The sequence below is a fragment of the Adiantum capillus-veneris genome, chromosome 19 (assembly GCF_014529385.1).
Source record: "Adiantum capillus-veneris isolate H3 chromosome 19, ASM1452938v2, whole genome shotgun sequence".
NCBI classification, from domain to species: domain Eukaryota; kingdom Viridiplantae; phylum Streptophyta; class Polypodiopsida; order Polypodiales; family Pteridaceae; genus Adiantum; species Adiantum capillus-veneris.
The window spans coordinates 107,916,136-108,060,314 of record NC_140949.1 but is presented as its reverse complement, the minus strand read 5'-3'; the positions used below and the strand labels follow the sequence as shown (position 1 = coordinate 108,060,314).

The window sequence follows — 144,179 nt, the reverse complement described above, 5'->3', positions numbered from 1 at the left end:
ATACATGCATCATGGACAGAAGGATCATAAGTGCACTCTATACTAAATGCCCACTTTGCATCTAAATCAATATCACAATCTCCTTTCATAGAAGACGATAGTTGCACTTGTAGTGGAACGAGCCTCTTTCTTCTTGGCCTCTTTTGCCCTCAATTTAAACACTGCTTAATCAAGTGATCATTAGCCTTGTAATGGCAACACACTTTTTTCTTGTCCTTTTCACCAAAATTCTCAAATGAAGTGTTGTTTGCAGAAGCATTATGAACAAGTTATTTTTCACTCGTTGAAGAACCATGAGAAGTGGCTACATTGTTGTTACCACCTTTTCTTTGAGCAACAAGAAAAGCTTATTCAAATGCATGTTGTTTATCCATGTCTCTTGAAAGTGACTCTTGCAATAACAATGTGCATAATGCATCAAACTGGACAACATTAAGATTTCCTTGGGTCATACGTCTCCAAGTACTAGCAAAAGTCTGGTAAGAATCTGGCAATGCATCAAGAACAGTCTGCACAAGTGAACTGTCAGAAATGACATTAATATCCTTGATACTGATAAGGAAAGTGCCCATGTCATCTTCCTCGTGCATAATCTTTGACTCCAACTCTTTGCACATCAATGAAATTTTAGCCTCATTGCAACTTGCATAAAGACCAGCCAAAATATCCCAAGCTTGTTTAGCTGATTTAGCTGAGCGAATGTGAGGATTAATAGGTCCCATCATATATAATGCAATTAATGCATGGGCCTACGCATCTCTAACATCCCAACAAGACTGCTCAGCCATAGGCAAAACGGCTCTAGCAACAATAGTCATGCCACCAAAACCTACAACATCTTTAATAGAACCTACAACCATAGAAGGCAAACATTCATCAATGCCATGCACAACATTTCAAATGCCCTTTGACACAGGAACATGTTGCATCATGTAATCTCACATTGGGTAGCTGTCTCATCCAATTTATCCTCATTAGCAAACATCTTGAACACACATGTTGTTTGTCGGCCATGGCTAGTGACTGCACCTGATGTGAAAACTGTTCGAAAACAGAAAAAACGAAGTGCCCAGGAGGATGCAACTTGCTCTGATACCAATTGTTGGAAATAGGCCTTTGCAGGGAAACACACATAGCTTGGAGAAGATGATGAAGCTCAAGGCACACAACATAGAGTATATTGCTTAGTGCACAATGGAAAGATAAGTTAGCCCTAGAGTGATGGACATATGTACAATGCACAAGGGGAAAAACCTCCTAGTGAGGGAAAAAATGCCCCGGTGGTCCAAAATGTGTTTACACACATCACTACCACATGTATATGGTAACAAAGTGAAATGAACGAAATAAGAGAATAGCATGTCCACTACCTGCACGTGCCTCAGCCTCGTCTGCCTGCCCTGTTCCTCCTCTGTAGATCGAAGGAAGGCAAGCACGGGTGTGTGAGAAAGAGAGACAGAGAGGAAAACGTTGTGTGCATGAGATGGAAGATGGTTAGCAGCACGAGAGAGGAAGGGCATGGGCCTCACATGGCCTCGACTAGGAGAGAGAGAGAGAGAGAGAGAGAGAGAGAGAGGTTAGCATTCTCCCACATGGCCCTACCCCCCACCCTTCCTTGCAACCTGGAGCGCATCTCGTGCTACTCCTTTTCCTTCACCAAATGTGTGAGCACTGAGCATCCTCGTGAGATTTTGCCTCTCCACTATTATTTCAAAATTGGCCATACATACTCCATTACTCTCTTGTGGACATACCGAGACACTAAAAATAACCAATAATTGAAAGATACCCCCCCCCCCCCCCCCCAATCCTTCTCTTCCCTCTCCGTTTTGCGAGCACATCCAAAAGAAATGCACCACAATAGGCTCGGACATATCACGACAGACAAGGAGGGACATCTCTAGGAACGATAGCCTTGTGACTTGCACTATTGCATTCCCAAACCCCTCACCATGGCTTGCGCTTGTTTTTCCTCTTCTCTCTTGCTCGTTCAACTTCTACATCTATGTGTCAAGTGCCTTGTCTATGCCTTAATGCTCAACTCTAAATCAGTCTCCTCATGAATTCTCTCACCCATGTCTTCAAGGTGAAGGAATAGGTGTTTTCATCTAGAGAAAGGCCTTCCCTTCACATCTGGTGAAAACAACGCCCTACGTATGTCTCCATGTAGAGAGAGAGAGAGAGAGAGATTTTATTAACGTCCTCGGAGGTCAAATATGACCTATGGGACCAAAGTTACATGTGATGTAGTATGTGTATGGCTGATGAGTGACACTTGATGCTCCAAAATTATGGTGATGAGAGTCACAATGGAGAACCCACACTGTGGATGGGAGAGGAAAGTGTGTAGGTCTAAGTCATTGCTGAAAATGTGAGAGAAGCAAGTTCGGATGTGACTAAAGTTGAGCACTCTAGTAGTTGTGGTACTCAGACTCTTGAACTTGCAGTGAGCATAATGTGCACAGTCAATTTGACTCTTTTCCATTGCCCCAATGCCTTGTCTGGGAATGGGAGCTAAGACGAATGGCCGCGATAGTGCGTATTGCCGACAAGGGGATTGGCTCAAGCATGTAATTGTGAGTACGGTTTCCTCTTTCAGCAAAGAACATGGTTTGTAGTTGGGGGAAATATGGGTGGTGTAATGTATGAAGCATGACCCACCGGATTTCTCCGAAGTCGTAATACATTGGCGTTTGTAGAAAAGCCTCATTCACTTGGGAGTCAATTGAAGCATCCTGTAGCAAGTGTAATGCATCCCATCTCCCAAACCACTTCTTTATGTCTTGCATTCATCCCGTGCTCAAGATCTTGCTTTTATGCGTCTTTTGAACTTTTTTGCTTACTTTCCATGCAATTGTAGGAAGGCAATGTGAGGGGTTTTGACGCATCTTTATCATGTACTCCACAACCCTTTCCATGCCCATAACCTCGATTGGAAGAGCTCCCGACTCAAGAAGTAAGAGCATATATGGTGTTTGTGTCTTAACTTGGAGAAAGTTTTTAAGAAAACATTTTTGGACATTCTCAAACTCTTTCCAAGTAGATTTTGAGATGCTTGCATCCCACACTTCAACTCCATAAAGAAGAACTGGTGTCACCAATGCATCAAAAAGGTACTTCTTGAGAACCTAACACTTGATGTTTCCCGCATTACACATGTTCTCAAATGCATAATATTCTCTCTTTCCCGCTTCCAAATGACTCATAGCACATTCATGCCACTTGTGATTGGACGGAGCCTCAAGGACAAAGTACTTAAAGCTCTCAACAACTTCAAGTGTCTCATTGTTGTACACAATGCATGGCTTCTCCTTATGGTTGGTTTTCACAAGCATAACCTTTGTTTTGGATTCATTCACAATCAGCTCACTATGCAAGCAAAAGGTCTCAAGGACAACCATAAGCTTTTGTGCATCTTCTAAAGCGTGTGCTAGAAGCACTACATCATCCGCATACAATAAAAGCATGATTACCGCATTGCAAATAATAACCTCTTCAATGCCTTCTTCTTGCATAAAGTCAAGTACCATTTGTTCCAGTTGATCCATGCATAGACCAAAGAGAGTTGGTGACAACGGACATCCTTGTTTAACTCCAATAGTGCTTACAAAAATTTCTGAAATTTCTCTTACCATGCATAATTGACACATCACTTTCTCATAGATTTGAGAAACCACAAGCATAAACTCACTTGGCACTTGGAGTTCTTCTATCCTTCTCCACAAATTGTTACGTGGAATCATATCAAAGGCTTTCTTAAAGTCCACAAAACAACAATACAATCGCTTGCCTTTCAACCAACTTTCCTCCATGAGAACACGAAGAGTGACAAGATGATCAATGGTGCTATGGCATCAACGAAAACCCGCTTGTCGTTTTGCATGCTTGTCATTCTCTTCATCCCAATCACTGAATTTCATCTCCATTATGCACCCAAACAACTTTTCCATAAGAGACCCAATCATTATAGTCCGATAGTTGTTTACATTCTTTACATCCCCTCCTTTATGCAGAGGCTTAACCCAATTAGTACTCCAATCATAAGGCATACCATGTTGAAGTGCAAGGTTGAACATATTACACATCCACTCATGGGTAAAATCTCCCATCCATTTGATCATCTCAGGCTTGATATCTTGAAGATCTCCTGCTTTGCGAGTGGCGAGCTTTTCAAGCCCACCGCATACATCCTCAAGAGTTAAAAAAGAGGGCATACATGGGAGTGAACCATAAAATGGAATTTTTCATCATTTGGTTGCTCATATAATTGCCTACAATGTGTGTACATATCCACAAAACTCAAGTTTCTCCAAAATCTTCCACATGGATATTCCTTTTCTTGTATTTGAAAAAGTTTTTGCTTTACTTCCCATCTTCTTCTGTTCTTTTGAATCAATGCCTTGTAGTATGCAAATGGCTTTGATGTTGTCTTTGTCCATAGTTGCATCAAGCTTTATCAAGGACTTTTGAGCATCTTGACATTCGTTATCAAACCACCTTTTATGTGATCTATCTTTGTTGACACCATGGAGATGCTTTATGGAAAAGTATTCTTTGGCACAAGAACAAATAACTTTCTTGAAAGCTTCCCATTTAGTTTCCAATGGTGTGTCGTATTGAAGTTTTGTCATCCATAACTTTTGCTCAACCATTTCAATGTACATTGGTGCCCGTTTGAAATCCATACGTAGTGATAATTTCTCTTCCCTTTGGCTGAGATTATCATGCTTAGTTGCTTCTCCGCATGCAAGGTCAATATATAAGGTCTAATGGTTTGATTCCGGGTCCATTGGCCAAACATAAAACTCTTTATGCAATACATGATGGCTTTGGAGAGTAGCATATAGTCAATCACACTATTCCCATTATGTTTCTACATGTAAATCCATTGGTTCCACTCCACAAAGATACACCATTGGCAATGAGCATACCCGTACTATTACACATGTGTAAAAGTAACTTTCCATAGTGATCCGGCTTTCTCATCTATTGAAGTACTATCATACAAGTGAATTTCCTCCAACTGAAGTCGCGGAGCGGAGCGTGGGTCGACTCTCTCTCTCACACACACACACAGTGAGCTTACACAGTACAGTACGCAGAGATCTGTTAGAAGGGTTATCTCCCAAATCCTTAGTATTCACAAAGAATATGTTAGTATATACAAAGAGTCAGAGGTAAGTGAGTTAGGCGGGCGGCCGGCCATATCCGCATAAGAGGCCACTTGGGCTTTAATCCCAACAACCTCCCACTTAAAGTCCAATGTGGCACTTTAAGTAACTGTAAATCTATGAACATAAATGTACAAAGATTTACATGGCTGCCATCTATCCAATGCCCAATAACTCACGACAATGCACAAAGCCCTCTCCTGGAAGTCCCTTTGTGAGTAGATCAGCAGGATTGTCCTTGGTGTGGATCTTCAGCAGTTGTATCTGCTTGTCTTCAAGTACTTCCCTAATGAAGTGATACTTCACATCAATATGCTTAGTCTTCGAATGGAACACTGGATTCTTTGCCAATTGTATAGCACTTTGACTATCACAATATAACTTTGGCATATCTGCATTGATTCCCAAGTCTGCAACCAATCTACCAAGCCAAATAGCTTCTTTGCATGCCTCATTTGCTGCAACATACTCAGCTTCTGTAGTAGACTGCGTAACACAATCTTGTAATCGAGATCGCCATGATATGGCACCTCCAGCCAATGTAAACACATAGCCTGATGTAGATCTCCTCTTATCCAAGTCTCCTGCATAATCTGAGTCAGTGTATCCTCTGACACTCAAATCCTGACTACCATAGCATATGCGCATACTCTTTGTATGTTTTAAGTATCTCATGATACCTTTCACTGCCTCCCAATGTTTCTTGCCGGGATTTGACATATATCTGCTAACCACTCCCACTGCAAATGCAATATCCGGACGTGTAGCAATCATTGCATACATCAAACTACCCACTGCAGACGCATATGGAATCTTATCCATTTCAGCCTTTTCTTCCTCAGACACAGGACAATCTTGTTTGCTAAGTTTCACATATGGTGGCAATGGAACACTCAATGCCTTTCCCTTCTCCATATTGAAACGTTGCAAAACCTTGTCAATATACTCTGTTTGAGATAACCAAATCAACTTCTTTGATCTGTCTCTCTCAATGCGCATACCAAGTATATGACTTGCCTCACCCATGTCTTTCATGTCAAATGATTTTGCCATCTTTGACTTCAAAGCTGAAATTTCTTCCAAGTGTTTGCCAGCAATCAACATGTCATCCACATACAAAATAAGGATCAGCCAACTGCCATCCTTAGCCTTCTTTGTATATAGACAGTGATCGAACTCACTACGTTTGTAGCCTTGAGAAAGCATAAACTGGTGGAACTTATGGTACCATGCCCTCGGTGATTGTTTTAAGCCATAAAGACTCTTTAACAACTGGCATACCAAATGTTCCATGCCTTTCTCAACAAACCCTTCTGGCTGCTGCATGTAAATTTCCACATCTAAATCACCATGCAGGAACGCTGTCTTGACATCCATTTGGTGCAACACCAAATCCAATATAGCAACCAATGCAAGAAAGCATCTCAATGTAGTCATCTTGACCACTGGAGAGAAGACTTCATCAAAGTCAATGCCTTGTTCTTGCTTAAAGCCCTTGGCAACAAGCCTTGCTTTGTACTTTGGCTGACTATCATGAGCGGTGATCTTATACCTGTAAACCCATTTACAAGGTAGAGCCTTTTTGCCCTGTGGTAATTTAACCAACTTCCATGTCTGGTTTTTATGCAGAGCTGTCATCTCTGACTGCATGGCCAACTGCCATTTTTTCGAGTCAACCACTTGTAATGCTTCCTTGTAACAAGATGGTTCTCCGCAATCTGTGAGCATGACATAATTTAGAGATGGCACATAACGATCAGGTGGTTTGGAGACACGCTCAGAACGTCTCACCACAACTGATTCTGCCTCTCTAGCCACTATAGGCTGTTCTTGAGCCTGACCATGCTGTCTTGATGTGCTAGCACTAGGTCCATCTTCCCTGAAGACAACTCTTCTGATCTCCTCTGTCTTCTCTGGCTTAGCGTGAAACTTGGCTTCATTGAAATGCACATCATTGCTACGAATAAGCTTTCTGGACTCAGGATCCCAAAGCCGGTAACCCATCTCGCCCGATTCTCCGTAGCCAAGAAATATACACTTCTTGCTCTTTGGTTCTAACTTATTTCTGAACTCCTTAGGAATATGGCTATAAGCTTCACAACCAAAGACTCTGAGATGCTTATACGAAGGTGCCTTGCCTGTCCATAGCATCTCGGCCACTGCACTCTTATCCAGAACCCTACTAGGAGACCTGTTGATCAAATGGACTGCTGTAGCCACTGCTTCCGCCCAAAATCCATCAGGCAACTCAGCATTTGACAACATGCTTCTGACCTTCTCTTGTATGGTCCTATTCATACGTTCTGCAACCCCATTCTGTGAAGGATTATATGGTGCAGTAAGTTCCCGCTTAATCCCTTTTTCTTGACAAAAGTCTTGAAAAGCTTTGGAAACGTACTCTCCACCATTGTCAGTTCTCAAGCACTTCAGCTTCTGACCACTCTGATTCTCCACCAGCTGCAAGAATGTCTTAAAGACCTTGAGCACCTCATCCTTGTGCTTCAAGAAGTAAACCCATACTTTGCGAGAATAGTCATCTATGAATGTACAAAAGTACGCTGCTCCCCCTAGTGACAAACTAGGCATTGGTCCGCATAGGTCACTGTGTACAAGAGCTAACCGTTCGTCCCTACGATTCCTCTTTGATCTGTGCGGTTCCTGTGTTTGCTTACCATAAACACAATGCTCACAAAACTCGAAATCTTGAAATGAAAAGCCAGGCAAATAACCATAATGAGAAAGTATTTCCATTCCTCTTTTTGACATATGTCCCAACCTACGATGCCACAGTGACACACTTGGCTGCTCAATCACATTAATTACATGGTTTTTAACCTCTGAAACATGTAAAGTGTACAGAGTTCCTGACTTGCTGCCATGTGCTACAGTCATCGAACCTTTGGAGATCTTCCAAGCGCTGTTCCCAAAAACTGTCACATAACCCGCATCATCCAACTTCCCTGTACTAATCAAGCTCTTTCGGATTGCTGGAACATGTCTGACATTCTTGAGCCATAAAGAAGAGCCATTCTGAAACTTCAACTGCACATCTCCCACTCCAAGTATGTCACAAACCTGCTCATTGCCAAGTCTGACATAGTCTTTAGTAGCCACATATGATGTAAACCACTCTTTGTGCGGAGAAACATGTAAAGATGCCCCTGAGTCGATAATCCAATCACTCATAGCATGTCCATCCTCTGCAGTCAAGAAAACAGAATCAAGATTGCTTGTAAGGAAGATGTCACCAGCTGCTATACCAGAATCACTGTCTGAACCAGATCCTGTGACATTCACCTCTTCAATCTTCACTGAACTCTTCTTTTCATCTTGCTCATAACTCTTTGTTTTGCCTTTTTCTTGTTTCCACTTCGTACAGTCTCGCTTCATGTGACCCTTCTTGCCACAATGGTAGCATTCTATGTCATCCTTTGACTTCAAATCACGAGACTTACTTCGGTTTTGTGCCTTCTTACCCTTCTTCTCTTTAAACTGTTGTCTCCCTCGAACGACCAAAGCGCTATTGCCTTTGCCTTTGTCAATGTTCTTCCTGTTCACTTCCTCTGTGAGCAAGCTGCCTTCTACATTGGCACTTGTAAGACCTTCTGGCGCGACAGAATTACTTAACGCTGTACGAAAAGTATCCCAACTGTCTGGCAAAGTGATTAAGAGAAACATAGCCTTCACTGAATCTGGAAAGACTATCTCCTGTGCTGTTAACTGGCTGAAAATTGAGTGAAATTCATTCAGATGATTTGACATGGCTGTCCCTTCCTTCATCTTCAAATCCACCAATTTCTTGAGCCAGTAAATCTGAGAAGCAGCACTTTGTTTCTCGTACATATCACATAGCTTTTGCCATACGCCATACGCTGTAGTCTCTTCTGCTACGTTGAAGTAAACATTTTCTGCCAGTGTCAGCATGATTGTGGAACAAGCTAACTCGTCAAGCTCTTCCCACTCATCTTCAGCCATACCTTCTGGTCTCTCCCCTTTGAGCTTCAGTGGCTTCACTTGTTTTTTCTGCACCAAAACCTGCCAAATCTGCTTCTTCCAGAATGGAAAGTTTGTGCCATCCAGCTTCTTTATGTTGTAAAGAGTCTCACTTTGAGAAGAAGTCATATCTGCCAAACTGTTTACTCCTGAGAAAAATCCGGCAGAGTTTCCCCTGTAAACTGGCCTCTGTACACAGTAAACAAGCTATAATCAACAAGCTGAACACCTCTCCTCAGGAACTGTCAGTATTTTTGAAAATTTTTGACAGAGTCTCCCCTGTAAACTGAGCTCTGGGAACCAAAAGATAGCTCAAGAAACAATCATAAATAGCTGACCAGTGACAAATCCTGTAAGCATACACTGTCTCCTCTCTGGGCGATGACAGAACCTGTATCTGTCTCAAGACTGAACCCTGAACAATGCCTCAACGGCCTGACGCATAAGATGCAATCCAGTGTCTACACAAAGTCATACATCCTAAGGGATAAAAGTCGCCGAAGAGGATGCGTGTAGAGGGGAACTCCAGCAACCTAATCCACCTCACACTGGGTAACCCAGCCCCCAGTGCTTGGCTTCAAAAAACCTCACACACGACCCTCTCAGATGGCTCAGCAAACTGCCCAGAACTAGCATACATCCTATAATAGACCAATCACTGTCCTATGACCGCTGCGGCGGTCTGTCTGCTAGCGTGACTCACAACTAGCAGACCCACAATCACAGTACATCAATCTGCAATACATGCCAGTGGTGTCAAGCCGTCGTATGGCCACACCTCCCCTGGAACCTGGCAAGCACAAGAAGTAGCAATGCAGACTGCAATATATATATCTGATGATATATATGTGTACCTGGTCTATAGATGATGCTCTGAAGACGAATAAGTGATGTATGTCGATGTCGATATTGATGTCGACCACCTCCTGCTTGCCAATCTACACAAGACGGATTTCTTTGCGGCTGAAATCTATCTTCTGCTGTAGTGCTCAGAACGAAATTCTGAGGGCATAAACGGCTTCGAAAGGGGGGTAAAACTCCAGGTCACCTGCTGGAAACGCTCCCGGAACGCCGAGTGTGAATTTTCGAACTCCGGATCCAGAATCTGCCGGAAAAGTGCGCACGCGCGCTATTGCGCAAATCCGCACTGAACCAAGGCTCTGATACCAATTGAAGTCGCGGAGCGGAGCGTGGGTCGACTCTCTCTCTCACACACACACACAGTGAGCTTACACAGTACAGTACGCAGAGATCTGTTAGAAGGGTTATCTCCCAAATCCTTAGTATTCACAAAGAATATGTTAGTATATACAAAGAGTCAGAGGTAAGTGAGTTAGGCGGGCGGCCGGCCATATCCGCATAAGAGGCCACTTGGGCTTTAATCCCAACACCAACTCCCTTGAAATATATGGCATATCAAATTGTTGAGTATCATGTTGCAATTTTTTTGTGCGAGCATTCATATCTCCAAATACAATAACATCAATTTCACCTGTGAAGTAAGCAATGTCTGTTGGAATTAGGGTTGCAGAGAAACACACACAGCTTGGAGAAGACGAAGGAAGCTCAAGGCACACAATAGAGAGTGTGTTACTTAGTGTGCAATGGAAAGATAGATAGCCCTAGAGTGATGGGCGTATATACAATGCACGGGGGAAAAAAACCTCCTAAAGAGGGAAAAAATGCCCCGGCGGTCCTAGTGTGTTCACACACATCACTACCACATGTATATGGTAACAAATCCCCCCTGGAGTGATGCGGTGAACGAGAGCTGGCACATGAGTAAAGGGAAGTGCCATGCCCTGAGGACAGGATCAGTCCACAAAGGGGAGTAAGCCCAAAGCTTTGCGGAAAGCTTCACGCTTCTCACGAGACAATGCCTTTGTGAAAATATCTGCAAGGTTGTCCTGTGTTGGCACATAAGCCAAGCTGATCTCTCCTGCTGAGAGCCTCTCCCTGACATAGTGGTAATGCACCTCAATGTGCTTTGTGCGAGCATGAAAAACTGGGTTCCTCGCAACTGCCAATGCGCTTTGACTGTCAGTGTAGATAGTGTTGGCAGTGTCCTGTCCAACACCCAAGTCAGCCATAAGGCGTCTGAGCCATACACACTCAACCGTAGCTGTGAAGACTGCCCTGTACTCAGCCTCACAACTCGAAGTGGCCATAGTAGGTTGCTTCTTGCTCAACCATGATATACATGAACTGCCAAGCATGAAACAAAAACCACTTGTGGACACTCGCGTGTCAAAACAACCAGCCCAATCTGAGTCCAAAAAAGTGTGTAAGTCTGGCGGCAATGATCCCCCCTTGGGATAAAACAAGCCAAGATGTAAAGTGCCACTAAGGTAGCGGAAAATCCTCTTAACAGCCTGCCAATGCTTAGACCCTGGGCTATGCATAAATCTACTGATCTGCGAGACTGCAAACTGAATATCTGGCCTCGTGTTGCATACATAAATGAGGCAGCAAAGAGCAGTTTGGTAAAGAGTGACATCAGCAGGATCGCCAGCATCATGTAGACTCAACTTCAAACCTGTTTCCATGGGAGTGGCAATAGGTTTGCAATCCTCAAGTCCAAACTTACATAGCAATGTCTCTATGTAACTTTTCTGACACAAGGCAATACCACCATCACTCTGCTTAAACTGTATACCCAAGTAATGATGCAACAGCCCCAAATCTTTCATCTTGAAAGTAGCATTCAAATCAGCCTTAAATTCAGCAATATGTCTCTCATTTGGTCCAGTGATCAGCAAATCATCAACATAAAGAACCACAATGAGAAATACATCATCCTCACGCTTTACATACAATGTGCTTTCTGTTGGACTGTTACGAAAGCCTCGTTTAACCAAATGAGTGTCAGCTTTCTCATACCAAGCACGAGGAGATTGCTTCAACCCATACAAAGCCTTCTTACATTTGCACACTTTGTCCTCTTGTCCTTTTATGACAAAACCGCGAGGCTGCGTTACATAAACTTCCTCAAATATGTCACCATTCAAGAAAGCAGTAACAATGTCTGATTGATGTACATCCCAACCAAAATGAGCTGCCAATGCACATAGAAAACGCACAGTAGTCATACGACAAGTGGGAGCAAAATTCTCTTCATAATCTATACCTTTTTGTTGTGCATAACCCTTTGCAACAAGTCGAGCCTTATGGCGATCGATCTCACCATCCGGCTTGCGTTTCAACTTGTAAACCCACTTCGTACCAATGGCCTTTTTGCCAGGAGGCAAATCACATAAAGCCCATGTGTCATTCTCTATAAGTGCATCATATTCTGATTTCATGGCAGCAATCCAATTTTCTGAATTCTGTGCTTCATCAAAAGACAGAGGCTCCTCAACATCATGTAAACTAGACACAGCCAAAGCATAACAATCTGATGCATAAGATGCATGGCGAGAGCCTGAACGAGTACGACTAGATAAAGGTGCATCCAATTTACTGTCACGCAAAGTGTGCACCAGCCATTTTGGCATACCTCTAGCCTGCTCATTTTCAGCCCTTTCCTCATCAAGTACCTCATGTACATCTGCATCAGTAATAGGCTGTTCTAAAACATTTTCAGAAACCCCCATAGGCTGTACATTTGCCTCATTGGAACTTACATTCATATTTCCACCACTGAAAAGAGGCAACAAAGTGTCATAAATGTCCTGTGAGCTTACATTACTGTCTCTAGTACATGACAGCAAGGGCTGAACAGAGTCTTCCACAAACACTACATCCCGTGAAACCAGAATACGTTTTGTTTGCGGATGATACAACCTGTAACCTTTGCTTTCAGCACTATAACCAACAAAAATACATTTGACAGCCTTATCATCCAATTTTCTGCGCTGCACTTGTGGCACCAAAGCATATGCCAAACAGCCAAAAACACGCATGTGCTCAATAGAAGGCTTTCTATCATGCCATGCTTCATATGGAGCAATAGATTGCAAAGCTTTTGTAATACACCTGTTAAGTACATAAGTGGCACACATGATGGCCTCAAGCCAAAAAGAATGCGGCAAAGCTTGACTTTTGACCATACATCATGCCATTTCCATCAGTGACCTGTTTTTCCTCTCAGCAACACCATTTTGCTGAGGTGTATAAGGCACTGTACATTGGTGTTTTATCCCACGACTAGCCAGAAATGCATTAAATTCATGAGACATATACTCCCCCCCTCGATCGGAACGGAGGGTGCCCATAGTACATTTTGAGATATTTTCAGCCATAGCCAGAAATTGTTTGAAGCACATAAAAACTTCGGACTTCGCTTTAAGCGGAAATACCCATGCATGCCTGGAGTAATCATCAATGAAAGTCACAAAGTACAGGTAATTGCCCAAGGACGGAGTTTGCATGGGCCCACAAACATCACTATGCACAAGCTACAACCTGCATGTGGCCCGAACTGAACCATCCTTTGGAAACTTAGAACGCTGCATCTTACCTAAAATACAGCCTTCACAAATGTTTGACAGGTGCTTCAAGAGGCGGCAAAGAAGCAACCATATCAGATTTCTGCAAACGCAGCAAACTGGCCAAATTCAGATGACCAGAACGTGCATGCCAAAGTTTTGCATCTGAAATAGCCCTTGAATCTGCAACAGCATTTGCAAAATTTTGCCCACACTTGTCATACAAAGTGAGCTTATACAGCCCACGGCACAAAAGCCCAGATGCAACAATTTCATCACCAAAACTGAGATCATGAACTGTACATCTGTCATCCACAAATTTGACTACAAGTCCAAGTCTAGCAAGTGCGGATACAGACAAGAGATTCTTATTGATCCCAGGTACATAAAGTGCATCAACAAGTGTGAAGGAACTGCCATTAGCAGCAGTGAGCACAATCTTTCCAACTCCCTGAACTGGATAAGAGGCGTTGTTGGCACAAGTGACTGAATTCCCATGAGGGACAGACTCGAGAGAGGTAAACAATTCACGATGTGAGGTAATGTGCTTTGTAGCACCACTATCGAAATACCACACATGTGAATCTGCAGCAACTGACAAGCATGCATCATGGACAGCAGTATTGTAAGTGCACTCTGCGCTAAAAGCCCATTCTGCATCAACATCAGCATCACAATCTCCTTTCACAGAAGACTCAACAATGGCTGCATTTGTAGTGGAACCAGCATTTGCAATGGAACCACCCTCTTTCTTCTTAGCCTCTTTGGCCTTCAACTTAGGACACGACTTGATCAAGTGATCATTGGCTTTACAATAATGGCAACGCATCTTCTTTTTGCCCTTATCACCAGAATGGCCAGACGAAGTGCTGCCACCAGAAGCATTAGGAACATAATTTTTTCCACTCGCTGCAGAACCATAAGAAGTGGCTGCATTACTGTTACCACCCTTTCTTTGAGAAGCAATAAAAGCCTGTTCAACTGCACGCTACCTAGTCCTGTTTTTTCTAGAAAGTGACTCTTGCAACAGCAATGTGCATAATGCATCAAACTTGACAACTTCAGGATTTCCTTGGGTCATGAGTCTCCAAGTACTAGCAAAAGTCTAGTAGGAATCTGGTAAGGCATCAAGAACAGTCTGCACAAGGGAACTGTCTGAAATGACTTCACCTGCAGAAATGAGTTGCTCATTGATATCCTTGACACTAGCAAGGAAAGTGTCCATATCATCTTCCTCATGCATAACCTTCGACTCTAGCTCTTTACGCAGCAAAGCAATTTTAGCCTCATTGCGGCTTGCATAAAGACCTGCTAGAATATCCCAAGCCTGTTTTGCAGATTTTGCTGAACGGATGTGAGGAATAATGGTGCGCTTCACAGACAACGCAATCAATGCATGAGCCTGCGCATCCTTAACATCCCAACGAGCTTGTTCTGCCGTAGGCAAAACAACTCTAACAGCTGCAATCCTTGCAGCAAGACCTGCAACATCCTCAACATCACCTACATCTTCAGAACCAGGACGTACATCAATGGCCTGCACAATGTTCCAGACACCTTTTGACACAAGAACATGTTGCATCATATAAGCCCACATAGGGTAGCTGTCCCCATCCAACCTGTCCTCAGCAGCAAACATCTTGAACACATCTGTGTTGTTGTTGTCAGCCATGGTAAATGCTGCACCTGATGTGAAAACTGCCCGAAAATAGGAGAAATGGAGCGGGAACAACTTGTGCTATATAGCACAAACCGTAGAAGACTATAAGGCACCTGTTATGCAGAAAACGGCACTGACAGAAAATCTGCACAAAATGACGAAATAGCCTGTGCAATACTGCCCGTAGTGGAAACGGAGGCCGAAATGAGCCCAAATCAAAATTCTGAGCAAATCGAGCTCTTTGAGCTTGCCCAAAATATTTGTCAACCTGCGAACGCTCGCCAAAGCTCACTGAAATCGAAGAAAGTGAGCAGGCGTGTGCTGGAGCAGCTGGTGACTAAGCCCGGGAGGACGTGACCTGCTCTGATACCAATTGTTGGAATTAGGGTTGCAGAGAAACACACACAGCTTGGAGAAGACGAAGGAAGCTCAAGGCACACAATAGAGAGTGTGTTACTTAGTGTGCAATGGAAAGATAGATAGCCCTAGAGTGATGGGCGTATATACAATGCACGGGGGAAAAAAACCTCCTAAAGAGGGAAAAAATGCCCCGGCGGTCCTAGTGTGTTCACACACATCACTACCACATGTATATGGTAACAATGTCCTCTTCTAAATCAAAAAATAACTGATCACTATCCATGCAAGCATAAAAGGGGGAATCATGATGAGGAATGTAGCAACCGGCTACAAAAATGGGTGCTCTTTCTGGTGTCATAATTTTCAGCCACACATAACGTTTGTACTTGTCATCTTTCACAATTGATACAAAATCCTTTCTTAACCATACATGCTACCCCTCCTTGCCCTCTTTGTTTCTTGAGATTCTTTGACCACGTCAATGAATGTACATTGTAATCCTCCAAGCCGTTAATCCTTTGTGTATCATGCTCCCAAGTTTCAACAAGAAGTACCACATCAGCTTTGCTTGTTAGTTCATCAATGCCAACCCCCGCATTCCATGGGTATCCATTGCCATTCCAAAAGCATATTTTCAATTGTAACTCGATCTCATAGGTTGTACATTCCTATTTGCTCGAGGGACTTGCCTCCTCCTTAGGCACATTTTCTTCATGAGAGATCTCCTGGTTTTTCTTATTCTTTTCCTCATATGCCTTGCGACACATATTTTGTTGCTTAATAGTGCGATCTAGACATACAAAATATTTTGTATCCCTCAGATAGATCCAACTATTATCAAGGATAATCTTTTATTTGGTCTCATTCGGCATGGTGCATACAATTGGCCGTTCTCCATAGCAAGGAGCTCCTTGCTTACCCACTCTATGTGCTCCATAGACCACAACTCCGGACGTGCCAAAGTGAGTTTAAAGAAATCTTCGATAACAATGGCAAGAGAAGGAGACGTCTCTAACTTCTCTTTGAGAATTCCACAAATAACAATGTTCTTGGAACGTCGCTCCCGTTCCTTGAACTCCTCCACATCCACATTCTCAACATTCTTTGTTTGAGCCATAGCTTGCATGAGTGAGGAATTAGGAACCACATTGTTACCACATACATCAGCCCAATATTTTTTTGTGCATACATTTTTCATGTCGTATACATCCCGGCTCATGTTGTCAAATTTCTCCTCTTTCAATACATGGTCATCCTCTACTTTGCTCATGTGCTCCTTCGAAGCATTCAAGTCCACAAGAGAGCGTTTACATTCCTTGACTTCCTCTTCAAGTTGCATCAAACGTGTTGTTTGCATCTTAAGTGTCCTCTTAAGATTCTCATTCTCAACCACAAGTACCCTTAGCATGCCATTCTCCATTGCAAGAGCCCATAAGTATTCACCTTTTTTGTTTAGAATCTCTTGGAATGATACCAAGTATGCCATGATCATATTTTTCGATGTCGTTGGTTGAGTGGTTGTGTTGCTATCTCCACACTTAGGAGATTTTGAATCATTTTCCACAATGGTTGTGGACCTTGTTGAAGAAGAAGAACCCTTGCAAGTGCCATAAGACATTGTATGTAAAATAAGATATGAGAGTCAACTTTTTTGAACATGTTCACTCTAGAAATGCTGCTACAAAAATTCCTTCCACAAATTTGGAAATTTATGTCTTTACATCAATGCATAGAGGGTGTCGTGCTCTTTGATTGAGGCTACAGATCACCCAAATCGGATTTCGAATAAAGAATTTATGATCAAAGGAGTGAACTGTTGTCTACTAGGTCCAAAAACGGCTACACTAGAGAGAGAGAGAGAGAGAGAGAGAGTCACGACTCGCCATGCAACCACTCATCAAACTTGAAAAGAGGGAGAGAGTCACCTAAAACTGCGAGAATAGAAAGAGAGAGAGAGAGAGAGAGAGAGAGAGAGAGAGAGAGAGAATCTCAAGAGATTCTAATCAACATCATTTTCCAAAATTGTGGAGGAATGAAAAAACATTACTGACATACCTGGCAGGTTGTTTATCTTATTAGGCTGAATCTTCGTAGATTCCAATTCCGTTGTCTTCTCCTAGCAAGCGGGGCAAGAAGCAAAACCACACTAGCAGATTTGAACCCAAGTGATAATGGTGTGGCTCTTACCTCATGGCATAGTTTGTGTTGATGGCTCATTAGCATATCTCCTCAAAGCTTTCACCAGATGCTCTATGACCTCGCATCACAAATGAGATTTTGCATTAAAAGATTAATGGAGCTGAAAGTTAACACAATATAATAAAGATGGAGAGGTGAATTTTGTGCATTGCAATGCTTGTGCCCATAAAAAAAGGAAAAAACCATACATATGTATGGTGTGGAGTTGGCACCATTCTCCACATTTATAATAAAACCGTAGGGAATGTGCCCTTCCCCCCGCCGCCACTTTTATCCCTCCAATGTTGAAGGGGGACTTATGCTTCTCCTCCAGTGTTGGAGGGACTTTTTTATTTATAAAAATACTCAATTGTACAAGTAAGAACTCGTTACCGATGTTTTATGAAGACATGTGTAATTCCACATTGCCATGTCGTGGTGTATTATCCATGTATCCCTCTGTTGGCAAAACAAAATTCTTCAAACCTTGTCATGTTCATATACAAATGCACTACACATTCAAGTGAAAACATTTCAAAGAAGAAGCCCATGAAGAACTTCCCGTCCTTTCATGACCACGCCACATTTGGCGTACATATCAACCAAAGCACTAGCAAGCACATCTTTCTCCAATAGCCTCTGACGAACAATGCTATCGTGAATTTTCTCAACCATGTCAACATCTTGTGTAAGGTCACAAGCCTTCAATATGCAACCTGTCCTTCGACTTCGCGTGTTTAAGCCATGTTCATGCGGCGCGGAGCCTTGTCCTCACCCTGACTTGTCAGCCGATTTCCTAATGGCTGTTGACATTCGTACTTCCCTTTGTAGCAACCACAACCAACACATTGTAAGAGACCACTTTCTATGTAAGAAGCTGATCCGAAACATTTTGAGCTTTTGTGAGATTGTTAGATTCGGTATACATACCAACCAAAGCACCTCTGAGCACAACATGTTTCACCAAAATCCCCTGATTAGCAACCTCATCATGAATAAATTTTCCCAACTTGATGTCTTGCACTGCATAGGAGATTATATATGGAGAGACGTCATGTTTGATTCGCATATGATACAAATAGATAAGGCCCACAAGGTGCATACATAGGTGATTCCATTTGCAGAGGGGCCCTTTTTGTTTCGCATCTGGTGAAAACAGTCGAGAGCTTCCTTGCCACAACCATGTTGGGCATATCCTACAATCAACACACTCCAAGAGACAACATCCCGGGCAGGGAGCTCATCTAGAACTTTTGAGCATCCTGCGTAGAGCCACGTGCCTTCAAGATACATGCATAGGTGATTGCATCTTGAGAGAGGCCCTCGCTTTGCAGCTGCCGCAAAAGACTAGAGCTTTCTGGTCATGTCCATGTGGGGCAAATCCTAGAATCAAGAGAGAGGCTCTTGCTTTGCATTTTCTGAAAACAAACTAGAGGTTTCTTGCCTTGCCCTGTGGGAAAAATCTGCAATCATTGCATTCCAAGAGTCCACACTCTCGATAGGAATCTCCTCGAGAAGTTTTGGGGAGAGGCCCTCGCTTTGCATCTGCTGAAAACAACCTAGAGATTTTTGGTCCTGTCCAATGGACCAAATCCTACAATCAGGAGAGAGGCCATCACTTTGCATTTGCTGAAAACAGACTAGAGCTTTCTGGCCTTGCCCCTGTGGGGAAAATCTTGCAATTAGTGCATTCCAAGAGTCCACACTACGACATTGCCAAGCACAACATCTTTTTGAACAACACCTGATGGTCGACAATATCAACGTGAAATTTTCTGCCTTTCGGAGCCTCTCCAACACTTCCAAGTCGGAGGCCCAAAAGGCCAGGGCAACAACCCTAACCACCTCTTGCCGCAATTTCTGTCTTCTACAGGGTTTGTCCAGCTCTTCACTGTGATTGCCAAGATTGTCTTGATTTTCTGACCCAGCTCCTCCTTTCGACCATCACACAACAAAGACACCAATGTACTACCTGCATAGATGTTGATTGCCTTCCCTATAGCACCTGCCTCACGTCCTGCTACAATAGACTGCAACTTGCAGCATAGCTTTTGCAGCCTGCTAAATCCTTGGTCTATCTCCAATAGCCCACCTCCACCCTCCATCCATGAAAGGATACCTTCCTTCTGTACAACTGGTGACTGACCTGCGGGTGGTAGCCAACGCCTTCATTTGGAGGAGCATCGGCGGCCAAATGGGGTCTGAGAGCAGGTCTACCAACGTATCCACCACATTGATGCTCGTAGGAGGATCTTTGACAAGAAAGGGATATGGCCATCTCCGCAACGACAAACCATGGGGACAATTGTTGTTCCCCCATGCCATCGCCAACAATTTGATGATGTTGAGAGTCGTTGCTTCATCCTTTCTTGTGCCATACAACGTCCTTGCAAAGCCCAAAACAACGCCATTTGCGTCTCTAACGTCACCTCCCCTACCCACAATCCTGGCAATTTTGTTGCTACTATCTGCTTTCATATGTCACCCGCCCCATTCAAATACTCCCACACCATCGCCACGACGTGCTGGCTTGAACACAAATAGTGAAGCAAATCCCTCTTCAATTCCTTTATAACATGCAGCCTAATGTCTCACTTGATATTGCTTGCAAGCTTCGTAAAATCGTACACCAGAATGTCCAGCTCCGTTGCTTCGGGCAGCCTCATCTACACAAGATGAATGCGTAGGTCCTCGCTTCAACATCTGCTTCTTGTTGCTAATGCCCACCATCGCCAACACCTTCTCTCTATGCAGCCCACATGTGGGAGCATCCTCCACAACTCCGTGGTTGGATCTCTATTGCCAGCCATCCCTGCCCCATCTCTGCCCTATCGCTGCTTGGATGAAGATCATGCTATTGTAGCCTTTCTTGTTGCCCTCAAGCCTTGCATAGATTCAGTTCACACCATGCCCCAATCCAAGCTGTAGAAGGCGATGATGCAGCCCCCATGTTCTGCTACTCCTTGGAGACAAATGAAATGCTTCCATATGTCGCCAGTCCATTCAAATACTCCCACACCATCACCACGATGTGATGGCCTGAATACAAAATAGTGAAGCAAATCCCTGTTCCGCTCCTTTATAACACGCGGTCTAATGTCACACTTAATATCGCTTCGTGAAAGCGTACTCTAGGATGTCCAACTCTAGATTGTCTAGCTTCGCCGCTTCGGGCAGCCTCATCTCTGCAAGATGGATGCGCAGGTGATTGCATCTGGAGAGAGTCCCTCGCTTCAAAATCTATTAAAAACCAACTAGATCTTTCTGTGCTGCGCTGCAAATATGTACAATGTCTACCCTTTGGTGCCGCATCCTCTTTCCCCAGTTGTTGCTGATGCCCCACCATTGTCGACACCTTCCCTCTACGCAGCCCACGTGTGGGAGCATCTTCCACAGCTATGTGGCTGGATGTTGCCGCCATATGCACCTTTGTTTGCACATCTCTCTATGCACAACACACTTGTCGTCATGCATTTGGTGGCCCATGCTCATAAATTCCTCCCTCGTCCATCCTTGAGGAGACATACATGTTTGATGTATTTGCTTAGCAACCTTGGCAACACATCCCTACCACTTGAACTTCTGATGGGATGAATCTCATGAGGATGCATCCCTACCTTGATGTGGCCTCAAAGTAGTTGATGAAGCAATCTTCCCAGCCCCACTTGAGGCTGCAAGCCCAACATGCAACGCTCTAGACGCTGCAACCCATTTTCGTATGGAGGAAACCCTGCCCTGCTATGACGATGCAAATCCTATTCTACAATCAGATAAATTCCACACTTTGGACAAGAAGCTGCACAAACACTTTTGGTGCTCTCTGAAGCGCACCTCAATTAGCAAATAAGTCAACCAACGCATTGCCAAGCATGATATCTTGTTTCAACAGCCCCTGACTAACAATATCCATGTGAATTTTTATGCCCACATCAACATTTTGTGTAGAGCCACATGCCTTCAAGATGCACGTGGATATGATTGCATCAGGAGGGAGGCCCTCACTTTGCATCCGCTGATAATAGCTTAGAGTAATCTGGCCCTACTTCTGTTGCGTTTATCCCGCAATCAATGCACTCCAAGAGACGACATTCTAGTCAAGAAGCTCCTCACGCACTTTCTATGATTTCTGAAGTGCACCACATTTGGCATACATCTCGAATAAGTCATTGTCAAGCACGACATTATTTTGCAGCCCATGACTAACAGGCCATCACTTTGCAACCATTGAAAACAATGTAGAGCCTTCTGTCCCTACTCCTATTGTGCATATCCCACAATCAGTGCATTCCAAGAGATGCCACTTCGGACAACAAGCGTTGAAAACAGTGTAGAGACTTCTGCCCCTGCTCCTGTTGTGTGTATCCCTGCTTTTGTTGTGCATATCCCGCAATCAGTGCACTCCAAGAGACGCCATTCCGGAAAGCAAGCAAGGGCTGCTTCACCACCCCCTGCAAGCTCACCCACTTTCCTATATCGCTCGTCCTCTGCCTTTTTTGGTGTGACAAAAGCAGACAATGTTGTTTTTTTTTACATGAAGCCGTGCTAAATTTAGCCTCTACCTTCTACTGTTTCCTCTCCAATCAACCATGCCAAGTGGCATGCTTCTCCTTTCTCCATTTTGCAAATCGCTCTTAGATAATCAAGGTGAAGAAATTGTATTTCCCTTTCTCCTATGCCTCCCCCTTCCTTGCGTTTTGATGCACGTCCCCCTCCCCTTTTCTTTCTCTTATGCCCCCCTCCCTACGTGTCAGCCTCCTCTTCTCCCTCTTACCTTGGGTGGCCGGCTCACGGCTGCAGCGCCATCGTTGATTGTATGAGATGAGAGAGAGGGAATCTGCTTAGATTCTCCTCTACATTTCTTTTTCAAAATGAGTAAGACATACCACGCAAAATGAAATTCCCCAATTACCGAGATCCCCCCCCCCCCCACTTCGTTTATAAGTGACATGGGGTGTCACTCGAGGGATCTATGGTGGAGAACCCTCTCGGCAGGGCAGGGGGGCTTTAGGCCATTGGATCCACGCGACCAAAGGGGGCAAGATTTAACATGCGTAGGGCTCGTAACCCTGGCACGGATGCGTCATAGGCGGGCTGGATAGGGCATGGGCGTCTGTGAGAGGAGGTCGTGGGCTTGAGCAGAGAGCGCGACGAAGGGCACCTAAATTTTTTATCTCAGCCAACCCAAATCAACGGTCCATTGCACTTGGGCCGTTGGTCCCTCGAGTCCACCCCGTGTGCTTTATTGACGAGCCCCCCCCCCCCCCCCCCCCCCCCCCCCCCCCCCCCCCTCCAAAAAAAAAAAAAACCTACAGAATCTCCCTTTCCCTTCTGCCCACACCTTCCACTTTTTCCCTCGCTCTACGTCTCCTTGTCACGAGCTGGAGATGATCGCGCGATAGAGGGCCAGGAGCAGAGAGAGAGAGAGAGAGAGAGAGAGAGAGAGAGAGAGAGAGAGAGAGAGAGAGAGAGAGAGAGAGAGAGAGAGAGAGAGAGAGAGAGAGAGAGAGAGAGAGAGAGCTCTGCCTGCTCGCGCAAGAGAGAGAGGGGGGATGCACTCGTATGAGCCTGCCTCTTGGCCTCACATCCTGGTGAATGGACTGCTTGTAGCGAGAGAGAGAGAGAGAGAGAGAGAGAGAATCACTCCAGGTATCTTAGATTTTTTACCCTTTTCAGTGTAAGATACTTACACTGCAAACTGGAAGGAGAAGCTACGCACGTGGCTCATCGTGATTGGAGGTAGTAATCATCGTGATTGGAGGTAAACGTGCGTATGGTGTTGCTTTAAGCAATCAAAAGCAAACACGGTTTCTAAACGCGAAAGAGATAAACGTGCACATGGTGTTGATTTAAGCAATTGAAAGCAAACGCAAACTCTAAACGTGTAGGGATCAGGGTAAAAAACGCAGGTCGACGTTGTTTTAAAAAGCTGAAAAGCCTGCTAAAACTACAATGAAAAGGCTAATTGATGTTTAAAATCAAACGCGCAAGCTGAGGATACTGATTATCAAAGCATCCATCATCTTAGAGAGGAGCAAGCGAGAGAGCCATCACTAGCCTTAGCAATCGCAGGATTTGCAGCTCTTCGATTCAAGGCAGCCAGGTAGTCTTCCTGTTTGGATGTTACACGTGCCTTTGTGTGTGTGTGTGTGTGTGTGTGTGTGAGAGAGAGAGAGAGAGAGAGAGAGAGAGAGAGAGAGAGAGAGAGAGAGAGAGAGAGAAAGTGAAAATTGTTTGGAACTGTGCATATCTGTGTAAAACATAGAAATAGAGAGAGAGAGAGAGAGTACAAATTGTTTGGGTATGTATGTGTACTTCTGTGGTGTATGTGTGTGTGCGCACGTGCGCATGCGTGTGTGTGTGTGTCTGTGTGTGTGTGTGTGTGTGTGTGTGTGTGTGAGAGAGAGAGAGAGAGAGAGAGAGAGAGAGATCACCTTGTGGCGATCTGAAAGGGGAAATAGCATTCGAATATGCAAATTATTTGTACGTTCTTTAAAAAAATGAAATTGCTCTTTTGTCTATTTCAACAAGAAAGTTTTGGGGCGTGTTAATTTGGGGTAATTAAGTTTCTTGTGTTCAAAGGAAGCACCATACCCTTGTTCTATTTTTGAATATGCAAAAACAACCCAGCGCTTCATGAATTTTCTTCCCCATGTCAATGTCTTGTCTAAGACCACATGCCTTTATGGTGCAAGCATAGGCAATAGAATTTGGGGGGGAGGGGGGGGGGGGGGGGGGGGGGGGGGGGGGGGGGGGGGGGGGGGGGGGGGGGGAAGAGAGAGAGAGAGAGAGAGAGAGAGAGAGAGAGAGAAGATCTGTAGGGGGACTCGGCTCTGACTGATTGCTAGCTTATGAGTGATGAATACTTTACTACATAGCACTGGTCTGTACTATGTAGTGGAGCGATGGCGAGTGGTGTGATGTGAAATGGGTGCATGATGTATAGGCTCACGTTTTGTATAATCAAAACTCTCTCTGTCTTAAAACCACGCACATAGATTTTGTTCTCTGCGCAGTGAACATGGTGGTACCTCGTGTGAAGCTGGGAAAAGTGTGTTAAGGGCCACCTCACATGGTCGAGCCCACAAGTGACGCGGCTCAAGCCCCACAATATAAATAGAGACATAATATCCCACACATACCTAACAGGTATCACGTGTACGAGGCGAGCCCATGTCTCAAATGTAGCATAAGAGGCCGCACGTATGTAACACAACTTAAACGTACTAGATTCGATAACAAGATATAGTATAGCATGTACTAACACACCCAAGCCTCATAAGAACATTACAGGGCTACTCCATCCTATGTCAAGTAATAAGAACAGTCGAGTGAAAAATGTAGAAATTATTGAACATAACATTGAGATGAAATTTTGGATGCTATTTATTTTATAAAAAAACTAATGTAGCAGATATAACTAAACAAATTCCAAATGATGAAAATGTCTTTTTAGTTTTTTGTCAACAATAGTTTTTTTTTGGGTTCGATAAACAGGATATACTTTAATATCTACTCACACACCCAAGTCTCATAAAAACATGAGCAAATCAACTCCATCCCCCATCCAAGAAACAAGAACAATCGAGTGATAAATGTAGAAGTTACTGAACATGAGACTAAAATGGAAGTCCTAATGCTATCTACTTTATTTTATAGAAAAACTAATGCAACACACATAAATATACAAATTCCAAATGATGGAAAGGTATCCCTCCAACACTGGAGGAGAAGCATTGGTGTCCCTCCAACACTGGAGGTGAAAAAAGGTACCAGGGAATGGCACGTTCCCTATGGTTTATAAAACTTGGGTGAGGACGGTGCCACCTCCCTACCATACTTGCGTATGGTTTTTTTTTTAATGAGCACTGGCATGCAGGCACGTACTGCATTTCCTACATCATTGAAAAACCAAAGCACAATTAAGAAACTCTAATGAATAGGATGTTTCATATTGTAATTAATGCTTTCACATCCCAAACATGGTGATGGACAAACTCACTCAGAAAAGAAAGAGGCAAATAGCAAAACAACGAACAAGAAAAAAGAGGAAAGAGAGTCTGAGTGCAGCTGCATGTTCATGGTCTGGAATCGACACTCTATCACGACGTTGGCAAGATCAGTGCATCGCTGCATCCAAAAACATTACAATTTGTGCCGGTTGCGGAACTTCCACATTCTCAAAAACTCACCTCGGAAAGAAAATACTAGACAATACCCATGTTAGTCTAGCTAACATGACATTCCTAAACGCTACCAAGAAGGAGGAGTATCGATACATTGGTTATGTTTCTCCAGCTGCGACAAAGACGTCAAAACCAAAAGCGTAGTAGTCTTGCTACTAGACTATGTCCGATGTATCCTGGAATCCAACCAGCTTCACACTCAACTCCTCAGTATAATTGACGTTTCTTTAAACGTCATAAGCTCTATGAACGTTGTAGCATCCAGCCTACTTGAAAAAAGATCCTTGCTTGATGACCCTCTGATCTGTTGGACAAAAGAGGCAAATCTACAACAACTATCAAAGCAGCTCACGTCCTCGCGCTTATTAGACATTTTGGCCTACAACCTACTCCATAATCCACTTATCAAGATGTATAAGATTGTGGCCGAGCAACCCCACAAAAAAACCACTTTGTGTGTGATGACACCAGACGTTGTTACGTCAATCATAACAAGCCACTCAGAAACGGAGCCTTTTGCATTGATGGAGGAAGCAGGAGCGCAATGTGAGATGAGCATTCTTGAAAACACGTACACCACCTCAAGAAGAAGGGCCTATACCAAAATAGACTCTCCATGAGGGCTCATGCCTCATTGAGCGTACGACAATCTTCAGGTACAATGGAATGCCTGCTAGCCACTCAGAGGCAAAAGACGTGACAATAGAAAAAGCTGTGTTCCCTTTTTTATTCCCGTTCGGACGTGAAAACTATGAAGGGGACACCCGATTCAGTGACTACATTAGGATGAGGATCAACATGATGTTCTCCGTGTATACCTTGTACAAGCCATACCTACTCATCATGTACCAACTCAAAAGAACAATCATGATATCCAATTCTACAAACACAACGATGTTGCAGCGTGACATAGACGCATATAAGAGGAAGCACAAGAAGGCATCCAGCCAAGATGCAGTAAGAAACATTATAAGATACAAGCTTCCGTCAACAATACCTGGCACTCCATCATGGCATCGAAAAAACCTCAAAGATCTCATTGCAATGGTTGACTTGTGGGGCCTACCCGATCTGTTCCTGACATTTATGTTGGAATTAGGGTTGCAGAGAAACATACACAGCTTGGAGAAGACGAAGGAAGCTCAAGGCACACAATAGAGAGTGTGTTACTTAGTGTAATGGAAAGATAGATAGCCCTAGAGTGATGGGCGTATATACAATGCTCGGGGGAAAAAACCTCCTAAAGAGGGAAAAAATGCCCCGGCGGTCCTAGCATGTTCACACACATCACTACCACATGTATATGGTAACAAGTCCCCCCTGGAGTGATGCGGTGAACGAGAGCTGGCACATGAGTAAAGGGAAGTGCCATGCCCCGAGGACATGATCAGTCCACAAAGGGGAGTAAGCCCAAAGCTTTGCAAAAAGCTTCAAGCTTCTCATGAGACAATGCCTTTGTGAAAAGATCTGCAAGGTTGTCCTGTGTTGGCACATAAGCCAAGCTGATCTCTCTTGCTCAGAACCTCTCCCTGACATAGTGGTAATGCATCTCAATGTGCTTTGTGCGAGCATGAAAAACTGGGTTCCTCGCAACTGCCAATGCGCTCTGGCTATCAATGTAGATAGTGTTGGCAATGTCCTGTCCAACACCCAAATTAGCCATAAGTCGTCTGAGCCATACACACTCAACCGTAGCTGTGAAGACTGCCCTGTACTCAGCCTCACAACTCGAAATGGCCACAATAGGTTGCTTCTTGCTCAACCATGATATACATGAACTGCCAAGCATGAAACAAAAACCACTTGTGGACATTCGCGTGTTAAAACAACCTGCCCAAGTCCATGTGTCATTTTCTATAAGTGCATCATATTCTGATTGCATGGCAGCCATCCAATTTTTTGAATTATGTGCTTCATCAAAAGACAGAGGTTCCTCAAAATCATGTAAGCTAGACACAGCCAAAGCATAACAATCTGATGCATAAGATGCATGGTGAGAGCCTGAACGAGTACTACTAGACAAAGGTGCATCCAATTTACTGTCACGCAAAGTGTGCACCAGCCATTTTGGCATACCTCTAGCTTGCTCATTTTCAGCCCTTTCCTCATCAAGTACATCATGTACATCTGCATCAGTAATAGACTGATCTGTAACATTTTTAGAAACCCCCATAGGCTGTACATTTGCCTCATTGGAAATTACATTCGTATTTCCACCACTGAAAAGAGGCAACAAAGTGTCATAAATGTCCTGTGAGCTTACATTACTGTCTCTAGTACATGACAGCAAGGGCTGAACAGAATCTTCCACAAACACTACATCTCGTGAAACCAGAATACGCTTTGTTTGCGGATGATATAACCTGTAACCATTGCTTTCAACACTATAACCAACAAAAATACATTTGACAGCCTTATCATCCAATTTTCTGCGATGTGTTTGTGGCACCAAAGCATATGCCAAACAGCCAAAAATACGCATGTGCTCAATAGAAGGCTTTCTATCATGCCATGCTTCATATGGAGCAATAGACTGCAAAGCTTTTGTAATACACCTGTTAAGTACATAAGTGGCACACATGATGGCCTCAAGCCAAAAAGAATGCGGCAAAGCTTGACTTTTGACCATACATCATGCCATTTCCATCAGTGACCTGTTTTTCCTCTCAGCAACACCATTTTGCTGAGGTGTATAAGGCACTGTACATTGGTGTTTTATCCCACGACTAGCCAGAAATGCATTAAATTCATGAGATATATACTCCTCCCCTCGATCGGAACGGAGGGTGCCCATAGTACATTTTGAGATATTTTCAGCCATAGCCAGAAATTGTTTGAAGCACATAAAAACTTCGGACTTCGCTTTAAGCGGAAATACCCATGCATGCCTGGAGTAATCATCAATGAAAGTCACAAAGTACAGGTAATTGCCCAAGGACGGAGTTTGCATGGGCCCACAAACATCACTATGCACAAGCTACAACCTGCATGTGGCCCGAAGTGAACCATCCTTTGGAAACTTAGAACGCTGCATCTTACCTAAAATACAGCCTTCACAAATGTTTGACAGGTGCTTCAAGAGGCGGCAAAGAAGCAACCATATCAGATTTATGCAAACACAGCAAACTGGTAAAATTCAGACGACCAAAACGTGCATGCCAAAGTTTTGCATCTGAAATAGCCCTTGAATCTACAACAGCATTTGAAAAATTTTGTCCACACTTGTCATACAAAGTGAGCTTATACAGCCCACGGCACAAAAGGCCAGATGCAACAATTTCATCACCAAAACTGAGATCATGAACTGTACATCTGTCATCCATAAATTTGACTACAACTCCAAGTCTAGCAAGTGCGAATACAGACAAGAGATTCTTCTTGATCCCAGGTACATAGAGTGCATCAACAAGTGTGAAAGAACTGCCATTTGCAGCAGTAAGCACAATCTTTCCAACTCCCTGAACTGGATAAGAGGCATTGTTGGAACAAGTGACTGAATTCCCATGAGGGACAGACGAGAGAGAGGTAAACAATTCACGATGTGAGGTAATGTGCTTTGTAGCACCACTGTCGAAATACCACACATGTGAATCTGCAGCAACTGACAAGCATGCATCATGGACAACATTATTGTAAGTGCACTCTGCGCTAAAAGCCCATTCTGCATCAACATCAGCAACACAGTCTCCTTTCACAGAAGACTCAACAATGGCTGCATTTGTAGTGGAACCAGCATTTGCGGTGGAACCACCCTCTTTCTTCTTAGCCTCTTTGGCCTTCAACTTAGGACACGACTTGATCAAGTGATCGTTAGCTTTACAATAATGGCAACGCATCTTCTTTTTTCCCTTATCACCAGAATTTCCAGACGAATTGCTGCCAGTAGCAGAAGTATTAGGAACAGAAGTTTTGCCACTCGCAGCAGTAGAACCATAAGAAGCGGCCACATTGCTGTTACCACCCTTTCTTTGAGAAGCAATAAAAGCACGTTCAAATGCATGCTGCCTAGTCCTGCTGTTTTTTCTAGAAAGTGACTCTTGCAACAGCAATGTGCATAATGCATCAAACTTGACAACTTCAGGATTTCCTTGGGTCATGAGTCTCCAAGTACTAGCAAAAGTCTGGTAAGAATCTGGTAAGGCATCAAGAACAGTCTGCACAAGGGAACTGTCTGAAATGACTTCACCTGCAGAAATAAGCTGCTCATTGATATCCTCGACTAGCAAGGAAAATGTCCATATCATCTTCCTCATGCATAATCTTCAACTCCAGCTCTTTACACAGCAAAGCAATTTTAGCCTCATTGCGACTTGCATAAAGACCTGCTAGAATATCCCAAGCCTGTTTTGCAGATTTTGGTGAACGAATGTGAGGAACAATGGTGCGCTTCACAGACAACGCAATCAATGCATGAGCCTGCGCATCCTTTACATCCCTACGAGCTTGTTCTGTCGTAGGCAAAACAACTCTAATAGCAGCAATCCTTGCAGCAAGACCCGCAACATCCTCAACATCGCCTGCATCCTCAGAACCAGGACGTACATCAATGCCCTGCACAATATTCTAGATGCCCTTTGACACAAGAACGTGTTGCATCATATAAGCCCACATAGGGTAACTGTCCCCATCCAACCTGTCCTCAGCAGCAAACATCTTGAACACATCTGTGTTGTTGGCAGCCATGGTAAATGCTGCACCTGATGTGAAAACTACCCGAAAATAGGAGAAACAAAGCGGGAACAACACGTGCTATATAGCATAAACCGTAGAAGAGTATGAGGCACCTGTTATGCAGAAAACGGCACTGATAGAAATTCTGCACAAAATGACAAAATAGGCTGTGCAATACTGCCTGTAGTGGAAACGGGGGCCGAAATGAGCCCGAATCAAAAATCTGAGCAGACCAAGCTTTATGAGCCTCCCAGAATATTTGTCGACTTGCGAACGCTCGCCAAAGCTCACTAAAATCGGAGAAAGTGAGGAGGCGTGAGCTGGAGCAGCTGGCAACTAGGCCCAGGAGGACGTAACCTGCTCTGATACCAATTGTCGAAATTAGGGTTGCAGAGAAACGTACACAGCTTGGAGAAGACGAAGGAAGCTCAAGGCACACAATAGAGAGTGTGTTACTTAGTATGTAATGGAAAGATAGATAGCCCTAGAGTGATGGGCGTATATACAATGCTCGGGGGAAAAACCCTCCTAAAGAGGGAAAAAATGCCCCGACGGTCCTAGTGTGTTCACACACATCACTAACACATGTATATGGTAACAATTTATAGCGGACGAAGTCATAGATAGCATGTGGAACAAAATTACAGTAATAATCAAGAGTATTATGTCAGTTGCTGTAGATTCACATGTGTGGTATTTTGACACTGGTGCTACAAAGCACATTACCTCACATCGTGATTTGTTTACCTATATTGATTTCGTCCCTCATGGGAATACGGTGACTTGTGCCAGCAATGCCTCTTATCATGTTCAAGGAGTTGGAAAGATTGTGCTTACTACTGCAAATGGCAGTTCTTGCACACTTTTTGATGCACTTTATGTACCTAGGATCAAGAAGAATCTTTTGTCTGTATTTGCACTTGCTAGTCAAACAATGGAAGCTGCACATGGAAAGATTGTCCCGTCGAGTGTGCCGTGTTGTTCCACGAGCGTCTGCACATCTTCTTGAACAACCACATTTTTGGGGGAAGCAAAGTCCTGTGCGAAATAGAGCGTCATCTTTTAAGGTATGAGATACAAAACCGAGGATCGCTGCATGCACATTTGATTTTGTGGGTTTCCCAAGGCGACATTGAATCGGTAGCAGATGAAATAGCGGCGTACATACCTGACCCACAACAGCCTCCTTTGAATTTCTCAAACCATTTACATCATCTCATCACAAGAAAACAAATTCACAGATGCAAGTCCACCTGCAGGGTAATGGGCCAACAATCTGCATGCAAATACGACTTTCCATTCAGTCCTCAACTATCAACCAAGCCCGTTACTTTACAAAGTGCAAAATCCGACATTTAATAAGAGACGAGGAGGACCTCGAGATGTACATCAACGAGTACACACAACAAAACATGCTTTTGAACGAGAACACGGGCACATTGTGAACCTGATCCACCAGAAGCTCTTCATGAACCACAAGAATCCAATTCATTCAAGCCCTGTAGAGATGGATGATACCAAGGAAACTAGTAGGCATAACACGTTGCAGCTTCTAAAGGAGTTCACCGATGTCCATAACGTAGCACTTACTCCTCGAAGACACATCCACCAGAACATCCGGCCTCCACATTATCATAGGCGTCCGAGGATCCGGAAATTCATTCCTCATCAAATACATGACGACCAGGTTTGTACAACAGAACAAGACAGTCGTATTGACAACGTCAACTGGCGTAGCTGCATCTTGGCTAAGCAGTGTTGCAAAAACAGTGCACTATCAATTCAAGATAATGGCGGGCTCGAATAAACACTATCCAACAATCCAAGGGACAAGAGATTCACATCCATCAAAGAGGTTGACATTATCATAATGGACGAGATATCAATGCTCACAAGCACAACATTCAACATGGTTGTTCGCCAACTTGTCAATGTCACAAATGTATCAATTCATGATTCATTCTGCAGTAAATTGGTGCTTCTCTTTGGAGACTTCGCACAACTACCGTCTGTAAGCACCCTGGACCTTTCTGTCATGTATGTACAATTACACAATCGGCACACTTCAAGCATGGCATTGTCCACAAGATGACAATCTCAATTCGACACGCAATAGACCCAATATTCGTCAACTTTCTACATACAATTAGACAAAGGAAGCCAACCAAACAAGAGATAACAAGCACGCTTTCAAAGTGCATCATAAACGAACAAGAACTATTGGAAACTATGAATGAAGGCACCACAATCATTTACACACATCGCGACGACGTTCGAAGATACAACGACATCATATTGCAAAGGAGTTTTGCAAACGAAGAGATAGTTCGAATAGCATTAAAAACAAATGCGAACAATGAGCCACTCTTAAAAAGCTGGGTCAACGACACCTCTTTCCATGAAATACACATTGATGTTGGTGCAAAGTGTATGATCACCTCAAATCTCGACTTGGAAATCAACACTGCAAACGGCGCCACATGCAGGGTGGAGAATATATCCCATGATTGCAATGGTCTAGTAGTTGCGATCAATGTGCTCATAGACAACACAACTACCAAAATCACCATTCGGCGTACAAAACACTCCACAAGGGCATTCAACTTCAAATATTACCACAAATATACATTCCCTTTAATACTAGCATATGCAATAACGGGTTACAAATCGCAAGGTGCAACAATAGCTGAAAAGGCCGTACTCAAGAGCTAACAAGTTTTCGCGTCAGACCTTGCATATGCCATGTTCTCGCGAGTCACCGAAAGAAGACACATAAAGATCCTAGACACTAGACATGTTTGAGCCTATGAGAGATTTCTCGAGTATGTACAATGATGTAAAATTGTATAACTCCATTTCATATAAAGTTTGTCCTCACTTGCAAATCATATGATGTATTTCTTAATATCGGCTCTTGTGATACAGGTTTTTAAGAAAACAACTACAACATGGCGGCCAACAAGGTCTGTACATTCCAAAATCTATGTTCCTTGAATATAAACAATACGTTTGAATGAATCGTTAACTCTTCTCACAACATACTTATTCTTTGTCCACACTTGTAGCTGTTTGATCTATCCAAAAGTAACGCAACAAGCACTTCATCTGCAACAAACGACGACGGCTCATCAAACTATCCTACCTCTAGCCAAACGAAAATGGAAAATTTAGCGGGGGAGCATCCACACTCATACATAAAACCACGACCACACTACTTGCACGTCCGCAGCTACATCAACTCAATGAAACAGATATTGAACCAAAACAATGACAAACAGCTGAGGTTCGCAACCGGACTGCAGAAAGAAATACTCAACAAACTCGAGTTGCAATATGATGAAACAACGGGAAGACTTCTTGACGGAGAGGCTCTGCAATTGCTACATACGAAGACAAAGGGAATTTCATTGTTTACCATCAAGATGCTGCACTTTGGCTTCAACATAGAGCTCGAGGAAATCAACTACATAGTCTACTTGATAACCTGTACAAAAAATGGAAGAAGATATATAAGTGTGACAAAGAACTATGATGCGAGGAGAAAAGCACATGAGAGAAAACCACCAAAAAAATGAGGAAAGACGTAGCAACATACCGACCGTTCATTGATAATTTTAGGTTCGATGTTTTGCATACGACAAATAACAAAAGTATAGCTCTAGCATTAGAACAAAAGGAGATCATAGCTCAGCAAGCAACTTCAACAGAAGGATATAATAATTTGATAGGCCATCCTCCTAATTGTCCAAAGTACTATTTTTTGAAGTATCACAAAAAATATAGTAGACAATGTATATCCTCTTTTGACTTATTTCCTTACAGTGCAAGAATTCATTTTGGAAGTTTTGAGAATCTGTGTGTGCTTTGTTTTCACATTACTCTCTCTCAATCAATCCATTGCATTTACAGTCAATAACATGTTATTTTGAATGCCCGCTTGTAATTGTTTAAGTACATAATGTCTTTGCTCGCACACTACTCTCTCTCTCTCTCTCTCTCTCTCTCTCTGAAAAAAAACTCAATCACTGTCAATACCAAGTTATTCTCATTCTCAGCTTGTAGATGTTTATGTGCTTAGTGAGTATCGATTTCCATCACTGCACTCATCTCAAAAAGGCACACTAGTTTTTTTTTTGTTGTGGTGCATACGTAATCAACATTTTCACATTAGCACATACTCATCAGCATAGCATTCATCGTTTGGACAAATAAGCCTTTAATTATAGGAAAAATTATCAAAATACCCCTCTAATTTGTGAAAATTCCCAATATACCCCACATATTTTGTCAAAAATTCTCAAAATGCCCTTCAAATTTTCCAACATTCCCAAAATATCCCTGGTTGTGAGAGTAATTTTATCCAAAGATAAAAAAATAAAATATGTAGCTTTTCATAAGAAGAGTGATTGTCTATCGATACAAGATACTAAAACTAGAATTTGAGTTGGTTATGTAGGCTTTGGAGATGCCTTGCTTTATTATTTTTAGACATAATTATCTTTTTTTGGAGGTAATTTGTGACAAATTACATACTAAGCACTAAAAAACGTATATCCATTGTCAAAAAAGAATAAAGATTAGGCAATCGTGAACAATCCAACTAAAATAGATACAAGGGTATTTTGGGAATTTTTGAAAATTGAGGGGTATTTTGGAAATTTCCACAAATTAGAGGGGTATTTTGGTAATTTTCCCTTTATTATATGATATATTCGGTGGACGCGCCCGCGCAAGTTTTTCCTGAAGCATGCGTTCCTGTCTTTGCGCACCAAATGAGAAGCTTCTAGAAGGTCTCTGATGCCAGCGTGCTTTCTGCGGATCTCTACCATTCCAGATCTGCAGAAAGTGAAGGCTTGTGCACAACCTCGTTGAAAAGGAATTCCATTGCTGCAGCAGTCAAAAGGGTGCATTTGTCGTGAAGAGCCGTCCATTCGGCATGGCACCTAAGAGCTCCCCTGCTCCCGTTCTCAGCGCTCTGTATGTCTGGGGTTATAACAAAAGTGGACAGATTGCAGCCGTCAATGTACGCCGATGCCTGCGAGTGCCCAAGCGCTTGGCTTCTGATCTCTTTGATGATGTGGGCAATGCCCGTATAGTTGAAGTTGCGTGTGGTCTTCAGCACACTGCAGCCGTGGCTTCTGATGGCTCTCTTTTCACATGGGGTACACATTTATCCCTAATCATACCGGCATTGTAATTTAAGCAATAGTCTCGTGGGTTTCTGAAATTGAGTCTGGCATGGTTGGAACCTTCCTGTTGATTTTTATTCTGTTATCAATAACTTGAATGGCTGGCCACTAGCACTCTTACTAAACCCCCTTGAAGTCTCTTGTTATATTTATGATGTACATTCGGATTTGTAAATTGTGCACTGCAGTTGCCTTGGCAGCCCATTCCTTACTCCATATCTCCGCTGGTGGCTCTTTGGTGGAGTGGTCTTGGGTATGCATTTGCAGATCAAGCTTTTGGTCAAATGTCATCCTCTCTCTTCTGTAGCTTGCGAGGGCACTTCTAAATCTGATAACGAGAGGTCTTTTCTCCTAGCTTTTTAGTTTTAGCTTGCCCATGTGGCTAGTTGTATAGAGCGTTTTAGTTGTCGCCTTCACGCATGCCTTGAAATCAGTCTTGTACTTGGCCTTAGAATCGGCACGGTTTGGGCGTCTTGAGGGGTTTTTTCATGTAATAGAAGATAGAATCAGTTGTGTGTGTGTGTGTGAGTGAGATTTGATTTGATTTGATTTGGTATTAACGTCCGCGGGGGGCCCAGAAATGACCCATGGGACCTCAAAGTGATACATAGTCTCCCCTCACGGGGGTGTATGGTGTGGTGTGTGTTATTCTCTTTTTGTGTTCCTATGAGTGTCTTTTGATGCTCAAGTATGCGGGTGAGGTATGTTCCGAGAGCTGTAGGGGAGGGGTCTGTCTTGGATAATAGGTCCGCAAAGGTAGAACAACCGCTTAGAAGTGGTTGAAAGTTAGCCCGGATGTGAGCGTATTCTGGGCATTCCAATGTCACATGTGCTTCGTCTTCGGGAGCTGGCATTGTACATGATGTGCATATCCGTTTAGAAGCATCAATTTTCAGCCAGCCCTCTGTTTCTATTTTGAGCATATGTGACCTTGTGTGCATCAAACAAATGGCTCTTCATGCCATGTGGGGCATGGGGGTTCGTATGTGGGCCTGGGCTTCCATTGGGTTTGTGCTATAGCCTACCCAATATTTTGTGTTGACATGCTTGCAATAGTATTCAAATTTCGAGCGGTGTTGCGTTGTCTTCCACTTGGTGTGGAGGCTATTTAGTAATGCAATGTCAAAATTCAGCATGTGTTCTCCCTCCTTGCCCTCCTCAATAAGCATGTCCACATATGCCTCTACATTCCATTTAGCGAACCATTTCTTAATGTCCTGTATGAGGCTCGATGACAAGAAATTTGCTTTTTTTTTTTGTCTTTTGTGGCACACATCCCGTTTCCCATGCAATGCGGGGGATTCGAGTAGTAGGCATCGCTTTGACCTTCATGATATACGTGTACATTGTTTGCAATGCTTTCATTTCTAGTGGTCTCTTGCTTGTCTCCAAGAGTAGCACGGAGTATGGTGTCGTCTCTTTGACCCCCATGTGTCTACATAGAAACTTTTTCTGAATTTTTTCAATTTCAGCTGAAATGCTTGCTCCCCAGATTTCCACTCCGTCGAGGATGGCTTGCACCACGCATGTCTCAAAAATAGTGGCTTTTATCTCTCATCTTTTTATGCTCCCTTGTGTACACATGTTTTCAAATTGATAGTACTTGGCATGGCCGATGTTAATTCTATTATGTGCGCATTGTCCCCAAGCATAGTTGCACGGGATGTCAATCCCCAAGTACTTGAAATTGTCGACTTTCTCAATTTGTTTCCCTTGATACATGAGGGGGGCGTGGATATCCATCTTATGAGTCTTTACAATCATGAACTTTGTTTTGTCTACATTGATTGATAGACCCACATTTTCACAAAAAGCATGTAACGCATCGACCAATTTTTGTAGAGCTGTAATGTCATAGGCGAAAAGAGCCACATCGTCTGCATAGATGAGCATGAGAAGTGTAAGCATCCCGATGGTTGGTTCATCCCCTTCTAGTTGAGGGAGGAAGCTTTCTATTTGATCAATGCACAATCCAAAAAGAGTAGGGGAGAGAGGGCATCCTTGTTTGACCCCCATGTTGCTCGAGAAAGCTTTGGACAGCCCTTCGTGCGTTTTTAGTTGACATATGACTCTGTCATAGAGATGTGCTACCGCAGTCCCGAGATGCATCGGTACTTTTATGCATTCCATCCTTTTCCATATACCCATTCTCGGGACCATGTCAAAGGCTTTGGTGAAATCTACAAAGCAACAGTATAATGTTTTTCCCTTTAGCCGACTCTCTTCCATTAATACCCTGAGTGAAACAAGGTGATCAATGGTGCTATGTTTTGGTCGGAAACCTGCTTGTTCTTTTGTTCGTTTTCCATTTGTCTCCGCCCATGTGCTTATGCTTTGTTCTAAGATGCTTCCCAAAAGCTTTGCCATGCAAGATCCTACCATAATGGTACAGTAGTTGGTAGGTTGATTTACATCCCCTTTTTTGTAAAGTGCTTTGATCTAGTTCTTTTGCCAATCCTCGGGTAGCCCTTGAACAATGGCTTGATTTAGCATTCTATGTATCCACTCTCTGGCTCTCATACCTGACCATTTAAGCATTTCTGAGTTCAAGTGTAGTATGTCCGGAGCTTTCCCATTTGCAAGTTTCTGTAGGCCTTTTTTAACCATTTCGAAATCAAAGTGGTCTTGGGAATGGAGATCGGTTTGCATGTGTGGCATTTCTTCCGCATTATTATGCACATATAGTTGTTCCACATACATGTACATGTCATCTGGGCTTATGTCCCCCATAATATCATGTCTTCGTCCTTTTATTTTCAGCCATTCTTTTTTGGGATTTTTCTTGAAGTTGGCTATGGCTTGTGTCTCCGTGCGTAGCTCATAGTTTCTTCTTTTCCGCCTCTTGAGATTTGTGTAGTCTTTTGATAGAGTTTCCCATTCCGTGTTTGTCGTTGACAGTGCCCGCAATTGTTTTTTTACATACTTGCACTCTTCATCAAACCATGGGTTATGCGGTAGCCCTTTAACATGATTTCCTCACCGATGCATTTTTCCCACTGTTTGATTCACGGCGTCACATAGAGCTTGTTTGAAAATTGGCCATGTTTGTTCAATGTGTGATGGCATGGGTACATGAGCAAGTGCATTGTCTAGATGTTCTGCATACATTCTTTTCTTGTCCACTTGCATTTTGTATGTCCATGATCGGGCATGGGGCTGTTTTTGTGCTTTTTGAGTGGGAACTTGTAGCCATACATGGATTGGGGTGTGGTCCGAATTGGGTGACCTCTTCCCAATTGTAAAATTACTTACAATATGGGATGCCTCATATGCAATCAATACATAATCAACAACTCATGCCTTTGTTGGCCGTATAGCATGATGCCTTTGTTGGCCGTATAGCATGTGCATTCTCCCGATTTTTCAAACTTACTTGTTCCATTGACGGCGATTAGTTGTAAGGATGTCATCATACTGAGCAATGCAATACCTTGCGGGTTTGTAATGAGATCTTTCGAACATCTCTCCCATGTGGGATCTAGTATCTAGTATCTCATTATGTTCAAGCATTGGAGGTGTCATGAGATCCACCATTTACATTTGCGCATGTGCTATGCGAGCATTCATGTCCCCAATAAGCATAATCATCCCTTCTTGTGCATAGGCATGGATATCAGCATATAGATCCTCAAAAGGGTAATTCTTCTCTACATTGAAGGCACCATAGAATGGTGACTCTCTATGGGGGATGTAGCACCCGGCAATGAACATAGATTTAGGTTTTGTGTCAAACTTGATCCATATGTACCGGTTATGAGCATCTGTCTTGCCAATTGTGATCAGTTTTCTGAGTTCCTCTCGGTATATCACCGCGACTCCTTGTCCCCTCATTTTTGTACATGGCATCCGTAGGGAGTGTGTGACATATCCTTCAATGTGTGGTATTCTACATGCATCGTGTTCCCATGTTTCCAATAAAAAGAGAATGTCGGCTTGTGGTAGGACTTCCGTTAATCCTTCTCCTTTATGCCACGGGAAGCCTCTGCAATTCCAACTTGTCACGTGTAGTTCCGTGAACCCATGGGTCTCGCATTGTCATTTTGTTTCCTCTTTTTCTTCCCCTTTCGTGTCCGCTTGGGCTGTTTTTTTGTTCATGCGAGCTTCGTATGCTTCACGTCTGGTCTTTTGTTGGTTCACGTTCTATCTTCACTGATGTATAGTGAGCGGGCAAATCGGGCATCTGTTGACAAAGGAGCGGAGTAACTCCCCTCTTGTGCATCCCACTGCACCAGATCTTCGGCCAAGCTGAATTTCTGGGTTCCGTTTGGAGCAGACTATGCTAAACCAAAACATCGAGGTAAAGTTTCACAATCCGAGGAGTCTCTGCGAGGTCCTCCTCCATCGCATCAAATGTAGGAAAGTTGTTGAACTTAACCAAGAACCCGCCTTCGGACTTTACCTTTCTTTGTATCGTTATGTGCCAAAATCTGTTTAGGAACAAGGATCTCCTTGTTTTCTTCCACTTCGGGTTGCTCATCAGGCTCCCCATCATCAGGCACATCACCCTTAACAGGTTTCAAGAGACTCACATGCAATGCATTGTGAATCCTCCAAGTATCTGGCAGTTTCAATTGGAAGGAGACATCATTTATCTTTTCAGTAATCTGGAAAGGTCCGTAGTATCTCATACTAAGCTTTGGAAAAAGCCTCTCCTTTCCCTTTTTCTTTCGTAGGCGTGCCTTCTCAAAACGTAAGAGCACCCAATCATCCTCCTTCAAGTTCAAGTCGCGACGATGGCGATCCGCTGCCTTTTTCGGTCGTTCTTGAGACTCCTGCAAAGTCTCGCGAACCTTGGCAAAAGCCGTATCCAAATCTCGCGAATATTCATCCGCTTCCAATATCTAATCTTTCGTGCTCAGGAAGGATGGAACCTTCGCAGCACTTTCAACAATCTCACATGGCGTCTTCCCCGTCGAAGAGTGTATCGTGCTATTGTAGGCAAATTCCACCAAAGGTAAGTTCTTTTCCCATTGAGTCTTCTGATCCGAGATACAAGACTTCAATAAATCTAAAACCATTGAATTGGCAATCTCAGATTGCCTGTCAGTCTGCAAGTGGAACGATGACAAGAACTGCAACCGCGTGCCAATGTTCTCCCAAATTGCCTTCCAAAACAAACTCATAAATCTAGGGTCTCTGTCGGAGACAATCGTCTCAGACGTGCCATGTAATCGGAAAATCATCGTGATCATTCTGTGTAATCGGGAGATAAAAAATGAAATCCATTTCAATACTTTCCCAGGGGCGGGTGGGTATGGGTAAAGGATGTAACAATCCCTGTGCCTTATGCCGGTCAAACTTGACCTTCTTGCATACTGCGCACAACTCTTCCACGTCCTTTTTGAGTCACGGCCAAAAGAAGTATCTCTCTACCCCTTTCATGGTGGTAGCAATGCCGCGGTGACCCGTAAAAGGTGGACAGTGGCATTCAGTCATAACCTTTTCCCTCAACGGCTGTGTAACGCACAACACAGTCTTTTTCATCAAGTAGCCTTCTCGAAGGGAGTATCCAGTTACTGTCTCCCCATCCCGTATCCGTGTGAAAATATCTGCAAAATCTGTACCTGTGGCATATTGATCGACCATATCCTCGAAGCTCCTATGATATATCGCGGAAATAGCCAGAACCAAAACGGTTTCCGAGACAAAGCATCTGCCACCACATTCTTCTGTCCCTGCACATGGACAATCTGGAAGTGTGACAAGATGTTCGTTGCTTTTCCGAAAGCTGCTTGTGACAAGAAGTAGCGCAAACTCTGATGGTCTGTGAAGACAGTAAAATCCGCTCCGAGTAGGTAATGCCGCCACTGAGTAAGAGCATGGATAACCGCCAAAAGCTCTTTCTCATAAATTTGTGCTGTCATCTTCGGCCTAGAGAACAAACGGCTCGTAAGCTATGACATGGCCTCCTGCATGAAGACCGCACCTAGACTACGACCACAAGCATCACAATATACTTCAAATGACTTCTGCAAGTCCGGCAAAGTCAAAATAGGTCTCGCAGTCAATTTCTCTTTCAATGTCCGAAAGGCAGTCACCTTTGTGGGTCCCCACGAGAAAGGTACTCCTTTCTGAGTCAAGGTATGCAAAGGGGAAGCAACCTCTGCAAACTTTCGTATGAACCGCCTGTAGTACGAACACAGTCCCAAGAAGCTTCTAACTCTTGGCCGGATCCATTTGCACTTTTGCTGCTGTTGACACAATGTGTCCCAAAAAGTGTATCTCTGGTAGGAAAAATTCACTTTTCTTTGCATTAATCACTAACTTGTGATCTCGTAATGCGTGAAAGACCTGAAGCAGATGATCTCTGTGTTCTGCCTCATTCTTGGAGAAAACACTGATGTCGTCAAAGAAAGTGCCAACAAATAGCCTGTACTCTCGAAAAATCCTGTCCATCATCTGGTTAAATGTCGCAGGAGCATTGGTTAAGCCAAAAGGCATCACCAAAAACTCAAATAACCCAAAAGTCGTCCGAAAAGCTGTCTTGTAGACATCTCTTGGCGCTATCCTGATCTGATGATATCCACTCTTCAAGTCAATCCTGCTAAAGCACGAGGATCCCTGTAACTTGTCGAGTATATCATCGATCCTAGGAATTGGAAATCTGTTCTTGATGGTGATTTCGTTGAGAGTGCTATAATCGATGCACATTCTCCAAGATCCGTCTTTCTTCAAAACCAACAACATTGGAGAGCAATACGGTGAAGTACTAGGCTGGACAAGACCCTTTTCCAAGAGGTCTTTCACTGGGTTCATAATCTTTTCATTCTGTACTCGGCTCACACGGTAAGGTGGCCGATTCGGTGGCGTGCTTCCAGGTATCAGATCAATGGTTTGATCTTCAGGCCCTCTGAAAAGCAATCGGCATGAGTGTAGAGAAAAATCTTGGCGTTCTTTTGATCAGGTCAAAACATATTCAACCTTTATCCATCGTTCAGTTCTCTCCCAAAAGAATGAGTAAGAAACTGAAGTTCATCAAGTACAATCTCTAAGCCCTTCATTTATCAAAGTCGCTTTCTCGGTCCGGTAGTCAACCACGGCGTAGTTCTTGTGGTACCAAGGGATCTTGAGTAGAACGTCACTTGCGTGCCCTGAACACCCCTGTCATTGCAAACGAAGTTTGCCAATGCTCGGTGTAATGGCAACATCCCATCCGGGTGCCAGTCGAACTACCTCCGCCTGTGGCGTCAGTCTGTCGGGCGTAATTCCAAATCGAGCCGCCAATTCCAAGTGAAAAGAAGTTGTCCTTGGCTCCTTCAAAAGAGCTTCCCGATCCTTCACTTCGCCCCAAAAGCGGCAAAGTTTGTACTTTCATTCATTAGATTCGGTGCAAGTCCCACGCCATGTGGTACCAGTTCTGCTTTTCTATCTGCCTTTTCTGCCACATTCCTTAGTGGCTCTCGAACTCTCAGGCTTGTCGTCGTCTTTATCATTTTGTTCTTTTTGTGCCTTTTTAGGGCACTTCGCGGAGATATGTCCATGTTCCCTGCATCCAAAGCACTTCGCCTCTCTGATGAAGCGAGCTCTCTCCTCAGGAGTAAGCTTGGGTTGTGCATCCTTTTTCTCTGGGTTGCTCTTTTTCTTTCTACTTTCATTCCCAGAAGTCTGTTCGGCTGGTTGTGTCATGGCCTTATCTGTGGGGTAGATCAAACTGCTAGAGTGAATGGCAAAGCCCGGCTTCGCATGACTCATCAACTCCTAAATAGAAGCTGACTTCTATTCCAAGCAGTGATCTCGGATCTCTGTAGGTAGACCCAAGGTAAACTGCTCAATGTGTTCTCTGAACGAGATCTTCTTGAATGAAGAGGCGGGTAGAAAAGAGCTCCAGAATCTTTCACAGTAAGCATTGATTGTATCTTTTTTGGTCATCCAAAGATGGTTCCAAGCAGCTCGTATATCTCATTCATATTCTTGCGTCAACCAAGAAGAAATAAAAAGCTTAAATTTCAGCCATTTAACTGGCGCAGTCTTGTTTAAAATAGGCGTGGACCACCAAGTACGAGCATTCCTCTTAGAGTAAGAGGCAGCTCTCCGAATCTTGGAGTGCTCTGAATAGCGTCCTCCCGCGAAAGCAATGTCAAACTGCTGTATAAAAGACAAAGCCTTCGAAGCATCTGAGTATCCTGAAAAAGTATCAAACTTGATCGAGTGGCCATCTTCCTTAAACTCTCGGACTTTCTTGCTTTTATCTTCGAGAAGGTCATACTGGTTGGCTTTGTAAAAATTCTTCTTGTTCGCATAAAAGTTTCCGTTGTCAGAGTCTGAACTGTCCGTAGACGAGTCCTCTGTAGAAGTGTCACTCACTGGGCGAGACTTAGACTTCCTTGCCTTTTTCTTGCCCTTTCCGAAACGTTGTTTCTTGCTTCGCTTTTTGCTTTTCCTGTCTTCTTTGCTCGAGTCTGAAGAGCTAGAAGAACTGTCAGAAGAAGAAGAAGAAGAACTGGGTAGGTCTTCAAACTTGACGCGCTTCTTCAATTTCTTTGCCTTGTCAAATGTCGACCGACGACCCAAATATCCCGGGAAGTCATTGCCTTTCTTCTACTTTTTGCCGTGCTTTTTGCCTTTCTTTTGCACGTCGAAAAGTTGAGCAATCCGTGCATCAACCACGTTCTCCAGTTCCTTCTCCGTGTATTTCTTGGAGGCAGAAGGTTTCTTGAGAGCGGGTTTCGGGAGTGGTGTTGTGGTTCTTTGCCACTCCATCTGTACCTCTTCCAAAGAGGCTTGGTTCATATATTTTGCCATCTTCGGGTCCTTGGCAAAACTGAGCTTCATCTTCGTTGCATCGCCAATCAATTGATGACGCGTCATCTCTCTTTGCTCCGCTTGAGTAGGCCGAGGCGGGCCATACTCTCTGCCAGAATCTTCGTTGTGATCCCAGCCCGCATCTCTAGGTGCAGATAGAGTCGACTGATCCTTGTGTGAAGCCATAGGTGCCGCGGAAAAAAAATTGGGGATCGGATTTCGCGTAGAAGAGAAATCGGCCGTGATCTGATACCACTGTAACAGACTTGGACACTCCAAGTCAAGAATCAACCGCGACAGCACCAAATAACCACTTCAAAACAAGTCACAGATCACAATAGATGTACACTGGCCCCGCGGAGTTCCATGCCTAGAGATATTGGCCCCAAAGACTGGCGCCCCTTTCGGTATTTCTTTTTATATTAATCAAATCAAAGTACAAGAGAGTGGCTAGGGTTTCACTCTCAGACTCTGCGTCTAGATGCTCTGAGAAGTGAGGCCCTCACCACTAATTTAAAGGTTACAAGGGATGCCCAAAAGTAGAGCTATAAAAGCTTCAAATCAAAAGCAATTGCTCTCTCTCTCTCTCACAGAGTCAAAACTTGAAAGCAAAAGCATTCTCTCTCTCTTTCTCATTAGGTAGAGAAAAAGCAAAATTTGCGTCCATCATCTTTCTAAAAAAAAAAAAAATATTTTTTAAATTTTTATTTTTAATAAGCCTCCATGATTTCCGGAAATTAAGGTTTTTGGCAAAAATTAGGGTTTTGCAGGAATTTTAGGGTTTTTGGTAGAAATTAGGGTTTCTGCTGTCGGTAGCCACGTCATCACTTTGTGACACCATATACCACCACATCATGCATTCCGAAGTTAGCGGAGATCATTTCCGTGATGTCGGTGTTCAAGGTAATGACCTTCTCGTTGTTGGATTCGGGGATGCCCCGTATCACGATGTTCATTTTTCTTTTCTCTTGTTCGGTGTATTCTTTGTCATCCTCATTAGCATACATGTCTCTGTTCATTGAGGAAGTCTGAGGCATTGGTGTGTTTTTCAATGCATCTTTCCAAGAGCCCACATTTTCAGATACATTCATTTGCGCAATCTTTTCATCATGTGTGGCTAGTGTGTCTTGCATTGTAGCTATTTGCTTATCAAGAGCACCTTGGAGCTCATGCATCTTCTCCTCTTGGTGACGGACTCGTAGGTCTTGCATTTGGAGCTTGTGTTCCAATTCTTGGTTTTTTAGAGCTAGGTTTTTGATTTCATCGCTCTGCTTCATGATGGTGGTATGCATCGAGGAGATGAGTCCCCATATGTCTCGTAATGAGCATGGTGGCGTATTCCCTTCCATGATGTCCGGTTTCGGGGGGGTTGTTTGCTGTATTGGTTTGGGTCCCATGGTGCGTGTAGGTGAGGACCTGACAGAGAGACCGCTTCTGGAAATTCGCAGGTTCATAGTGTCATTCATGTGGCCATGGTGTGCTGGTAGCCAATGTAGAGAGAGAGAGAGAGAGAGAGAGAGAGAGAGAGAGAGAGAGAGAGAGAGAGAGAGAGAGAGAGAGAGAGAGAGAGAGAGAGAGAGAGAGAGAGAGAGAGAGTGTGTGGGCAGCCCCAACAGGTGGCGCGATAGCCCATAGCCCATGTGGGTTGTAGTTCGAGTAGGACCAGCGACCAGTGTCGCGACCAAGGGCTGGGTCTGCTCACATTCGGTCTGCTCACATTCGTGATAAGGGGCAAGTGGCCTGCTTACGCACGCGACCGGGGGTTGGACCCAATGCGATAGCTACAGCGGCAGCGCGCGCAGGTCACCAGCGTGTAGCAGAGAGAGAGAGAGAGAGAGAGAGAGAGAGAGAGAGAGAGAGAGAGAGAGAGAGAGAGAGAGAGAGAGAGGAGTACAAAGCAAAAAAGACGGATACAATGGAGAGAGTATAAGTGCAAGGAGTTGGGTAGCTCAGTAGATGTTCAGAGCCCTGGTGGAAGTTAAACAAATGACCAATTACCACGTGGGGTCTTCATGAATATGTGAAGACAAGCTTGGTTGGGCAAATAAAAGGTACCATGTCAAATAAAAAAAACATCCCATCGTTTTAAGAAATTGGAAAACCTAAATAAGGGCCATTAAGATCCTGCAGACAAAGAAGAATCTAGAATAGGAAGCGATCTGGCACTTCTGTGAGTCTGTTCGCAGACCGTGCATGTTTAGACACTTAGATTAGATGCATATCCTCTGGTTGTACACAACATGATCATCAGATTTTCGTCAGATCCATCAGGAGCATTTTTACAGTGCATAGACCTATTTTTCCTATTTTTGACATTTTTCACTTATTATTTTTAAGTGACTTTTGTTGGAAATCAGGTAGGGCAATTTTGCTAAGTTTGTATATATAGAAACCTAGTGCTAGCACTTTTTGATAGAAGAGGCAGTAGGAGCATCTTGCTCAACAGGCAACTTCTCAGCAAGACCGACCCCGCGACAACTCTAGCGTTTTCAGCATTTCAGAAGGCCTAGCGTTTTTGCATCAGATCAGCCAGCGTTTTTGCACTTGCAAGATTCACGGCGACAACAGACAGCAGATCAGCCCTAGCATTAGCAGATTCCCCCACAACAACAGATTAGTCCTAGCGCTAGCAGATTTTTACCGCAGAACCCCAAATCAGCCTAGCGTTTTTGGATCAGCCAGAGACCTAGCGTTTTTGCAGATCTTCGCGACAGAAGCAACAGTAGCACCAGCGTTTTCAGTTTTCAGCAGTAAGACTTCGCAGTAGAACCCCCAAACCTCGCAGATCTCACCTCCCTGCAGTAGACCCTCGCCGCACGGCCAGATCCAGTGCAGTTTGCAGGTCAGCTTGGAAAACGCAGATTTCAGCATCTGCGTTTTCGTCGCATCGTCACCGACATAGAGTCAGAATTCAACAGATAAAGATTTGCAGATTTCAGCCATTAGCAGTTTCAGATTTCATCCCGTCTCGTCGTCGTCCTCATCGTCGTCGACATCGTCGGCAAGTCCAAAGCATTGTAGAGATTTGTGCAATCATAAGTAGACCGCTCTCGCTATAGAGAGTGGGGCCTTCGGAGGAGGGTTTTACAACATCTCTGGTGTCGTATTCTCTTCTCTCTCTATCTCTCAGTCTCATGCACTTCCATACACAGTGTCCATTCACTTTGTTTGTGTCCATTGCACTCTCTCATTAAAGAACGGAAGGCTCTCCCTTCCACAAGTAAAAGGACCCTTGAGCACAGTGCGGAGCACTCATCTTGAGCAAAGTTCAACATTCATTCTGCTGCACATTACATTGGTATCAGAGCTTTGGCAGTGTTTTGTATCACTCAAGGAAAGAACCACAAGAACCACATAATTTTTTTTGCTTGTTGCGGTCGCACGTAACCTAGGTCCTTTTGGGCGTGTCGATTCCTATTCGTGTTTTTGAAGAGTGATAGGAAACCCAAGAAAGAAGGGCTTGTCCAGCCTCCCCTTGTGCCTCTTTTCACTCATTGAGAGCGGACCGTGTACTTAGCGGCCGGCCAATCGACGTGAGGTGGGAAAAAGCAACCTTGGTGTGAGCGCAAGGCCGCCAAGGGGTGTGCCCGCGGAAAAGAGAAGAACTAGGGTGAAGAGAAGATCCTTCTCTAACACAGATTGCAAGCGAAAGAAGAACCGCAAGAACCTCAAGAACCCCAAGACCCTCAAGAACCTCAAGACTCCCAAGAACCCAAGACCCACAAGAACCCAAGTTCCTCGTGAACTTAAGAACCCAAGACTTCAGTGGATGGTCATTACACGAAGTGGAATGGATACTTCGCATGGAGGTGGTGAGCATGGGAGCGAAGAAGATTTTTCCCTACCAGGAGGTTTTTCCTACCCTTCCCCATCTACGCCAAAGATTGCACCAGATCCTATGGCAGCTTTCGACAAGATGATGATGGATAGGAAGTTAGAACGCGAAGCAAGAAAAGCAGAAATTGAGCGTAAATACGAAGACAGAATGGCAGCCATAACACGTGAGCGCAAAGAAAGAGAAGCCAAATTTGATCGCGAGAACAAAGAAAGAAAAGTAGAAATGGATCACGAGAACAAAGCAAGAAAAGCAATGAATGACCGACACATGAAGGAGATGTTGCGACTCTTTTCTCAAGTACAAGCACAGATACAAGAGATTCGGGAAAAGGAGACTCTCTCCGTCTCTTCTTCTCCAACGCATGACACACAGGATTTGCATGATGATAAGCATGATGAATTGAATGATAATGATGAGCATGATGATTTTGATGACAATGACAAGCATGATGATTTGCATGATCAAGATGTGATTTCTCACAAGCATGATGATTTGCATGAAGATGGTGTGATTGTTCACCAGGATCATGGTTTAGTTGATGCTTTTTCTAGCGAAGCTAACCTCGTTGCAGATTCGATCAATCACTAAGAACCGATCTTGGCTTTCGAGTCAAGGTCCAAAGAACCCCCACAGGAAGATTCGATAGGTCTTGAAGAACCGATCTTTGCTCTCGAGCCTAGGTCCAAAGAACCCTCACAAGAAGTACTATGTGTTCGCATGATTAGTCAGCACGCATTGTTCGAGTGTTTCGTTCGTGATCGTTTCCTATATTTTAGTCAGCGTGTTTATGTGATCCCTTTTCCTAGGCATGACATATTGTACGTTGAGCACGTTTCACTCATGAATGAGCACGGATGTATGCGGATTGTTCATGAAAAGCTGAAAAGTATGCATTCAAGGAAGTCACATTCCATGTCTCTTCCTTGGAAGTTGGTATGACACATTCGTAGAAAGAGCACTAGAAAGTATGAGCACCAAGTATGGGCATTTCCGTTCTGAATTGCCATAGTTGATTGATTTATATCAGAAGCGAAAGATTTAATCTCATTGTTTGTGTGTGTGTAGCGAAGGTTTGACACTCCGTCTATTTGTTCATCTACATTGCATGCACAGTCTTTAAGGAAGCTGAGATTTTTTCCAGTCACTTTACATGGAATGGGTATGTTCATGTTTTTGTGTTGGAAGTGGTTTCATGAATTTTCAGCCATGGAGATTCTTGAAGAAGGAAGAAGCATAACTCTAGACGAAGTTGAAGCATTGAAGGAGCCATAGAAGACTTTGTGTCGCTTTCGGCGCGGCCCAAAGAAGCAAGCGTTGCAGACGTTTATGAAGTTCAAGTATCGCACGACCCACACCTCAGAGTGGGCCAGCGAAGAGTCCTTTCGAGGATTCTGGATGTTGTTGGCGATCTCCCTCGACGCCATACAGTTCGGTACCAGTACTTCACTTTGAAAAGGAGGGGATGTCACGTGACACATCCAATCCTATGTGTCCGTGGACAAGCTACAGCATGACTAGGGTTCAGTTTAGTCAAGTCAGTCTAGAATAGGAAGTGATCTGGCACTTTTGTGAGTCTGTTCGCGTAGACCGTGCATGTCCAGACACTTAGATTAGATGCATATCCTCTAGTTGCACACAACATGATCATCAGATTTCCATCAGAACCCATCAAGAGCAGTTTTACAGTGCATAGACCTATTTTCCCTATTTTTGACATTTTTCACTTATTATTTTTAAGTGACTTTTATGCTCAACAGGCAACTTCTCAGCAAGACCGATCCTGCGACAACTCTAGTGTTTTCAGCATTGCAGAAGGCCTAGCGTTTTTGCGTCAAATCAGCCAACGTTTTTGCACTTGCAGATTCACGGCGACAGTAGACAGCAGATCAGCCCTAGCATTAGCAGATTCAACAAAACCGACCCCACGACAACTCTAGTGTTTTCAACATTGCAGAAGGCCTAGCATTTTTGCATCAGATCAGCCAGCGTTTTAGCACTTGCAGATTCACGGCGACAGTAGACATCAGATCAGCCCTAGCATTAGCAGATTCCCCCACAACAACAGATCAGCCCTAGCGTTAGCAGATTTCCACCGCAGAACCCCAAATCAGCCTAGCGTTTTTGGATCAGCCAGAGACCTAGCATTTTTGCAGATCTTCGTGATAGAAGTAGCAGTAGCACCAGCGTTTTCAGTTTTCAGTAGTCAGACTCCGCAGTAGAACCTCCAAATCTTGCAGATTTCACCTCCCTGCAGCAGCAGATCCTTGCTGCACGGTCAGATCCAGTGCAGTTTGTAGTTTCAGCCCGGAAAACGCAGATTTCAGCATCTGCGTTTCCAACGCGTCGTCGTCGCATCGTCGTCATCGACATCGTCAACGACATAGAGTCAGAATTCATCAGATAAAGATTTGCAGATTTCAGGCATTAGCAGTTTCAGATTTCATCCCGTCTCGTCGTCGTCCTCATCGTCGTCGACATCGTTGGCAAGTCCAAAGGATTGTAGAGATTTGTGCAATCATAAGTAGACCGCTCTCGCCATAGAGAGTGGGGCCTTCGGAGGAGGGTTTTACAACATCTCAGTTGTCGTATTCTCTTCTCTCTCTATCTCTCAGTCTCATGCACTTCCATACACAGTGTCCATTCACTTTGTTTGTGTCCATTGCACTCTCTCATTAAAGAACAGAAGGCTCTCCCTTCCGCAAGTAAAAGGAACCCTTGAGCACAGTTCGGAGCACTCATCTTGAGCAAAGTTCAACATTCATTCCGTTTCACCTTACATCATAGTTGATAGTTGATCATGAATAACTTTAGTCTTCATAAGAAATGATTGCATGGAACTTCCTCGGGGAAAGTGGATGGCAAACAATTGTCGAAGAAGGGTGATTGCTCGCATCATAGAATCCCGATCAAACATACCTACAAGCTTGAACCACATTTCGTTGGCAGTCTTCAAGGTCTGAATAGCTGGAGAAAGGTCCTTTGTAAGAGATTCTGCAATGACCGACATTGCCAGCCGCATCCCAATCGACACACGATTTGAGATATTCGTCATGTTGAAGGCGGGTGTACCTGTTGTGGGAATCCCGTGTGGGATGAGGCTCCGAGCCGTCTTCAACATCCCATAAACCTTTCCCTGAGAACTAGAGTCGCATAATTAAATTCCAATGAGTGTAGTTATTCCCGTTCAATTTGTCACTGGCGCTTGAGCAAGGGGGGGCCATGGCGATGTTGCAAGATCTGGAACTCTGGGAACCTTCTTGCACTCCAAAGTGTGGCCGCACGAACCAAGCAGCAAGATCTCCAATTTCCTCAAGTAGGCCTATAAATGATTTCACAAACTTTATAATGAAAAACTATGAAACTTATGTGTTTCTTTGAAATCTTTGTTGAGGACGAAGCGTTTCATTCCGAAACCTGAGAAATCTTAAAATGTTAATAACCTTGGAACATTTCTGCTGACTACAGCCATAAAACAGCCCTCACTTCCTATAATTTGCCCCTTGGCGAAACTAGAACCAGCCACCATCTTGAAACCTGAGAAACCCTGAAATGTTAAAAGCCTTGGAACATTTCTGCTGACTACAGCCATAAAACAGCCCTTGCTCCCTATACTTTACCTCTTGGAGCATGGTCATTATGAAACACATTTTGATGAGTCCGGACATGTGAAACGTTTTGAGTCTTGAAACATTTCACTGATCAAGTGAAACACATGCCATTTCGCTAACAACAAGTTTCCATAGTTTGAGGTTTTAGGATCCTTCGTAATTTGTATATGCACGTTTCGGTCCCACATTTCATTGTGCTCTATCAATAGACTGAAACGTTTCGTGGTGAAACACCACTTTTTGAGGGTAAAACGTTTTAGCGCTGAAATGTTTCGTGGTGATGTTGTCTTGGAGATACTAGAGCCACCACATTGTCACGTGCACATCTAACCCTATGTGCATGTGAACAAGCTACTTCAAGTCTTCAGGTCTAGGGTTCAAGTCAGCTTAGGAAGTGTTCTGCACCTTTATGAGCTTGTGTGTAGGCCGTGCATGACTAGGCACTTATAGTAGTTGCATATCCTCTGGTTGCACACAACATGATCATCAACATGACAGTCGGTACCCATCATGAGCATTTTACAGTGCACATAACCCATTTTTCCTATTTTATCCATTTTTCACTTATTATTAATAAGTGACTGTTGGGAAACTCGGTAGGGCAAATTTGCTAAGCTCTATAAAAGAAACCTAGTGCTAGCACTTTCTAGCAGAAGAGGCAGCAGAAGTCCTACAACTTGCAGTGCACCTTCTCAGCAAGACCGGCAGAACTCCCTAGCGTTTTCAGCCATCAAGACCTCTGGCGTTTTTCACGAGCAGTTTCAACCCAGTGTTTTCTGCAGCAGATCAGGCCTAATGTTTTTGCTATAGTTCACACGGCGTTTTCCAATTTGCAGAGTGCCTAGCGTTTTGCAGTTTCTGGCGACAGTTTAACCCAAGCACATCATCGTTTCCAGTTTTCAGCACTTAGACTCTGCAAGATCAGCCCAAACCTTGCATATCTCACCTACCCATAGCAGATCCTCGCCGCACGGCCAGATCAGCGAGCGTTTTCAGTTTCAGCCCGCTGTTTGCAGATTTCAGCATCTGCGTTTTCAGCGCATCGTCGCCATCGCCGTCCTTGCCAACACAGTGTTAGAATTCAGCAGTTAGCAGATTTGCAGATTTTCAGCCCCTAGCGTTTTGAGATTTCAGCCCGTCTCGTCGTCGTCATCATTGTCGTCGACATCGTCGGCAAGTCCATTGCATCTAGACCATTGTACCAGATTTGTGCAATCAATAGCATAGTACTCTCTCGCCATAGAGAGGGGGGCCTTGGAGGACGGTTTGAGAACCGTATGGTGTCGTATTCTCTCTCTCTCTCTCTCTCTCTCTCTCTCAGTCTCAGCACCTTCATTCAGTGTCATTCACTTTGTTTGTGATCATTTGCACTCTCTCACTTAAGGAACAGAAGGCTCTCCCTTTTGTAAGTAAAAGGAACCCTTGAGCACAGTTCGGAGCACTCATCTTGAGCAAAGTTCAACGTTCACTTCCGCTGCACCTTACACACATATAGGAGGCAAACTTTGTTATTTTCCACGTTGATCCATGAGCTTCAGTTGTGTGCTTCTATCCTGGTACTTCGGTTCACCTTAGTGTTTAATTGGTGTCTTAGATTTCAAGGGTTCTCATTTTCAGATATATCTTGAAAAAGCTCGTGCTTCAAATTTTTTCTTATCTATAGCCTGTATAATTTATCATATATGAGCCTTGGCTATTTCAGTGAAGCAAGTGGATATTGGCTTCTTTTGAATATGGCTGAGAAATGAGCATTTAGTTTTTGGAGGAGCGTATTGTTCATATCAAGCTTTCTATAACTCCTTTTGACAACTCATTCGGTGCATAGCTTGGCTTGTTTTGAAACTTATTCCAGAATTGGTTCATAGTCTACCCTTTGTGTCATTGTTTCTCTCTCTTAGGGAATGTGTCAAATGTGGGCCTAACTATAGTAATAAGAAATGCCATTTTGGGCTGACTGAACAGTGAAACGCAACAGTGTTTGTTGATTATTTTGGAACGGCCAAAACAGCGTTTCGGAACTTTTTTTTAATAATGAAAGCTAAAAATCGTGCACCCCTTTTTAATATGATAATGCACTTTGTTTCATTGGGCATGCATCATTTTCCTGTCTTTGTTTCTATGCATGCGCTCTGTGTGCATATGCTCTCTCTTTCTAAGGTTCACAACATGTGCTCTGCATTAACTTCTTGTGGGCATTTCTGTGGCTTTTGGGCATTTTTTGTGGCCATGTGTTTGTCTCGTGTGGTGGGGATGGGGTCAAATTGTTTATACATTATATTTGTTTTTTAATTTAAAAAACTACCATTTCTTGACCATTTCAGACTCGGTTGAAACTCGGAAACACCGGGTTTTCCGTTTCCATTTCCATTTCTGTTGTTTCTGTTTCGGGTGGTGACTAGAGGCCTAATGTTATCTAGACATGCAGCTACTTTTGATGCTGAGACAGGACATGGTAGAGCGTGCCTGAGCTATAATCACAAATTTGGTGATCTCATGCTTCATGTTTCGACAAGCAGTGACTTTAAGGTTTGAATGACTCATTCAGTGAAGGAAGAGGCTTAAAATTGTGAAATTGTGCTTTATATTTACAGCTTTTGTTTTCTGGATGACTCATTCAGTGAAGGAAGAGGCTTAAAATCGTGAAATTGTGCGTCATATTTACAGCTTTTGTTGCTTGTCACTTCTTCTTCTTATGTGTTCCTGATATCAAGGATTTCTTCTTGTAAAGTTTTATTGATATTGTACCGAAAGGAGTTAAAAGCGTTCTTTTTTCTGTATCACAGGCTCAAACGAGTTTGGACAGCTTGGTGACGGAACTGAAGATGACCACACAGAGCCAAAACTAGTTGAGGCTTTAAAGAATGAGTTTGTGAAGTCTGTCGCCTGTGGTGCCAATTGTACTGCGGCAATATGTCAACCTTGTACAATATCTAAGGAGGACGATTCTCCTGCTAGCAAGCTCTGGGTCTGGGGTCAGAATCAGGTCTTTTCAAGTTATTTTAAAAGCTTATTTTATACGTTCTGCGCCTGAGATGAATACAGCATTGTAATCTTCTGATTTATTTTGATTGGTGATTTGTGGTGATGCAGGAATCAAACTATCCACAGATATTCCATGGAGTCTTCTCACACACTCTGGTATGCCTACACTCCCAAAGGAAGTATTCATAATGTCCAAAGAGTTTTTGCTGGAGAAAGGGTTTGAGGAATCAATGCGAATTGTTGTTTATGTGGCAGAACTAGTTTTGTGTATCTTTTTCAACTGCATTGTTTACTCATCAGCTATTGCTTGTATACCTTCTGTGATGTATCCTATATTGAGGCACGCGGCAAGACCACACATACTTCGGAGCAAGGGGTCATGGCTCAAGTGGGAAACCCCTCTGAGGAGTTTTAAAGGAGACAGGTTTTGAACTAATACTTCAAAACCCTGGTGATTTTACCCATTGAGAGAGGCGGCGGCCCAGGAGTGAGGAAGAGGGGCGAGGAGGTGCTCTGGAGGGGGGGGGGGGGGGGGGGGGGGGTGTTGAGAGTTGAAGCTCGCTGCTACTCTCCATGCTATACTGGTATCAGAGCCGCTCGTGTACTGCTGCCGCTGGCTGCTCTAGTTGCACTCCAAGCTCACCAAAGCTTGCTTCATCTTATAGCTATGAGATTTAGCGTTAGCCAATTGCGCTCTTACCCGTCAACTTTGCAAACAGTGCACTGCACCGCAGCAATATTGGCACCTTACCTGTCAGCTTTGTACAGCGCTCTAAAGCGCAGCAATATTGGCTGCCCTTCACCAACTCGTCTTTGAGACAACTAACAGAGCAGTTGGTGACCCAACGAAGGCACACTTGGCACTTATAAATAGCTTGCAACACCTTGTCCCCTCTCTCTCTCTCTCTCTCTCTCTCTCTCTCTCTCTCAAGGCCTCGTTGCCTCCCTATCCACCCCTCGCTCTATCAAACTTGGCCCCTTCTCTACTCAGCGTGGGGTCTCTCAAGCCATGCATAGGGTTGCCCCTGCAGGGAAGGTAGAGGAAAAGTGTGAGCTTGGCAAGGATTTTGGGAGTGATAACAAAGAACCAGATGCAGCGTTTGCATATCCTAAAGGATGGTATTTGGCAGAGGAGTTGCAACCAAGGGTGAAAGCTATCAGAGGCTAACCATATTACAAGGAGAGGGATGTTCGTGAAGATGAACTAGGAGACGGATGCCTACAACATCTTGAGGGTTGATCACCTGAAGTAATAAAAGGGAAATCCCCTACATTTGTGCATTGCATAACCTGCTTAAACATTCCTTTTTACGTCTTTTTCAAAGTTTCAAAGTGAGTTTTGCTTTTAAAAATTTATAAAAATGGACAAAGACCAAAATCAATACCAACTTGAGACCGATCCTAATCGAGATCAAGATATGTACGGGATTGAGGACATAGGAGTGGAATGTGCCATCCCGTGAGCAGCATGAACTGATAGTAGGTAGGGTATAAAACATTGAAATGCAATTACAAACTTTTCTTATTGCTCTAGATGGTCTCAAAGATCAAATGACTAAATTGACCAAGTACATGCAAAAGGGAAAGCAGCTGATGACACAATCTTTTGTGCCATCTGATCCAAATATGCCTTCCACGTCTAGGGAGTTGGAATCATGTAAGTGAGAGTGCTGTTTCTCACTCTCCTCAATATATTCGTGAAGAAATGGATAGAAACAAAGATGCCATCTATACTTTCCTACAAAAATGGCAAGACCTTCATAGGTCAAAAAATACCCCACTTAGTATCAACTACTTTAGGCTAGTCTTGTCACTGGTGCCAAAAGCCTATAAATGGTGGATTAGTCTGAAGGCATTAGGAAATGACTTTCACAAAACAAGAGGGTTTCTACTAGGATTAGTGTAAGAGCCCTGTTGAAACCGGCCCATGGGTGGGGCGGTAGGCGTTGGCTTTCACCCAAATTCTTTACTTCAGACACACACACAGAGCACTTTGCAAAGGAAACCTACGACGGGAATTAACATGTGAATACACACACGGCTCGGAAGCTAGAATGCCCCGAGCAGACGCCGACAACCTGCAGGCCCCAAAATTGGCGCCCCTTTCGGCATTTTTTTATACTTTGAGAGGGTAAATTACAAAGTAGAGTCCCGGGAATCCTTTACCTGTATCCAACTAGATATCAACTGTTTTGGCCAAATTTCGGCAGCATAACAGCCCCAAAACTTGCGCGAAACCAATTCCCCTGCTGGAACTCACTTTCACTAGCATAAACCCTCTGATTCCTGCCCAAAAACAGTAAATTCAACACGCTGTATTTTCTGGTTTTTGCCCTGTTTTCAGCCCCAAACAGTCCCCTAACTGTCCTCTGTCAGTGGGGCACTATTCCCAATGGTTCTGGCGTCCGTATGGCTGCAAAACAATCAATTTACAGCGCATACACAGCGCTGAAAACGCACCTGTATGGTGAGGTTATGACCCTCACCGGTGCCTGCTTTGGAGTAGCATTCAACTACCCTTGTTCCTGCTCAAGGAGGCTCTTGCCTCAGCACAAAAGCATGAAACCACTCAGCTGTACATCAGTCAAATGAAGAGCCCTCTTGTGGGGCATCACATAATTGCATGTAGGGGGGAGAGAGAGAGCAGTGTGTAGTGTGCAGGTCATCACTCCTAGCACCACACTGTACATAGAGAGGAAAGCATGCACTCCATAGCTCTTAACCTGTGACAGGTTCTCAATGAAGCATCCTCCCAGCATAAATCGAGCGTTCCCTCTGCTGCCCTTGACCTGTAATGCATCTGTGAACAAATAGATGCAAAAAGGGGAAGATTTCCATGGCTGCCAAAACGTGCGTATCACTGAAAACGCAGCAAAACAGCCCTGTAAACACGCAACTGATGCCTTCCAATGCTGAAAATGAGCTCCTTGGACCTAGGCAAAGTCATGGGAAGCTCAAAAATGGAGAGAAATGGCTGAAAATCAGTGTTAACAGCCTCCAAAACTGCTCCAAAAAGTCAGTTAGGAGTAATGTTCTCCCAAACATGGTCAATTGACCAAAAAGTGCCACTTGGCACTCATACATGCAATTTCCCCGCATTGGGCTTCCTGCTTAAAAATCTCTCAATTGGTGCATCAATTGACTTTGCATTTGAGTAATAAAATGTTCCCCTGGTCATACCGAAGGTAATGACGCGAACACATTTCACGACCCAAACTAGTAGTTCCCTAAATTTTAGGAGATGCTTCCGTTGGGCTCCCATTGGTCTTCTGACCATCTATCCCCATTGGGACCGCATCCAAAAGTGCAATGTGGCCTAACTGTCGGATACTTTCTGTTGGTGATCCCACCTTGACTTTATGCCTTTATTGAGTTCATTTCCTAGTATCCACCAACTTGCTAAGTGCGACGGGGGGACCTACATGATCTTGAACTGAGCCTAGATATCCTTTTACTTAACGAGTTCCAGTGCCGACCAACTTCCCGTCTGCGGGTGAAACTATTGTTCGCATTGGCCATACAATGTCCGACCATTTGCAACTTCAAAAAGAGGGTCTCAAAAATTAAACAAAAATCATTGGAAAGAAACAAACAACTAAGCTTAGCACTTGCCACGTCCTCGTGACATACCCCCCTCTTGAAATCGCAAACGTCCTAGATTGCATACCATAAATACATGCCATAGATGATCTTGTGTGATAAGCACCCTTTTATCATCGCATGTATCCGCAAGAAAGACTGTCAAAACACATGTACAAATGACTTAATGAGACCTTCATACTTTTGTCAAACTGTACACTGCTGTTGCACTGAGTCCATGAGTGCATTTGATGTGCTAGCTTTATCATTACCCCTCCTTTGCAGACATTGAATTGGGGTATACGTAGGCTGTAACCCAAAGGCCTCAAGGTAAAGCTGCAATACATTTGGTGACTCTGACAATTCATGCTCTTCCATCCACTTTGCATCCATAGGTGGATAGTTCTTGAACTTCACCACATAGCATCTTGCAACCTGTCCTTTAACTTTTACATGTGCAAGAGGCACTTGCCTCTGCAAACGAGCATAATTCCACGACACTTTGACGTACCACCCACGACCAAGTAAGCTCAAATTTCAAGATGATTTACGGATGCGTCAGAGACGCCTCAGAGAATCGGCAAGCAGCGTCACCTGGCAGACCCACATCACTGCCGTAGAAGGTCAAGTGGCCAATCTACCACCGTGAGACCTCTCCCTATCTCATCTTGGTTCATACTTGCAAACCCTAAAAACGCAGTAGAAAATCAACCCTAATTTGACCACTTTTTAGCAAGGCGTACATGCGGAATCTCCTGTCTGTCCTGTGAAGAGGAACCCTCTTCCATAATGCCCTTCCCTTTGTCGGCCATAGTGTAATCCCACGTTCCTGTACTCTGTGTCTTTACCCAAAACAACCGAGGCTCACTCTTTGAGGAAAAAGTGATTGATATCCCGGCAATGGAACCTTGAAACCGGCCCGTGGGTGGGGCGGTAGGTGTTGGCTTTCACCCAAATTCTTTACTTTAGACACACACACAGAGCACTTTGCAAAGGAAACCTGCGGGAATAACACGTGAATACACACACGGCTCGGAAGCTAGAATGCCCCGAGCAGACGCCGACAACCTGCAGGCCCCAAAATTGGCGCCCCTTTCGGTATTTTTTTTTTACTTTGAGAGGGTAAATTACAAAGTAGAGTCCTGGGAATCCTTTACCTGTATACAACTAGATACCAACTGTTTTTTTTCGGCCCCAAAACTTGCGCGAAACCAATTCCCCTGCTGGAACTCACTTTCACTAACATAAACCCTCTGATTCCTGCCCAATAACAGTAAATTCAACACGCTGTATTTTCTGGTTTTTGCCCTGTTTTCAGCCCCAAACAGTCCCCTAACTGTCCTCTGTCAGTGGGGCACTATTCCCAATGGTTCTGGCGTCCGTATGGCTGCAAAACAGTCAATTTACAGCGCATACACAGCGCTGAAAACGCACCTGTATGGTGAGGTTATGACCCTCACCGGTGCCTGCTTTGGAGTAGCATTCAGCTACCCTTGTTCTTGCTCAAGGAGGCTCTTGCCTCAGCACAAAAGCATGAAACCACTCAGCTGTACATCAGTCAAATGAAGAGCCCTCTTGTGGGGCATCACATAATTGCATGTAGGGGGGAGAGAGAGAGCAGTGTGTAGTGTGCAGGTCATCACTCCTAGCACCACACTGTACATAGAGAGGACAGCATGCACTCCATAGCTCTTAACCTGTGACAGGTTCTCAATGAAGCATCCTCCCAGCATAAATCGAGCGTCCCCTCTGCTGCCCTTGACCTGTAATGCATCTGTGAACAAATAGATGCAAAAAGGGGAAGATTTCCATGGCTGCCAAAACGTGCGTATCACTGAAAACGCAGCAAAACAGCCCTGTAAACACGCAACTGATGCCTTCCAATGCTGAAAATGAGCTCCTTGGACCTAGGCAAAGTCATGGGAAGCTCAAAAATGGAGAGAAATGGCGGAAAATCAGTGTTAACAGCCTCCAAAACTGCTCCAAAAAGTCAGTTAGGAGTAATGTTTTCCCAAACATGGTCAATTGACCAAAAAGTGCCACTTGGCACTCGTACATGCAATTTTCCCGCATTGGGCTTCCTGCTTAAAAATCTCTCAATTGGTGCATCAATTGACTTTGCAGTTGAGTAATAAAATGTTCCCCTGGTCATACCGAAGGTAATGACGCGAACACATTTCACGACCCAAACTAGTAGTTCCCTAAATTTCAGGAGATGCTTCCGTTGGGCTCCCATTGGTCTTCTGACCATCTATCCCCATTGGGACCGCATCCAAAAGTGCAATGTGGCCCAACTGTCGGATACTTTCTGTTGGTGATCCCACCTTGACTTTATGCCTTTATTGAGTTCATTTCCTAGTATCCACCAACTTGCTAAGTGCGACGGGGGGACCTACATGATCTTGAACTGGGCCTAGATATCCTTTTACTTAACGAGTTCCAGTGCCGACCAACTTCCCGTCTGCGGGTGAAACTATTGTTCGCATTGGCCATACAATGTCCGACCATTTGCAACTTCAAAAAGAGGGTCTCAAAAATTAAGCAAAAATCATTGGAAAGAAACCAACAACTAAGGTTAGCACTTGCCACGTGTTCGTGACACCTGTACAACTAAGAGTGTTTAATGCTTAATCACAACTCTTCAAAGAGACAAGAGGCAGAATGAGGGTTGAAGATGGGCAACCCCCCCTTGAAGGAAATAGATTTCTACTCAACCCAAGTATCCTAGGATTGAGCTTAGTTACAATCAACCCGAGAGTGAGTTTAAGTAGACTCACACTCGTAGATCATGCAAGATACCATGTGCACATGCATAAAAGTAAACATAAGTAGACTTCTCAAATATATGTACAAAGATAAAATTTAGCTGTTGCATATGCTAGAGAAGAGATCTAGTGTCTTGGTTGCTTGTAGGATAAATAGAAGAGCGCAAAACTGAAGGGAAAGAGCAGAATTTTCAGATTTATAGGTGTGCTGCTCTGAAAAACAGCAAGCTAGATAGAGAGAGAGACATGGCTTCTTGAGGATGAAGGAATAGTAAGCGTAGAGAGAGATGGTGATGGTAATGGTAATGAAGGGGGTTTCTTGGGCTGATGGTAGAGGAAAACTAGGAGATGGGAAAATGAGAGGAAAAGGGGCTTTATTTATAGAGAAGTTGCCTCAAGAGAAAAGGGAAAAGTTGAAGAGGATTGTGACAAGCGTTTAGTAAAAGTTAAAGTTGGAATGACAAGTGTCCACACACTTGTCTCTTCCTTTAAAAGCTTTTTGACAAGTATCCACACACTTGTCTCTTTCTTTGAAAGCTTTTTGACAAGTGTCACATCTTTTGGAAAGTTTGTGACAAGTGTCCCGCCACATGTCCTCCTTTTGGATCCTTCCTTCTAGAATCTCCCTTCTAGAATCTTCTAGAAGCTTCCATCTTGGAACTGCTAAAAACACACATTAATAGGGTATCAATTGAAAGCTCTTTGTGAGTACAATATGGATTTTGCTTCAAAACATGGATTTAACATATCTATGAGGAGATAAAGCATTCAATGCATTCAACCTACATATGCATAATGAGCAATCTTCATGATCATGCCATCTTGTTGATTGTAACTGTCTTTTCAGGCGGATCTAGCCTACACTCCAAGGCATCAACCCTTTCTATGTGCAAGTATGATCCCGATATGCATGAGTTACAAGTCACAGGCACCCTATTGGGTTATCTAGGTGGGAGTGTGCACTATCCATGTTTTAACCCACTGTGCGAGTCCACCTTAACGTGTGACTACTCATCGGAGATCATACTACGGTGCAGTGTTCTAGCTATCTTGTTTTTAAAAAGGAACACTCTTGTAAAATTCAAGATTAATAGAAAAAGGATACAAGTTCTTTTCTATTGAGGTGTGACAGCCCACCCGCTCTTATTCAGTTGTTCTCAGCTGAAAAGCTTCCTCATATTGTTTAAGAATCTCCGAGTAAGCCCGCATGAAATTTTTATCCACCCACTTGGTGTCAGCTGTGGGTAAATCTTTAAACTTCAATAGAAATTTCTGTGTCAGAAGGCCACTTCTTGTAGTTCGATCCTTACGAAAGAGGATTTGTTCGGGTTGAATGAGTTGCTCTGTGTCTTCAACTTTTGGGGGATCCTCTGTAATAGGCTGCTCTAGTATTGGTCCCATGTAAGGCGTTAATAGGATTACATGAAACGAATTATGTATCTTCCAATGACTTGGGAGTTCTAGCTTGTAGCATACTTCATTAATTTTCTTGATGATCTTGAAGGGTCCAAAGTATCTTTTCGATAGCTTCAGAAAAGACCTTGTTTTCCATGAACTTTGCTTTAACCTGTTCTTATCAAACTTTAGTAAGACATGTTGTCCTTCTTTGAAAACCAAATACCTTCGTCGCTTATCTGCTTGCTTCTTTTGTCGTTCTTGGGCAGCTTTGATAGTGGCTCGGACTTGAATTAAGTCAGAAACAAACTCATCAACGGAAAAAATCTTGTCTTTGGTATAGATAATAGGTGGAGGTATTAGTCTTCCTTGCATTATTTCGTTAGGAGCCTTCCCTGTAGAGGAGTGTCGGGTGTTGTTGTAGGCAAACTCCAATAGAGGTAAATACGTCTCCCATTGTGACTTCTGCTTACTAACATAAGCTTTTAACATATCAAATAAAGTGAGATTCATGAACTTCAGTAGCCCATCCGTTTGTGGATGAAATGATGAGGAGAACTTTAAGATTGTTCCCAAATTCTCAGATAAAGCACACCAGAAATTACTGGTAAACTTGGAGTTTCTATCAGAAATATTTTCTGAAGGCCATGCAACCTAAAGATATGTTGTATAAAGAGTCGTGCAGCTTGTGAAGACTTCAATGTTTTATGGCAAGAGATGAAATGTGTTTGCTTAGTGAATCTATCTATGATGACCCAAATCATGTCACTCCCTTGTGCTGTCCTTGGAATTCCTGTGATAAAATCCATGGTGATAGACTCTCAAGGACCATCTGGTACTTTCAAAGGTTGTAATAATCCTGGAGCCTTTTGTCTTTTAAACTTTGATTTTTGACAAACCAGACATTTCTCGATGTAGTTGTGTGTATCCTTTCGAAATGTTGGCCAATAGAAAAAGTGCTCTAAAGCACTTAGGGTGGCTGCTTGTCCTCTTATGTCCCGCATAAGGTGGTTCATGACTTTCTGTAAGTACTTTTTGACGAAGAGGGAGAGCGATGCATAGTTGATTATCCATCATGAGATATCCATCTTTGATGCAGTAGTTTGGATGAGGCTCTCCTTCTTGCAACATCAACCATATTGTTTGAAAATCCACATCCCTGTCATAGGTATTTTCATACCATGAAAGTCTTCATGATGAGCCACTATGATGGTTGAAATTCGGGGGACTCTTGAAAGAGCGTGTGCGACCACATTGTACTTGCCAGGAGTATATAAGATTTGAAAATGAAACATAGACAAAAAGCTTTCCCACTTTGCATGCCTTTCCTGTAAGTGCTTTTGAGTGTTGAAATACTTCAAGCTTTATGATCAGTTCTTACAATGAATTCATTGCCTAAGAGATAATGTTTCCAATTCTTCAAAGCATGAACCACATCCAAAAGCTCTTTCTCATAAATATCATACCTCTTCTCTGCATCATTTAGGCGTCGGCTTTCAAAAGCTACTGCATGGCCTTCTTGATTGAGCACATCACCAATGCAATTGCCACAAGCATCTACTTCGACTATGAATGGTTTTGCCAAGTCGGGGATGATGAGAACTGGGCCTGAAGTGAGTGCGATTTTAAGCTTTTGAAAAGCTGCCCTCTCTTTCTCCTTCCATTGAAAAGTGCTATTCTTCTTGGTTAGGTCATGTAGAGAGAAGCAATGTGGGCAAAATGCTTGATGAATCGGCGATAGTAAAAGGATAACCCCAGAAAAAATCGCATCTCATGGACATCACGAAGATCTGGCCATTCTTGGATTATTGTGATTTTCTCTAGATCCATTTGAATGCCTTCTGAAGAGATCACATGCTCAAGATAATTTATGTTATGCATGAAGAACTCACTTTTCTTACCATTGATGAGAAGCTGATTCTTGTGAAGAAGTTGCAAAACAATTTCCAGATGTTGCCGATGCTCTTCTTCATTCTTGCTAAACACAAGAATATCATCAAAGAAAGTGCCAACATATTGGCGGTGACCCCTAAAGATGTGCTCCATCATGCGGTTGAAAGTTGCCGGTGCATTAGTTAATTCGAAAGGAATCACCAAGAATTCGTATAAGCCAAAAGAAGTACGAAAAGCAGTCTTTTGGGTATCTTGTGGAATCACCCTGATCTGGTGATGGCCCTCTTTAGATCAATCCTGCTGAAAATCTTGGCGCCACCCAGGCGATCCAAAATGTCATCAATTCGTGGAATGGGAAACCTGTTCTTATTTTGTTGATTGCCCGATAGTCGATGCACATTCTGAAGGTGCCATCCTTTTTCTGAACAAGAAGAACTGGAGAACAATAGGGCGAGCTACTAGGCTTAATCAACCCACAACTAAGTAGGTCTTCCACTTGCTTCCTAATTTCCTCTTGTTGAGGACAGCTTACTCGATAAGGTGCAATGTTGGGAGGAGAGCTACCAGGGATGATATCTATTTGATGATCTTCAGGCCTTTCTGGAGGTAGTTGATAAGGAAGATCTTTTGAAAAACAATCTTTATACTTTCCCAAGACTTTGAGTTGTTCATGATTTTCAACATGCATCTTATCATGACTATCATTTACATAAAGCAAACAACATTGCACACAATTCTTAATTGCTCTGGAGGCCATAGGTATGTTGTCCCCACTTATGCCTGCTTTGATCTCGTACTTTTTGCCTCGATGGTCTTCTTTTGAGAGTAGATGGCTGAGTCCACTCTATGGTTCCAAGGCATGCCAAGTATGACATCTGCAGCGTCAAGATCTGCAATGCAGAAGGTGTCTTGATCTTTGAAACCTTGAAGCTCAAATTTAAGCTTGCCGATGTAGGGTATAACTGTCTTCAATGTGTCTTTGTCATTGGCATTTAGGGCTTGGTGAACCTCTAGGGGTGTCTCCATGTCGTCATTCTTCAAGCCAAGTTCTTTGGCTAAATTTCAAGAGATGAAATTTTCGTTTGCCGTGGGATCGATTAGAAACAAAGCTTGCTTTCCTTGAAATTGTCCCCAAGCCTTAAGTAATTGACGCATTGTTGGAGTATGGTTTGTATTGCCAACCACATCTCGTATAGCATTGATTGTGGCCATTGGCTTGGCTTTGTCTTCAGAAGGAACCTTGTTGTTTCCTTTGTTTGCACACTGCTTTGCTATGTGTCCCTCTTTACCACATTTGAGCACTTCCCTTCTTTCATATATTGTTGTTTCTCTTCCTCAGTAAACTGGTACCTTGGAAGATATAAGGTTGAATGAAACTGGGGAGCACCAGAAAATGAGTAGGGTTTCACCTTCTTTGAATTTGGAGCTGATTTTGTCTCTCTTTAGGGGTTGAATTTGCTTCCCAATTGGATGGTCTCTTCTTATTTCTCTTCGAAAGAGAGTCTCCACTATTGTGCTCTTGCTACCATGCCATGGTCTATGAGTTCCCTAAGATTAGAGCAAGAGTAATGATTTAGAGCAGTGCGAAGTTTAAAATGCAAACCTCCTTGAAACTTCCTTAATTTTTTAGAGTTGCCGATCTTCTTGAAATGTTGGACTTTCAAAAGTAGCTCCCAAAACCTCTTGATGTAGTCTTCCAAAGATTCATTTTTCCTTTGCCACAAGCGGTCCCACTCCATCTTCACATCCCTCTTGAAATGGACAAGAAGAAATTGGGTCTGCAGCATGCGGACAAAACTTCTCCACGATCTTGGGGCAGCACCATCATACTCCAATCCCGTCCACCAAGTGTGAGCTAGATCGATCAAATGTAAAGCTGCAAACTTAATCTTCTCCTTCTCTTTATACTTCTCACGACCATACAATATTTGAAATTGACGAACAAATTTTAAAAGAAGATTAGGATTTCGTGAACCATCATATGTACTAAACTTGACCTTCTTCTCAAGTTGCGAGAGTGACTTGGTCTTCTTCTTCTTGTATCTTCTTTCATACCTAGATCTCGAAGTAGAGGAGGACGAACTTGTCTCCAAAGATGAAGAAGAGGGTGAAGAATATCGACGTCTTTGTCTTCGATGAGATTTTCTGTATGAATGAGGTATCTCCTTGTCACTGGATGATGACACATCTGAAGATTCACTAGATGAATTTGATGAAGAGGATGTACTTCGCGGCTTCGATGGCTTCTCTTCTTTGAGATAGAGCGTCCTCTTTTGCCTCGTCCATTCTCCTTCTTCACGGCTAACGGGCTTCGTGATTGGCTCCTTCCATTAGAATTGCGTTGCTTTGCTGGCTGCTCTTTCTTGGTTTCATTGGGCTTCTCGCCCTTGTCGAGTTTAAGAAGTTGTTCTCGAATGGAGCGGTTCTCCTCTTGCAAACTTTGAAGAGCTCGTAAGATAGCAATGTTTGTGTCTTCCATTAGTAAAATAAGAAATGGTCAGGCAAAGGTGCACACAATCAACTATAAGCACTAGTAGCGTAGGGGTGAGGATCAAGCCAAAGCTCTGATACCACTGTAAGAGCCCCGTACAACTAAGAGTGCTTAATGCTTAAAGAACTTGACAAAATATTAATCACAACACTTCAAAGAGACAAGAGGCAGAATGAGGGTTGAAGATGGGCAACCTCCCCTCCCCCCCCCCCCCCCCAAGGAAATAGATTTCTACTCAACCCAAGTACCTTAGGGTTGAGCTTAGTTACAATCAACCCGAGAGCGAGTTTAAGTAGACTCACACTCGTAGATCATGCAAGATGCCATGTGCACATGCATAAAAGTAAACATAAGTAAACTTCTCAAACATGTGTACAAAGATAAAATTTAGCTGCTACGTATGCTAGAGAAGAGATCTAGTGTCTTGATTGCTTGTAGGATGAATAGAAGAGCGAAAACCGAAGGGAAAGAGCAGAATTTTCAGATTTATAGGTGTGCTGCCTTGAAAAACAGCAAGCTAGAGAGAGAGATATGGCTTCTTGAGGATGAAGGAATAGTAAGCGTAGAGAGAGATGGTGATGGTAATGAAGGGGGTTTCTTGGGCTGATGGTAGAGGAAAATTCGACAACTAGGAGATGGGAAAATGAGAGTGAAAGGGGCTTTATTTATAGAGAAGTTGCCTCAAGAGAAAAGGGAAAAGTTGAAGAGGATTGTGACAAGTGTTTAGTAAAAGATAAAGTTGACATGACAAGTGTCCGCACACTTGTCTCTTCCTTTAAAAGCTTTTTGACAAGTATCCACACACTTGTCTCTTCCTTTGAAAGCTTTTTGACAAGTGTCTCATCTTTTGGAAAGTTTGTGACAAGTGTCCCACCACATGTCCTCCTTCACATTAATATGGGTATCAATTGAAAGCTCTTTCTGAGTACAATACGGGTTTTGCTTCAAAACATGGATTTTAACATATCTATGAGGAGATGAAGGATTCAATGCATTCAACCTACATATACATAATGAGCAATCTTCATGATTATGCTATCTTGTTGATTGTAACTGTCTTTAGGCAGATCTAGCCCACACTTCAAGGCATCAACCCTTTCTATGTGCAAGTATGATCCGGATATGCATGAGTTACAAGTCACAGGCACCCTATTGGGTTATCTAGGTGGGAGTGTGCACTATCTATGTTCTAACCCATTGTGGGGGTCCACCTTAACCGGTGACTACTCATTGGTGATCATACTACGGTGCACTGTTCTAGCTATCTTGTTTTACAGAAGAAAAACACACTTGTAAAATTTAAGATTGATAGAAAAAGGATCCAAGTTCTTTTCTATTGAGGTGTGACAATTAGATAGACACTTCAAGTAAGAGGTGAAAAGAAGTGCACCTAAAACTTTGGACGAAGCGATTTGATTTGCACAAATTTATGAAGATAATACTTGTTTGACGGTTTCTAATCCCACTCAGACTGAGCCCAAACCCACACTTATGGGGGTGTCATGGCCCATTCTAAAAGGAAAAAAGAAATTGCTATTTAATAAAGAGGGCAGGTCACTGTTTTTGAAGAGGATTGTAGCAGGACCTAGGTTGAACCAAGAGGACTTTGCGAAGGCTAAAAAAGAAACTTGTGCCTTACTTGTTTGTCACCCGATCATTCTCAATGGAATTGTCCACAAAACAAAAGGAAAAAGGATGCTGAAAAGGGTAAAGGTCTTGACAAGAATCATAAAGATAGGAAAATCCATGTTGTCCAAACACTTCTAATAAGTGGTAATGAAAAGTATAAATTCATAGAAACGTTGCTCGAGGACAAAGAGCATCATTGTTGTTTGTCAACCAGCATGTGGAAATCAAATTTTGGTCCTCATGAACTGGTGAAAATGTATGGGTTTGTAAATAGGAAAAAGGGTTAGGGTCATGATAGATGACTCTGCCACACATAATTTTGTGAACTATGCTCTTGTTAAGACATTAAAACTTTCGCAACAACTAAGTGCTACCAATATGTCATCTCCATGATGCATGGTGAACACAAGAAGATACGGGATACACTGGTATCCAATTTGGAAGTTGAGATACAAGGGCATAAAGAAATGCTTAACCATTAGATTATGAATATGGATTGTGCGGACTTGGTTTGTGAAAGGCAATGGTTATGGGGACTAGGATCTTCTTTGTAATGGAGTTACCATTTGAAAAAGAAGGTAAAAACTTTGTTATACAAGGTGAGCACAATGTACAAAATAGTCCTTTAATATGTTCTCCTGAGTTGCAAAAGATTGAAAATAAAAAGTCTTGTGATGAATATATGCTTTGGTGTTGTTCTGTTGTAAACAAGGACTTTGATGTGAAAATGAAAGGTCAGGTTTTCTACTCGTCTTTGTCTTTTTGTAGTAATTATGAAATTGATTTGAAAGTCTCTCTAGAAGGATTTAATAATGTTTTTGTAGCGTGGATAGTGTGTCGTTCCCTCTGTAGTGGGTGCTCCTAAGTGCAATGTGCTTGATATCTCACTCCATAGAATGAAAACGCAGAAGACAAAGAACAACAGAGCAAGAATAGCAGAGCAACAACAACAACAGTACGACTCAGCAGATCATGAACAACACGAACATCGATAAACTCAAAGAAACCGATACAGACTCTGGCATGGCAACACACTTAGCTCCAACCCAAATCTCATTGGTACAATGGGGGTGTCGAGGCTCAATTGTGCAAGGATGGTGCAGACGTGCTGTGTACAACTCTGATGATAGACTCTAGATAACTGACCTCACAAAAAATAGCTGATGATGCGTATCGCCCACTGGAACCAACCACTCATATGTATCTTCTAAAAGCCACCAACAGCTGGCAGATATCCCAATCCAACTAAGCCTATCTCCTAACTGAGGTGGTGGTGATCTGGCCACGATGTTCATTGGACCACCATCTGTAACACTTGCCACGTGTCACAGCCCAGGCGAGAGTCCGCCCAGTGTGAAGTGAAGCCCAACTGCTTGTCCCATGCCAGTGACACTGTAGCCTTGCTACAAGTTGCCAGCCACAAGATCACTCACCGTCCCGGTGAGAGAGAACACCAAAAAACTCGCAGAGAATACCAAAACTAGAGAGGACGCTGACCAACCATATTGAAGAAATTGTGTGTAGAGAAGATTCTGATTGAGAGGTATACTCCTTAGATATGTATGTTGCTGATGAAGAGATATAATATATCCAGAACCAGAAAGAACCAGAAACTGAAAACTGTCCCATCATGAACAAAAGCCCCGGAAAAGTCGCAAAATGATGGTAAACAGAATGCGTGAAGATTCGCCGATTCTAAGCAGTTAAAAAGTAACCAAGGATCCCACAGGAAAACATTGGATAGTTTGTAGGGGAGGGTTTAGGAGGTGGGTATTAGATTGGGAGGGGAATAGGGGGAGGGAAGAGGAGAGGGGGTGGTTAAAGGCGAGGGGAGAGGAGATGGGTTGGTGAGGGGCTAGAGGTGGGTAGAGAGGACCATTGGGGAAAGGGGTGGGACGAATTTGGAAAAGCGGGCGGGGGGGGGGACGAATTGGGCAGGGGAAGGGGGCCGGTTGGGGATTGGGGGTGGGTAGGGGACTTTGGTGAGGGTGAAGGTCTTTTGGATGCACAGGCACTGATGGCCTCCCATCAAAGCTCCAAGTTTGTAGTCAGATTCCCTTTAAAGTTATTATCTAAGTCTTTACTATGAAATAAAGACAATAATCCCAAATCAAAAAAAGAAAGGGTCGTAGATTGAATCAATAAGGATCTAGAGGCCAATTAGGTCCATTCAAGCTCGAAGGGTCACGCCTTAGAGAAAGAATAGTATAGTTTGGGCATAAAAAGTGAATTATCTTCTGTGACACAGACCATAGCCATTTGCTCTGCAGCTTGTTACAAGAGTCGTAGAAGTGTCTTCCTTTTATTGGGTCTGGAGATGCCACTGCTAAAGAATTCCCTGTAGGTGAAGAGGTTGCTGAGTCAAGGAGTAGAGAGACATCATGAGCAGGGGACTCATCAAGCTTGAAATCAACATTTTGTTGTTGCATCCTGCCTTGAGGAAGCTCGGTGAAGGGGAGTTTGCTAGACACAAAGGAGAGATTATTCTTGGTCGGTCGAAGAAGTACACACCAATGGGGCTGATGATTTGGGGGGAGGGGGGGGGGGGGTTTGGAACTCCTGTAGAGGAGATCTGTTTCCGCTATTATGAATCTTCGTAGGCTCACCCATCCAAAGGATTCCACCAAGGGCGCATGGTGAGTAGGTGCTTCCACCCTTTGAGCAGACTCAGGTGGCTCATTGGGTTTAGTTATATTGGAAACATTGGAAGAGGGTATAACTGGCCTGTACCATGTAGAGGGCGGTACTATTTCAATTACCTGTTAACTTTACACAGAGCACTGAGAAGGGAAGAGAACACAGTTGCGTCCAGCGACTAGAATGTCACTGTGCACACGAGACCGACACCCTGTAGGCCCCAAAGACTGGCGCCCCTTTCGGTATTTCTTTATTCAAATTAAGGTAGACGATCCGACCACTTCGCACAAGCTTTCACAAAGCTGTCCAAACCTGGCGAGGGCTGAAAACGCAGGTTTTCGACCTGATTTTGGCAGCATAACGGCGCAAAAACCCCTGTAGGTCAAAGGCACGTGTCTAGGACGGATTCCCTCGCTATCTGGAAGCTTTCTGGTGAGCTGTCACAGAAATTCAGCGGGCTGTAATTCCCTGTTTTTCACTGCCGGGTGCCCAAAAGCCTGTACACACATCCCAAGGCTCTCACGAGGCTCCCCCGAGGTTCCCTTGCAGTTTAGGTGCGAAACCCTAAACCTGCAGAAAAACACAGCAGGCTGTAATTCACTGTTTCGGATCGTTTTTAGCGGAGCGAACACGCCTACGCGTGTCCCAAGGGCTCCCGCATGCAATGGGACAATTCCCCTGTGAATTGGACGAGTTTTCACGCGAGAAAACTCTCCGAACTCGCAATCTTTCGCGATGGAACTGTGCGTACCTGTGGGGGATTAGCCATTAGCTAATCCGGTTCCTGTTCAGAAGGCTCTTGCCTTGGCAAACGCGCATAAACCCCGAGAACTGTACATGTTCAACTGAGTAGCCCATCTAGTGGGGCATTACCATATGTGCCAAAGGGGACAGAGAGATGCACGAGAGCAAATCATCGCGCTACATGAGACAGAGGAGAAGGCAAGCTTTCCATTAAAGCTGTAGACCTGCACCCACTACTCACACACACACTGTAGCTCACTTCTGTGTGAAAAATCAGCCCCCTCTCTCTCTTGGGCGCCTCCTCTAGCTGAGGTGTCGTGCAGACTGACCTTCTCATGCCAAGTGTCCAGTTTGCCCCTTTGAGTTAATTCTCTAGTTCCCACTCACTTATAAAGTTGTTAGTGACTTTCCAAGTGGCCGAGATTTCATTTGGCGCACACAGGCTTCCATACTCATCAGAATTCAGTGCTAACTGGCCCGACCAGTCCCAGACTGACCGACCCAGACTCCCGCTGTGAGAAACCTACTCGGCCACAACCGTTTCACACTGGCCATGCAATGTCCACTTGCACCTTTTCAAGGGTTCCGGGGAAAACAAGTAAAAATAAAAATAAATAAAAATATCTAGTACTTATTTACGGAAGGCAACAAGAAAAATACACCTCCTAATGACACACCCCACCCTTGAAATATTGCAAGCGACCTCGTTTGCATGCCAATAATACATGCAGTATCTCCTGATATTACATATATTCTATGATGGGAATCCAAGATATACATGCTTCCGGAAATATAGCGTTGGACGATTAAACAATCCCACCAACCTGGCTACGACACATATATCAAGCATAGAAGTCTTCTAGTGTACTCTCAAGCACAAACTTCTCTAGCTAAATTCTGTATGGAAAGAGTAGATGCAATTGCTTAACTATTCTCTTGAGCATCATGAACCATGCTCTTGCCTTGCTCCAGAAAAGGCTACATCAAGTCATTGTGGGTTCCATCTGAAAGGCTTCAAGATACAATTGCAATAGCTGAGGTGAATCAACCAATTTAGACTCTTCCATCCATTTGGCATCCAACGATGGATAGTTCTGGATCGGGTTGTTCCTCATCAAGCATATTCTCTGGCACATCACCAACAAAGGGTCTTAGAAGGCTGACATGAAAAGCATTATGTATTTTCCAGCCTTCTGGTAGCTTTAACCTGTAAGATACATCGCTGATCTTTTCTGAAATGTGAAAAGGACCATAATATCGCATACTGAGCTTAGGAAACAAGCGTTCCTTGCCTTTCCTTTTCCTTAACCTGGCCTTTTGAAAGCGCAAAAGCACCCAATCACCAAGTGAAAATACAAGTTCACGACGGTGACGATCAGCAGCTTTCTTTTGCTTAGCCTGAGTCTTCTCAAGAGCAATCTTTATCTTCCTGTATGTTTCATCCATATCTTGCACATGTCTGCCTCAAAAATCTTGTCCTTAGTCTGCAAAATGGGCGGGACTTTCTTCCCTCCTTCCACTATCTCAAATGGTGCCTTACGTGTTGACGTATGCACAGTGTTATTGTAAGCATATTCAACCAATGGAAGATGGTGTTCCCAAGTTTCCTTGTGCTCTGACACATAACATTTGAGCAGGTCCAGAACAGTAGAATTTGCCTCTTCTGATTGTCCATCAGTTTGCGGATGAAACGAAGAAGAGAACTTTAGCGTAGTGCCCATGTTCTCAAACAATGCCTTCCAAAAAAAACTCGTCATACGTGGATCCCTGTCACTGACAATTGACTGAGGCATCCCGTGATATTTAAAGATATTGCTCATGAATATCTTGACCATGTGTTCTGGCTTTATCTTCTTCCTCACAAGAATGAAATGGGCCTGCTTACTGAACCTACAAATGATAGTCCAAATCCCATCATTGCCTGTTTGCGTCCTTCGAAGATCAAAGATAAAGTCCATTGCTATGCTTTCCCATGGCCTATCTGGGATCGACAATGGCTGCAACAATCCCGGTTGCTTTTGTCTGTCAAATTTGACTTTTTGGCATACTAAGCATGATCTTACAAATGTGTCAACATCTTGACGCAAAGCTGGCCAATAGAAGAATGCCTCAACCCCTTTCACTGTCGCATCAATTCCACGATGCCCAGCATAAGGTGGAGCATGACTTTCCATCAAAATCTTGGGCCGTAACTGTTTGGTAACGCATAACTTTCCATGCATCATGAGAAAGTCATTCTTAAGCATATAGTGCTCATGATGTTGCCCATCAACAAGCTGGTCATAGATCCTTGCAAAATCTGAATCTTCAGCATATTGTGTCTTCATTTCGTCTAGTTCACAATGGTACGGAATTGACACTGCTGAAATTTGGGGCTTTCGTGACAACGCATCAGCCACCACGTTCTTTTTCCCTTGCACATGCACAATCTGAAAATGGAACATTGACAAGATGTTTGCCCATCGCATGTGCTTCTCAGACAACTTCGTCTGTGTGAGAAAATATCGCAAGGTTTGATGATCCGTTTGGACAACAAAATCAGCCCCTAGCAGATAGTGTTTCCAACTAGTGAGAGCATGAATCATTGCCAGCAATTCTTTCTCATAGACTTGCAAGTTTCTTTCAGTCTTCAAAAGAATTCTGCTCTCATATGCGACTACTCGACCATTCTGCATTAGAACTGCACCAAGACTATGGCCACACGCATCACACTGAACCACAAAAGGTTTTGAAAGATCTAGCAAAATGATTACCGGATCTGAAGTCAGCTTCTCTTTCAAGTGTTTGAACGCTAAAATTTCCTTGGCCGTCCACTTGAAAGTAACTCCTTTTCCTTGTAGTGCATGGAGTGGAGAAGCAATCTCAACAAAATTTCGGATGAACCTCCTATAGTAGGAACATAAGCCTAGAAAGCTTCGGATGTCATGTACGGACTTCAAGTCTGGCCATGATCTAATTGCTTCCACTTTAGCGGGATCCATGCGTACCCCATCCTTTGAAACAATGTGCCCAAGGAAGTGAATCTCTTGCAAAAAGAATTCACTCTTCTTCGCATTAATGAGTAGCCTGTTCTTACGTAACTCATTAAAAACTGCAGTCAAGTGATCCCTATGCTCCTCTTCAGACTTTGAATAGACAATCATGTCATCAAAGAAGGTACCCACGAAGTTTCTATGTGGTCTAAAAATTCTGTCCATCATTCTATTAAACGTGGCAGGAGCATTTGTGAGACCAAATGGCATAACAAGAAACTCATAGAGACCAAATGTTGTCCTGAACGCAGTCTTATGGACATCTTTTGGCCTAATGCGTATCTGATGGTACCCACTCTTTAGGTCTATTCTTGTAAACAATGACGCTCCCTCAAGCCGATCAAGAATGTCATCTATCCTCGGTATGGGGAACCTGTTCTTGATGGTATTCTTATTCAAGGCGCGATAGTCAATGCACATACGCCATGAACCATCCTTCTTCTGCACTAAGAGTACAGGCGAACAAAAAGGGGATGAACTGGGCTGAATCAGCCCCTTCTCTAAAAGCTCGTTGACTTGACTCATAATCTCTTTCTGCTGGGCTGCACTAACCCTGTATGGTGGTCTATTCGGTGGACTAGAACCTGGCACAAGATCTATAATATGATCCTCAGGTCTCTCAGGAGGTAACTCCCTTGGCAAAGAGTCCGAAAAACAACCACTGAAACCACTCAAAAAAGTTGACCTGTCTTTATCTAAGGTAGACAAATTAGATACAACTTGAGGTACTTCTTTTGCAAAGATCAAGTACGCAGAAAGATGATTCTTTATTACAGATGAAATAGCAGAAGCAGAAACAACTGGAACAGACTCGCCTTTAAGCTTTACAGCAAGGACATGAGTCTTTCCTCTATGTACAAGGGTAATCTTTTTGTTGTAAGTATCCACCATAGCATGCAACCTGTAACACCATGGGATACCCAGTAACACATCACAGCCCTCAAGTGGCATAATATGAAATTCTTCCGCATCCACATAGCTTTGAATGTGCAGACGAAGCTTTCCCAAAATGGGAGTAACAGGCTCTGAATGACTTGGGCATGCCAAACCTGCTTCCCCTGTCATACCCATCTCCTCTGCACGAATGCCCAACTTTGATGCCAATTCTGGTGATATGAAATTTGCACGGGCTCCTGGATCAAAGAAAACCAGCATTGTCTGGTCTCTAACTTTGCCCCAAGCTCTGCATAGCTCCGTGGCATCTGTGTTTGGCTGGTCTCCAACCAAATCTGGAACAAGTCCTGCACTTGGCTTTGGCTTCTTCCCTTTATGGTCTGACTTGTCATCCTTATCCAGTGACTTCTTTTGTGGGCATTCATTTGCAAAATGTCCTTCCTGTTCACAAATGTAGCATTTCTTGGCCTCCCTAAGAGCTTTCCGTTCTTCAAAAGTTTTGCCAGAAAAATGCCTCTTTTGTCCTTGTCCTCGTCCCGAAGAAGACTTAGACTGCTTCTTGGACGTATCACCTTCTTTAGTGGAGGGCTTCTTTGTGGGAGGCTCAGAAGGCTTTGCTGCAACATTGTCCTTGGCTGAAAACTGTTTGCCCTGGGACCCTTTCTTGTGGCTATTAAATCCATCGGAATCTCCCTTCGGCAGATTGCTGGCCACTCTTGCATTCTCTATCAACTGAAACATATTCATGACAGTAGTCTTTGTGCAGTAGTCCCTGATTTTCTTGGGCAATCCGCAACAATACTTCTCAATCTGTTCTGACAATGGCACAAACCTGTAAGAGGTGACTGGCAACAGTGCGGCCCAAAACTGTTTATTGTACTCTTCCAGATTTGCACACTGTTTAGCATTCAACTCGTGCCATTCTGTCATCACATCCACTTCAAAAGTGTTTGTCAACCGTGCATGTGCAAAAAGCTGTTTGAATTGGACCCACGTTGTTGGGGCTTGACCCTGGTTCAACAATGCGGTCCACCATTGAAGCGCATTCCCTTTCAAGAAAGTGGCAGCCTTGCGTATCTTTGAAGATTCCGTGAAGTTTCCTTCAGCATAAGCTGCATCGAATTGGTGTATGAAGGTCAAAGCCTTCAATTGGTCCTCAGTTCCTCTGAAAGTTTCAAACTTCACTCCCTACCCACCTTCCTTGTAATCCTTAAGCTGACTCAAAGGAGCCACATTATCATAAACAGGTGCCTGTAACAGTGGTGCTCCATGATTGTTCATTCCATCACTCGTATCAATTGTTTTACCTGTCATATCTGCATTTTGTACGTATGGCTGCGAAAAACCAGCCATACCAAATTGTGTTCCAGGCACTCGAAATTGGCCGTAGGCACCCTGAAAACCTGGTTGGACACCCATGTTCGCGTACATAGGGTTACCCATGCCTGTTTGCATTGTCCCGAACACATTCCCTGGCATATAACCTGTGGAAGGTCCAGCCATAGCTTGAAACACTGAACCACCTCCAAAATAACCAGGATAAGTATTAGGTAATGGAAGGGTCTGACGCATAGCGTGTTCATTACTCCCTTGACCATTCACAAACGGTTCCTGGCCCGCTAAAGCAAGCTGCTTTTGATCATTGGACACCGCTAGTTGCTCAACCACATGGGCTTTCCCTCGAGCATCATGAGTCCTCTGCGCATTGGAAATCTCCTTTTCTTGCAACGGCTCAGTCATGCCCTGTGTAGGAGGCTGAAAACCTTGTGTCGGAGCCTGTAAGAACTCCTGCATCCTTGGGTTGTTAGCCAACTGCTGAAACATGTCCATGCAACAACGCAGTTGAGTTCTAAACAACCTGTCCTCTTCTTGAAGAGCTGAAGGAATTTTCTCTGTGCCATGTGAGGAAGATCCCTCTTCAGGTACTTGGTCTCTCTTCTCTGCCATATCGACAAGCTCTGTGTTGCTTTCACCCACAACAATCCACGCTGCACTTTTTGAAGAAAAAGTGACTATCCCGTCGATGGAACCATATAACCGGCGTGTACCACGTAGAGGGCGGTACTATTTCAATTACCTATTAACTTTACACAGAGCACTGAGAAGGGAAGAGAACACAGTTGCGTCCAGCGACTAGAATGTCACTGCGCACACGAGACCGACACCCTGTAGGCCCCAAAGACTGGCGCCCCTTTCGGTATTTCTTTGATCCGACCACTTCGCACAAGCTTTCACAAAGCTGTCCAAACCTGGCGAGGGCTGAAAACGCAGGTTTTCGACCTGATTTTGGCAGCATAACGGCGCGAAAACCCCTGTAGGTCAAAGGCACCTGTCTAGGACGGATTCCCTCGCTATCTGGAAGCTTTCTGGTGAGCTGTCACAGAAATTCAGCGGGCTGTAATTCCCTGTTTTTCACTGCCGGGTGCCCAAAAGCATGTACACGCATCCCAAGGCTCTCACGAGGCTCCCCCGGGGTTCCCTTGCAGTTTAGGTGCGAAACCCTAAACCTGCAGAAAAACACAGCAGGCTGTAATTCACTGTTTCGGATCGTTTTTAGCGGAGCGAACACGCCTACGCGTGTCCCAAGGGCTCTCGCATGCAATGGGACAGTTCCCTATGAATTGGACGAGTTTTCACGCGAGAAAACTCTCTGAACTCGCAATCTTTCGCAATGGAACTGTGCGTACCTGTGGGGGATTAGCCATTAGCTAATCCGGTTCCTGTTCAGAAGGCTCTTGCCTTGGCAAACGCGCATAAACCCCCAGAACTGTACATGTTCAACTGAGTAGCCCATCTAGTGGGGCATTACCATATGTGCCCAAGGGGAGAGAGAGATGCACGAGAGCAAATCATCGCGCTACATGAGACAAGAGGAGAAGGCAAGCTTTCCATTAAAGCTGTAGACCTGCACCCACTACTCACACACACACTGTAGCTCACTTCTGTGTGAAAAATCAGCCCCCTCTCTCTCTTGGGTGCCTCCTCTAGCTGAGGTGTCCTGCAGACTGACCTCCGCCTGTCAAGTGTCCAGTTTGCCCCTTTGAGTTAATTCTCTAGTTCCCACTCACTTATAAAGTTGTAAGTGACTTTCCAAGTGGCCGAGATTTCATTTGGCGCACACAGGCTTCCATACTCATCAGAATTCAGTGCTAACTGGCCCGACCAGTCCCAGACTGACCTACCCAGACTCCCGCTGTGAGAAACCTATTCGGCCACAGCCGTTTCACACTGGCCATGCAATGTCCACTTGCACCTTTTCAAGGGTTTCGGGGAAAACAAGGAAAAATAAAAATATCTAGTACTTATTTACGGAAGGCAACAAGAAAAATACACCTCCTGGTGACAGAGGGTGTACCTTCAGGCAAAGATTGAATAGAGATTCCATAACAAGGCGTAGATTTGGTAGCGTCCAACCACTCCAACAGATCTTCGTCTGACCCATCAGGTGGAGTAGGCTGTTCCAATTCAAGGCTGGTCTCTAGGGACAAAGAACTATGCTGTACAACGGGATCCATGCCTCCTTCTAGGCGAAGGGTTGCATTGGGGAGCCAGGGGTATGTATCCACATGGCGTCGTTTCCCCAATCATGAAGTGCTTTAGTGTGTCGTAGCCATGGCACGGGCACCTTGTCCACTATGCCCATTGGGTGGACTGTCCTTTGGTCGGCCAATGTAATTGTGAAGGGAGCAGGGTGGGTAGGTTGTAGATTTTAAGCCAACATAGTGAACTCGGGCATCGGGTTGATGCCAGATCCACCATCCACTATCACTCTTGAGAACTGTCGCCCCAAGACGGACACGGTGAGACGAGGGCCTCTATAATCAGTGAGGGGAGCAGCGGGATGGGATATCATATAGGACTCTGATGGTTGCACTGGGAGGTGCCCGCCACTAGGATCTGCTCCGGGGTAAAGTGATTGAATAACTGCAAGGGTGTCACTTCTAAAACTTGCATCTAGCCGCAGCATGTCATAGAGGGACACTTGTTGGAAGGTATTCTTCGAGATTGTCTCTGCCGTAAGCTTTTCTTGTTCTACCAGTGGTTTCTCTGGGACCTTGATCTTTTGTAGATTGGAAACTGCTTCCAAGAAGGCTTCATCAATATCGGAGAGCAAAGATTTGGAATCTTGCTTGTCATTGGGTGATATCTTGTCAACAGCTGAAGCCAGGGTGTCCAGGCTTGTGAGAATGTGTGGGGAAGTGGAACATGCGGGAATGCTAAGACCGAGAGCGGCTCTCTGGGCCCGAGTGAGGACGCCCGTTGGCTCCTCGATCAACTGCATCTTATCTTGAGGGGTAACTACATTGGCAGAAGGGGGCGGCTGAGGAATGGTGCTAACTGCTATCAATTTGAGCTTGGGAAAGGTAAACTCATTTTGGCCTTGACTTGGGTTCAAAGCCGTGGATACACGAAGTTTAGGGCAATCCTTACTGTAGTGATCCTTTGTTTAAGGGCAATGATAGCAGGGAGGGGACCCTTTGGGCAGGGGGCATTTGCTTTGGTAATGACCATATTCCCCGCATCTGTAGCACAAAATGGGCCGATTCAATGGGCGAGTCGAAGGGCGAGGTGGTCCTTGCTCCTGGTGCATGGAGTTGGAGGTGGAAGCATAGAAGCTTTGAGGTGATGAGGGAGCATGGGTATTATAAAAGCTCTAAGACGGAAAAGTACTTTGCATACCTTGCATAGGAGGGGCTATCAATAAAGGTGGCATGTAGTGTGGATGGCCACAGGGAGAAACCATGTTGGATGCAGGTGCTGGCCCTTGTTGAAGAGTAGGACCAAGACTTTGCTGTATTTGTCGCAATCCCTCGAGGTAGTAGCAGTCCTTGTCCTCATGTCCAGACTTTTCACAGAAGTGGCAGTAAACCCGAAGGGGGCATTCATGTGCAGGGTGCCCTGGAGAGCGGCATGAGCTACACCAAACCATAGCCTTAGTCTCCTGCTAAGACTTGAGCTCTTCTAGCTTGCGCTTGATCTGTTCCAATGCCTCGTGATGTGGAGGCTTCTCCTGTCTAAGAGGGAAGGACCTCTCCTTTTGAAGAGCTCGCTGTAACTTTAGGGCTTTCAGTTTCCTGCGTAAAGAAGTTAACGGGTCAGAAGGACTTTCCGAAAACATTGAGGGGGTCTCTACCTGAGGGGAGTTGGTGAACAGCTTCCTAGCTCCTCTATCCTAGTAGCAATTGGGACAAACTCCACCAGAGTGGCGTCAGGTCGGAGACTCTCTCGGAGTTTTTGCTGGGATGTTTTGGGAAGAGCCGTCTCCACCCACTTCTTACCATAAATTCACCCAGTTGCTGAGGAAGCTTGGCCACCAGAGACTTTGTTTCGGTCATGAGTTATGCAAAAGTCTCATTTGGCAGGAGCATCAGGTTTGCCAACTCATCCAGGACCTTCTCCTGGAAGTCCCCTGGTCTGAAAGCTTCACAAAACTGTTGTCGTAAAGTTGCCCAAGTTGCAAAGTGGTTCTCTGCAAACTGACCGTACCACTTGTCTCCTAAGCCATCCAATGCAGATGGAAAGAGTACCAAATAAGCATCTTCTCTATCAAGACCACGACCTCTACAGAGAGAGACAAACCTCCTTGCATGGTCGTCTGCATCTTTTGAGGAGAGTCCCTTGAAAGTAGGAAACTTGATGTTTACCTTGGCCAAAACACTGGTCAACGCCTCCATGAACTCTTGCTCAGGAGCCTGTTGCTCAATAGCTTGCTGTAACAAAATGGGAGAGAGCTTTACTGGGGAAGGTGACCTGGAAGATGTAGAACCGGATGGAGGAATGGACGATGCCGTATGTGGAGGTATGGGTGATGAGGTTGGTGGACTTCTACTAGGTACCAAGGGTTGATGCCTTCTGTGGTAGTGCTTCAGAGGACTTAGTAGTGCGCTTTGATGCTCTAATGACCGCCTTGTATGTCACGGGGACGTGGCAACTGTTAACTATGTCACGAAGACGTGGCAACTGCTAACTTTAGTTGTTGGTTTCTTTCCAAGGGGTTTTGTTTTATTTTTGAGACCCTCTTCTTGAAGTAGCAAACGGTCGGACATTGTATGGCCAATGTGGACGGTAGTTTCACTCGCAGATGGGTAGTGGTTGGCACTGGAATTCGTATGGTAAGAGGATGTCTAGGTTCAGAGCAAGATCATATAGGTCCCCCCGTTGCACTTAGCAAGTTGGTGGATACTAGGAACTGAACTCAATAAAGGCCTAAAGTCAGGGTGTGACTGCCAACAAAAAGTATCCGACAGTTGGGCCACATTGCATTTTTGGATGCGGTCCCAATGAGGATAGATGGTCAGAAGACCAGTGGGAGCCCAACAGAAGCATCTCCTAAAATTTAGGGAATTGCTATTTTGGGCCGAGAAATGTGTTCGCGTCATTACCTCCGGTATGACTAGGAGAACATTTTACAACTCTGCCGCGAAGTCAACTGGGCGATCGTTGGGATATTTTTAAGCGGCGAACCCGAAACGGGAAAATGCTTGTAAATGCACCAAGTGTCACATTTTTGTGCACTTTCCAATGCAAGGAAGAGTTGGCACTGATTTTATAGCTGGGAGGCTCATTTGCAACTCTCTGTCACAGGTTAAGAGCTATGGAGTGCTTCCTTTCCCTCTTATGTACAGTGCGGTGCAAGGTGTGATGCCCTGCACGCTACACACTGCTCTCTCTCTCCCCTACGAGCAGTACGTTATGCCCCACTAGTGGGCTTTTCATTTGACCAATGTACAATTATGTGGGTTCATGCGCGATTGCCGAGGCAAGAGCCTCTTGCACAGGTACTGGATTAGCTAGCGGCTAATCCCCCGCAAGTTCAAGTGAATTCGGAGAGGTTTCACGCCAAAAATCTCCTCCGATTCAAAGGGCAAGTAGCCCTACAAGTGCGGGAGCTCGAGGTCTTGCTACAGATGCGACCGGCACGCGAAACGGAGCCCAAAACAGGGAATTACAGCCTGCTGTGTATTTTTGCAGGTTTAGGGTTTCGGCCCTAAACGGACCCTAATACCCCCAGGAGGTTCGGAGACGCGAGAGGACCGCTGTACAGGTGAAGTGGTGCATTTTCGGGGCAGAAAACAGAGAATTCAGCGTGCTGCAGATTCTCGCCAGGTTTTGCAAAGTGTCCGTATGCGTCGGGAAAGTCACCTATTGCGTGGGGATACTGACTGTGAAGCGTCCTAGTACAGTTATGCTGTCGAAATCGGGCCAGAACAGGTGTTTCTCAGCCTAGATTGTGCGGGGCAGCTTGTAGGAGATCACAGGTTTTATTCCCTCTGTTAAAGAATAAAGAAATACCGAAAGGGGCGCCAATTTTGGGGCCTACAGGCTGTCTGCGTCTGCTCGAAGCATTCTAGCTTGCGAGCTGTGTGTGTGTACTTAGGTGTTAATCCCCGTTACAGGTTTCCTTTGCAAAGTACTCTGTGTGTGTCTAAAGTGAAGAATTTTGGGTGAAAGTCAACGCCTACCGCCCTACGGGCCGGTTCCATGGTTCCATTGCCGAGATATCAATCACTTTTCCCTTAAAGAGTGAGCCTGGATTGTTTTGGGTAAAGACACAGAGTGCAGGAACGCGGGGATTACACTATGGCCGACAAGGGGAAGGGCATTATGGAAGAGGGTTCCTCTTCAAAGGACAGGCAAGAGATCCCTATGGTTTTCGAGATTGGCGAGAGCTCACGGCCACGTCAATCTGTACCTCCTATCAAGGTGAATGTCCCTCGAGTAGTACAGGGCTTTATGACAAGGCAACTTGAGGATGATGCGTTCAAGACTCAGTTAGTTGCCGCGGTGAATTTCTTTTCGCAGCTGGTGCAAAATCCAAGGTTTATGGAGTCTTGCAAGCGCCACCAGTGCAGCGTACGGAGCTTGTTGATGCTCAAGCCCAGGTACTTCATGCGGCTCAGGAGGATAGGGAACACTCGCATGTTGCGGAGTCAGGGGCTCCAAAACATGTTCCTCCTGTGCTTGAACAGGTGGCTAGAACGCCTATTCCACAGGTTATGCCAGTTCAGCCGTCCACCTTTCAGAGCCAGCATGCTGTCTTGTATGCACAGGGAACTGGATACCAGGCTATGCACTCAGTTTTTCCACCATCCACGGTACATCTTGGGTATTTCGGGGGTGGATCAATGTTCCAAAGTATGGCTGGTTATGCGCTTGGAAGTCAGCCGTACATGCCAAGAACAGTGTTCGGGGGTATGCAAGGCATCATGCCAAACCCCATGTATGGTAGTATCGGCATGCAACAAGGTTTTCACTGCAACCAGGGCCAATTTGGGGTGCCACAGGGTCATTTTGGCATGGCTGGTTTTTTTGGACAGCAGCTAGATATCGCACCTCTGACGCTAAATGTGAATGGCCAAGATGTGTCGATCATGCCTATCACAGTGCCCATGTTGCAGACCATCCCTTATGACAACTTGGGGGCACTAGAGAAGCCGAAGGCTTACAAAGAAGGTGGTGCGGCTGTAAAGTTCAGTACCTTCAGTGGTTTCGAGGATAAGACAAAGGCTCTTACCTGCCTACAGCAATTTGATACAGCTTATGCGGGAGGGAATTTTACAGAGGCCTCGAAGGTCAGGAAAGCTGCCACTTTCTTAAAGGACAATGCGCTTACATGGTGGACGACATTGTTAATGCAAGGACAAACACCCGTCACTTGGGTTTACTTCAAGCAAATGTTTGCATCTGCTTGGCTGTCAAATGAATTTGAAGCTGACGTCATGACAGATTGGCACCAGCTTACTTCAGCTTCGTGCAAGAGCTTGCTGGAGTACAATAGGAGGTTTTGTAAAGCGTTACTCTCAGTGACCTCCTACAGATTTGTGCCATTGACAGAGCAGATAGAGAAGTATTGTTGTGGGCTGCCTAGAGGGCTTTGCGATTACTGTACAATGAACAGAGTGGCTACCCTCACTCAGCTTATGGAAGTTGCGAACATTGGTCTTGCCTTGTTGAAAGGAGAGGACAGTGGATTTCCGAGCAGCGACAAAGGAGGGTAGCAAAAGAAAAAATCAGCAAAGAAGCCCTTTGTGAAAACGGCTCCTGATGCGTCATAGGGGTCAGAAAAGGCCACCAAAGACAAGGATTCAGCCGGGACTTCTGGAGCGCAGGCAAAGAAACAGAAAAGGAAGCCTTTTGTGCGCAAGTCGCTCGAGGAAAAGAAGGTCCTAATGGCTGAGAACAAATGCTTTATATGCGAGCAGCCTGGTCATTTTTCTATCAATTGTCCACAAAGGAAAAGACTAGCTGACTCAGAAGATAAAGAAGACCAGAAAGGCAAGAAGCCTAAACCCATGGCAGGTTTAGTGCCAGACATGGTGGGTGATAGGCCTAGCACAGATGCCAGTGAGTTATGCAGGGCATGGGGTAAAGTTAGGGATCAGACGGCACTCATCTTCTTTGATCCAGGTGCCAAAGCCAACTTTATCTCACCAGAGTTAGCTATGAAGCTGGGCATCAGAGCTGAAGAGATGGGGTACACAGCAGAGGCAGGGTTGGCATGTCCTGGCCACTTAGAGTGTGTTACTCCCATCATTGGAAAACGGCGTTTGCATATTCAGTCGTACGTGGACACAGAAGAGTTCTACATCATGCCGCTGGAAGGTTGTGACGCCTTGCTGGGGATCCCGTGGATGTTCCGAGTGCATGGGGTCTTGGATGCCTACAACAAAAAGATCACTGTACAACATAGGGGCAAAACTCACATCTTGGATGTAAAGCTTAAAGGAGAGTCAGTCCCTATTGTATCTACTTTTGTTATCACTTCTGTAATAAAGAATCATCTTTTTGTGTACTTGATTTTTGCACGTGATGTCTTAGATAGTGATCAGTCAAATTTATCTGCGTTAGATAAAGAAAGGTCAGCATTTTTGCAAAAGTTTAGTGATTGTTTTTTTGATTCATTACCGTCGCAATTGCCACCAGAGAGACCTGAGGACCATCGGATAGATTTGGTGCCAGGGTGTACCCACTAAATAGACCTCCCTACAGGGTTAGTGCGGCGCAGCAGAAAGAGATTATGGGCCAGGTTGAGGAGTTATTAGAGAAGGGGCTGATTCAGCCTAGTTCTTCACCCTTTTGCTCCCCAATGCTCCTAGTGCAGAAGAAGGATGGCTCATGGCGCAGGTGTATTGATTACCGTGCGTTGAATAAGAATACCATCAAGAATAGGTTCCCTATTCCTAGAATTGATGATATTCTCGATCGTTTAGAGGGTGCTGCAATTTTCAACAGGATAGACCTTAAGAGTGGGCACCATCAGATTCGTATAAGGCCAGAGGATGTGCACAAGACTGCGTTTAGAACGACATTTGGTCTTTATGAGTTTCTAGTGATGCCGTTTGGGCTAACAAATGCTCCTGCCACGTTCAACCGAATGATGGACCGGATTTTCCGCTCGCATCAACAGTTTGTTGGGACGTTATTCGATGACATGATAGTGTATTCGAAGAATGAAGAGGATCATAGGCGTCACTTGACCATTGTGTTCGAAGAGTTGCGCAGTCATAGGTTACTTGTCAATCCTAAGAAAAGTGAATTCTTCCTCGAAGAGATCCACTTTCTGGGCCACATAGTCTCAAAGGATGGTCTTAGAATGGATCCCGCAAAGGTCGAAAGCTATCAAGACATTGCCAGACTTGAAGACTGTGCACGATGTCAGAAGCTTCTTGGGATTGTGTTCCTACTATAGAAGGTTTATCAGAAATTTTGCAGAGATAGCATCGTCTCTTCACGCTTTGCAAAAGAAAGAGGTCACTTTCAGATGGACCCAAAAAGAGATTTCAACTTTTAGTCTCTTAAAGGAAAAGTTGACTTCAGATCCAGTTATTGTTTTGCCAGATCTCAGGAAGTCATTTGTGGTCTAGTGTGACGCGTGTGGCAGTAGCATCGAAGCAGTGCTAATGCAAGATGGACGGGTAGTAGCTTATGAAAGCCGAATTTTGCAAGGGCCAGAGAGGACTATGCAAGTCTATGAGAAAGAGCTCTTGGCCGTGATTCATGTGCTTTCTAGCTGGAAGCACTACCTCTTAGGTGCTGATTTTGTTGTCCAAACAGATCATCAGACCTTGCGATACTTGTTGACACAGTCAAAGTTATCCGAAAAGCATATGCGATGGGCAAACATTCTTTCCATGTTCCACTTCCAGATTATGCATGTGGAAGGCAAGAAGAATGTTGTGGCTGATGCGTTATCAAGAAAGCCACAAATTTCAGTTGTGTCAATTCCTTATCATCATGAGTTAGATGACATGAAGTAACAGTATACTGCTGATGAAGATTTTGCAAGGATCTTTGAACAATTACAAGAGGGGCAACATCACGAGCACTACCTCCTCAGAGATGGTTTTATGATGATGCATGGCAGACTTTGTGTCACTAGGCCACTGCGACATAAGGTCATGGAAGAGAGTCATGTCCCACCGTATGCAGGGCATCGTGGCATTGATGCAACAGTTAAAGCGGTCGAGACAGTCTTCTATTTGCCTACCTTGAGGAGAGATGTGGATGCCTTTGTGCGAGCATGCATAGTTTGCCAAAAGGTCAAGTTTGACAGGCAAAAGGCACCAGGGTTGTTACAACCACTGTGGATTCCGGATAAGCCACGGGAAAGCATTGCTATGGACTTTATCTTTGATCTTCCAAGAACGCCAACATGGAGAAATGGTATATGGACCATTATCTCCAGGTTCAGCAAGCAGGCCCATTTTATCCCTGTTAGGAAGAAGATAAAATCTGATCAGATGGCACGCTTGTTCATGTACAACGTGTTTAAGTACCATGGTATGCCACAATCGATTATCAGTGATCGTGATCCTCGCATGACCAGTTTGTTATGGAGAGGATTTTTTGAGAACATGGGGACTACGCTCAAGTTCTCGTCTTCGTTTCATCCACAAACTGATGGACGTCAGAAGAGGCTAATTCTACTGTTTTAGATCTGCCGAAATGCTATGTGTCAGATAATAAGGGCAAGTGGGAACAGTATTTGCCTATGCTTGAGTATGCGTACAATAATACGGTGCATTCGTCTATTGGCAAAGCACCTTTTGAAATTGTTGAAGGCGGCAAAAAGGTTCCTTCCATTTTGCATACAAAGGACAAGATCTTTGAGGCAGATCGATATGTTGAGAACATGGATGAGATGTATAAGAAAATTAAAGTTGCCTTGGAGAAGACTCCGGCAAAGCAGAAAAAGGCTGTTGATCGTCACCGTCGTGAATTGCTGTTATCACCTGGTGATTGGGTTATGTTAAGGTTCGAAAAGGCAAGTTTAAAGAAGATGAAGGGCAAGGAACGATTGTTTCGTAAGCTCAGCATGCGTTACTATGGGCCTTTTCAAGTGCTTGACAAGATCAGCGATGTGGCTTACAGGCTGAAATTGCCTGAAGCGTGGAAGATTCATAATGCGTTTCACGTGAGTCTGCTAAGACCCTTCATGGGTGATGTGCCAGAAGATATGCCAGATGAGGATCAGCCAGAAGTTGAGGAACTTGATGAGGTCCTGGTACTTGAGCAAGTTTTGGCACATAAGGAGAGAAAAGTTAAAGGACAAGTTGCAAGACGCTATTTGGTGAAGTTCAAGAACTATCCGCCTATGGATGCAAAGTGGATGGAAGAGCATGAACTGTAAGAGTCACCAAATGTATTGCAGCTTTACCTTGAAGCCTTTGGGTTACAACCTACTTATGCCCCAACCCAACGTGTGCAAAGGAGGGGTAATGATAGAGCTAGTACATCAAATGTACATATGAATTCAGTGTAATAGATGGAAATGACAAAAGTATGAAGGCCTCATTAAGTCATTTGTATCTATATGTTATGACCTTTCTTGCAGATACATGCGATGATAAAAGAGTGTTAATAGCACAGGATCATTACTGGCGTGTATTTATGGTATGCAATCGAGGACGTTTGAGATTTCGAGAGGGGGGTATGTCACGGGGACGTGGCAACTGTTAACTATGTCACGAGGACGTGGCAACTGCTAACTTTAGTTGTTGGTTTCTTTCCAAGGGGTTTTGTTTTATTTTTGAGACCCTCTTCTTGAAGTAGCAAACGGTCGGACATTGTATGGCCAATGTGAACGGTAGTTTCACTCGCAGATGGGTAGTGGTCGCACTGGAATTCGTATGGTAAGAGGATGTCTAGGCTTAGAGCAAGATCATATAGGTCCCCTCGTTGCACTTAGCAAGTTGGTGGATACTAGGAAGTGAAGTCAATAAAGGCCTAAAGTCAAGGTGTGACTGCCAATAGAAAGTATCCAACAGTTGGGCCACATTGCATTTTTGGATGCGGTCCCAATGCGGATAGATGGTCAGAAGACCAGTGGGAGCCCAATGGAAGCATCTCCTAAAATTTAGGGAACTGCTATTTTGGGCCGAGAAATGTGTTCGCGTCATTACCTCCGGTATGACTAGGAGAACATTTTACAACTCTGCCGCGAAGTCAACTGGGCGATCAGTTGGGATATTTTTAAGCGGCGAACCCGAAACGGGAAAATGCTTATAAATGTGCCAAGTGTCACATTTTTGTGCACTTTCCAATGCAAGGAAGAGTTGGCGCTTAGCTAGCCGCTAATCCCCCGCAGGTACAGGTGAATGCGGAGAGGTTTCACGCCAAAAATCTCGTCCGATTCAAAGGGCAAGTAGCCCTACAGGTGCGGGAGCTCGAGGTCTTGCTACAGATGCGACCGGCACGCGAAACGGAGCCCAAAACAGGGAATTACAGCCTGCTGTGTATTTTTGCAGGTTTAGGGTTTCGGCCCTAAACGGACCCTAATACCCCCAGGAGGTTCGGGGACGCGAGGGGACCGGTGTACAAGTGAAGTGGCGCATTTTCGTGGCAGAAAATAGAGAATTCAGTGTGCTGCAGATTCTCGCCAGGTTTTGCAAAGTGTCCGTATGCGTATGGAAAGTCACCTATTGCGTGGGGATACTGACTGTGAAGCGTCCTAGTACAGTTATGTTGCTGAAATCGGGCCAGAACAGGTGTTTCTTAGCCTAGATTGTGTGGGGCAGCTTGTAGGAGATCACAGGTTTTATTCCCTCTGTTAGAGAATAAAGAAATACGGAAAGGGGCGCCAATTTTGGGGCCTACAGGTTGTCGGCGTCTGCTCCGAGCATTCTAGTTTCCAAGCCTGTGTGTGTACTTAGGTGTTAATCCCCGTTACAGGTTTCCTTTGCAAAGTACTCTGTGTGTGTCTAAAGTAAAGAATTTCGGGTGAAAGCCAACGCCTACTGCCCTATGGGCTGGTTCCATTGTATGTGTCATGCAGTAACCACAAACCCAACCAAGCTTTGGGCAAGAAGATTTTTAATTCGCTGAAGACCGGTCTAGACTCTACTAGACCAGGGCGAGTGACTAGACCACCTGGCTGGACCAGGGATGAGGAAGGACTAGAAAGGACTAGACCAAGACGAGAGCTGGTTGGACCAGGGCGAGAGAGGACCAGACCAGCAGGGCGAGAGACTAGGTCAGCTAGACTAAGCTGTCTAGGGTGAAACTGAACCAAACCAGCAGGCTGCACTATGCAAGGCGAGGCTAGGTAAAAACCAGCTAGCTCCTCGATTTGTACCTCAATAGAGAGTGAGACTTCAGTTGAGTTCCCATCGGGCGTGCCAAAAATGAGAGCACCTGTAGCGTGGATAGTGTGTCGTGCCCTCTGTAGTGGGTGCTCCTCAGTGCAATGTGCGTGATATCTCACTCCACAGAATGCAAACACAGAAGACAAAGAACAACAGAGTAAGAATAACAGTGCAACAACAACAGTATGAATCAGCAGATCATGAACAACACAAACACCGACAAACTTAAAGAAACCGATACAGACTCTGGCATGGCAGCACACTCAGCTCCAGCCCTGATCTCATAGGTACAGTGGGGGTGTCGAGGCTCAACTGTGCAGGGATGGTGCAGATGTGCTGTGTACAACTCTGATGATAGACTCTAGATAACTGACCACACAAAAAGTAGCTGATGATGCGTACCACCCATTGGAACCAACTACTCATATGTATCTCCTAAAAGCCACCAACAGTTGGTAGATATCCCAATCCAGCTAAGCCTATCTCGTAACTGAGGTGGTGGTGATCTGGCCACATTGTCCACTGGACCACCATCCGTAACACTTGCCACGTGTCACATCCCAGGCGAGAGTCCGTCCAGTGTGAACTGAAGCCCAACTGCTTGTCCCATGCCAGTGACACTGTAGCCCTGCTACAGTTTTTCCTATTGATTTGCCAAAGGGTTTACCTCTTGAAAGAGGTGAAGTAGATCATGCTATTGATTCGGTCAAAGATGCAAAGTTTGTTTGTAAACCACCTCATAGATTAGGCCAAGCACAATACTTACGAGTAGAAAAAAGAATTGTAAGACTATGTAGATAGAGGCTTTATTAAATCCCATGGGCTTGACCAATCTACGTGATTGGTTCTACGTGATTTTGTGTCGATTATAGAGCACTTAATAATCTCACAATCAAGAACAAGTTCCCTATGCCTAGAATGGAAGATCTTTTCGATTTAGAGGAAGCCAAATATTTTACAAAGATCGACTTACGATCTGGGTATGATCAAGTTGGAATAAAGGTTGAAGATTTTGCAAAAATAGCCTTTACTACTAGATATGGGCATTATGAGTTTTTGATAATGCCTTTTGGATTTACCAATGCATCAACTACTTTTATAACGTTGATGAATAGTGTTTGACGGCCCTATCTAGACAGATTTGTTGTAGTCTTTCTTGATGATATCCTCATCTATAGTCGTACTCGAGAGGAGCATTTAGAGCATCTTAGAAAAGTGTTCCAACTGCTCATAGAAAATTGTCTTTATGCGAAGAAATCCAAATGTGAATTCTTTGCTGAAGAAGTAAAATATCTCGGTCATATTATTTCTAGAGATGGAATCAGGATGGATCCAGAAAAGGTTGTGTTTGTGCAAGCACTTAAATTTCAGATTTATGAGGGTTTTGCAGTCAAAAAGTCAATTCTCTACTTATTAATAAGTGGGCAGCCAATTGCCAAGAAAGGCACCCCAAAACTGGGGCGTCCCCGAAAAGCTCTCTATCATAAAGTGATGATGTGGCAGTCCACGACCTGACAGAAGACATAGAGGGAGCGAGTCCGAGATGATGATGTGTAATGTAATTGGCCTATTAACTTGAGAGTAGCAGAAATTAAAGAGAGTACTTTTGTGAAATTACTTTGTGAGCATAGCGGGTGAACATAATTGATGGTAGCAACATAAACATAGTATTTAGTTAACTTGGCATGAACAATACTTTTGCAAGAGAGAGAATTTAGAGAACATGACAACAATTGAGGACCCGATTTATGTGGAGCCGATCCCCTCTCCAATAGCCATTTGTATTATGATATCTCCCATCAAGAGAGACTTGTTACAATACAATCTTTGTGTTCCTTGTGACCTAGGTGATGCAATGAAGATGGAAAGCTTCATGCATCATGAGCATAACGTAAACTTTGTTGAAAGCATTAACTATCCCAAGCCTCAGTCCCAAGACCTCAAACACCTTTGAAGGTGGAGAGAGCTAGCAGGGAATGAGGGTAGGGAGGGAAGAGGAAGAAGAAACATTTCATAGGAGAAAGAATTAGTTCCTCACTTAGCATCACTCTTCTTGCTAGCATACATAATAGCATAGTAATGAAGATGGCAAGCTTAAGCATTGAAGCATGCTCTTGGTTGGATTTGCATTCCATAGCCAAGAGTGTTGGTGTAGGCTCTCAACCTCTCTACTTGCTTGGAGAAGGAGAGGGAGCTCTTGCACTTTGCACTTCACACAATGAGAGTGTGTGTGGGAGAGTATACCTCCTAAGCAGGCCCCTACTTGCTTTGGTCGACCCCCCCCCCCCCCCCCCCCCCCCCCCTTGTAGCTCATGCTTGAAGCTCATTGGACCCCTCTAGGCCTAGCCAATCACAAACAGGAGGTAAATCAAGTAACAAGGGTAGCCTTGGGAGAAGTGTCCCCCTTCCGCCTTTGAGAGAGAGGACTTGATAAATGTAAAATCAATTAATTAAATCTTCTAAATTCTGGCTTTAGGCACACCATGAGGGTAACCTAGCTAGGGGCTTGACATGTGTTCTACTTGCCCCTTGGGGGAGAGAGTGGTCAAGCAACCACCCCCCCTTCTTGCATGGCTTGCCCCCTGCTTGTAGGGATCCACTTTGACTTTTGTGCCACCTCAAGCCCCTCAACCTTGGGCCTAGTTCTCACCACAAGCTTGGCTCTTAAGCCCCTCAAGCTTGGGCTGGGTTCTCACCTCAAGTACAGCCCTAGCATCTCAAGCATGACAAGCACCTCAAGCATCTCATTGCTCAATCATCAAGCACCTCAAGCACCTCAAGCATCTCAGTCATCAGGCATGTTAAGCACCTTAAGCTTGGGCCGAGTTCCCACCTCAAGCACATCCCTAGCTTACTTAAGGTCAAAGGACCTTTAACACTAAGTTTTGGAGGTCTTCAATGAAGCTAACCCTAAGGTCTTTATGCTCCATTGGTTAGCTTTTCTCTTTCGATATACCATTTCTCATTTGGTCCCCATTACCATTGGCCTTGTGTTGAGATAGACCTATAAGCACATGTCTATATCCCAACCCTTGTTCCCGTTTATTCTCCCACATTAAATGATCAGTTCAATATGAGAAAATCATTTGGGTTGGTTAGATATTAGATTTTATGACATGATGTGACAGAGCATCGTATGGTGCCTAGGGAGCGTAGCGAGAATTGTGCTAAGATTTGCGGCCGGATGTGCGGACAAGTGACGTGTACTTTGGGATCGAGCAAATAAAAAAGAAATACTTTTAGGCCAATGTATCTGAAAGAGGAATTCAGCCCCTTCGTGTCGACTCTCCTCTTCTCTTTTTCTCTCTATATTCAAGCTCAACTGGTTGTAGTCTCTGTTCGTGTATTGCTATTGATTTCTCGCTTGGGTGTCCAAGCATGTTATACTTATATCTATATTAGTAATCCACAAAGTACAACTTTCAAGGAGCAAACTCCGCAGATGTGTCACCAAGCATTGAATCTCCCAAAGTGAGGCTCAAGGGCACTTATTATAAGCATTGTGTCCCAAAAGCTGCCACGTTAGTCCCATAAGACCTGCCACAACTCCCGAGGGTCCTACTCTAAACGAACTCTCACAGCTTCCGTGTCTGAGAAAGAGGCCCTGGGCACTCTTTCAAAGTTACGTGGGGCCCAAAAGCAGAGCCCCTCAAAAAGCATTGACTGCTAAAAGCAGGTGCCCTAAAAGCTTGCACACAAAATCTCTAATGCAAAGGCTGTTCAAAATCTGGTCGTATGAATTTTTGCCACAGCAAATTGCTGAGCAACTTGCCACGTCATCAGCTCACAATTTTTAGCCTGCTGCGTCATCAATTCATTCTTGGCAGATTTTTGTCTATCAAGAAGTTCATTAAATGTCCAAACCTCCCCCCCCGTCCCAACCCCACCCCATCAGCCCACCTCAACTTGTGACAATTAGGGATGCGAGACTTTTGGGCCAGTGCATCTGGAAGTGGAACTCCGTCACTTCACGTCTTTGACTACAATTGGTTTTCAAGTTTAAGTGTTATCAGTTTTTAATTGTGTTCGTGTGTCTGCTGTGCATCACTACCTCCCCACGAACGACTTGGTTACAATTGTCTGAGAGCTTTAGTCGATTCTGGAAGATCTGGTCTGACCTTTTGCATCACGTACCATGGATTCTAACAATGAATCCGACAAAGAACATGTAACCACTTCCGGCGACGGTCCAGACGGAAACACAGAGATAACTGCAAACTTCACACTTTAACACTTCAAACACTTAAATATCAGAGAAAGAGACGACATGATTCGGCGTAATTTTGAGCCAAGACCTAACGGCCCCAAACATCGGCGCCCCTTTCGGTATTTCTTTATTATTATTGCTCGCAAATTACAACGCCAAAGGATCCGACACTCTTCGAGACTCTGCTTACTTGAATGCTCCCGAGGAGTGGCCCTTGGGCACTGAGAGTACAAGGAATGCCAAAAGCAGAGCCTAAAAGCATCATGTCAAAAGCACTTCAAAAAAGCATCTGCCCAAAACAACTAGTGTAATCTGCGGGAATCCATACAGCTATGCCACGTGTCAGTTCAACGCGAATCGTGGAAGTGCCGCACAACAATGCCACGTGTCAGCGTGAATCGCGGGGGTCCGTATAGCAGTTGCCATGTCATCACTTTTTTTACGCAGTCGTTGATGTGGGTGTGCACACATCCATAGCTGTAGGCCCCTCAACAAGTATCTGTAAGTTGGTAGGGTTAGGATTAATTTTCTTAACCCTCTGGGCCACTCGTCACGACTTCGTAAGTTGGGAAATTTTCTCTTTCTTTTTGCTCTTCTAGGGTTCAGGTCTCTCGACCAGATTCTGCAAAAGAGGCCGTCCAGATTTTGCAAAACGTAGTCAAGGTAGTCCAGGACCCGAAGGTCACACAATTGTCCTAGTATCAGACAAATGACTTCAAATGCGAATACCACACGGAGGATTCAAGCTTTGACCAAGAGATTGGCATGGACTACCTGCCTAGGGAGAGTGAATCTAGGGTGGGCCAAATGAATGCATTGGACCAATGCGTCTATGACCTCGACGTAGAAACCCTAACCCTACAACCTGTCACATACCGCCTTTTAAAATTAAAACAATCGTCCTCGATTGCAGGGTACAAAAATGTCACACACAGGAAGCTAGCTGTAGACACCTTGGGTGCGTCTGAAAATCGATCTTATGGCCATTTTCTTAGCCAATGCCTATAAAAGGTTATTGGATCTTGCTTGTGGTGTCAATCACAAACCCAAGATCATATTCTTAGCTAGTGCCTATAAAAGGTCATTGGTTCCTACTTGTGGTGCGTGCACACACCCAAGATCATAATCATAATCATAATCGTATTCACAATCTTTATTGATCATAAATTTGTACGAAAGAAATCTCAGTTCATCATTTATAGTTTCTTTCCTTCGATTCATGATTCTTACTCATTGAGTAACTTGATTACCGAAACTCAACACGAATTCTTTGTTCTTGTGCTTTAATTGGATGGTTTGTTCTCTTGCGTCAAAACGGGCATGATACTTGTAGAGCCAAGGCATGCCCAATAGAACATCACATCCTCCCAAATCCATAATGTAGAAGTGAATTGGATCTATAATTGTCTGAACCTATAGTCGAAGTTACCCGATCAATGGTGTTGATAACGAGTAGCCTCCATTAGTCATTTGTGCTTCAAATTGTGCCCCCTTGGCATATTCCTCAATACCTAATCTTGCAGCTAATTCTGGGGAAATAATTTTTTTTGCATGGAGCGTGAATTGAAGATGATAAGGGCATCTTGATCTTTAACTTTTCCCATAGCTTCACATGGTTCATTGGATGTGTCGACTGTAGGAACACCTTTCAAATCAGAAATCAATCCACCTGAGGTTCGGGATTTTGTTTTTAGTGCTTTCATAAGGGAGGGATCTTTTATTATTGGGGCTTTCTGGGCTGTCCCAGGCAACATGACCGCAAAGACCGCATTTGTAACACCTTCCTTCTAATCGGTATTGCTCCTCAAAAGTCAGCCGTCGAGTAGGAGTGCTGGAAACTATACCAGCCCATGGTTGTGCGGTATGATGTATCTTTTGCAGAGGAGCGAGGATTTGGGTTTCTCTTCTGGATGGTGAGTACCAATTCTTTCTTCATAATGTGATAGCCCACTCTTGCATGTGACATAAATTGTCGTATATTTGATACCACTTTTCCTATACAATAATCTCATAGTGGAAAGGGTAGGCCCACAACGTACTCCTCAATTTTCTCTGCGAAGGTAATGTCTCGAAAGTGGAAATTGGTAGATAGGCATCACAAAATCTTTGGTTGTAAGTTGGAAGAGTGTCCGAGGGGTACATTCTGAGGCCAGACCATGCTATTATTATATCCACTTCAAATGTCTCATCAAGGAAGCTTGGGTAGAAAGCGAGCTTGAAGTCATGCCAGGTCTTTGGATCGTCCGGTTTCTTGGTTAGGGCAGCCCACCATGTCAAAGCACTATCTTTGAGAAAAGAGGCGACTCGCAGCAACTTCGATTCTTTTGTAAAATTTCCGATACTGAACAGGATGTCAAACTGTTGTAAGAACTTGAGAGCGTTGTGGGAATCTTGGATGCCTGAGAAAGTGAATAATTTAATTGTAGCACCACCATCCTTGAAAGGTTTTGGACCTGAATGTGCCACGTGAGGTGTTGAGTAACAATAGTAATGGTGATGGTGCCCATCTGATGAGTAGGTGGATGCAGTAGGTGGTGGGGAATATAGGGCGGGGGTGCAATGGAGATTTGTAGTGGTACTTAGGAAGCCACACGGGGTTGTTCTCCTGAAGCCATATTCTTGAAAATGCCTCTTAGAAACTAAGATACATCTCCAGAGTTCTGTCATGAAGAAGTAATCGGGTGGTTTCGAGAAGGGTCAGATGGAAGAGGAGTAAATTTGGGTTGGGGTGGCATAGCAGGGATTAGCAGGAAATTACAAGGTGCTATAGCTATACCATAGTCAACAGGGGACGTAGGGGATGAGCCCTAGGGGCGGGGGACGACTGAAATCGGGACGGGGACGGGCTGGGACGGATGGAAACGGCAAGAATCACAGAGCCAGAGTGGGAATGCATGGGAACGTCACGGGGACGGACGAGGACGAACGGGGACGGCCGTAAACGGGTAGCCGGTCAACGGGCATTTTTTTTTAAAATTTTGAAATTATGGTCGTTTCAAACGGCCAATTGCAAACCTAACAGCCATATTTTGGATCTTTGAAAGCTGGAAGCAACCCGGTGGCTATAAAAGCCACCCTTTGGGCCGCTATGTCTCAAGTTCTCATTGCTCAAGCCTCTCCTCTCTACCTTCGGCGCTTCGCCTCTACGGTCTACCCTCTCCTCGAGGCTTGGACCTCTACCCTTGGGTCTCCTCTCTACCTGCTCTCTCCCTCCTCTACCCTTGAGTCTCCTCTCTACCCACTCTCTCCCTCCTCTACCCTCTCAACTTTCAAGCTCTCCTCTACTCTCTCTCCACCTACACTCGTGACTCTCCACCATCATGTCATCTCAAGCTAACTCCACTTCTAAAGCCGGCTCTTCTCAAAGGAGGCCCGCCGTGCAAACATGGTCGTGGTGGGATGAGTTGACTCTACCGCGCGTGGTCAAGGTGGCGGTGCAAGACCATGGACATGCAAGCTATGCCCATACAAGAGAACGGGTGGTGCAAACAAAGTGTGAGCCCATCTTCATGAACCCGGCCACGAGGTGAAGTTTTGGCCATGGATTACTCCCAAGAAGAGGTTGGAGCTTCTTGAGAAGTATGAGGTTGCGAAAGCGGCCAAGAAAGTCCCTTTTGTTGCCGTTGATTCCTCCTCCACGGCGACACCGCGAGAGCAAAGGCAAGCCAACCTTGGCTCCACCTCTTAAGCGTTTAAGACAAATGCATCCACATTGGAGGCTTCCATTGCGCATCGCCAAAGCACCCTCAATGAAAATTGGAATCCTAAATTGTAGGAAGCGGTGGATAGGTCGGTTGTCCGATTCTTCTTTCACGACCACATTGCCTTCGATGCTTCGCGGTGAGTTTCCCTTGTGACTTATGGCATATGCACATTGCAATCTCCCATTTTGTATTTCATTATGGGGTCTCGACTCTCCATACTAAGACAACATGCTAATTTTTTGTGTGGATAGGTCTTCACACTTTTGAACCATGGTTACGAATATAGGGAATATGGCCCCTCTTATGTGCCACCTTGATCGGAGAGGCTTCGCACCACCCTACTTGACAAAGAGAAGCTTGCCATGGAGCAAGCGGCCCAAGAAACAAAGGATTTGTGGGAGACCAATGGCGTCTCTCTCCTTGTAGATGGATGGAGCGACACCTGCAAGCAGTCCATCCATGGAGTGGTGGCTTACTCTCGGGGGGAGATGTACTTTGTGGTGTCACATGATGCATCCGACAGTGGCAAGGCCGTGAAGATGCTTGCTACGGAGTGGACAAGCACCATAGAGATAATCGGCTCGGAGAATGTCTTTTGTATGGTTGTAGATGGAGAGGCGTCGAATAGGGCAGCCGGGGCTATCATTGAGGGCATGTATCCCACTATCCATGTCACGTTCTGCATGGCGCATTGCCTCAACAACCTCCTCAAGGACATAGGGAGCTTGTCATGGATTTCACCCATTATTAGTGATGCCAATCAAATTGTGTCCTTTGTGCTCAACCATCAAAAAGTGTGCCACGACTTCTCAAGAGGATCCACTTGTCGTTGCTCAAATATTCAAAGGCAAGATTTGCATTTAATTGGCTTATACTAGGCCACTTGTCTACATCAGCAACATGGTTGAAATGCGAAGCCTTAAGGCGCCTCTTTCTCAGTGATGAGCTCCATGCCATGTCAGAGTCTACATCAGCAACAGGGTTGAAATGCCAAGAATGGGCCGACGACGCCGCTTGGTGGGAGGAGGTGAAGATTCTTGACGCCATGGTCAAACTTATTCTACACCTACTTCGAGTTGTGGATAGCTTGCAACCATGCATCGGTAAAGTCTACGAAGCCATGGATCGGATGATAGAGACACTTGAGAAGCTTGTGCTTGATCCTATTCAGTATGCAGAGATTCACGGCTTGTGTGAGTCCAGGTGGAATGGATACTACTCTCCACTTCATGCGGCAGCTTATGTGCCCGACCCCGAGTCTCAGGGAAGGCGTCAAGAGACAGACAAGGAGGTGAGCAAAGGATGGCGGCTTGCATTGGAGCGCCTTGAGCCTAGTAGTGACATTAGGGGCAAGATTAGAGATGAGCTTCTCAACTACAGACAAAAGAAGGGCTCCTATGGATGTGTAGATGCACAGGTTGAACGCAACAAGATTGGCTCAGTTTTGTGGTTGGAGGACTATGGAGGAGATGGCCCACATTTGCAGCGCTTGGCTGTTCGTGTTCTTAGCCACGCATGTACCACTAGTTGCTTGGAGCAACTATGGAGTGTGTACAACCACATTACCTCTAAGAAGAGGAATCACCTTGGGGTCGAGAGGGCCAATGATTTGGTGTTTGTGAGCGCCAACTTGCCCATGCTTTCCAAGAGCGTCACACACAAGGTAGATGCCTTCATTGAGTGGGAGATGGCACAAGAGAATCCATCTATGGCCGAGACACTTTTGGAGGAGCTAGAGGAGAACTGCGAGCCTCGCGAGGCCTCATATGTCGTCGACGACCTTGACTACGACCATGATGTGGAGATTCAGCAGGCGAGCACTTCCGGAGTTTGATGATCATTGATCACTCTAGAGTCGAGAGTCTACTCCTCTACCTAGCCCTTTGTACTTTTTGCTGTTCTTGAGACTTATCCTTTTTGAGCCCTTGTGGCATGTACTTTTCATTTTGTATCCATCGATGTTTTATTAGCACATTTCGTCTACATGACTCATGCTCTTTGGTCTATTTAGTGTAAATTTGTGGTCAAAGTGATGCTCTTTGTGTGTGGCTGTTGGAATTAGGGTTGCAGGAAAAAACACAGCTTGGAGAAGACGAAGGAAGCTCAAGGCACACAACAGAGAGTGTATTACTTAGTGTGCAATGGAAAGATAGATAGCCCTAGAATGATGGACGTATATAAATGCACGAGGGAAAAAACCTCCTAGTGAAGGAAAAAATGCCCCGGCGGTCCTAAGTGTGTTCACACATTATCTTGCCTCTGTGTGGAGCGAGGACCTTTCTCCTTACAAGGCACGCTATAGCTTTAAGCCCCTCGAGCGCCCTGGCAAAGAAATCAGCGAGTCAGGTGTTTCTTCCATAAAGATAGTGGCTAGCATAGGTATAGAAGGTCTTTGAAAAATCTTCTAGCACCTCTATTTTTATAGTTGGAGCAATGAACTGTCCCAAGGGGATGTCTGGCTTTATAGACTCTCCAAGCTTCTATTGAGATACCTTGGGAGGAGCTGTTTCAACCTACTTCAAGACCATGAAGTCTCTTGTGGCTGAGGAAGCTTGCCTACTAGGGCCTTAGTCGCAGTCATCAACTTGGCAAAGGTTTCACGAGCTTGTAGCATCAGGTTCTCGAGCTCGTCAAGAGCTTCTTCTTTTCTTTTGCAAGAAAAGAGGGCTACAACACTGAGAGCCTCATGTAGTTCCTCTAGCTGAAGAGGCATCTGTAGGCTTTGATGCATCTCCTCAGTAACTAGGCAAGGCATCTGTGCCCAAAATTGCTCTCTGCATGCGCTTTCCCGCTTTGACTGAGGCTCAGCTGAAGCAACTCTCTGTAGAAGTCAGTAGCAACTGCACACATATTCTCAGGCTCTGAAGCAACCGACCCATCATGTCTCCTCAAGTGGACTGGTACGTGCATGGCGGGGCCCAACAGTTTCAAAGAACTCACCAATAACTTTGTCTGTGTTAAGCAAGATCCTCTCGGGGATGTGCAGCATCACGCTCCCACTCCTCTCTCTATTTGTCACATTAAGAATCACTGGTGCATGATATGAGAGAGAAGTCCCCGCGAGAATGCAAACAAATCCTCCCATGTCATAGAGACGGTCACTCGCGTAGAAGCGATCTATCCAAGATAGATTCACTCCTCCTACTTTGCCGTCAGAGCGAGAGAGCTAAGTTGTCTGGAGGCCGCACAAAACCTGCATGCTGCCATACATCTGAAATCCTCAAGGTCATACATGAACGCTCCCAAGCTGCCAACTCAGCCCCGTGCATAGTAGCATGACTGCCTCCAATTGGGTCCTCCAACATGTTGAAGTCCCCCCCAACACACCGCTGCTCTGCATGCGGCTAAGATTCTACAATATGTGACCAAATTTCAGCTCGTGCACTTGCCACATTGGACACATAGATGTTCAGGAAGCCCATGAGGCAACCATGAACCTGCATAGTAATCCATTGGGCCCTACCTGGCACAATAATACCATTGCCCACAATGGCCTGTTGCCATGAGTCCGCAATAGTCATACATACCCCTCCCTGAATGCCTCCAGGCCCAAAAGCAGCTTACCGAAATGTCTCATAGTGGCCACGCAAAATCTGAGCACATCGCAGAATGCGGCTTTCCCAGAGATGGTGCTCTTGAAGCATAAGAATATCAATCACATTACCCACAAGGCATCTCTGAAGCTCCTGGCGTAAGCGGCCCCTTTGGCGCTGAAGCTGGGGCCCACCTAATCCCTGTACATTCCATGAGACAATCCTCATGGGGTCAGTGAGAGAAGACCGATGCTGCAACAGCAGCCAATCTTGCTATCTTCGAGGTCGGTTTGGATGGGGAGTAATCCGCATCCGAGCGACCTCTAGACAAACACATGTGAAGTGACTGTCCCACCCAGGCCCAAGCAAAGCTTGCAATCCGTAGGGCTACATCCACTGTCCAAGAGTCCTCATGTACAAATACATAGCATGGAGGGCTCTGAGTGTCAGCAAACAAGTGCACCACAATGTGCTTGCAACCTGCTGCATCCGGTGGCGTCACACTAAACTTGGCTAGAGACCAAAGTATCTGTACCAGATCTGTCACCCCCAGGTCTCGTGTGGTGTGAGAACTCAATAGCGTGGACCTGGAGCCAATCAAGAAGTGTGTGCAAGGTCCACTCTGTATGATCCTTGCCGCACAGCGGAAAGGAGAAACCTGCCGCTGTATATAGTCTCTCAGTGCCTCAGGCTGCTAGAGAGGACGTGAACGCAGGTCGGGAGAAGGGTCACCAAGGAAGCGTGTGAAACTGTAGTCCAAGAAGTCCCATCGTCAGCAAATATCAAAGCTGGTCAAACCGCAAGGGACTGTCGAAAAAGGAAAGGTCTGAACGAGAAGTGGCGTCCTCAGGTGGGGCTGTCCCTCTCGAGCCATGCGACTCGTAGCGAAAGCACTACCAAGAGATCATCTCATTGCGGATGTGTGTCCAATCCCTTGCGTCTGAGGAGTGTGCGATGGGTCGGGTGATGAGGCTTAGAGCCCCGCTGGGGAGAGGGGGGGAGCGGGAGGTGCATGTGGAGGTGGAGGTGGGGGAGGAGGAGGAGCGGAATGGAGGAGTCTGAAGGTGGAGGGGGGGGGGGGGGTGGTGATGGAGTTGAGGTGGAGGGGGGGCTCCTGCTGGAGGGGGAGGCGAGCGGGGGGGGGGGGGGGGGGGGGGGGGGTGTGCAGGGGTGAGGAGCAGAGCAGCGAACTAAGAATCTAGGTATATAAATATTCTTGCTCCAAGAGCTTCTTCTTGAGGCTCACCAGATCAAAAGACATTGCCAAAGGCATTATTTAGGGCGTTCCAGTCCTCAAAAAGGTTCTTTGTGGACTGATTGTACTATGCGTCTGCAAGGGTGTGCAATGTGGGTGCAAACAGTAGTGGGTAAGCATCTCGTGGTTGAGGTATACAACAGAAGTTGATCATTCGAAGCTCTTTGTGAAAGTGGCACACTATTAATCTATTGGAGCCTATTTTTAATTCTACTACAGGTGGATTGATTAGATGATGTATTATATTTTTCCCAGCTTTAAATTTAATAGACTTCACCTAAAAACATTCGTTGAGTTGCCTCCTATCATTTTAGGCTGTTTTTTTCTGGTGGTAAATGCAAACTGTTCTTTTATTCTGTTTTACTTCTTATCAGCATGCAGTGGTTTTCCTGCTGCGGTTGTTGCCTGATGAAGTTGTCAGCCTTTAGTATGTCTGTTATTTTTGCAGGCTGTTATCCAGGTTGCTTGTGGTGCAACACACATTGCTGCTCTGTCAGAACTAGGCACACTGCAATGTTGGGGTAAGGAAACTTAGTTGGTCTGGAGCAGGGTTTGATATTTGTGATAGCCTCATGTTGCACTTTAGCTGACATACTACTGTTCCCTAGGTTACAATGAATATGGGCAGCTAGGTAGAGGCTTCAGCTGTGAAGGGCGTCAAGAAGCACGTACGGTGGACAAATTTATCAGTAATCTGGATGAGCCACCAGAAAATGTTCAAATTAGTCAGATCGCATGCGGAGATTACCATACGGCTGCAGTTTCCAGTGCAGGAGATGTGTAAGTGCAAGTAGTAAATTTTTGTGCTTTGGTACATTTCAAGGACTGTTTAAAATATCCGGAGTGTGTGAATTATGCAGTGTCCCATACCCATGAAAGATGTGTGTGCAAGTGCATGTTTTGCAAGAGAGAGAATAGAATTTGTATCTGATTTCATTTCATAAAATATTGTCTGGAGAGAAAAACCAGCCATGTTTAGGGACCTCCACCAGTTTTATTAACATTCTTCAGGTGATTGATGGTGAGAGACAGCATATAGGAAGATAGCAAGGCTGCAAGCTCAAGTCTTTGCCAAGTGGAACTGTTCAAATGGTTGGGTTGTGGTCGAGTGTTTTGAGAGATTATTACGGATGATCCTAAACCTTACAAATGGCAGGGAGGGCCACTTTATAGCTGATAAGCTGTTTGAGAAGCCGAGCATGGAAACATCTTGTCAAACCTGTTTGCAGGGTTCTTGCTCCAAAGAAATCTTCCGTCTGTGAGGTTAGTGGATGGAGGAATGTTGAGCAATGCCCATAAAATAGAGGGTAATAGACTTCTAGATTTTAGAAAACCCAAAGATTGCTTCTAGGCCCGTAGAAGTTAGTTCATTCTCTAATCACTGTTTTTTCAAATTGAGTGTCAAAATGGTTTCGTACTTCTGAGTCAAACTGGCTAGACGCTATTAACAAGCTACTTGCTGCTAGAGGTCAGATTCCTGTCCCTACTGCCTAAATTGGGGTTAGGGTTTTCCCCCTTAGGGCAGGGCTGTGTGTGTTAGAGTTTGTCACCGACCGGTCTTGGCGGAGCTGCTAGTGCCCCGGTTTCTCCCAAAGGCTGATCACAAGGAGTGAGGACTGTTTTGTGGCCGTGCCGGGCCTATGTGAGCAGTTGCTCATTATTGGCTTGTTCTGCCATTGTTTTGCCTGCCCTATAATGCTGACCATAGTTTTTTTCTCACGCGCATGATTGGCCAACCATGCTTCCGGACGCGTACGAGCCCGATTGAAGTATGATTGGGGTTTCCATACGTGGGGCAACGATTTTAAAAACTGGCCAGATTTTGGGCGTTTTTGAACCGGATGGGCATTTCGCCCATGTGTGAACCCTTTGCCCTATAGTGCTATTACAATATACCAAGGAGTGGTTTATTGTATTCTGTGGTTTTTGTGCTACTCTCTAGTCTTTTCTAGGGTGCCGTATGGTATCCCACGTATGGAATCTTCAGGGGGTCTGAACCGGGCTTGTGGCGGGCTTCCATACCCGCCCGCGCATGCCGCATGGTTGACGTTAGAAAAACTATGATGCTGACTGTCACTAGGCTGTGACAAGCACTAATCTTATTACTTGTTTTCCTTCCCTTGATTTTTATTTAATTTTTGGGACCCTCTGTTTGAAATCCCAAATGCCTGGACATTGCATGGCCAATGTGAAACGGCCGATGGCCGAGAGTTTCACCTGCAGCTGTGAAGGCCAGACAGCCACGAGATGGTTGGGCCGATCGCCGATCGGTCGGAAATCTACTTTTGAGGAGGCAAGCACATCAAGGAAGCGTGGTCGCTTTGAGGATGATCCTTGTTCTTCTTCGTTTTGAAAGTTCTACTTCGAGTTCTAGCAAGGATGAGAAGAAATGGAAGAAGCGAAGAAAGCACAAGAAAAGAAAGTCTAGAAAGCACAAAAAGCATTCTAGCAGTTTGGAGGAGGAAACCTCTTCAACCTCTTGAAAGTTTGAATAGTGATACCCACAGGCACTAAGTAGAATCATCTGTTACGAGCTACACAGTAGGACAACTTGGAAAGAAGTGGAGGACCAAAGAGTTCAAGGGTGGGGGCCAAGCGGTAAAGTTTGATACTTTCTCGGGCATGCTCATCGAGCCCTCTCTCTTTCATATAGCAGTTTGACACTGCTTTCTGTAAAGAGACGTCTCAGAAGCCTCTTAAGTGCGGAAGGTAGTCTCTTTTTTGAAGGGGAATGCGCACATGGTGGTCGACTCTCCTTTATAGCAAAGCATTGATGAAGTGGATGAAATTCTAGAAATTGTTTACTTTGGTGTGGTCTACACAATTGTACGAGACCAATGTGATCACAGCTTGGAACCATTTGAGGAAGTGGGAAGATGACACCTTTGCCACCTACAACGGACATTTTTGGATACCTTTTTGCCGGTTTCTTCTTTTCGGAATGTTTCTTTTTTTGAGTTGATGGAGCGATACGGTTGCGGATTACCCAAAGAGATTCAACAATGCCGTTTGAATCGAAGGCTAAGAGCATTCGACATCTCATGGAACATGCTATGGATAGTTTCGTCACTTAGAGGACCAAATACAACTAGAGGTTCCCCAGACCGTAGCCAAACAACATCGAAACCAACATTTTAAACGAGAATCAAATAAACTCGATTGGCACCAATACAAGTGTAAAATAGATAAATTCTATTTCAAACAATTTGCAAACAACATTCTCAAAATAGTGTTCATGGTGCCCTTGAATAGAGAGCACCCGTGTGGCTAGCTCGGCCTCGATGGCTCCAACAAACTGATCATACTCAAAGTCCATTTGCTTGAGCAATTCTTGATGGATGAAATTCTTGGTAGCTCTTGGATTGAAGAATATAAGTACCTTGTGGCCACTAATCTATCCATAGGCTCTACATAGTTCTTTGGAAGCATTGGGTACAGAGGTTCTATAAATATTTGGAACAAGTCCCATTGCAATTTTGGCTTTCTTGGCAGGAGGTTTTCACCTTTATGGGGATTGTCACAAACTGATGACGTGGCAACTCGAACTTGATGATGTGGTAGAACTGTACGGCACTAATGATGTGGTAGTACGAAATTCTGTGTTTTGCGCTGTGCCACGTGGCACGCTATACGGATTTCTGGGATTCATGTTGGCTGCTTTTGGGCAAGTAGCTTTTGAGTTTGCAAGCTTTTAATGTAATAGCTTTTGAGTTTGATGGCCAAGGGCCTTTAAATATGAACCCAAGGCCACTCTTTCCCTCAGTTAACTGACGAGCTTCTGAGCAGAGAGGGCCTGCGGGAGTTGTAACTTTGCTCAAGCCTTAATATAAAAATAAATACCGAAAGGGGCGCCAGATTTTGGGGCCAATACCTCTAGGCATGGAACTAGGCCGGGCTGTGTTGACTTTATTTTAAGTTGTCATAAAGTTTGTGGAGTGTTTCTCTCGTGTGTCGTGCCCGATTTTCGACTTGGTGTGTCCAAGTTGGTAATAGTGGTATCAGAGCTCAGTCGATTTTCGCAAGAATCAAACGAACCCACTGGAAAATTTTGAATCAGGTGAAAGTACGGAAAATTCAAATGGACAATTAAAACAAGAATATGGGACTCCACGGCCTACGGAGTATGAACGAATGGAGATGTAGCGTCAACAACAGGTTGATGCCTGTGCCAAGCAAATGCTAAGTATTCAAAGGATCCCCAGAACGCGAAATTTTGGACTCGACACTCGATTGATGAGATGCATTCCCGATGGCGTACGACCATCGATTCACCATTAAAATCTGCATTGAAGAAAAAACTTGCTCCACGTATGTACATTGAAAATGAACTTGATGATGTGATCGAACGACGAGTCAACCAAATATTGAAGACCATGAAGCATTCAAAGAGACGCAGCAAGGAAATAGATTACCCTGGTTATTTGGGTCGACAATCTTCTTTTGCAAATGCACGAAAAGCCAAGAAGCGTGTACGCTTTGAGGGTGTGTCCAGTTTGTCCTCATCCTCTTTTGATTCGAGTGATGAAGACAGAAAGGGCAAGAAACGATGAAAGAACCAGACGCATGGAAAGAGCAAGAAGAAGGCTAAGAAAAGCGGATCCCACCAAAGATCTCGGAATTTTTTTGACAGTTCTGGGGACTTATCCTCTTCTGAGAGTTCGGACTCTGATGACCAAATGTTTTATGCAAAGAGGAAGCCCTTTTATAGAGCCAATCAATATGACTTTCTCGAAGATAAGAGCAAGAAGACCACCTGTCTCATCCTTTAAAAAAATATGTTTTAAGCAGCAAATCGAGCAATTTTGCTGTGGACTTCCTAAAGAGATACGAGATTTCTGCTTATTACAAAAATGTGAGTCCATATAACAACTGATGGGACATGCTAAGCAAGGGTTTGCTACGCATTTGAGTAACTTGATTTATCCGACAGATCAACTTTTGACAAATGATGACAGAAGAAAAGGAAAGGAAGATGCACGTCCCCAACTGACAGAGGAACAGAAAGATGAATACCTCAAAACGAGGAAGTGTTTTGATTGTGAAGAACAAGTACATATATCTGCGCGGTGCCCCAAAAAGGCACAAGAATGAGAACAACGGACAGACTGAAATAGAATCGAGCAAGAAGATACTCGCTCCAAAACAAATACTGGATAGAAAAATGAAAGAGATACTGATGTGCTGACAGTATTTTGCTTTATGACTTTATGAAAAACTTTGAAATAGGAATTTCCGAAGACGACTGTGATTTATGTCACGTGGACGTGGCAACTGTTAACTATGTCACGAGGACGTGGCAATTGCTAACCTATATAAAGAAATACCGAAAGGGGCGCCAATTTTGGGGCCTACAAGTTGTCGGCGTCTGCTCGAAGCATTCTAGCTTTCGAGCTGTGTGTGTGCTTAAGTGTTAATCCTCGTTGCAGGTTCCCTTTGCAAAGTACTCTCTCTCTCTCTCTCTCTCTCTCTCTCTCTCTCTGTGTCTTAAGTAAAGTAAAGAATTTCGAGTGAAAGCCAAAGCCTACCGCCCCACGGACCGGTTTAATTTATGTGTGAAATTAATGTTTTTGGAAGATCTTGTCACTTGCGTACAGTTAACAGGTGAAATCGAGAATGAAATGAACTCCCGAGGGATGAGATGGCTACACAGCGATAAGATGATTAGACTTAATGATTGAAACACTCGTTCCAGTATGAACTCGAATTCCCGGAAATGAACTTGATTTTTGAGTACTCACTAATGTGATTGTGATTGAGTGCAGCATTGAAAGACGAAATGATTGGAAGACGAAATGACTGCAACATTTCGATCTTGAGGTTCTATGGACATGATCATATTAAAAATTAGTTAATCCGACATGAGTGAGGTTCAATGTGGATCTAGACGCGATTGCTAAATACGTTGCTAGGAATCATGGTCCTAGATCTGGATGGATTCTATGTGAGATGATTTGAATTTGATGTGAATGTGCAATGATTGTCGTCTTTGTGCAAGTGCTAGATTTGTGTCGTCTAGTGTGTCGGTACTTAAGAGTCAGTGTCTACGAAACTCGTTTATGGCTTATGTCTGATTTTGCAAGCGTAATCGAGGGCGATTACAATTCTTTCAAGAGGGGAGTATGTCACAAATTGATGACGTGGCCGCTCGGACCTGTGACATGGCATAATTGTACGACACTAATGACTTGGCAATACGGAATTCCGTGTTTTGCGTTGTGCCACGTGGCAGGCTATACGAATTTCCGCGATTCACGTTGTTTGCTTTTGGGCTAGTAGCTTTTGAGTTTGCAAACTTTTCATGTAATAGCTTTTGAGTTTGATATCCAAGGGCCTTTAAATATGAACCCAAGGCCACTCTTTCCCTCAGTTGGCCGAAGAGCTTCTGAGGAGAGAGGGCCCGCGGAAGTTGTAACTTTGCTCAAGCCTTACTATAAAAATAAATACCGAAAGGGGCGCTAGATTTTTGGGCCAATAGCTTTGGGCATGGAACTACGCCGGGCCATGTCGGCTCTATTTTAAGTTGTGATAAAATTTGTGAAGTGTTTCTCTCGTGTTTCGTGCCAGATTTCTGACTTGGGGTGTCCAAGTCGGTAACAAGGACAAACATAGGAGGTGTGTTCTGTCTGGAAACATTCTAAGCATCGGCCTTCCGGTTGTAGAGTTTCTTGTTGTCTTTTGATTAGCAACAATAAATTCCAATCTTCCTTTCATAAGTTTGTAGCCGACTGTAGCATTGTTTATAAGCTCTTTGATTGTCGGAACTTGCTTGGACACACAGTATTCCTAAAGAGGTGATGGCAGTCCTATGCTATAATGCTCACACTAGTCCTCCAAGGTTATTAGCTTGAAGAAAGACACCGGAAGATAGATATCTAAAAACTTTTGGTTGTAATCTTCCGTAGTTTCCATTGCAAGCATTTTCAAGTTGCATTTTAAATAGGGATATCATGTAACTTCAGGGCAAAAAATTCTAGAAAGCATACGAGTTCCTTGGAGTGTGAGGCTTCATAGCCATACCATTGCATAGCATTGTCTTTGAGAAAGGCGGCGGCTCGAGAGATCTTTGATTCTTCAGTGTAGTTTCCCCATTGCATAAATATTGTCGAACTGTTGCAAGAACTGTAGAGCTTTCTTGCGATCTTTCACTACCGAAAAGGTGAAAAATTGTATTGTAGATCCTCCATCCTTGACGTACTTGGGCTGATGCGATGCAAGTCTCGGAGGTGGATATTAGGGGTTAGGCATACGAGCTCCAACTGTTATACCTAGGTGAGCGAGGTTGTGGCGACGACGGTGGAAAGAAGGTTGCACCGGGTAGAACTCACGGATGGTTGCACCATATTTCTGAAAACTCCTCCAATCGAAATAGAAGACTGTGAAGGTTGTCGAGAAGAGGCCCTTGTATTTTTTGGTGTCGGAGGAGGAAAGCCTGAGGTAACAGAGGTGGCAACATGTAGTTGAGAAATTGTTGAAAGCTCTACAGAATTGGGAGGTTTTGCTGAGGGTGCTTTGAGAGTAGGTCGACTGTCGTAGAGTTTGTCGAGGAGGAACTTCAAATACTTTGTAGAGTCTGTAACAAACTTGGACACCCCAAGTCTAGATTCTGTCGCGACACAACAGAGATCCACTTTAAAACAATTCACAATTCAAGAGTCGACATGGCCCGGCGTAGTTTCGTGCCAAGAGAGATTGACCCCAAAGATTGGTGCCCCTTTCGGTATTTCTTTTATATTAATCTTCGAGCAAAGTACAACTCTGAGGGATCTGTGCTCTCAGACTCTGCGTCTAGATGCCGTGCAGAGTGAGGCCCTTGGGTTTCTTTTATTCTTACAAGGGTTGCCAAAGCAGAGCCCCAAAAGTAGTTAAACTCAAAAGCAAACTGTCCCAAAAGCAACTAGTCCTCAAAAACTAGCAAAATGCAGCCAACGCAAATTACGGAATTCTATACACTTGCCATGTCAGCATGTCAACGCGAATTGTGGGCGTGCATACAACTGCCACGTAATCGGCCAGTCATCGCAATTTTCGGACAGTTCGTACAGTCATCCACGTCATCAGTCGGCCGCACAGTCTGCCACGTCATGTGTTGTTGCTGCTACTGTTGTTGCTGCATGTGTGTCCAGGCAGTATTGCCACGTCATCATTTTGTGACATAACCCCCTCTTGAAAGAATTGTAATCACCCTCGAGTTACGCCTACAAAATCAGACATAAGCCATAAACCAGTTCAGTAGACACTGACTTTAAGTACCGACGCAAAGACGACAGTCACATCACATTTCATTCAGATTACAGTCAAATCACATCACATGTAAATTCATTCCAAATCTCAGACCACAACTGCCAGCAACGTATTTAGTAATTGCATCTAGATCCATCCTGGACCTCACTAATGTCGGATTAACTAATCCCATATTGCGATCATGTCTATAGAGATTTTCAACTCAAGTTCTGTTGTGTGCAAGTAGTCATTCGCCTCCAGCAGTGTCGTCTATGAGAATCGTTCACCTCAAGCACTGTCGTGTGCGAGTATGTGTCGCCTCAAGCACTGTGCTGTGCGAGAATCTGTCGCCTCAAGCACTGTCGTGTGCGAGAAATCTTAGGGGGTTCCAATCCATCAGCAAGTTCGTATTGGATAGAGTGGTTTAATCATTCATTCGATTGAATCGGTCGTGATCCATGATTTGTTATCAGGTTCATTCGAGAGCTGTCAATGCTTCAAAATCATCATCATCATCTCATTCGCAATCCTATTGTCTGTTCACAAATAGAAGGTTCTTCCATATTAGTTTCATTCAAAATTCATGATACTTATTCGATTCATCTAGAGCGGTCATTGCTCTCCATTGCATTCATCATCATCGATTTCACTTGTTATCTGCACACAACTAGCAAGTTCTTCCAGACAACATTAATCTCATACATAAATCAAAATCATCTTCGGAAATTCCTATTTCAAAGTTCTTCATTCACACACTTAGTTCATACTGCACAGTGTTTCAATCATCTGGTCATCTCATCCATCAAGAAGTTTTTATGCACCTAGATCTCTCTCATCTCGCAAGAACTCTTGATGCGCTCACCACTATATCCAATCATCTCATTTATATGGGAATCTTGATGCATAGAATCATTCTCTATGCGTCATCATTCATTCAAATTCATCATTCTTATCTCGAGTCGAAAGGATATCCAGTTCATTCTTGAGCTGTCGTTGCTCTCGATCTCATCTCATCCTTGATTTCATCTGCAAAGCAGACAAGGAGATGACTCACATTGTTGCAAAAGAGTGGATGTCGAGCTCCATGCTTCCCAATCCATACAGATGCGAGTTTCTCGCTCTTATTTCTGGTTATCTGTCACAAACAACCAGGTTGTCAGTACATCAGTATCTCTTTCAGTGTCCTTTCCAGTATTTGGTTCATCTTCTGGTCAATAGTTCTGTTCCAGCTCTTCCTGTGAGTAAAGCTTTCGCTTTTTTGTACTCGTTTGTCCTTTCAGCTTTCATCCCGTCCTAAGAGGAGACTCAATGGCCTCACACCATCTCGAGTGAATCTCATCAACGGGTAATTCTTCAGGTGTTTCGCAAATCTCGGGTCTCTAGAGTATTGCATCAATCTTTTCACACCCATGTCAACGTGTAGTGGACGCTTCACCAAAAAATTGCGCAAATCTTCATTCTTCAGTTTCCACGCGTGATGTCAATTGGGAGGTGTTATCTATGTCAGATTCTCCACGAGAACCCATGTGTAATCTGGGATTCTTAATGGCTTTATGTGAAATTGGCCCGTGGGGCGGTAGGCTTTCACCTGAAATTCTTTACTTTAGACACACACAGAGCACTTTGCAAAGGAAACCTGTAACGGGGATTAACACACGGCTCGGAAGGTAGAATGCTCCGAGGAGACGTCGACAACCTGTAGGCCCCAAAATTGGCGCCCCTTTCGGTATTTCTTTATTCTTTAACAGAGGGAATAAAACCTGTGATCTCCTACGAGCTGCCCCGCACAATCTAGGCTAAGAAACACCTGTTCTGGCCCGATTTCGGCAGCATAACTGTACTAGCACGCTTCACAGTCAGTATTCCCATGCAATAGATGACTTTCCCTACGCATACAGACACTTTGCAAAACCTGGCGAGAATCTGCAGCACGCTGAATTCTCTGTTTTCTGCCCCGAAAATGTGCCAGATCACTTGCACAGTGGTTCCCTCGCGTCCCGGAACCTCCTGGGGGTATTAGGGACCGTTTAGGGCCGAAACCCTAAACCTGCAAAATACACAGCAGGCTGTAATTCCCTGTTTTAGGCTCCGTTTCGCGTGCCGCTCGCATCTGTAGCAAGACCTCGAGCTCCCGCAGTTGTAGGGCTACTTGCCCTTTGAATCAGACGAGATTTCTCACGTGAAACCTCTCCGAATTCACGTGTAGCTGCGGGGGATTAGCCACTAGCTAACCCAGTACCTGTGCAAGAGGCTCTTGCCTCGGCAATCGCGCATGAACCCACACAACTGTACATCAGTCAAATGAAAAGCCCTCTTGTGGGGCATCACATAACTGCACGTAAGGGAGAGAGAGAGCAGTGTGTAGCGTGCAGGGCATCACTTCTGGCACCACACTGTACATAGAGGGAAAGGAAGCACTCCATAGCTCTTAACCTATGGCAGGAAACTGAAAAATGAGCCACCCAACTATAAATTCAGCGCCACTTCTTCTTTGCATTAAGCAAGTGCACAGAAATGTGCCACTTGGCGCATTTACAAGCATTTTCCCGTTTCGGGTTTGCCGCTTAAAAATCTCCCGACTGGTTGCTCAATTGACTTCGCGGCAGAGTTGTAAAGTGTTCCCCTAGTCATACCGGAGGTAATGACGCGAACACATTTTGTGGCCCAAAATAGCAGTTCCCTAAATTTTAGGAAATGATTCCGTCGGGCTCCCAATGGTCGTCTGACCATCTATCCTCATTGGGACCGCATCGAAAAGTACAATGTGGCCCAACTGTTGAATACTTTCTGTTGGTAGTCACACCTTGACTTTAGGCCTTTATTGAGTTCACTTCCTAGTATCCACCAACTTGCTAAGTGCGACGGGTGGACCTATATGATCTTGCTCTGAGCCTAGACATCCTCTCACCATACGAATTCCAGTGCCGTCCACTACCCATCTGCGGGTGAAACTACCGTTCACATTGGCCATACAATGTCCGACCGTTTGCTACTTCAAGAAGAGGGTCTCAAAAATAAAACAAAACCCATTGGAAAGAAACCAACAACTAAAGTTAGCAGTTGCCACATCCTTGTGACATAGTTAACAGCTGCCACGTCCCCGTGACATTATGCCTGTAGGACAAAGCGATGAAGACGGGAGCGCTCCCGATGCGCAATGTACGAAGGGGGGGAGTGGCTAGTAACTCCGGGGTCGGGACATGAAGATTCTTTAATATCATTATCAAATTCCAACTAGTCTTGCTTGGTGGGCCTTTGCCGTACATAATTTGACAAATCTTGGAGCGCAACTGGTTACTTGGTTAGCTGGTTGTCATTGTTTTCGCCTTGGGTTTTGTTGTGGTGAAATTATAAGAAATGGAAGCCGTGCCCTGTCCCGTAGCGTTTATGTGTTGCGCCAAGCAAACGCATAGTCATGGGAAGCTGGATACAGATAACGAACCTTGTAGTGTTGTCGAGTTGAAGTCGTGCTTGTGCAATTGAAACGTCCACTGTTGTGAATATATGTCCTCTCTGGTCAGACACAAAATACACGTTAAGACAAATAGAAAAGATGCAGGTTATAGATTAAACTTAAAGAGAAGCAGATCTAACTTTATTTTCTACATCATGGACGTATTGGACTCCTACGTAGTGCGAGAAGTGCCCTCACTTTGCATCCTAAAACCAATGAGCCAGATCTTTGTGGCCCAGTCCTTGTTGGGCATATCTCGCAATCAATGCATTTCAAGAGACGACATTTCAGACATACATGTGAACCAAGGGAGTGCCATATGCCTTCCAGGGGATTTGATATACGGCCAAAGCACTGCGAAGATTAACGAGGCCTTTCCCTCGAGTCCTTGACTAGAACTCTCCTTGTGTTTAATTTTTTTATGTATGTGTGTTAAGGTGGTAGAAGGTGACCTCCTTGTATTGTGGGACCAGTAGTGTGATTGATTGGCTTTTGGCTAGAGAACAAATACAGCCTTCAAGAGAAGGCAACGTTTCCTTCAGCAAGGTCTCCTATGGAAAATTCGCAGTGGTGATGGAGCAAGGGGACATCATCATGTATGCTTCCACACCGGTCCCTTGTCTTACAAGGTGGTGGGCTTCTCATCCATAGACGGGAACAACATGACAATCACCTCTGTCTACTACCCTTCTCGCTACACGGACATCACCTTGAAAAATGTCCCTATTCAAGAATGGCTGTGAGAGGTGGGGTGCTTGCAGAGCTCACCAGGTATAGAGCATGAGAGTTTATTACCATCCAAGCTTAAAGTGATGAGTGAAGAATAGTCACCCAACTCTTTTGGTATGCTTCCTAAGAACTTATTGGTTGCCAACAAGAGAGAAGTTACCCTTGTCCAGCTGCCCAGCCAAGATGGTAATGGCCCATTGAAATGGTTATTCTCCAAAGACAGGGAACTGACAAGCTGAAGGTTTGCAAGCTCATCCGAAAGCAGACCTCGAAGGTGATTTAAAGAGAGATCCATAATTTGCAGACTTTTGCAGTTCCTCATCTAAACCAAAAGAGACCCATTGGAAAGATTGTAGGGCATGATGAGAGTGGTTAAGTTTTGGAGGCGGCCAATGGAGTCAAGAATAGGGCCGGATAGGAGATTGTGAGTGAAATCCATCTTTGTCAATGCCTGAAAATTGCCAATCTCTGTCGGCAAGGACTAGATTGCCTTGTTCTATCGCATAATCAGCTCGTTGGAACAATTCCAGACAAGATATGCTCTTTTACTACAGAATTCAACATAGCAGACTCCATGTTCACCCAGCACTTTCGAGTATTGGATCTCTCTTACAACAAGCTTAATGGCAGCATACCTCCTTAAATCGGCAAATGCTCTGTTTTGGTCTATGTGTTGCTTCCAGGTAACATGCTGAGTAGCAGCATTTTGGGGGAGCTTTCTGCCCTCCATAATCTTACTATCCTAGACCTCTCGCAGAATCGTTTGGTTGGCAGTATCCCTCCGTGTTTGGGAGAATTGGGCAGGTTGCAAGGCCTGAACTTGGGCCACAACATGCTCACCGGCCAAATCCCTGCAGAGCTCGGTAAAATACGCAGCCTGGTGAAGCTCAATGTTTCCCACAGTGAGCTCTCTGGACATCTGCCTATTGCTTTGGGATTTCTTTCAGAATTATCACACTTGGATTTAAGCAATAACCATCTGACAGGGGAAATCCCTTCTGAGTATGCGAGGATGGTGTCCATGGTGGGCTTCTACGTCAACAATAATAACCTAACAGGAGGCATCTCCAGCTTATTCCTAGACAGCTTCTTATGGATCAAGCACAAGCTGTAGATTTCAGCAGCAACTATTTTGATGGTGTCATTCCCAAGAGTTTGGGAAACCTTTCCGGCCTTTTCTACTTGGATTTGACAGCAATCAAATTCATGGCTATTGGTGTCTTTCAAGTGGCTTATCTAGATTTTTCTGACAACCACTTATCAAGTAGAATTCTAGATGAGCTTTGTGAACTTAATGGGCTTAATTTCCTTGATCTTTCCCAAAATGAGCTCGAAGGAGATGTTTCGCCATTTCGCAGCTGTGCCAGATTCTCCTCTAGTTCTTTTCTGATGAATGGTGCTCTCTATGGTATTGAACAAGTATAGTCAATTGACGGGTTGAATTTTCCATCGTAATGAAATAATGGCTGCCTTCTTGCGCTCATCGACCTATCAGAAGGCATGCATCTGTGCGTGATAAGTGGACTGCCTCCTTGTTCTTATCCATCACCTCATCAGGAGACATGCAGCTCGGGGAGAAATTTCAAGAGGGTGATGATCTTGCAAGGGAACTGCTTCAAATTGGATGGCCAGTAATGTGCATCATCGATAGTAAAGATGCAAATAATGGCTCCCTTCTTGCGCTCATCAACCAATGCAGCAGGAGGCCACCAGCCTACCAAGGTCAGAAGCAGTGTCGAGAAGAGTCACAGAGACCCGAAGAATCAGCTTGGCCAAGACCCAACGCAAGGAAGGAGTGTCCGCAAGGTCCTCTTCATCTTCATGCTCCATAGATTCTTCAATGTCTCCTTAAAAATACTGCTTGAGAGAAGATGCTGATCTGCAATGTGCTAAGATTGTGAGAGAAGCCATGTTTAACAAGGCTTAAAATGCATGCATAGGTGATTGCATCTGAAGCTCAATACATGTCAACCAACGCATAGGTGATTGCATCTGAAGCATCAATGCGTATCTGAAGCTCTACGCATCTGTTGTAAAAAGCCCACAGCTTCCTAGCACCACATTTGGCATACATGTCAACCAAGGCAGTGCCAAGCACGACATTTTTTATCAACAGCCCCTGACTAACAATATCTCTGTGAACTCTTTTGCCCATACCAACATCTTGCATCATGCTAGATGCCTTCAAGCTACACGTGTAGGTCATTGCATCAAGAGCTCAATGCCACATGCCTTTGAGATAGAAGCGTAAGGTGACTGTATTTAAAGAGTTGCCTTCTCTTTGCATCTGCTGAAAACAGCCCAGAGCTTCCTGCCCTACCACTGTTGGGCATATCCCGCGATCAAAGCATTGCAAGAGACGAGATGGAAGCTCATCAAGCACTTTTTGTGCTTTATGAAGTACACCACATTTGACATACATGTCAACCAAGGCAACGCCAAGCACAACTTTTTTTGTCAACAAGCTCCTGACTTATAAAATCATCATGAACTCTTTTGCCCGTACCAACATCTTGCATGATGTCGAATACCTTTAAGCTGCATGCGTAGATCATTGCATCCCTTATCTTTGCATCTGTTGAATGATGTTTTTTGTCTTTTGACCACACCAACATCTTGCCTGATATCAAATGCCTTCAAGCTGCACGTGTAGGTCATTGCATCGCAAGACAAGATCATGCCTTTGCAAACCCTCCGACTAGCTCATGTAAAAGGGCATGCCTTAGCAAGCAGTTTGTCAAAAACGGTGGTCTTGATGCATACCAGTGCAAGTTTATTGGTGTGCGCTACTTTTGGGATTCGACCATTTTGTTTGGATGGAATCTCTTGCCACTCTTGTGAGAAACTGTTGAAACCTTGCTTGTCATGCTTGCAGAGTCGTGGTGGCCAGCTCTGTGCAGACCTTCAAAACGCAAGCACAAGTTAATAAAAAACTAAATTGGCAGCCTAAGATTCAGGGCACAAATGAGATCTCAGGTTTTGTGGCTCATGTGAAAGGGCCTGCCTTCGCTAGCAGTTTTTAAAAAACGTTGGACGGAATCTCTTGCCACTCTTGTGAGAAACTGTGCTTTACCATGCTTGCAGAGCCGTGGGGTGACCAACGCAAGCACACGTAATAAAAAGCAACAATATTCTTGTTACTTGTTTTTCTGCGAGGCTCCTGGCCATGAGATTCCAGTTGTGGGCAATGGCTCTGATCATGCCAAGTGGCCATCTGTGGGCTCAAAGATCCAAAAAAGGACCTTTGGCTCACCAAGTAAAAAGTGTCCAAGTGCCCTGTCTCCTCTTTGATAGGACCAGTATGCTTTGAGAAAAGCACACGCCTGATGCTTTGATGCCACTATAACAAACTTGGACACTCCAAGTTTAGATTCTGTCGCGACACAACAGAGATAACTTAGAAACAATTCACAATTCAAGAGTCGACACGGCCCAGCGTAGTTCCGTGCCAAGAGATATTGGCCCCAAAGATTGGCGTCCCTTTCGGTCTTTCTTTTCTATTAATCTTCGAGCAAAGTACAACTCTCGAGGGACTTCTACTCTCAGATTCTGCGTCCATATGCCCTGCAGAGTGAGGCCCTTGGGTTTCTTTTATTCTTACAAAGGATTGCCAAAAGCAAAGCCCCAAAAGCAGTTAAACTCAAAAGCAAACTGTCCCAAAAGCAACTAGTCCAAAAAACTGGCAAAAAGCAGCCAACTTAAAATGACGGAATTCCGTACAGTTGCCAGGTCTGCATGTCAGCACGGATTGCGGGCATCTATACAACTGCCACGTCATCAATCAGTCAACGCAATTTTCGTACAGTTCGTACAATCTGCCACGTCATCAGTTCGTCGTATAGTCTGCCACGTCATGTCATGTTGCTATGTGTGTGCCTGGGCAGTACCGCCACGTCATCATTTTGTGATAGAGTCAAGAAGCACCATCTTGTCATGTATGTTCATGAAGGGACCAATGTGCTCTCAAACGTGCAGGCGTCTGAAGCTCAGATACCAATGTAAGAGAAGGGCGCCATTTGCCAACTACAAAGAACAAACTGGAACAGACTTTTAGCACTAGAGAGAAAATTTCACTCGAGAGACATGGAGTGGCAGTACTGGCCCCAAAACCTTGGCGCCCCTTTTAGTATTCTTTTGTATTGCTTCAAGAAAATACAGATGCCGGGGCTTTGCCTTACTTCCGGTGGATCGGGAATGTGAAAGAGAGACCCTCCAGATACATTTTTTTTTTCCAAGAAAAAGATGCTTCCATTAGTTACTAAAACTGCCCATAGGGCTACAACCACCTCTATTAGAGAGGGCTACATCAAAGACAAGGGAGACTCTCCCAATGAGAAAACAAAATATGTATAATGGGGTCTAAATCACAAGATGGGAGGGAGGAAAAGCCACACAAGTGGACGGTAGTGCTATCTGGGTGCACCTTGGACCATGGTGAAGAAAGTCTTAGAATGCCGAGTCGCAAGAAAGCCTCCCTGCGCTCCTGCATGCCGTCGGAGCTGCCTTGAAGTCTCTTGAACTAGCCCCTGAGAGTATGGACGAACTCCAACCAAAAGTCGCGCATAGTCTGTGCCGGTGGGATAGGGCGAGCCTCGAAGATGCAGAAACAACGGGCCCGCCAGATGAACGAGAGTGTCAAGCCACAAACGAGCTCCCAACACACCTCTCTCTCACTGCTCCACTCCGGGGGGGTAAGCTATGTAGCAGGCTGAAGTGTAGCTCGACCCCCTGGATCACTATCATCCTACTGGTGGATGATAGCTCAAACTGTAGCGCCGGGCCCGTGAGGGTGGAGGCAACAACACCCCAAGTGTACTGTCACGATGTGGAAAGAGCTGGCATCAGCTGAAGAGCCCGAAGCGAAACCTGCTGTGCCATGGGGCAGTCCCACAGGCAGTGACACTCGCTCTCCAAAGGATGGTCACAAGCTGCACAGGCTGCCGAAAGGCCACTATGTACCAGCCAGCTCCCCACTATCAATCGTAGCTCTGTGTGCAACTAGCCACTGAAACAAAGTGATTCATCTCGGCTGTCTGGAGTCCCACAACCGTGCCCAAAAGAGTGACAAGAACTCAGCTGTGAGATCCTCCTCCTTCCAATGAAGTGCTGCAGCAGGACGGGCCTCTCTCGTGCTGCCAATATGTGACGCCCCAGTCATACAGTGTATTGAAAGAAAGGGATTCTAGGGTGGTCGGCAGAAGAGAAGGGATCTCTCCAAAACCACACTCAGGATCCCACTGAACTCGTGAGTTGCCCAAGCCCAAAGCCTCCAGTGGCCTGTCTCAAGATCTGTTGGGTCAGGATCAGTGACACAAGTCCTCACACAGATGCCCACTACTCGTATCCTTTGAAAACAGCACTCTGGAACCTGTGGAGCCTCTACCGAGACTCTGTGTAGTCGATCCTCGCCCTCGATCTCTAAGAACATGGGGGATACAGACTTTGAGCAAGTACGAACTGCAATGAAGACCTCTAGTCGCCTGAAGGCCCCCATCCATCTGGGAGCTGTAGTCTCTAGAGGAGTGAGCCACTCAGCTGGTAGAGCCTGTGTGATGTCCTGGCACATGCTCTGCACCCCTCTCATGCCCTATAGTTAGATGCTCTGTATCTCCCTGAAAACTGAAGCCAGTCGCCTAGAGTGCGTGGTGGACCCTCTGCCATTGGACCCCAAGAAACATGAGGCCTACTACCAACCAAGCGGCCTCTCTGAGTGCTAACCATGGGGTTCCAAACAAGGGGCTGTCGCCTACTCAGACCAACTCTGCGCATCTCTGTAAAGATCCACCTGGTGGAAGGGCTCCAAGGGCCTCTTGCATGAGGCACTCGAGCTCTTAAGCTGTTGAAGCAACAACTCCTTCCAGGGCTCCTCCCTTGGAAGCAGTCCTCTGACAACAAACTTCCCAAGAAGGGCTCTGCTCTGCTATGCTGGGTCTATGATCCCCAACCCCCCCTGAGAACATGGTAGAGTGATGACCTGCCATGCTACATTGGCCCGGGCTAACTGAGTGTCGCGCCTCGACCAAAGGAAATTCCTTATTAGCTTCTCTAATTGGTTGATATAGGAGCCTGGTTGGCCACTACGACTTTGCTTGCCGAAGAAAGGCGTGCCGAACTCCAATGTAGCAACTTCCTCCTGATAGATAGGAGGAGGGGAGCAGCTTGTTGCTCAGGTGACAAGTCCAGGCCAAACTGACAACCCAAGTAGCGAATTGCAGTCCCTGGGGGAATACTTTGAAACCCTCACCTGGCGACCAAGCAGGTGTAGGAGCGCTGCCAACCCAGAAAGCAATTGTCTTTCTCCAGTTGATCAGTGCGCCTGATGCACAACAAAACACCTCAAGAGCCTGCTCACACCTGTGCAGATTGGCCTCTTGGCCCTCCAAGTACAAGGCCGAGTCGTAGGCAAACTCAGCATCAACAAACTCTTCTGCCCTAATAGGGAGCTCAAGACCACGGAGGCCAACGTGCTGTGAAGTCAAGAATCTGCTCATTGCCTGAGCGTAGAACAAAAAGAGGAAGGGGGCAGCCCTGTCTGACCGAACGCATGAGCAAGAAGGGCTCCCCACGTCCCCCTGCCAGGAGCACTCAACTGTGGGCACGCCTGAAGAGAGCTGACACCTCTGATCCAAGCATCTGTGAAACCCATCCTATGCAGAGTGCCCTCCAGAAAGTCCCAATCAACTCTGTCGTGGGCCTTCTCAAAGTCGAGAAGGAGTATTGCCACATCCTCTCCTCGGAGATGCGCGAGGGCAGACGCCTCCCAAAAAGTGAAGCTGTTGTCAAGGATACTATGCTCCTTGACAAAACCTGTTTGTGTCCTATGTGTAAGGCTCTCTAGTAGTGGCTGGATTCTCAGACTCTGAGCCTTTGCTAGAATTTTATAGGATGAGTTGAGGATGGTAATGGGTCGCCATTGCTGAATCTCATTCAAGAAGCCTCCCTCCTTAGGAATCAGGTAGATCAAGCCCTCACTCATACTGTCAGGCATCTCGCCAGTGTGCAAATGTACTGGAACGCACTGCAAAGATCTGAACCAAGCAAGTCCCAGTACTCCAAGAAAAAACTGGGGGTCAAACCATCCTCCCTTGGACAACTACCACGGGGGAGTGTTTTGAGGGCCTCATGGAGCTCCTCTAGCTGGAGGGGAAGCTCAAGTCTTTGTCGCATCTCCTCGGTAACAAGGCAAGGCATCTGTGCCCGAAGCTGCTCCCTGCATGCATCCTGGCGCTCTGCCAAGGTCCCTTGTATGATGTGAGAACTCAGTGGCCTGGACCTGGAGCCAATCAAGAACTGTGCGCAGGGTCCACTCTGTAGGATCCCTGCCGCATAGTGGAAAGGAGAAACCTACTGCTGTGTCCAGAGCCTAAGTGCCTCTAGTTGCTAGAAAGAGGACGTGGACTCGAAAGCAGCCTCCTCCAAGTCGGGAGAAGAATCTCCTAGAAATCGAGTGAAGCTATAGTCGAAGAAGTCCCATCGTCTGCAGATGTCGAAGCTAGTCAAACTCCGAGGGATTGCTGCAAAAGGAGAAGTTTGAACCATAAGAGGCGGCCTTAGTTAGGGCTGTCCCTCTCCAGCCATGCAGCTCGTAGCGAAAGCACTACCTAAAGAACGCCTCACCGCAGATGTATGTCCAATCCCCTGCGCCTGAGGAGTGTGGGCACTGGGATGGGTTGGGAGATGAGGTTGAGAGCCCCACCGGGGAGAGAGGGGCGGCGAGATGTGGGGGTGGAGGTGGAGGAGGCGGCGGGGGAGGCGGAACAAAGGCGTCTGAGGGTGGAGGATGGGGAGGCAACGGAGCTGAGGTGGAGGGAGCCTCCTCAGAGGGGTCCTGTTGAAGAGGGTCAAAACGGTTCCTTGTTGGAACCAAGTGTTGCTGAGCTGCAGGAGGTCGGCTACCAGGGGGAGCGATGTGACGAACCCTTCCCTGTTGGCGGCGGCAGGCACCTACTGCCAACCGTCAGCTGTCTGATGGCTGGCCTCTGTTGAGGCACCAGCCTGTGTGTCTTGGGTATCTGTTTGTTGAGTATGCTCAGCCTTGGGAGGCTGTGCATGCAGTGTGGGTGGAGATCCCCTGTGAGGACATGCCTTAGCTAAGTGGCCCATCTGTGTGCAAATGAAGCATTGATTCGGGAGACCCGAATACTCCACACTATGTCTGATCCAACCCCCGCTCACACGAGGCAACAGAATCACCTTCGGGAGGGAGAGTGTGTCTCGAACAAGAACCCGCACAATAGGTAAACCTGCGGCCTTGGCTACAACTGAAGCTGCAGTGCGCGGTGACTCCAAAACTGTCTCGAACATGGAACCAATCCTAGAAAGAAGAGGGAGATACTCCCTCCTCAAGCCTTGGAAGCAGACCGAGATAGGCAAGTCGGCCTCCTCCTCAAGCACATCTGTAGTAGGGTCGAAACCATGGTGCCATCGTCTGAAGTAAGCCCCAGCTGCTCGGATACCAAGCGGGCTCATCAAAATCACCTTGGCCGTCATCTCTAGAGACTCGAACTCTATCTGATAATACCTCTCCTGAGGATATGGACATCAGTGATCTTGCCCACATCGGAGAGGAGTCGGGTCTGGAGTAAGTCTCGAACCTCACCTTGGCTGGGTCGAGTGCCAATAATCTTGCAGATAACCGAGGAGGCTTGCAAATGTTCCACCTCGGCCATCAAGCTCGCTTGCTCTTCTGGCGAAAGAGCAAGTCGAAGGGTCGGCTCCGCGGGGTCGGGCGAGGGGGCTTCTGAAGAGTCCCTTTGTGGTGGAGCAGAGGCCGCCATTCTGTGTCTGCTGCTGTGGAGGCACGTCGGGACTGTTGTCACTAGGCTGGAAACAGCCCAACAACGGGCGGGCAATGAGGTGAAGCTGGGGGGAGCGGGGGCGGCAATGAGCAGGACAGGCAGAGAGCAGGAGGTGATGGGGGGGGTGCGTTCAGAGGAAGGGCTGGAGGCAATGCGCTGGCAGTCTTGGCGGGCAGCAGCAGCGAGCCGTGCTCAGCCCCCCAGGTACATATTTAAAGTCCCTTGGCCTAAAAGCTTTCAGCAAGAAAAGCGATGTGTCCCAAAAGCACTTGAGCCAAAAGTTATCGCCAAGTTTGCACTTCCGTAAAACGTGGGCAGTCCGTATTTTAGTGCCATGTCAGCATGGCTTCCACGAATTCTGAGTGGGTCCCACAGGATGCCACATCAACAATTTTATCTTGGCCGGTTGTCCATGGTTGTGTTTTGACGGTCCTAAACCCCTCTAGGGGCCACTCCACGCACGAACTTGTGACAGACATGTCCTCTACCAATAGAGTGGAGCGGGTCCCACAGGATGCCACATCAACAGTTTTATCTTGGCCGGTTGTCCATGGTTGTGTTTTGATGGCCCTAAACCCCTCTAGGGGCCATTCCATGCACCAACTTGTGATAGACCCTCTACCAATAGAGTGGCTCTTAAATCTCATCAGATAGATTCATCATCCCACCTAGTTCAAGAGCCACTCTCTACCAATAGAGTGGCTCTTGAATCTCATCAGATAGATTCACCATCCCACCTAGTTAAATGCATATGCAGGTATAGCCCTCAAGAATTCCTTGTTTTCTGCTGCTGTCATTGTTGTTCTCAAGGCCTTTTGCATGTGTTTCAGTTCTAGGTTAGCTTAAATTCTTCCAGAAAGGTGGCTAGCTCTTTGACATGGAAGATATCTTGTGATCTTAATACGTATGCGTCACTGTCTTTCTTGCTATATAAGTGAAAAGAAAGTCTTATGCTTAAAGCTTTCATGCCTTTTACCTCTTCTGTGGGGTGTTAAGGGCAAAAAGCTCTCTGGGAAGGATTTTTTGTTTCCTTTCCGACACATGAGAAAGCCAAGAGTAAACATACGTTTGCAGATCAGGAATTTGTTTTTCTGTGAGTAACTTGTTTCTCTTCTCTCTTTTATTGCTACCTGACTGCCAGCTGGGCATTGCATCAGGTCAGTGTTCTTCAGGGAAAGCTTGCTCACCCAACTTAATGGAAGGGTTTGTTGTTGATGTTACTGTTACTGTTTACAAACTGTTTGGTGCTAGGTTGATTGTTTTGTCTTCATTGAAGTGCCTAATCTTTTCGTACTGTGTTTATCTGCAGGTATACATGGGGTTTAGGCCATACTGGACAGCTTGGACACCGGGCACTGCAGTCACACAACAGAGAAGTTCTACCTAGAAGAGTTGTTAGCTTAGAAGGTGTGAGAGTGACACACGTTGCTTGCGGTGGTGTACATACATGTGCAGTAACAGAATCAGGCGCTCTTTACATGTGGGGTGGAGGCAATGCTGGACAGTTAGGACTAGGCTCACAAGCTGATACATTCTCTTGCTATTCGAGTGATGTTAGTGCGTTTGCGCGCCGCATACCAGTCATTCTTGTCCCAAAAGGGGTTCAACATGTAACATGTGGGCAATGCCACACTCTAGCTGCAATGAAGGATGGACGCTTGCTTGGATGGGGTTACAATAGTTGTGGTCAAGCTGCTACTGGAAAGTCGTCGTATGCTTGGTACCCCACACCTATAGATTGGTAAGTGTGGCACTTTACAGTAATGCTCATCGGCAGTAAAAGGTGGTCAACCTACACCCATCTTGGCCAGTCTATGTAAAGCCTTCAAGATGTTTTACGTAGCATCCAAAGGACATGCACTCAAGTTTGTCTCTCCAACAGGTGTGTTGGAGCAGTACGCATGCTGGCTGCAGGCGGAGGTCACTCGGCTGTACTTACTCAGGCTTGTAATTTAAAGGAGCTTTGTGAGCTTAAAATTGCTGATATAGTGACTCCAGAGAATGCAGGGAGGATCGAAGAGGTCGCGGTGACGAACCATTCAGATGCTCTAGCTCGATTTTGTGGGCTAGTGAGGTACGTAGTGTTGGAGTGTTTCATTTCTTTGTTGTGCAAGACCATCTCAAATTGGTTAGTGATTTTGTATGAACATTTTGCAGGAATAATGCTGTTAATGGAGGAAAAGAATATGATTAAAAATATGATCATTAGTTTAGGGGAACGGATCAGTGGCTATAAAGAGCCAGTAGTTACTGTACATCAGGAGTGTTCATCAGATGGATTGGCAATGCAAGCTTTTAGCCATCCAATTCTTATCAATTGCACATTGCAATTGTATTGAATTTATGCATTTTGACTCGGCCTATGTAAGTGACGTAAGGCATTAACCCAGATTACCACACAAATGTACATACCAAGGATAAATTATCTTTTGAACTGGGTCTGTTTCGTGGAAATTCTGCTCTGCTAGGTATGCACCTATCAGTAAGCATCATTCTGTTATGTTAATATACCTCTTTCAAATGTTGGGAACATGTTGATGTTGCTATTGTGGTCTGTATGTGTACCAATGCCCAGTCTATGAGCTCAGCCTTTGGAAATGTTGGAGTTGATGTGATGCAAAAAGCTGAGTTGTCTTTCAACATTGAACAGTCAATAGACAATAGAAGAATTATCATGGTCTTGGTGTATGCTTTAAGGTCGTCAATGTATTTGTGAGCATTTCATCTTATTCTTTGGAGGGGGAGGGGGATAGGGTAGAACAGGATCAATCTACAATTGGCACTTTTGCTGGTTGTTGGAAACTTGGAAGTCAGGTAATGCTTATCGGAAGAGACTGGGTGACTGGCCTTGGCTGCAGGAGTGTTGTATATGTAGTCCATGTCCGTGGTTTAAAGAGGCAAATACTCGATGCCTATCAAGGACGGTGTGTGTCAGGAGGTACATGTTTCTTGCTGGGATCAGAGGTGGTACCTACCTGTCAAGTCCAATCAAAATGAATCTTTAAAGGTACCAATTTTCCTACTGAGAATCTACATCAAGGTGAAATCACAAATAAAAAAAGCATTAGTGTAAAAGAGCCTAAAAAGGATGTGAAAAAGATGAGCAAAGGGTGGTTTGACTGTTGTCTTATGTTCTGATTCACCTAAATGTGAGTTCCATAGCTGATTATTGCTGTGCGTTTTATCTTGCTCGAACATACTGGTTGAGTATGGAAAGTTACACTAAAGAGAGACCGAACGGAGCCATCTGTGATAGTTGAGCTTAAAGTCGTGGTTGCAAGTGGATTCACCAATTCTTTGATTGTTTTTCTCTATCTTTCTGACAATTAGATTAAGGCACATGTGCAGTAGGCATTGGATGATTGTCTGATTCAAATTTCATGACACGGTTATATAATTCTCAAATGTCCATTCCTTCTTACAACTGGGCTGCAATTTTTCATAAGAGTATTGTCGACATGTATGTGACTGCTCCACCTTGTGATTTTTTTAAATGGCTATCATTTCACAATGACAATTGAGTGTCGGGGAAAGCTAAGTGGCCAGTTTTCCTCCCTTGTAAAGGAGCAAGTGGGAAACACTCGTAGAAATTTGCAGGTTTCTTGAATTATTTTCTCATATATTATATCGGTTTTTCGTCCCTTTACCATGGTTTGCAATGGGCTAATCTCAGTTTTTGATTGGCTCGAGACTAAGCTGCGGCAAACCTTTACCAAACGCTGATGAGGATGAAATATTAAGCCAAATTGGTCAATAGTTCTTTTGTGCAATACATCCCTCAAATAGATGTTGGCAAGATTACTCTAGTCTACGAACAAGTCTTCTGCCATGCTTTGTAAAATGCAGGACATGGTTTTTACCCTCTCCACTTTTGATGAAGAGAGTGCCACCTCACATTGTTGTAGTTGTTGAGCATGGAAATTACTAGAAGAAAAATCTCTGTAGATGCAATTACAATCCGTCTTTGAATGTTTATTCATGGAAAACAAAGGCTATTAAAGAGCCTTTTACTTAAATAGTCACATGCATTCCATCCTAAATGTAAGCTTCTCATCCACTGTTGATTCATGCAAGTTGGTTCTTCTTTTGTTGATTGGCTTGCAATTTTTGTAATGTGTTGGGATGATGGAATCGATTGACCTTGTTCACCTGCTGTGAATTAAACTTCTTATAATCCTTGCCTGGTTTGCTCTAAACTTTGTAGCAACCCGTCCTTGAACGTTGAGAGAGGAGAGTGAAAAGGATGGATATTGCAAGAAAGCAGTATAAAGACCAACTGAATTGTAAATGAATTTGGGAAAATTCCGCCTGAGAATTGGCTTAAAGGGATTTTTGCATGTTTGGGATAGGGTTTTCCTCCCCTTTAAGTGCCACGGGGTGCAAACCATGGGATCGATGACCTAGATTCAAGTCCGGGTTGTTATCGAATCTCGGCCATTCATCCCCAGATTAGTGGAGAAAAAACTAACCTCGAGACGTGGGGCTTAATCCTGGGGCGTCCCAACCTCTCGTACCCATGATTTGAACCCTCACCACTGAGGTCAGAGCCCAACAACCCAACCATCACGCCTGCGTGCGTATGTTGCTTTAAATGTGGGATCATACGTTTATAACTTCAAAAGAAACCAAGATTAGTTTTTACAGATCCGACGAGTGAGATTCGACGATAGCTTAGATTTGAATATGGGCCATTGATCCCATGGTTTGCACCCCGTGGCACACACACGAGGGAGTTAAGCTTTTTCTCTAGCATATGCCTGTGCCCACACACAAGAACAAGTACGTGCACATGATGTCAATATTGCTCCTTGATACGTGCACCTTGGTAAAGTATGTTCTACCTTTAGTCTCAACAGCAAGATCAATTCACAAGCAACACAATCAAAGTCCAAGAATAATTCAATAAGAAGAATAAAGAAGGGATTGATAGACCCTACAAAGAGAATCTAAATTTGGAAGTATTTGCAGAACCTAGTCCAAGACACTCTTTTGCACTTCTCAAATGAAGCAACGATTTCCCCCCTACATTTTTCCTTGTACTTTAGTATATTCTACCTTGTTGCAATAAAAGAATATGCACATAAAATTGTTAAATCACACAACTAAGTATATTGGCAAGAAACCGAATGTAGATGGCAATCCTACCTCATTCAGAACAGCCTCCGTTGATCACTATCGGTGATCACGTGGGTTCATTAAACCAACCCCCCCGCCCGCCCCCGCGCCCCGCCCAGAACCCAAATTTTCATTAAAAGATACAAATCATCAAGGGAAATTGATAACTATTTAGCCATTACCCCTCTTATATTCATTATGCTACTATCCTTTTCAAATACATAAGAGTTGGAATTAGCAAAGAGAGAGCTCTGTTAGTGCTTTAGGAGCACTATTAGCATGCCATGGCTATTCACATGTGTTCCACATAGTCAGAGACAAAGAAAGTTCAATAGATGAGGCTATCAAGGTTTCTACAAGAGAGGGAAAACTGCCAAAAATTGTTGCACGTACCTTTTTGGTAGTTTACAGTGTGCAAAGGGACCTGGGTGGCATGAGGACTTGAGTGAATGATGTATTAGACTCTTTTAGCCTTACCCTCGCATGCAATTCCATGTAGTTTTCACACGGCTTTTGAAATGGATAAATGATGCATGGTTGCAGGTAATATACTAAGTCATTTTGATCCAAAAATATTATATCAAGTCTCTTAAAGGATCCCTTCTCTATGCTGAAGGTTCTCAATGCTTTTAGCACAATTTTGCCCATACCTCCTTATTATAAGGGATTCTAGATTAGTAGAAATGTCAAGGTCATTTTTAGGGTGTCATGTTCCTAAAAAGATCCATTGGAACCCATTCAACAAAGCCTTTTTGGCTTATAAATACAAGCCCCATATCCATACGGATATCAAGGCAAATATAAAAGATTTGTGAGGCCATTATCATCGGTAATAGGCATGCATGTTGGTATAACTATTGAAAGAAAACCATCACTATGCTTGTCATAATAGCATTGATGGTTCCATCAATATTCCTGTCGGTATTATCGATGAGCATACCTGCAACGCCTCTCCATCGTGGTCTGACTAGTCTTATTTGGACCTTGCCAAACCTCTTAAATTGCCTTTAACAATCGGAATGTTCTCCTCTTTGTAGATTTGTTGTGCTAGTTCATGGTTGAGATAGGGATCTTGATGTGCATGCTAAGATATGTCATCATGCTGAGGTACATTTTTCATTTGTACATACAAAAAAAACACACGTTAGCAATCAAAATACGCACGCACTCTAAACCTTGAAAATTTCCAACTACACGAGAAACATTTTTAAAACTGAACTTGAAATATTTTGCAAAGATTCAACTTGAAAAAGCATTACACAGATGTAACAACGGCACAAGACTTATGATTCTTCGATCATTCAATAATCGGTTGGCCATAGGCTAGAGTAAGTTACAATATTGTAGCCAACATTATGGCTCCATTTATACAAAGCAATAAATCCCACACCTTAGGCCTATTTACGGGATTTATTTCTTTTCCCTTGACAATACGTTGCAACACATTGCACAAAAGTCTTATTTCTCACGTTTAGAAGGCTGTGGGATACACAAAATTAAGCGTTTAAGAATCCGACAGAGGCTATATACATCACATGCTTTTGTGAGGGAAGGCGGGTTTTGTTAAAGTTATAGCATCTCAAGCGAATACCCCAATGTGATCACAACATTTATTTTGGATTTAGGTATTTATTTTACTTATTTGTCAAATCTTGGGTAGGGCAATGTGCTTAGGGGGAGACTTATGGCCCCCAAGGCTAGCATATAAGCACCCTAGGTCCCTATTGTATTTCATCAACTCATTGCCAAGGTTGGTACGTTCAAATCTCTCTCTCTCTCTCTCTCTCCTTTGTTCATTGCTTTTGCATCGTCAAATTTGACGTGGTATCAGAGCCTTAGCCGAGGACAAGCACAGCGTGAAGAGGAAAAGCTCGGTCTGTGCTTTGCTCCTTACTTGCGGCATTTTTGGATGGTGCTTGCTGTCGCAACATTTTAAAACGCTAGGCAACGACACTGGGAAAATGTTTTTTTGAGTAGCTGCAACAACAAGTCTCTTGCAATGGCATTTTAGAATTCTATTTGTGGCGCTTATCATTGGCATGGAAAGCATTTGAGACGCTGTCTGCGCTCTTGGGGAGGACCCTCTTCATGCATGTGCGTTTTGACATGCTGTTGCAGTGACAAACCCTTCCCCCAATCCTTGATAGAATTTTGAAATTCTTTTCCTTTTTCCTCCTCACGATTTTCTCCCTTGCTTGCTTCAAGTGTTGCAAAATGTTGCTATGTGCCTTGCTTTGGGAGTTGGAGCACAGAGAGGGGCATCTAAGGAAGTTTTTTCAGATCTACTTTGGGAAGTGCGAAAGCGGCTTGTAAGGGCAACAAAGGTCTTTTTGGAGCGGCTTCGTGGAATTTTTAAGTCTATTGAAGTGCAAGAAGGACAACTCAAATCTCGAGATCTTGTACTTGCAACATGGCCATCCCCTTGCACGAGTATCAATGACCAACACCAACTATTGACTATGGAAAGTGGATCGACCGGTACCTAGTTAGCGGCCTATGCACGAATGAAGTTCTTAAGGAAGCCGTCAATTTGTTTGGATCGGGATTGTGAAGCCAAAAACAAATGTATGAGTTTGCTAGAGGACAGAGGCAAAGGCAAGCTTGGTAGGGACGGTAGGACCAATGCTCAGTTAGCTTCCTTGGTACCCATGAGATCCCAGATCTATTGTTATAAAATGCGAGAAGACACTTTGTTTGGATTAAGAATGAAAATCCAAAGGAAAAAGAAGGAACTCACTAGAGGACAAAGGCAAAGGCAAGCTTGACAAAGATGACAATGATAAAGATTTGACAGTGGAGATTGGCATGGTACATGTGGTGGAAGCCATAGTGGCCATGACGCTAGATTTCTATTCATGTGATTGTTGCCACCACTAGCTTCAGCCAAGGAGAGGCTTGTGAGTGGCAAAAAGGGGCAAATAGTGTCCCTATGAATAATTTTGACCCAAGTGTTGGAGTTCAAGTTATCAATGTTTGAATCTATGGGTTGAAGTTCAATTCACATGCATCTGTTAAGGAACCAATGCAACATATCTAAAACATTATGGATGTGTGCACCAATGCATTGTTGTTGGTTGGATTATGGATAAGATATGTCTCAAAGTTCATTATTTAGGAAAGTTTGGATGTGATGTTCACAATTCAGAAATGGGGATTCTTGGACATAGTGTGGTCTACAATTCAATTTTCTATGAGGCAATTGGTGGTCAAGATCACATTCTTCTCATATGACACATTGATGATAGCAAATTTGAGGCGTATCCACCATGTTAGCTGTTGTTGGTGTCCATTGTAGCTTCTTCATTGACTTGGTCTCACTATTTATTTCCACTATGAACTATAGAGAGAGTGTTAAAGTTATAGTATTTCAACTAAGTGAATAGCCCAATGTGATTCCAATATTTATTTTGGCTTAAGGTATTTATTTTATTTATTTGTCAAATCTTGGGTAGGGTGATTTTCTTAGGGGGGTACTTATGGTCCCCCAAGCTAGTATATAGGCACCCTAGGCCCCATTGTATTTCATCAACTCATTACCAAGGTTTGTTGGTTGAAAATTCTCTCTCTCTCTCTCTCTCTCTTCTGCTTCTCTCCTTGGTTCATTGATTTTGCATTGTCAACCTTCACAAGTTTACATGAGTTGCCCCATGGATAATCATTCTCTTATTGTGCTCTTGCTTCTAGAGATATGTGCAACAAGCAGATAAATTTCTCCTTCATGTTTGAGATAGTGCTTGATTCCTAATTAGTGATGCCAATACATACACCTTTTGTGCTGAAGCGTATCAATATGTTGCGATCATGAAAATCATTGTGTAGAAATTTGTGGTTGTGCAAAAACGTTAGTGTCTGTAAGAGGACATTTGTGATTGGAAGAATTTTCTCAATAAAATGCTCCAAGGCCATTATTCCACATCCTAATAATAAGCATTCGCTTAATGCTATGGTTTAGAAGGCCTTTGGCTAGGATCATGCCACAATGTGGAACAATTATAGTGGTACCTTTTTCTAGTGCCCTTTTTATAGGAGATTTTTCACGTAGCATGAGCTTGTAGATCTTAGCCGCATATACTGCATCTGTGAATACTGGATGGTGTCACTTTCACTTGCTTCATAACAACAAAATATCCAAGTTGGGGAGTCTGTAGGTGAAAATTGATATTTCACCAAGCAAGTGAAGGATGGCTTTCATCCAAAGCAATCGCCTTTGTTATAAAGGGGCATATAGATGATTAAACGTCTATTGAAACTTGGATTCCAGATTGAAAATTGGTTTCAGGAGCAATGTGTACTTCTTCTTCAATCCTTGGAAGTTTGGAGGAGTCTTCTAGTCAGTTTTTGCCCATGAGCTCTGAATGTAGTGAAATAAGCTACATTTGATCTAGAATCCCTAGAGTGTTCTTTATCTCAGGAGGTTGGATGCTCTTGAATCCTGATAATCTGTTCTAAGAGATACGAGATTGCTTTATGCATGAATCCATTTGTCAAAAGAATTTGATGAAATGATGTCAAAGAAAATGTGGCCTCTAGCTTGCTAAAATAGTGTCTCACAAGCTCTGTAATGAAGTCCTCAAACTTTGACACAAGCGGATTGCATGCTCATTGTATATGATGCTCTATTGCATGTTATAATTAGAGGACAAGAGAAGACGACTTTCTGATGATGGGCACGTGAAAAATTTCTTTCTACCATGGCTAAAAATATATGAAATCAAAATTAGAAAAGCAACCCTAAACGTTAATGCATGAAAATTTCTTAATAGTTACTAATAATAGTGAATAGCAAAATTGATGTGACATCTAGTGCGACACGGAGCTTTGCATAGTCAACGACAAGGTGTTTATTAAAACCACGATCCTCCCTGTAGTGTGACACGATGGTTGTTGACCGCTGGGTCAACAACACGACATAACTCAACAAAGCCTTATTCTTTGAAAGTTATGAAATGCTGCGGATTATGATTAGAAACATCATTTGTAATGAGTAGTTATCCTAGTTGCAAAAGCCAGGGTGCAACGGCACTTCCAAATTGTACATACAAGGCATTTTACCCCATGAACTCTATTTTAGGTTTAACCTATGGTAGCCTTAGTATATAAGGTACCTAGGTCATTTTGTAAAGAGAACTTTTATCATAATCACGTTTTAAGTTGTCGTCGACTGTATGTGAGAGAGGAAGAGAGAGAGCATGAGCTTCATCCTGGCGATACTCCCCGCTCGCTCATCACATTGAAGATCCGTCGACTGCACCATTGCAGTAGGCTCGGCAAGAGCTACACGAAAGCGCCAAGCATTCCTCGCGGAACGGAGCAAATGCCCTTGCGTATTTACGAGCTATTTGTGGCTGTAAGTATATCAAATGATGTCTATTTTCTGCTTGCAAGTAGTCATGAAAATTGTGGCAACATAAGCTATGCATATGTACTCATAGATTTCAGTTTTGGACACTTTTAAAATACTACTATGTCTTCATACGTGTTTTTTGCAAATGGGTATAGAGTGAGGTTTTGAGTGTACAGGCTTTGGGACAGGTATATCCTATTGAGGGGATGGTGTTTCTTAAGTTTCATACGATTTTGGTATGATTTGGTGAGTTTCCTTCCGTTTGTGTGTATGCGGGTTGGTGGTGTAATTGAGAGTAGTTACATTCTAGGTTGTGGTTTAGTTAGCCTTCCAGAGTGTTGTATGCATGGGATGGTCTCAGCCTGACAAGCTAAAGAAATTGCCTCCGTGCGCTTGCTTTCTTAAGTGGATCCGGAAGAGGTTATTCCGAGGTCAAGTGGATAGCCAGGAAGCGCGTGTCTTGCCGAGGATCTGCAACTAAGTAGATTTAGTTAGGACTTGTAAGTTAGAGTAGTTGTTGTGGAGGTTGAGTGATTTGTGAGGTGATAAAAGCGTTTTCTAGTCCGTGTGTGGCATTGAAGCGTTTTTCTACTCATATATGCAAAACCCGGATATGATTTGTAGGAGTAGCTTTAGGTAAGTGATTTGATTCTGATCTAGAGCTATTCATCATTGATTTATTTGCTAAAGTGCTTGTTTGCATTTAAAATCATTGAAAAGCCTGCTTTTGAGAGAAAAATGCAATAAACAGCTTTCTGTTGATATTTTTGCATGGCTGATTGATGTTGTGCATATAAGAGAGCATCTGCAAGAGTTTTGTGTACAAAAACTGAAATTCTGTAAACTTGGACATCATACACGTATGATGTCTCAATGGGCAATTGGAGACCAAATCTAAAAAATTTGACTGCACCAAAGTGTTCAGAAGGGGGGTTTTACCCCAAGTACACCTTAAGACTAGTGTTTTGAGCCACCCGTGACACGCAAAAGACAAAAGACGAAGTGTCGAAAAAAAAGAACCTTGTGATTTTGAGCATATTTTTGCATGAAAATTGGTAACAGTGCTTAAAGACCAGTACTAGAGACTTGGGGATGCCTGTGAATGAATTCTGTCCAAAAATTCATCAGTAGACATCATAGAAGGGTGATTTTGACAGAAAATTTGAACTTTTGACATTCTTCTATATGTTCTGTTGAGCACACACACCAAATTTCATATCATTTGGGCTTATAAATTGAAAACTGGGGAGATTTTACTCTTTCAGGGGATTTCCTTGTAAAAAGTGATGATTTTGTGCAATTTTGACACCCAAAATTTGATGTGAGCACATATTCCAGTTGTACACACCAAGGGGAACCTCTAGTAGAAACAGAATTGAATTTTGACCACCTAGACATCATGCGCGTATGATGTCTTAGAGACTAGACCTAAGGTCAAAATTTTGGAACTGAGTGCACCCGTGTGATCTACAACATTTAGGAAGCACATGGGCCAAATTTCATCCAATTTGAAGCAGTTTTGAGCTTTCAAAGACCATAGATGGATCTATGCAAAGTGATTGCTTAAAGTGATCATAACTTGCTCAAAAAGTGTCAAAATTTAGTTTTGAAACTTGTTGTTAGACATCATACGCGTATAATGTCTAAAGAGCACTTTTAGAGACCAAAATTGAAATTTGAGCATACCAGGGTGTTAAGCACCACAAGACAAGCTCACACACCAAATATTGTCAAAATCTGAGCACATAGACATTATACACGTATAATGTCTCATGCCAAGATCTGAAAGTCAAATTTCACTTTTGACCACATAGGAGGGTTGGAAATGATATTTTAAACCTGTTTGCAAAATTTCATGTCATTTTGAGCCAAAAGACATTATACGCGTATAATATCTTAGTGGCCAGATCTGGGTCAAAACAGACATTTGGGCATATACCTCAGTGTCCTAGAGCATAAAAGAAGTCCCTAGCCAAAATTTCATCGCATTTGGAGCTCATTTGAGCTTGTAAAGGCCAGAAGATAGATCTGGTCAGATTCATTCTTGTATTGATCATAACTTGTCCAAAAATGTCCAAATTGAATTCTGAAAGTTGCTGAGTGTTGCTTGAGTAATAAGGAATCATTGGGATAAAAGTCACTTCATTCTGCCACAAAAGACATCATTTGCGTATAATGTCTCAAGTATCAAAATAAAGGTCAGAATCACAAACTGAGACTTACAGTGGGTAGAAGACATCAAGGGGAGTCTACAGTTTAAGTTTGGAGCAAATCTGAGTCAGGAGACATTATACGCGTATAAAGTCTCCAGGCATAAGCTGAGTAAAAAATAAACTGTTTTGGCCATAACTTGAGCTTCCGGTATCGATTCAAATTTTTTTTTAAAATCAAAACGAAGATCCAAAGTAGCTCTACGACTTTCTATGTAAACCTTCAACAACAATTAAATACCCATCTGGGGTCATTCATTACTGTTCAGCGCCCAAAAAAACGTTGTTTAAGGCCTCAAAATTCATCCAAAAGTTAGGGGTGTCACTGGAGATCATCTATAGTTGTTGACAAGTATGGACAAGTTTACAGAGCCGTAGAAAGCACAAATCCATGGACTACATTAGACATAGGTGGATATTTGGTCAATGAAGGACCATGGATACCTCCACCAAACATGAGGATTCCAAAAAAATAGCCACATGGATTCCCTTCTAGAGCAATAACGAGAGAGATGAAATGATCATAGAGATGGCAGACATGCCTCCTCAAGTGAATCTGCCTATTGAACCAATCTCCAACAGAACAACCAATCCCTTCGAAGAAGAACCTAGGCATAGTAGTGTTAAAGTTTAGGCATCTCAAGTGAACTGCCAATGTGATCCCATTATTTAGTTTGTCTTTTAGATATTTATTTTACTTATTTGTCAAAGTCTTGGGTAGGACAATTTAGTGGAATTGCTATATAAGCAACCCCTTGCCTCCATTGTAAATATATTCAGTTATTCATTGCCAAGGTTGATTGGTTCAAGAAACTCTCTCTCTCTCTCTCTCTCTCTCTCTCTCTCTCATGCTCTCTCGTGTGCTCACTCCCCTTGGTCTCTACGCTTCCGCATTGTCGACTTTGACATGGTATCAGAGCTGTGTGCTCCTTGAAGGCCTAGGTGTGGAGGAGCAAAGAGGAGAAGAACCTCCCTCATGGCGTTTCCCTCGCACCCTTTGTCTCAGCCAAACTTTCACCGTCCCCAGCGTTTTAAAACATTGCCAGTAGCAACTGCAGGGTCCCTCCTCGTTGAGAGTTTTAAAACACTTGTAGTCAGCAACACCATTTGGCGCCACATCCCACCCCCTCTGCTCCTGTGCCGTTTGAGACGCCCATAACCTTGCCACCCAGTGCCCTGTCCCCATCCCGTTCGCGTATTGAGACGCCCCAGGTGGCGCCAACCCTTGGTGAACCAACATTTCAAAACGCACGCCTATAGTCCCTCCTTTCTCCCGACTGGCCTGTGTGCTGCCAACGTTTCAAAACGCTGCAGGTAGCAAGGCCTTGGCCCTTGATTAAGAGATGGAGCTCTTTTTTTTGAAGTGTTTTGGCACGCGATTGGACATCACAAGTGTTGGGAGAATTATGAGGGGTAGCCATGACCTGGGAGTAGGAATCAAAAGAGAGGGTGTGGAGCGGCTTGGAAGAGGTAAGCAGTTTGAAGTTGAAGACAAGGATAGCAGGTTTTGTGGAGCAGCTCGAAAGTACCAGAGAGGAGTGGAATTGCTCGGGGATTTTGGATCGGCTTGGAGAATTTGTAGATTGGTTTGTACAATCCTTGAAATGTGAGGAGTTTAGTTTTCCAAATCTTGCAACTTCAAACGGTCTCCCCTTGCTCGAGCACACGTGACAATGCTAGCCATTTTTTGGCTCTCCGTATTTACCATAATAAGCCGCCTCACCCAAGAAAAATCACTTTAACAATATGGCTATCCTCACATATTCATATGTACATATGTGTTATGCAACCTATGATTCCATGGAAGAAGCCTCAACTAGCGAGGGGAGATTAAAAAATATATAAATAAATATTATAGCCAAGTTTGTACACAATATTTCACCTTAATTTTGGCATAATTGTAGTGTGTGTTTATGTAAATATTTTATAAATTTGTGTATATACCTATATTGAAGTGTGGATTTTTATCAAGCCTACGTACATCAAATTTTACCATTTTACTCTATATAATAATTTGCTATTTTTTTTTCTTGTGCATACATGTGTCTACTTGTATAAAAATATTGCAAATAATACTACCAAAATGGCTATAACTTAGCCTTGGTGTAACTCCACCCCAACACTAATCCAAAAAAACTAGTTTTATTTGTGTGTATATATTTTCACTATTGTGATTCTTCCCTTCCTACAAGTATTCTCTTTCACCCTCATAAATTAGAACACCAAAAATATTAATCTTTTATGGTAGCCTTATAATGAGAGAGACTTACTTTTAAGTTGACCACTTTATATTTTTCCACCTATAATATTTATATTTTGACATGTACATATTTTTTAGACCCCTCAATATTTGATTTTCTTAGTTGTATTATTCATCGATATCATGAGCTCACCAATATCTTCAATTATAGAGCCACAAAATAAGGTTAAGGATATGTGGCATGCATGCATGCATTATGGAGGGCTCACTCTTGGAGGCATTCAAAAGAATCATCCAAAGAAGAATCCCACAAGGACTTTGTGTAGTGGAAGAAGAAAGTCGATTTTGCAGAATTTTTATAAGCCACTTGCTCTTCAAATTCGAAAAGGTAATAAAGCCAAGAATTGTAGCTCATGAGATGGACTTTTGCCTCAGATTTTTTCATATTTTTTTGAGCTAGGACCTGTGAGATATGATTTAATTGGTGGACCCCAGTTTGCCCAATGCCATGCAGCCACACTCCCTCTTCCACTTTAACATTTTCCTCTTTCACACATACTTCTCCACTCATCATCCCCATATCTCTCACCTCTCCTCTTTGTACCCTAGTCACCTTCTCCTCGACCTTGAAGAATAAGAGAAACCATCTCCACAACCTGTCATTCTAGCTCTCATCAACTACCACACTTATTTTGATGTACATGTATTCATTTTAATTTAAAATGAAGTACAACCAAGAAAAATAGGGTGTATGTTTTTTCTTTGTCCAAGTTTGTTACAAAAAACAAAAAATGATGATTTGTTTTAACAAAGAATGTGTGTGCAATGAAAGCTCAATCCTTAGAGATCTAGTCCTATTATCGATTGAGTTGCAGAAGCAGGTAGTAAAGCGTCTCCTTCATAACAAGAGGGTGGTGAAGTTAAGATGAAAGGTCCTACGTGTGGATTCTATTATCCTCTTGTTGTTGGGCACTAAAGAAGACCGCACTTTCATCCAAATAGTGTGTGCCCTAAGATTGGTAAATAGAGTGAAATTTGGTTTTTGGAGAGTGCATTTCACCGTTGAGGAAGACTCTACAGGAAACTTGCAGCCAGAGCTCATACTTCATAGACTCACATTTGGTGAGTTTTTCCCTCATCTGCGTTTTATTAATAGTCCTCCTTTCACTTTCAACAAAAGAGACAGGGAGCTATTTAGAGCTTGTTTTAATAAAAAGAGTGTAGAGAAGATTGCAAACTTGTATAAATTCTCATCCTTCTCTACTTTCTATGACACTTCGTTCATAGAGACATTCTAAATCTCTTTATGCTTATAAATGATTCAACCATAATCCTAAGGAGTTTTTTCCAGGAATTTTGTAGCACAAGTGGAGTATTTAAATCTTGCAAACTTGATTGGACTTGATGAGGATGTTCTTTATGAAATTGTGAGAAGGTTGCCTCACTCTGACTATGTGGAACTCAAAGGAAAAGAGCTCCTAGGCAGTTTTTGCTACTTTCTCACAGTCTTCAATGAGCATGAAGATCTAGTTTTTATACAAACTGCTTGTGCATTGGAAATTGTAGAGCAAGTGCAATTCATCACTTTGGACGTGGTTGCTCTTTTGGATCTAGAAAATGAAGTTCTAGAGATTTCCATTTATCGCCTTAGCTTTGAAGAATTTCAAACCTTCATAGAGCTCATCAATAGTCTATCTTTTTGTTTTGATCAAACAAACGAGACCTCATTGAAGCTTGGATAGCTGAAGAAGAAAACCTAGAGTGGTACTTTCTTACTTCTTCATTTGCAAGGGCGAGTGGTTCTGAATCTCTTATTGTATCCCTTGTTGTAACTTGTATTGTAATCTTTCATAATAATGGAAAGACAAAGCCAAATGTCCGGATATCCTCTTTTCTTTTGAGAGCCCGGAGAGGATGCAAAATTATTTTTAGCAAATTTCAAGATATCCTGCCATATCAAAAGGATAGTAACTGATCAAGAACGTGTAGAAATATTTGAGGTGGTCCTGAGGAAAGATTCTAGCACTGGGTTTGAATCTTTGCCTGAGGAAGTTAAGGGAAACTACATGGAAGTTGTGAATCGTTTCAAGAGATACTTCTTTGATCCACAAAACAATCAAAAACTATGGCAAGACATTGTTTCTCATAAGCAAAAAGACTTAGATGACTACTACTTGTACAAGTAAAAGTTTCTACGTCTTTGGGCTCTATGGATACAAAATGATGCTAACCCTAGTGATGGTGCAAAACTTCTAAAGAAGGAAAGGTTCATAGCCGACTCTTTTTCTCATCTTAATGTAAAGGTGGAGGCGGGTGCACCTGCCACCTATGATGCAGCTGAAACTAGAGCTTCCAAGAAGTATAGAAAACTCAAGTGCCTAAGGTGAGAGGGTCCAATAGAAGTTCTTAGACCCAAAGGTAAGTCACAAGCACTAATATCTAGGGAGCTTACTGGGGTAGCGACTAAAGTGATTGTGAAGTAAATGATTCTTTAAGCAACCTGTCAATTCATCTTACACAAGCTGTAGGTCCAAAGGGACAAGCAAAGAAGTCAGAAGAGCCAGAGACACGACCTAGGAGAGTCTTGCAATGTTGGAATTGCGAAGAGTTTGGACATGGGATGAATGCAGGTGAAGGAATTGGTCAACAACCAAGGCTTCTACAAAGGCCAAATGGAGCAAGACCACCTCCACAAGGGGTAGAAGGAGTTCCACCTTTGCCAGATCCAAATGTGCATGTGGTAGAGGTGACAAATTCAAATGAGGTTGACATGGAAGCAAATGGCGTTAAGCGTGGACAAGGAAAAGGTAAAGAGAAAGAATTAGTCACACCACAGAGTGACCATGGACGAGGCAAGAAGGAAAAGGAGACCAAGGAAGCCAAGATAACTCGACGTCGTATCAACCTCCAAGACTTCCCTCTTGGACATGGTATGGATCCATTCAACTTGTTGGAAGACGTGAAGGTGAGGGCCCTGATATCTCATGGCCTGAATTTCTTGCATTATGTCCACAAGCTAGAAGGCAGTTAGCTCTAGGAGAAAGGTAAAAGAGAGTGTACCTATTGTAAAAATTGCACATGCTAAAATGAATGAGGATATTACACCTATGCTAGATTGTTATATCAAAGGGAGGTTGGTTAGGAAAGGTCTAGTGGACGGGGGTGCACAAATTTATATCAAGAGGGACTCATGCAAAGACTAGGCATGCGCATCCATGAGACACGTGAAATCAAAGTGAAAATGGTAAACAATAGCAAGTCTAGGTACGTAGGCATTTGTAAAAATGTTTTTGTGGAGGTCTTTGGCATTAAGAAGGCAGTGGATTTCTATGTTATTTCTACCAAAGGAAATGGTTACCCATTTATCCTGGGAAGACCATGGCTAATAAAAATGCAAGCTTTGCAATATTGGGAGAGTGGAAAGGTAATTTGCAGGAATGAAAATCGTAAGAAGGTTGTCTTTGACATGAACGAGCAACGTCAAGAGGAGCTCCATGAAGAATCATCGCAAAGTGAGACGGAGGAAGATTGGATTGATAGCACCTTATATGAAGAAAGTAGCGGCAGCATTACTAAAGAGGAGTCTTCCATCGAAGTCAGAGGGGTAAGGTTTAAGCCAAGCAACCAAGAGACCTCTTGTCAAGGCTAGTAAGAGGTAGGTTCTCAAGAGAACCAAAATGTGCAAGATGAAGGAATGTTGGAAGGTATGATGTCTACAACACTTACAAAGGACAAAAGAGAGCAATTCAAATGTGTGCTAAGGAAGTTTCCTAGGCTTTTTGCTGAAGAGTACATAGATGTGCGTGGAGTAGATTCTATTTAATACAAGATTGACTGAAGCCACACCTAAAGCTCAGAAGCTACAAAGGCTAGGAGTTATCAAGGAGCAAGCTCTACTCAGGGAAGTAAGAAAGCTTCTAGCAGCAAGTTTCATTTATCCAGTGGATAATTTAGAGTGGGTCTCTCCTATTGCCATCACTCCCAAGAAGAATGACAAGTGGAGGGTGTGTGTGGATTATCGTCCACTGAATGAGGCAACAAAAAGAGATCACTTCCCCCTCCCATTTCAGGATGAGAAACTAACTGAGGTAGTTGGCCACGAGAAGTACACTGTGTGATGGCTACTCAGGTTACTTTCAAATAGGGATTGCATTGGAAGATCAATTGAAGACAACCTTCATCACTCCTTGGGGTTGTTATGCTTTCAGAGTTATGCTATTTGGCCTGACAAATGCTCCTGCAAATTTCCAATGGTTCATGAACATGGTGTTTCAAGCATTCTTTGGAAAGTCCATTAGGGTTTTTATTGATGATTTTTGCATTTATAGCTCAAAATCATTGCATCTACAAAAGGTAGAAGGTTTGAAAAAACTTTGCGACATGGGAGGTCAGCTCAATCCCGACAAATGTCACATAGGTGAGGATGGAGTGATCTTTCTCGGTCACAAGGTTTCCTATAAAGGCATTGAGGTGGATCCTTCAAAGGCAAAGGCTCTTATTGAGTTACCATCACCACAGAATCTCAAAGAGGTCATCTCATTCATTCAAAAGGTGAAGTATATGTCCCGCTTCATTCATTTAGCCTCAGAGTTACTTCACCCTTTGAAAAAGTTGACACAACAAGTTTTTGTTTGGTCTGATGAGCTTGAAGAATATTTTTGTAACATTAAATTCATTCTATCAGAACTACCAACACTCATGCCTCATTGTTCGGAGTACACATTCATTGTTAGCTCTAGTCTTGAAAAAGAAACAATTGGTGTT

The 144,179-nt window shown here is 44.2% G+C and overlaps 1 protein-coding gene across 1 annotated transcript; it reads left to right on the top strand.

Annotated features, from left to right (window-relative positions):
- The first annotated feature begins 35,357 nt into the window (after positions 1 to 35,357).
- LOC147434625 (Regulator of chromosome condensation (RCC1) family protein) lies at positions 35,358 to 127,090 on the top strand. The gene is made up of 8 exons (XM_086491083.1): positions 35,358 to 35,805; positions 54,804 to 55,003; positions 55,111 to 55,158; positions 103,794 to 103,866; positions 103,954 to 104,125; positions 125,856 to 126,287; positions 126,429 to 126,620; positions 126,704 to 127,090. The coding sequence occupies exons 1-8, from the start codon at positions 35,580 to 35,582 to the stop codon at positions 126,738 to 126,740; spliced, it is 1,380 nt and encodes a 459-aa protein (XP_086347209.1). The 5' UTR covers positions 35,358 to 35,579; the 3' UTR covers positions 126,741 to 127,090.
- Positions 127,091 to 144,179: the final 17,089 nt, after the last annotated feature.

Coding starts and splice junctions, on each gene's coding strand:
- LOC147434625 (XM_086491083.1), top strand. CDS start 35,580: ATGGCACCTAAGAGCTCCCCTGCTCCCGTTCTCAGCGCTCTGTATGTC. Junction 104,126..125,855: donor GTTTCCAGTGCAGGAGATGT/GTAAGTGCAAGT, acceptor GTTTATCTGCAG/GTATACATGGGGTTTAGGCC. Junction 126,621..126,703: donor CGATTTTGTGGGCTAGTGAG/GTACGTAGTGTT, acceptor AACATTTTGCAG/GAATAATGCTGTTAATGGAG.